At 38.2% G+C, this 144,179-nt stretch overlaps 1 protein-coding gene across 1 annotated transcript; it reads left to right on the plus strand.

Annotated features, from left to right (window-relative positions):
• Positions 1-11,384: 11,384 nt before the first annotated feature.
• On the plus strand, positions 11,385-69,710 carry LCA5 (lebercilin LCA5; the record flags this gene model as incomplete). Its single annotated transcript, XM_079716758.1, has 7 exons — positions 11,385-11,583; positions 15,812-16,341; positions 61,778-61,915; positions 63,303-63,399; positions 64,111-64,253; positions 66,789-66,921; positions 68,845-69,710. The coding sequence occupies 7 exons, from the start codon at positions 11,385-11,387 to the stop codon at positions 69,708-69,710; spliced, it is 2,106 nt and encodes a 701-aa protein (XP_079572884.1).
• Positions 69,711-144,179: the final 74,469 nt, after the last annotated feature.

The following is a 144,179-nucleotide window of genomic DNA, read 5'->3' on the forward strand; positions in this document are numbered from 1 at the left end:
GGGAGGGGGTTGGGCGGAGAGGAGGTTGACCGAAAGGTGGGGGATTGGGAAGTTAGGATGAGAACGAGTTCGGGAGGGGTTGCTTTGGGAGATCAGGAAAAGAAGGAAGGGAGCGCCTTGCAGGAGGATCTAGAGAAGGGGTTCGGAGTTATTAGAAAGCCCTAGGGGCCTGCAGACACTGAAGATGGGAAAGGAGGGACGGGGCAAGAAGGCGAAGGAGGCTGTGAGGCTCTTGGTAGCCCTGGAATTAATAAATGATAGGAAGTTAAGACTGTGATTAGAGTGGCTCTTTGGTGCAGGCTGTGAAATTTTTACACATCCTTCAGAGATGGGATGAGAGGAGGGGAGAGTTGGCAAAAAAAAAAAAAAAAAGTGCCTTCTTGGCATCGGTGAATCGGAGTGGGTGCTCAGATACTTGGCGTTTTAAGTCGGCAGGACCACGGGGCAGTGTTTAACAGTGGCGAAGGGCACGGGTCCAGTTCACCTGAGCTTAATCCCCTCTCACTGACTTCCACCTGAGCTTAACCCCCTCTCACTGACTTCCACCTGAGCTTAAACCCCTCTCATTGATTTTCACCTGAGTTTAAACCCCTCTCATTCACTTTGTGGCCTCGGACAAACCACAACTATCAATTAGTAACAAATTGGGTATTAAGCAGGAGAGTCGTGCTGTCTGATCTCTGTGTCAAGTTTCAATAGCTTTCTCTAACTGGGGCAACAAAAATGAAAGCAGGATATATCAGTTAGGAGGCTGTTGTAGAAGTTCAAGTGAGAAAAGATGGTGGCTTGGACCAGGGCAGTCACAGTGGAGATGGTAAGAAATCATCAAATTTGGAATATATTTTGGAGATAAAACAGCCTGGTTTTACAGATGGTTTGGTTGTGGGATGTGAGAGTAAGAAGGAATCCGGGATGATCCTTAGATTTGTGAAAGGGATAATTTAGTAGATGGAAACGCCATTTAATGTGATCAGAAAAAATAGGAAAGAGTGGGTAGGAGTAGAAAGGGGATAGATCATGATTCTGTACTGGCGTGTAAGGTTGAAATGATGTTTAGCTACCCAGCTGGAGTTGTCAAATAGGAAGGTGAATATATGAATCCGAAAGGCAGGGTAAATGAAGTCTAGGTGAGATCACCTAAGGAGAGAGTGTAGATAAAAGACAAGAGGGCCAAATATGTGGGGCCTTGTGTACTCCAACCTTTAGAGGTCAGGAAGAGGAGGCAGATTCAACAGAGAAGACTGGGAAGAGACAGCCAATGAGGGAATGAGAAAACCAGGAAGGCAGGTGGCTATGGAAATTAAGTAAGAAAAGAGAGTGTTGTAGGCAGGAGGGACTGGTCAGTCTTGTCCAGTCTTGTCCAGTCTTGTCCAATGCTGCTGTGGGGTCAGGGATGAAGAGGACAGAAAATTGGTTCTTGGATTTCACCAGGTTGAATGTCATTGTCTCTTTTGACAAAAGCTATTTCAGTGGAATGGTCGGGATGAAAACTTGACTAGTGTGGATTCAGAAAAACATTGTTGGAAGGAAAGTAGAGATGACATGCTAGATTATAAATTACTCTTCGAAAACTTTTACTGGAAAATTGGAGCGGAGAAATTGGGTTGTAGATGCAATAGGCCATGGAGTCAAGCAACAGCTTTACTAGAACCTCTTCGTTGTTCGGAATGATCCTGTAGAGAGTGCAGAATTGCGGGAGCACAGTCCTTGAGATGGAGAGGAGTGGGAAGGAAGACAGGTGAAAAGTTTAGCTCTAAAAAGGAGCAGAAATGCTGCTTCAGTTTTAGTAGGGGGAGCGCCACACTATGGAATAGATGCACATGGAGGGGGCTTTAAAGATGAGGTCGTTCTCCTCGATGGTTGGTATTGAAATATTCAATAGGTCCCTCAACCAAGAGTCAGAAAACTTGTAGTCCATTTCCAGTTTTACTAACTTAGGTCTGTGACCTTAGATAAATTGTGATCTTGGGTACGTCACTTTGTTTTTCTGGGTCTTAGTTTCCTTAATCTATGCAAAGAAAGGAGTGATTTCCCAGGGTTCCTTCCAGTGCTAAATTGTTATGTAATCTTATTAAACTATACTAGTTCATTTGTTTTTGCTTGTACTTCATAAAAAAATTATTAGTTATTATTCTAATAATTGTCTTACCTTATCTTTATCCATTTCTTCCTTTCATATTTTGGTCTAATACTTCATGCATTTTCTTTTTTCTTTAACTTTTTAACTTTTGTTTTCCTGTTTGCTTGTTTGAACTGTTTTTCTGGCAGCCACTGACAGCCAGGCAACAGTGTTCTTACCAGGACTAAGGACTAATTTTATAAAAGAAAATTTTCACAAGTGTCTAAATTTCCATTTTCTAGGAAGGCTTAGATCTTTGGGTTGCCATATTTTCTAAGGAATGCTTGTTTGTTGTCATGAAGGTTTGTAACATAATATGGGATACATAGTTTAGAAATACCTGCCTTATTTCAGCATAGATCCTAAGTAATCAGAAGTTTGGCAAAGGTAACAAAATGTTCTTTAGCATTCCTGGGGCTATTCTTCTCTTTTTTTTAATTTAATTTTTTATTTTATATTGGAGTATAGTTGATTTACAATGTAGTGTTAGTTTCAGGTGTACAGCAAAGTGATTCAGTCATACATATATCCATTCTTTTTCAGGTTCTTCTCCCATATAGGTTATTACAGAATATTGAGTAGAGTTCCCTGTGCTGTACACTAGGTCCCCGTGGATTATCTGTTTTATATATGATAGTGTGTGTCTGTTAGTCCCAAACTCCTAATTTATCCCTCCCCCACACAATGTTTCCCCTTTGGTAACCGTAAGTTTATTTTCTATTTTCGAAGCCTATGAGTCTGTTTCTGTTTTGTAAATAAGTTCATTTGTATCATTTTTTTTTAGATTCCACATATAAATGATGTCATATGATACTTGTCTTTCTCTGACTTATTTCACTTAGTATGATAATCTCTAGGTCTATCCATGTTGCTGCAAATGGCATTATTTCCTTCTTTTTATGGCTGAGTAATATTCCATTGTATATATATACCACATCTTCTTTATCCATTCCTCTGCTGATGGACATTTAGGTTGCTTCCATGTCCTGGCTGTTGTAAATAGTGCTTCAGTGAACATTGGGGTGCCTGTATCTTTCTGAATTACGGTTTTCTCCACATATATGTTCTGGGGGGTTGTTCTTGAATTTATCACTTTTAAAGTTTTCTCATGTAATTAATATGTAATATTTTCAGGGAATATATAAAGGATACATACATAATTTATTGTGAATGTTTTTTTCTAATCGTCTCTCTTTGATGGAAGAGCCAGACGCTGCCCTAAAAGAACTCATAGTGTATTTTTGCTCATTTTAGTTTCCTCATTGTCTAAAGTGGCATCTGTGTCATCAGTAATTTTTATTGACTGAATAGTGTATGAATTGAATAGTAGTTTCATGAATTTTGGAAAAGTGATTGCTTATATCAGGTTGTCTTGAAAGGTCGAGAATAATTGTTATAAATAATTAGCCTAAAGATGACTTATATTTGCTGTTAAAGATGTAGATCTGACCATATGTATTTGTCTCTTCTTCTACTTGGAGACAACATTAAAATCATATTAAAGAAAAAAAGAGAATAAACCTATAACATTGTAAGAATGATAGAATACTCTCAGTAGACGAGAGATTACAACACATTTCTGAAACATGAAAGAAATGACAGGTGGAACAGATTAGAATAGAGAGAACTATGTCCCAAGATATTCAAGAGGGAACTGCAGCAAAGAAATATTCTGATATATCCAACAGAGTCTCAGAGTATCTTGGGATTTAAAAAGTCAGAAAGGAAAATTGAAAATGGGGAGGAAGAATAATTAAAAACTATAAATGGAATAATTGTGCCTCCTTTTCCACCCAAGCTCATGCACAGCGACTGTCAGTGTAATACTCTCTGCCCTTCACCCCTCACTCCCTTTCCCATCAAAAAATGCAGAAGTAATTTCTTCTGGAAATAAAAACAAGGATGACACTAAAGAAGAAGTAGAGTTGCCATGGTGGACATTTGTGTTTGGAGATAATCCCTCCTCCTTGCTAACTTTTAGGGAGTCCCCAGCATAATGGCTGGTTCTTTGCTGTTCATCCCTAAGCAACGTGTGCCTGTCAGGAGGCCCTGCTCACATGTACATGGTTTCCATTCATTCTTTCTTTTTCTTCTTTCCTAAATACCAGTGGGTGACCAAAAATTATCTTCAAAGAAATAAAATCAGCAGTGTATAAAAAAACCTCGGATGAACAAACTGAAAAACTGTAACTATGTGAAGCGAAGATAATTTCTGGATCAGAAGAGACCTTAAAACAAACAAGGGGCTTCCCTGGTGGCGCAGTGGTTGAGAGTCCGCCTGCCGATGCAGGGGACACGGGTTCGTGCCCCGGTCTGGGAAGATCCCACGTGCTGCGGAGCGGCTGGGCCCGTGAGCCATGGCCGCTGAGCCTGCGCGTCCAGAGCCTGTGCTCCGCAACGGGAGAGGCCGCAACAGTGAGAGGCCCGCCTACCGCAAAAACAAAAACAAAGACAAAAAAAAAAAAAAAAAAAAACAAACAAGATGTCTATTTAGTGTTCTCAGGGGAAAGAGAATGTATTGCCTCATTAAAGCAAGAACAGAATAATTATTTTAAAAAATCAGAAGAAGAAAGAGTTCTTGGAAATTAAGATGTTTGCACAAATTAAAAAAAAAAAAGTCCTGGATGATTTAGAAGATAAATTGAGTAAATATCTTTGAAAATAGTCCAAAAAGACAAAGAGAGCAGTTCTGTTATTTAACCAGTAGAAGTTTCAAAAAGAGTAAAGGAAGAGTCAATTATCAAAAAAGAAACCTAAGAACATTTCTTGTGCTTAAAGACACAAGTTTCCAGATTAAAAGGAAGAGGAGAAGAAAAGGGCAACACAATGAAAAAAGAACCACACCTACGTACATCATTGTGACATTTCAATATAGCAAGAGGGAAAATCCTAAAAGTTCCTAGGGAGTTAAAAAAAAAAAAAAAGATTACCTATGAAGAATGAGAATCAGATGAACATAACTAGAGTGTGAACTCCATAAGGGCAGGGATTTTTCATTGTTGTTTTTTCATTACTGTTGCATAGTGAGAGCTCAAGAAAAGTATATGTTGAGTAAAAGAATGATTGTCACATCTCATAAGCAGCTCTGAGGGTTTAGAAGACAGTGGAGCAGTGTCTCCAAAGTTCTGAGAGAGAGTGACTTAGAATTTGGAACCTATGAAAACTATCAAGTATGAGGCAAAATAAAGACATTCTCAGGCATGCAAAGACTCAGAACTTTTACCTCAGATAACCCTTTCTGAAGAAGTTACTTGAGGATATGGAGCAGTAAAATACAATGAAAACTAATAAAGATGATGACATCGGCCACTAGAAATGGTAGATTAACTCAGAAGTACAGTAAAAGTAATTCCAGAATGACAGTGGTGCAGCGGGTAGAAAGTAATTGGTTTACATTAGAATAGGAAATTACTGGTCTCCAAGAAAAATGTCTTTTAAGAGGAAGAATAATGGATTTCAGGCTATAGATAGAATGACTAAGAAACTGATAGATATCAGTGATGTGATAAGAAGGATGCTTTTTCCTCTCAAGAAAAAAGGACAATTAGGAATTCTAGAGAAAAAACTGCATAACCAACATGTAGTTGCATGTTGCAGCCATTTCAAATGAGGTGTGAGTTAAATCCTCATGTTTCATAGTCTAAAATTGCTAATTCAAGAAATAGTATAAGCACAGTACTATATATAAAATAGATTAGCAACAAGAACCTACTGTATAGCACAGGAAACTACACTAAATTTTTGTAGTAACCTATAAGGGAAAAGAGTATGAAAAGGAATATATATATGTAGATACACACACATAATTGAATCACTGTGCTGTACATCTGAAACTAGCACAATATTATAAATCAACTATACTTCAATAAAAAAATAGTATAAGCAAAAAAGTGTAAGCCATTAAAATAGTTTTCCCAGGAAACAGGATTTGGATAATGGGGCAATGGATATTTCCTTTTTTTTTTTTTTTTAAATATATATATATTTGGGGCAGTGGTTGGGGAGAGAGCTAATGTTGGTGTATATGAGATGAATGGCAGGTAATGTTTTTGTGGATTCTTACCCTTTGCAAAAAAAAGTTAGGTGGGACCCCTGACTTACATGGAATAGGTCATAGGGAGCTACTGCTGCTATGTGCATATAAACAGAAATAATCTTCGTCCATATCATATAATCAACTTTTAATTATACTGTTAAAACTGAAAGTCTTTGACAAAGAGTATTAATCAGAATTTACTGAGCATCTTGTATGTTTGAATTTTAATATATAATTATTGATATTTACCAAGTGCTTATTGTGTGATAGTGAATTATCCCATTTAATTGTCACAGTTCTTTAAGGAAGTTACCATTATTGTTTCCACTTTACAGATGAGAAAATTGAGATTTAGGTTTAGATTGAGAAGTTAGGTGGCTTCTCCAGGTTTGCACAGCTAATAAGTGATGGAGCCACTTAGTTGCTTTAATCCATCATCCTTTTTTCCTGGACAGTTTTTTAAATGTGTAAATATTTTCTGTCATGATTGCAAAGTGAAAGATTCAGACTGATTTATATATTTTTTAATATTAGTACTTGTTGCTGATTTCAGATCAGATAGCTAATTGTAACAGAGACTGAGATTGCCAGGCGCTAATCATCTACTAGGAAGTAAAACAAAGTTCTAAGTTTGTTTGCTTGATTTAAAAAAAATATTTTTTGTTAAGGAAAATTTGAAACAATATGAAAGCAGAGGTAGAAGAGTGAAGCTGCAAGTCTCCACGGTTTTTACATAGTTTTATTAACTCATGGCCAGTCTTATTTAATCTCTACTTTTACCTCCTTCCCCCTGGATTATTTTGAAGCAAACCCCAGGCATTATTTAATTTTACCTATAAATATCTCAACATCTACCTCTGAAATATAAGGACTCTTTTAAAAAAGTAACCACAATATCATGATCTCACCTAAAGCAATAGCAATTCCTTAATGTCATTAAATATCCAGTCAATGTTTAAATTATCTTATAATTTTCTTTTATATAATTTGTTTGAATCAAGATTGAAGCAAGGCTCATACATTGCAATTGTTTGTTTTCCTTAAGGCTTTTAAAAAATATAGAAACCAGGGCTTCCCTGGTGGCGCAGTGGTTGAGAGTCTGCCTGCCAGTGCAGGGGACATAGGTTCGTGCCCCGGTCCGGGAAGATCCCACATGCCGCGGAGCAGCTGGGCCCGTGAGCCATGGCCGCTGAGCCTGTGCGTCCGGAGCCTGTGCTCCGCAACGAGAGAGGCCACAACAAGGAGAGGCCCGCATACTGCAAAAAAAAAAAAAAAAAAAAAAAAAAAATAGAAACCCTCTCGCCATCTCTTCTTTTCCTGCTTGCAATTTACGCGTTGACGAAGCCAGTTTGTCCTATAGGATTTGCCACAGTGTGGATTTTGCTAATTGCTTCCTTGTACCTCTGTCCCTGTGTTTTCTATAAATTCTCGTTTCAGTTTAGAAGTTTGACCAGAATCACATTTTATTTTTCCTGTAGGAGGAGCAGATTACTTCAGAGGTATCCTTGTGTCGTATCTGAAAGGCACACAGTGTCTGATTATTTCTTTTCTGTGGTGTTAGCAGCCATTAGTGAGCACTGTCTTTCATTATTTCATTAGTGGCTACAAAGTGGCAATATTCTAATTCTGTCGTTCTCATATTCCCTTTTTAATTTATTAGCTAGAATAATTCTGTAAAGAAACAAACTTTTTGGCCAACTCAATACTTCCTCTTATCTACTGTTTTGTTATTTTAAGATACAGCTTGTAACAGTATAGGCAGGATACATGTTTGATTTTTTTCTCTTTATGTATCAATTTCAGATGAATGAGTTGGTTGCCTAGTGTCTTTCAGAGGTGACTAATTAGTTTTTTAAAATAACATATGAACTCATGAATTTAAACATATTTGATGTGTCTTAATCCTTTGCTGATATAATTCTTATTGATGATGCAGTTGTCCCACTGTTGGCTAGTTGGAGCTTCTTAGAGTGCGCTCCTGAGCCCTTCTGATGCTCCATCAGGGGTGCCTCACAGCTTTCTTGCTCTCTAGTTTGACCAAATTTCTAGATTCTTAGGTTCATCTTGTATGTTTCCTCTCTTAGATGTGGAATAAGACGTTTTACAAGGAGTTCTAGTTTCTTTTAAGGGAAATGGTATTTAGACACTACATTTGAGTGCTGGGAATGTTTGTTGCTATTAGTTTGTTTCTTGCTTCTAGGGTTTTTCAGTGGACAGAGCTAGGAAACTGTTTTTTTTTTTTTTTTTTAATGTAAAACCCATTATAAATTCATACTGATACTCCAAATTCACATTTTGGGCTCCAGAATTTTAAAACTCATATTGGCTTATACTTGTTTGTTTTAGAAAATTCTAATACCTAACTGAACCAATGTAATTACTTGTTTGCTTTATCTCACAGTGCACATGTAGTAGCCTGAGAATAACAATGCCAACAATGCCGACAATGCGATTATTGAAAGTAGTTTTTAGAAAAATTTTGTACCTTTTTTGTCAGTAACATATATCTCATTAGGGATTGTGTTTTAAAGTCATTAGAACTGGTTAATCTGTGTGGTTTTGTCACCAACTGTATATATAGTTACATTTATTTGTTTCATTTTCTTTTGATTCATAGGAAATGCTTTTTAAAAATCTAATTTCTAAAAATTATTATTCCCAAAGTTGAGTCTACAAAAGTTATAGATAAAGAAGTCTAACTCCTATCCCTGTCCCTGAACTCTGCTTCCTGCTTTCCTCTACAGCTGTACTGTCCAATCAGCTAACCACCAGTGCATGTGGCTTTTAACATTTAAATTAGTTAAAATTCAGCATAATTAAAAATTAGTTCTTCATTCACACTTGCCACATTTCAGGTGTTCAGTAGCTAGCTATCATACTGAACAGATTTTAGAACATTTCCATTCTTGCTGAATGTTCTGTTGGACAGCCCTGCCCTAAAGAACCCATTGTTTTTTCATTAAGTATTTGTTCTTCTACTTTTTTTTTTTTTTTTTGCGGTACGCGGGCCTCTCACTGTTGTGGCCTCTCCCGCTGCGGAGCACAGGCTCCGGACGCGCAGGCTCAGCGGCCATGGCTCACGGGCCCAGCCCCTCCGCGGCATGTGGGATATTCCCGGACCGGGGCACGAACCCGTGTCCCCTGCATCGGCAGGCGGACTCTCAACCACTGCGCCACCAGGGAAGCCCTGTTCTTCTACTTTTTAAAAATATAAAAAGTTGTGTATATAAATTTATAACCCTCCTTCCTCATTAAATGGTAGCGTACTATACATGCTTTTCTCCCTCTTCCTTTTCTTTTTTTTTTTTTTTTTTTGCGATACGCGGGCCTCTCACTGTTGTGGCCTCTCCCGTTGCGGAGCACAGGCTCCGGACGCGCAGGCTTAGCGACCATGGCTCACGGGCCCAGCCTCAGGGGTCCAGCCGCTCCGCGGCATGTGGGATCCTCCCGGACCAGGGCACGAACCCACGTCCCCTGCATCGGCAGGTGGACTCTCAACCACTGCGCCACCAGGGAAGCCCCCTTTTCTTAATATATTCTGGAGATCACTTCAGACTGCAGAGAATACACAGAGGTAATCCGCATTCCTTTAATAGCTTCCTAGTACTGTACTTCACTGTGTGGAGGTTTACAGTGTGTGCAGCCAGTTCCCTACTGATGGTCATTTTGATTGTTTTAGTCCTTTGCCACTACAAAAGTGCTACATGAATAGTAGTAGTGCTGCCTTGTGCATGTGTCATTTTCATTTATTACTAGTATATACTTTTAACACTGATTTCATCAATGGGCTTTTCATTTCTTGTAAATATTAAGAACAATTATAATTATAAAAGTAATCAGATTCCAGTTGTTATTTTGGTATATTATGTATACCTTGGTTTGCAATTCTTTTTTTCAGTTCCTGAGTTCAGTTAAAAAGAATACTCAGTGTTTTCAGTATTTTTCAATGACTGTGTGTAGTTGAGGTCATATTGTATACACCAGTTTGAATTTTTCTTTTTACTGTAATAGTATAAGCATCTTCCTTGTTAACACAAACTTTCTGTAAACATTTCTAACAGTTGCATGATACTATGCTATATTGATTTTTTCAATACTTTCCTTAATTTTGTTAGTTATTTTGCAGTGGTTAGATTAGGTTGCTTCCTTTTTTGGTTTTGTTTTTTGTTTTTTTAATTGTACTGCATTAAACATTTGTGCATAAACTTTCCCTCTATTTTTAGGGTAATTTTCTTGGTATCCGGCAATGGAATTATCAGATCAAAGGTTAAAAGCATAATTAAAGTTTTAATATATTTTGCCAACTTTTTTCCCAGTATTTTCTTGACAGCCATTCTGGAAGCATTGAGTGTTGAGAAATCTGTGATAATTTGATAGGTTTAAAAATGGTATCTGAGGTTGAATGTTATTACGTGCCTATAGTTTGTATTGCTTGCTGTGGGTCTTAACATGTATTTTCCCATTTATCTTTGGACTTCATATTTTTCTTATGGCATGATATGAGGTATTTATTGTTAAGGGTGGTAATCATTTTTCTGTTATATTGCAAATTTTTTCATCAAGTGCTTTAATTTGATTAATTTTTTTACATACTTTCAGTTTTACATTTTTATGCAATTTTAGATATTTTTCTTTGGTTTTGTTAGCAGTCTTGTCCTTTACCACCATCCCCCCACACCCCACCCCACCCCCCAAAAAAGAAAGAAATTGGTGATTTGATCATAATTCACCTGTTAAAAATCAGCACTTGTGTTTATTTTAAATCTTAAGATTCAAGGGAGTCAAATGCAGTTAACATTTATTCAGAAGCAAGTATATGTCAGGTACTTTACATGTTCTCTATCTAGGCTATGACAGTTTGTCTTTTCTCCAAATACTGTAAACAACTGTGTGAAAATATAGATGAATTAAATTACAGCCTCTTTTAAAAATTATAAGCAGTATATTATTTTGCTTTTAGTATATTTCATTGTAATTAACTGTAGAAATCTATTTCATGAAATATGATGAGTTTCCTTCCCCCTTCCTTAATTGTAGGGGAAAAAGTGTATTTTCTGGTCCCTCCTGTGAATTGTGGACCACAGATAACAGAGAGAAAACAAATTGCACATACATGAATATTATCCCCAGGATCTGAAGACTCTAAAAAATGCTCTTCAGGATTGCCATGGATTTTTCTGAAGAAAAGAATCCGTGAAATTATGTGAATAGAGGCCATTTTTCAAAGCCATGGGGGAAAGAGAAAGAAGTCCAGATACTGGTGAAGAAAGTAAGGCAGGCAGACAATATTACTCTTACTGTTCATCTGACTTTGGAGCTACACCACAGTCTTCTGGCCCGTCATCGCCGGTCCATCCCTCCTCACCTGCAAGTATTAAGGGAAAAAATCCTAAAAATCAAATTTCAGACAGCCAAGTGCATCATCAAGGTAAGCATCCTTTAAAAAAGTCCAGTAGATCTAGAATATTCATTTTGAATGCTTAAGGAAAACATGTATGAATGAAACTCTTCTATTAATATGTATATGGATATGTGCATGGAAATGGGATGATTTACATTTAGAATAGGATATATTTTTATAAATGTTGCTTATGGTACTGTGTATTATCCTTTGTTATATTCAAAGTCATACAGTATACCAAAGAAAGAACCATAACTGAGGCGTCTCATTTTGTTTTCTCTTGTTCCTAAATAAATGATTATCTTGGAGTTTGTGAGGTACTGTAAAGGCAAAAAAAAAAAAAAAAAAAAAAAATCACAAAACATGTGGACCTTCCTTTATCTTCAATTTCAAAAAGTAGTGAAAAGCATTGATTTAAAGTGGTTAAGGGGCATTTTTATAGATTGAGTAAAATTACTTTCCCTACTTATTACAAAAGTTCAAATTCAGCCTAGAATTGGAATTTGGGACTTGGGTCCACCAGTCTGTTTTCTGTTAAGCTGTGTTATAATGGAAACAACATAAATCATTAGAAATAATTTTTCTTATTAAAATGTTACTAGTCTGGAACTAGTTATTATATATTTGACTAGATAATGTTCTAGAAATCTCTTCTTCATCTTAATAAATAGCTGGTCAAGAAAACCCTGATGTACTTAGTAACAAAATATGTAAGGACTATGAGTATATCATAGAAAAGTAAGCTAAGGTAAATGAGGTTTTATAATATATGTTAATAAATACAGCACAATATAACAGCAGTAGCTTAGAATGGTAAGACTGCAAGGCAGGGAGTGGTAAGTTTGGGAGATGAAAAGGAAAACAGGGGCAAGGCAATGAAACACCTGGAATCTTGTGTTAAGATATTGACTGTTTCTGTACAGGAGAATAGTTAGCTATTGAAAAGTTTTAATCAGGAGTTTGATTAAATTTGCCTTTACAGATTTTTACTTTGAAAAGTAACATTTGCTTTTTTAAAATCTGCAAAGAATGTATGTTCCTTTTGAAAGCAGCCCTCTCATGGATCCCTGATCTAGCTTCCCAGGGATGTTGATACTTTTAACAATTTGGGTGCATTTTCTTCTTCTGTTTGTTTGTCTGTTTGTTTGTCCTGCAAGTACAATGCTGCAGGTTTCTTAGTCTCTTCCTCCAAATCTGTCTCAGTGCAGTTTTCTTGTTTTGATTTTGTGGCTGAGAGCATGATCTGGTATTAAACTTTTGCTATATAATTAAGAACAAACAGACCTTAGGGTTGAACCTTAGAAAATGACTATTTATTCCCAAGAAATCATTTACATACCTCGGGAATTACTGGCAAGAATACTTTAATTTTTCACTCATTACCCAGAAGCAGTTTAGGAGACTACCCAATTAAGGAGTCAGAACTTCTTACGCCTTATCTTATTTAAGAAGATAATTGAGAAAAAGCTATGAGAAACAGTTCTAATATCACCCAGAAAAATTTCAGTTATTGTCTTCAATCTGACTTATACTGTTTTTTGCTTTGCATTATCTTTTGAATTAAAATCTGTGGTAATTTGTCTACCTTAGATCAAACGACATAACCAAACTGATAACTTTCCTTGAACACTAAGTTAATTCCTTTTGGTTTAAGTCACAATCATCAGTGTAGACTAAATTAAGGAAAGAACAAATGTGATTTAAAAAGCATCTTTAACACTTGAATTTGTGGAATTTCATGTTTGATAACATATTCTTCCTTCCTCCTTTTAAATTTTCAGCATGCTTTATTATTTTTAAAAGTAAAATTTGTGCTCTATCAGAAGTTGTATGATAATAAAATTTAATAATTAGTTTATACATCTTTGTGTATTACATATTACATACTTATTCTATTTCTTGTTTTATCAGTAATATAAACACTGAGTTTTTGGTAGATGCATAGTTTATCTTTGTTACATGTTTTTTAAATGAGTCATACCGTAATTTTAACACCTAACGGAAGGAAAAAAGCAGTTATTTGCCCACCCTCTTTTTGGTGGTGACTTAACAAGGGGGAGATGAAGAATGATATACACAATAATAAGTCATCTTTGTTCTGACTCTTATTAGCCCTGTATCTCATCGTGATAGTTTTAAAAATGAAAGCAGTAGATGAACGCTGAGAAATATTTTTGAGTTCTGGTTAAGTGTACTTTGTAGATGTACTAATAGAATATGCTAAAAATCAATGTTCAGGTTTTTAGGATGTCAAAAGTTGGTTGTGGAAGCCCTTTCTGTCTGGCTAAATTGTTGAATAAAATATTAGTGGAAAATTTTTATCCTGATTCATATAATATCTAGGCTTTAACTTTTCAAATTAAGTTTCCATTTGTATGAAGTCTTGTTTGCTGAGCAATATAATTTTATACATAAAAATCAGAGATTTGGAATGATTAACATTCATCCTTATGTACAGTCATTTTTATGTATACAGTTTCTGTCACTCCAAGAGCTGAATACATATTCTATAATAGCATATAGATACTAAAACTCTGTTAATTCAGTATGTTAGGAAAGAAAGAGAATTGAAATGATGGGTGCTCCAATTTAAAATTGGAGCAATCTCTCCAATGGAAATATAATGCAAGTCACAAATGAAAGCCGCATATGCAATTTTTTACTGCCACATTTAAAAAGAAAAGCAGGTGGAATTAATTTTAATAATATATTTTATTTATTCCAACATATCCAAAATATTATCATTTCTAAATATAGTTAATATAAAACATAGTGTGTGGAATATTTGGCATTCCTTTTTTTTTTTAAACTAAGTGTTTGAAATCTGGTATGTATTTCACACTTAACGGGGTATCTCAGTTTGGACCACCCACATTTCAAGTTTCTCAGTAGGCACATGTGGCTAGTGACTACTATATTGGATAGCATAGTTTCAGAGTTACTAGTAGGTTTTCCCTCATTTCTTTTTATTACCACTTCCTTTCATATATTCAAGCATTTATAGAGCTGGAATCCCAAATCAGTTACACATTCAAAATAGCTTCTATAAAACTTCCATCTCTTTAATGAAACTTTATAGTGTTAAATTGTAAATATTACTCTTACCCTTGTTTACACAATGAAATCAGGATATCCATGGCTGGTAAAATGGGTAGGGAAACATTGGATTTTCTAGTTTTTCTTCATTTTTTTTCCCTCTGGAATGCATTTCCTTCTTGAAAAAACGCAGTCACCTTGGAGATGAACGTTCGTTATTCTCAAGTGCGGCGGACTTCCAAGTGCCTCTTTAAAGGGCAGGTGCTCTGTATATGGAGGCTGAAGTTTAATGAACTTATAGTAAAAAAAAAAAAAAAAAAAAAAAATTCCAAATTTTTGTGAAATATTGTGATTAATGTGTATCAAGTAACTTTAAAGATTTCACATGCTTGTATTTTTTAGGGTGGAGTTTTTTGTTTATCTTGTTCTTAAATTATGCCAGATGTCTTTGATTCGAACATCACACAAAAGAAAGCCTCTGAGAAAGCATTTAGAATCACACCTGTACTGCTAAAGTGTTTTCTGTTTCCAATCACTGGTACCTGGGATTAAGTTTTTGTCACTGACAGAGAATATTTGTGGAGAACTTTCTGTTTTACATGCAAACTTCCGTTAATCCTCACAACAACAAATGAGTTGTTATCCTCATTCTGTGGGTAGGAAAAATAGACCTGGAAAAGGTTTAAGTTGAATTGCTCAAGGATTTATTAAGTGGTAAACCTGAGTCCCAAATCTTCTTGCTGTCATCCTCTTTCCCCAAATAAAGATTTCTAACTAATTTTTAAAAACTCATACATTTCCACATTTTAAATAATGATCCCAAATATCTTGGCACAAACGACGTGAATATCACAGTATTTTGTACAGTATTTATTAGGCACCATGCTAGTGCTGATGGTGCCTGTGTTCAAATGCTGGCTGGCTATCTTATCTGTAAAGTTAAAAATGGTAAAATAATTCCCTATAAACTATGGGGATATTATTTGGCTGGATCAGAATATGATTCTTGAACTTTCTTAAAAGATTTCAAACCTTTCTTAATAAAACCATTATATTAAGAGCTCTAAGTAAAACCTGATATTTAATTAAACGTTGTAAAATCATTTTTTAAGGAAACAAAATAACAAAAGAATGTTGTGGATCCACTTGTGTTAGGATGAGTAAATAATACTACATCTGGTACAGCTTTCACTTTACATTATTACTGTTTCTTTTTTAGTCCCTAGGAAACCAAGCCCTAAGGGTCTACCAAACAGAAGGGGAGTCCGAGTGGGATTTCGCTCCCAGAGCCTCAGTAGGGTGCCACTTCGGAAAGATACTGATCTTGTTACAAAACGGGTTCTTTCTGCAAGACTGCTAAAAATCAATGAATTGCAGAATGAAGTAACTGAACTCCAGGTCAAGTTAGCTGAGCTGCTAAAAGAAAATAAGGCTTTGAAAAGTCTTCAGTATAGGCAGGAGAAAGCTCTGAATAAGTTTGAAGATACAGAAAATGAAATCTCACAACTTATTGCTCGTCATAACAATGAGATTACAGCACTCAAAGAACGCTTAAGAAAATCTCAAGAGAAAGAACGGGCAACTGAGAAAAAGGTGAAAGATGCAGAAGGTGAACTATTTAGGACAAAATTTTCCTTACAGAAACTGAAAAAGATCTCTGAAGCTAGACACCTACCTGAACGAAATGATTTAGCAAAGAAACTCGTTTCAGCAGAGTTAAAATTAGATGACACTGAGAGAAGAATTAAGGTAAAATTTCTGCAGTTTCTAATTGTGCTGTTTTGTGTTATTCTTCATTGGGCATTTAATATGCTCTTTTAAGACTGCTTATTGCAGTTCCACATTGCTTGGAAATGAAAACTATTTTTTTGGTATTATCTTTCTGAGTAAGAGATTAGGAAAAACTTAAGATTTTATCTTTAAGAGCAAGATGTAAAAGATTGTATACATTAATGGGCCACATGTTAATGGATATTTAATTCCATGGATCTTAGCCATTTGGGGGAAATATACTATTTGATTATGTGATTGTTTCTCTAAAATTGAAAATGATACTATAAGAGCTGTAGTGTATAAACTTGACATTTTGGGGCCATTGTGTAAGAAATGCCACATGAATAATACTTTCTGTTTTTATTTCTTCGAACATTTGTGAAAGATATATTTTGGGACAGGGTGTGCCTCTACTTCCCCAAATAACTGATGTGAGAGGTGGGTGGAATGATGTTGAGGTAATAGTCTGAGAATACAGCAGATCGTATAAAAGTATTGTTTTCTTATAATTAGAGAGGAAAAGAGTACTACCCCATGACTGTTATATGGAAAACTTATATTAGATGCTACCTGTGAGATACACACACACACACACACACACACACACACACACAGCACCACATTTCAGTGGATGTTTAATTCCATGGATCTTAGTCACTTGCGGAAAATATACTATTTGATTTGCTGTGTGTGTGTGTGTGTGTGTGTGTGTGTATGTGTATGTGTGTGTGTGTGTGTGTGTGTGTGTGTGTGTGTATCAAACAGAAGCCCTGAGTCAGGGCTTAGAATTACTTAGAATTGACAAAGTAGTTTGGAAAGCAAAGGTAGGGAAAAAGTATGAGGATAATGCCTGCTGTGAGAGCTCTCTGAGCAAGGGCAAGTCAGAACTATAAATAAACTAGCTTTCTGCAGTGTATTAATTAGATGTTTTTAGTACATGGTATGATAATAGTACTTCTTAGTCTGTATAATATGCCAGGCTCAACCTACCAATGCCATGCCCAGAGACAGTGGCTTATTAAATGGAGTGTATATCAGTGACCAGAAGAAGTGCCTAGCTTATTCTCCAAAATTAGCAATCATTAACTTCTGTTTCAGTGCACAGAAGATATCTTATTGTATAGTTTCCACCAGTGATCAACTCGAACTTCAGAACAACATATGAAAACTTTTTTTTTTAAGGACCATTTACCTATGTAGTGGGGTGAGGGTAGGGATGGAAGCAACTATTGTCATAAACAAATAGCTGACACTTTAATTATTTTTAAAGGGAAGTATAAAATGTGCCACATAATGGATTTTAAAATTAGGAACCAAGAGCACAGAATGCTAATTAATAAGTATGGTTGAAAACAACCCACACCTCTGTGCGTGTTTGTATAAAACTAGAGAGAACACGGAGTTGCAGTACGCACACGCGCACACACACACACATATACACATACTGCAGTTCTCTCTTATAGCCAGTTATGAAGGGGGTTGATGGAGTGGTAGAGGAGGGAAGAGAAAGAAGGAAGAGAGGAAAAATGGAATAAGTCTGTGGTTTCTGAGTTGTAGATGGAGTTGAACTATGTGGCCACCCACTTGAGAGCATGAAAATCAGTCATCTGTGATGATAAGTCTTTGAAATACTTGTTAACTGTATAGTGTCCTCAATTCTTACTTTTTTTTCTTAGTGGAGTTAAGAAATTTAAAAAAACTTTATTTTTGGTTAATTGTAGGTTGACATGAAGTTTTAACAACATTATGTAGAGAGATCGCATATACTCTTCATCCAGTTTCCCCAGTGGTAACATATAGCATACCTAGAATATAATATTGCAGTTAGGAAATTGGTAGTAATACATTGATACAACTCATCAACCTTATTCATATTTCACCAGTTTTACCTGGACTTGTTTGTGTGTGTGTGTGTGTATTTAGTTCTATGCAATTTTATCACATGTGTAGATTCATGTGACCATCACCGTGGTCAAGATGCAGAACAGTTCCATCACAGGGAACTTGTGTTACCAACTTATAGGCACAGTTACCTTCCTGCCTTCCCCAGCTCTCTGATCTGTGACATCCACTGATCTGTTCACCATTTCTATAATTTCATCATTTTAAGAATGTAATATAAATACTGGAATCATACAGTATTTAACCTTTTGTGGTTGGCAGATTTCACTTTTTCCCTTGAGCTCCATCCAAGTTGTTGCATATATCAATAACTTGTTCCTTTTTTTATTCCCAAGTAGTATTCCATGGCATGGATATACAACAGAGTGTTATGGTATATCCTGTTAAAGGGCATCTGGATTGTTTGCAGTTTTTAGCTATTACCTAATAAAGCTGTTATAACCATTCATGTACAGATTTTTGAGTGAACATAAATTTTCATTTCTCTGGAATACATGCGTGAAAGTATACTTGATGGATTGTACGATAAGCACAGGTTTTGTAAGAAACCGCCTTTCTCTTTTGTAGAGCAGCAGTACCATTTTACATTTTTACCAGCGATGTATAAGTGATCCACTTTCTCCACATCCTTGCCAGCATTTGGTGTTATCACTTTTTAAAATTTTAGCCATTCTTACAGGTTTTTAGCACTATCTCTTGGCTTTAACTTGCATTATTCCTAATGGCTAATGATGTTAAACATCTTTTTATATGCTTATTTGCCATCAGAAGATCCTATTCATTTTGTTTGTTTTTTGCCTATATTTCTAATTGGATTGTTTGTGCTTTTACTGTTGATTTTTGATAGTTCTTTGTATATATACTAAATGCAGGTTCTTTGTCAGATACGTGGTTTGCAAATATTTTCTCCCAGTTTGTAGCTTGTCTTTTCATCCTCTTCACAGGGTCTTTCAGAAGAAAGGTTTTAAATTTTGATGTGGTCTAGTTTATCAGATTTTTCTTTCATGGATTGTGCTTTTTAGTGTCAAGTTAAGAATTCTTTGCTATCCCTGGCACCCTTTGTAGCTCCAAAGATTTTCTACTGTATTTTTATCCAAAAGCTTTATGGTTTTATGTTTTATTTTAAAGTCCGTGATTCATTTTGAGTTAATTTTTGTGTAAGTTGTGAGGTTTAGGTCGAGGTTCTTTTTTTTTTTTTTCCACCTTTTAGTGCCCAGTTGCTCTAGTACCATTTGTTGAAAAGGCTGTTCTTCCTCCACTGAATCTGGCACCTTTGTCAAAAATCAGTTGGGCATATTTTTGTGGGTCTATTTCTGGATTCTTTATTCTACTGATGTATGTGCCTATCCGTCTACCGATAGCACACTCTCCTCATTACAGGCTACATAGTAAACCGTATATATATGATTATGGTAGAGGGATTCATCTCATGTTATGCTTTGTCTTTAAAATTTTACCTATTTTAGCTACTCTGGGTCCTCTGCCTTTCCAAATGAACTTTAGAATAAACTTGTCTCTGTCTACCAACACCTTCCTGAGATTTTGGTAAGAATTGCATTAAACATGGATCAATTTGTAGAGAACTGACATCCTTATTATGTTGAATCTTTCTATTCTTGAACACAGTATATTTCTCAATTTACTTAGGTCATCTTTGATTTCTTTCATCATCATTTTTTAATTTTCCGGATTCAGATCTAAACAGGTTTTGTTAGATTTATACCTAAATATTTCATCTTGTTTGGAGCAACTGTAAATAGTCTCAGTTCTTTCTGGATGAGAAGATTACTTTTGAACTTTTATTTTCAAATATCAAACTAATTTTTATTGCAAAAATCATTTTCACAAGGGGTTATGACTATTTAATGTACATAAAGGAATGGCTTAGCTTTAGAAGTTTACTCTCAAGTTTCAGGAATGTTGAGTTTATTAGCTCCAAGCCTCAAAGTTTGTTTGGGAGATGTACACTGCTTCATTTCTGTTGTAAATTATATTGGAATCAACATTTAATATGTTATTATGAACCTACTCTCAAATCAATCTCAAGTCAGCTGTCATATCAAACTAGCTCTCTTATGAATGGAGGAGCCTCTGCAACCCACCTGAGGGTAATTATTCTCTACTTTTTAGCTTACCTTTTCATACTTCCTAAAATTTTCATACTTCCTAAAGTTTTCTTTTTGAAAGAAAATTATCTTTCATAATCTCAGTAATCAATCCAGAATTCAAAATATTTACTATTGAGTGTCTTAATTTAGTGTGAAATTTAGCTTTTGTTTTCATGCCTCATTCAGTTTTTCAAATTTTATTTAACACTAAGTTAATCTTTTTTCTTCAGACTCAGTACCACTGACTTTAAGGGTAAGGGAGGAATCTAGGAGCTCAATTGTGGTGTTTCACTTTGCAAATTAACTAAAACCTGAGAAAGTCCCGAGTGTCCCTTGAAATTGCAGTAAAATCCTAGTATTGCTGTCTTTAAGTTTTGTGCTATTCTTTACTAAGGATGACTATCTGTACAGTGATTTTTGTTTTTGCGCGGTGTAGCTTTTTATTTTAGGAATATGTCCTTAAGCTGGAGTTTGTGACAGGCAACTTCATTTGTTTATAGATTGCCTTATCCCAGAAAGGATTTCAGGCCACAATTCTTATTCCCCTTGTGTTACATTTTCTTCCTATGGGAGGGAAAAAAAAAAGCATTCTTCAAGGTTACCTCTAAATAGTTGAGCTGTGAAAAACTTCCCTCGTACCCTCTGTAAGTTGGATACAAGTTTATTTTGTTAGTTGATGGAAGTGACAGAATGCATAGTCTGAATAATTTAAGAGTACAGTGGTTTAGAAGGGGACACATGGTTAGACAAACAACCTTTTAAAATATGAGTAGGAACAATCATTCACCCATAGCAGTTGTTTTTCACCAACCTTGTGCCACGTGGTCTGCCGGATCCTGGGCCATATACCAGGAATGAAGAGCTGCTTGGTAGGGTGAAATTTGTTGAGCTCTGTACAAAGGTACAGACAGCTAAATCAGACTACATGTTTATTTCTTTATTTAGCGTTGGCTTTATACCTTCATTTAGGCTTTTACTTCAATAACTTTATTGAGTAGGGTCCTATCAAAGTAGCAGCACCAGTTAAATATGTTTATTTTAATATTAATAGCTATATATATTAATATTTAAATAAAACTGCAACAAATTGTAAAAAAGCTGCAAAAAACTTAAAGAGCTAACATTTGCAGCAGTAAAATATTGTTAGTTATATAATGCAGCGATTCTCAAATTTTTTGGTCTGAAGACCCTTTTATACTCTTAAAAATTCTTGCAGATCCCCCCCACCATTACCACAGGAGCTTTTGTTTATATGGCTATTGATATTTACCATATTAGAAATTAAAATTGAGAACATTCAAAAATATTTCTTTATTTAAAATAAATAATAACTCACTAAATGGTATCATGAAATCTTTTAATGAAAAATATCTATTTTCTAAACCCAAAATAAATTGCGACAAGAGTGGCATCATTTTATTGATATATATTTGCAAATTTCTTCAGTGTCATACTTAATAGAGGACAGCTGGGTCCTCATAGCTGCTTCTGCATTCAATCTGTTGCAATATGTTGTTACGGTTGATAAATAAAAGAAAATTCAGCCTCACGCAGATGTCTATAGGAGTTAGAAAATGGAGGAATATTTAAAAGCTTTTCAGATAACTGGATATTCTTTGATACTACATCAAAACTTAGTAAGTGGTGTTCTCAAAGGTTTGTTGCAATGTGGAATCTAAAACCATATCGAAGAATTTTTTGCACTCTGTCGCCTTAAAATCCATCGGTCTCCTTTGAATGAATGTTTTACCCATGAATGATTTTGTAATATCATGGATTAGTCATTTGGAAAATGTTCATTATTTGGAAAATGTTCGTTCATTGCATTAGGCACACTTTCCAAATATTGACGTTTCGTTATATAATATCACATGTTATATAGCCTTTGGAAAGCTCCATCGTACATTCATGACAGTGAGTGAAAATAGCAAATAATATTGTATTATAAAGTAGTTCTGACCTTGCAAACTCCCGAAAGTGTCTCAGAGACCTTTAGGGGTCCCTGCACCACTCTTGAGGATCACTGATTGAATATCAGTGGTTCTTTGTTAGCAACTTCATTAGCGATTCCCCCAGTTTGCAGTTTCTATTAATGACTGCCAAACTGCACCATTGTTTACTGGGCCTGGAACTGTCCTCCAGTAGCAGCTGAAGGTAAAGGCACCGATTCTGTCCTGTCCCTCATAAGAAAGCCTTACAGCTGGGGTTGCATTCCTGATCTCAGGATGCAGTAGCAGATTAGTCAGAGATATGATCAACAGTCTGTCATAAAGCAAATATCATGAATTGCTAACTATCATAAGAATCCTTAATCACTAAATGGGAAGTTATCTATTAAGTTTTGTGAAAAGATCATAAATGTAATAGCATACACATAATTATTAAAAATACTCCAGTAAGCTGTAGGGCACACATTTAATACGTTAAAAAATCCAACTCTATTTTAACATTAAATTGGCACAGAGTGAATTACCTTGTCAGAAAAATATAATGAAACTTAACAAGGCTTTCTCTCCCTTTTTAGAAATTTCTGAAGATTTGGGGGAATGATTTGAGTAGCCTGAATATCATAGAGCTCTAAAAGGAAGCTTGAATAGACTTCTTTTTCTTTTGATAGTTTTTCTTGTAACAGATTGGCATTCAAATTCCCTTGGCCCTAGAGCTGCCCTCAAGTAGGTATTGTTTCTTGTTGATAAAAAAATAATATTGTCTTCCACTGTAAATCATTTTCAAAAGTAAGAATTGATTCAGCTTTGTCTTCCCTTACCCTTCCTAGTTTATTCAGAATGAGAATTGAGCTGTGTAGTGTTGGCCAGGTAGATTCCTTTTCCTGTTTCTTTCCTTGCCATACCTTACTCTAGTGGCTAGGTCTCTGCTCTAAATGTTTTTTTGCCCTTTCACCCTCCAGAAACCCAAATCCAGAAGGCCTGCCTTTGCCTCACCTACCTGCTTTGTTTCTTAAAAAAAAAAAAAAAAGCTAATGAGGACAGAGTAATGGAGGTCAGAGCAGGAGCTCAGCTCGGCTTTTGCCCTGTTCTGATGTTGTGCAGCCCTCTTAATGCCCAGATTTTGTTTGCTTTGTTTGCAGAATTAAATGATTCTGAGGCCCCTCTCAGTTCTGAAATCTGAATCAGAGTCTAAATCATGTTTTTAAACCTTTCATGTGTCAAAAGTATTTTTAGCATGGTAAACCATATTTATTAAAAATATTAAGTCCTTATTAGGCTTATTATTGAAGTTGGAGAAATGAAAGATTTCTAATGTTGAAAAAAGGAACTGATTGTGAAATAAAATAGCATTCTTTGAGATCCTTAATTGGCTAGATTTTATTATATTATTTACAAAATTTTTATAATTTTTGGTGGAAGAAGATTTACAGTGAAATTATGAGATCTATGATTGAAGGGTAAAGTTTAAAACCATTGCAGAGAATAAATTTGATAGGGTCCTTAGAAACTACCCATTTAGGTAGAACAATTATTACAGCAATTTTGTGTTAATATTTAAAGTAAAAACCTTCTATCGAAAAAGTAATAGAAGTACTAAAAAAAGTACCTAAAAATTCAAATAATACAGAGAGGTATACAGTGAAACATCAGTACCCCTCTATGCTATCCTTTGTAGGCCTCTTCTCAAGAAGTAATCACTGTTAAGAAATGGTCTTTACATGCAAAGCTCATACATGTATATGTATGTCCCTTTTTTTACTCTCTAACTACAAATGAAAGTGTACCATACACATTGCTTAATATGTGTTTTTTTCACTGAAAGTATATTTTGGTGTTCTTTACATATCATTGTGGATGTATATGTAATATATATGCATGTACACTCACATACACATATATTAAATCTGCCTCCTTTTATTTTTCAGGTTTTATTGAGATATAATTGACATGTATTACTGTATACATTTAATATGTACAGCAAAATAGTTTGACTTACATATATTGTGAAATGAGTATTGCAACAAGTTTAGTTAGCCTCCATCATCTCATAGATACAATAAAAAGAAAAAAAGGTTTTTTTGTTTGTTTGTTTTGCTTTTGGTAATGAGCACCCTTTGGATTTGCTCTCTTAAACAACTGTCATATATATTCTACAGCAGTGTTACCTATAGTCATCACGCTATTCATGCATCATATGCCTAGTACTTACTTACTTTGTAACTGGGAGTTTGTACCTTTTGACGGCCTTCATCCAATTCTGCCACTCCCCCCCGCCCCACCTCCACTTCTGGTAACCACAAAGCCGATCTCATTTTCTGTGAGTTTTTTTTTTTTTAAGATCATTTATACACACACATACACACACCCCACAACTTCTTTATCCATTGATGAATAATGGACATCAGTGGATACTAAGGTTGTTTTCATGTCTTGGGTATTATAAATATATGCCACTATGAACATGGGGTGCAGATATCTTTTTGAGTTAGCGTTTTCACTTCCTTAGGATATATTCCTAGAAATAGAATTGCTGTATCATATAGTAGCTCTATTTTTAATTTTTTGAGGATCTTCCATACTGTTTCCCATAGTGGCTGTACCAGTTTACAGTCCTACTAACAGTGCACAGGGGTTTCCTTTTCTCCACATCCTCACTAACATGTGTTGTCTCAATTTTTGATGATGGTCATTCTAACAGATGTGAGGTGATAACTCGTTGTAGTTTTGATTTGCATTTCTCTAATGACTAGTGATGTTGAGCATCTTTTCATGTACCTGTTTGCCTTTCATTTATCTTCTTTGAAAAAAAGTGTATTAATGTCTTTTGCCTGTTTATTTATTTATTTATTTATTTATTTTAATTTTTTTTTTTTGCGGTACGCAGGCCTCTCACTGTTGTGACCTCTCCCGTTGCGGAGCACACTCTTCAGTCTTCGGACACGCAGGCTCAGCGGCCATGGCTCACGGGCCTAGCCGCTCCGCGGCATGTGGGATCTTCCTGGACTGGGGCACAAACCTGTGTCCCCTGCATTGGCAGGCGGACTCTCAACCACTGTGCCACCAGGGAAGCCCCTGCCTGTTTTTTTAATTGGATTATTTGTGTTTTTTGCTATTGAGTTGAATGAGTTCTTTATATATTTTGGATATTATTCTCTTATTGCATATATTTTTTCCCATTCCGTAGGTTGTCTTTTCACTTGGTTGTTTCCTTTGCTGTGCAGAAACTTTTTAGTTTGATGTAGTGTCACTTGTTTATTTTTTACTTTGCTGCTGTGCTTTAGGTGTCATATCCAAAGAATTATTGCCAACACCCATATCAAGGAGCTTATTTTCAATGTTTTCTTCTAGGGGTTTCATGGTTTCGGGTCTTACATTTAAGTCTTTAATCCATTTCAAGTTAATTTTTGTGAGTGGTGTAATATAGGGGTCTAGTTTCTTTCTTTTATATGTGAATATCCAGTTATCTCAGCGCCATTTGTTGGAGGGACTGTCTTTTCTCCACTGAGTATTTTTGACTCCCTTGTCAAATATTAGTTTTGACTGTGTGTGCTTGGGTTTACTTCTGGGCTGTCAATACTGTTCCATTGATCTCTTTGTTTTTATGTCACTACTGTACTGTTCTAATTACTATAGCTTTATAGAATTAACGGGAAGTCAGGATGTGTGTGATGCCTCCTGCTTTTTGTCCTTCTTCTTGAGGATTGCTTTGGCTATTTGGGGTCTTTTGCCATTCATTATAAATTTTAGGATTTTTTTTCTGCTTCTGTAAAAAAAAAAAAAATGCCACTGGAATCTTGATAGGCATTGCATTGAATCAGTAGATGGCTTTGGGTAAGTGTGGACAATTTTAACATATTAATTCATCCAATCCATGAACACTGGATACCTTTCCATTTACTTATATCTTCTTTGATTTCTTTATCAGTATCTTGTAACTTTCGGAGAAGAGATGTTTCACTTCTTTGGTTAAGTTTATTCCTAAGTATTTTATTGTTTTGATGCTATTGTAAATGGGATTATTTTCTTTCTTTTTCAGCTAATTTGTTAGTGTATAGAAATGCTACTGATTTTTTGTATGTTAATTTTGTATCCTGTAACTTTGCTGAATTCAGTGAATAGATCTAACGGTTTTTTGGCTGAAGTCTTTAGGATTTTCTATATATAAAATCATGTCATCAGCAAATAGAGACAGTTTTACTTCTTCCTTTCTAATTTGGATGCTTTTTTTTTTTAAAAGAAGATGTTGGGGTAGGAGTTTATTAATTAATTAATTAATTTTTGCTGTCTTGGGTCTTCGTTTCTGTGCGAGGGCTATCTCTAGTTGTGGCAGGCGGGGGCCACTCTTCATCACGGTGTGCGGGCCTCTCACTATCATGGCCTCTCTTGTTGTGGAGCACAGGCTCCAGACGCGCAGGCTCAGTAGTTGTGGCTCATGGGCCTAGTTGCTCCACGGCATGTGGGATCCTCCCAGACCAGGGCTCGAACCCGTGTCCCCTACATTAGCAGGCAGATTCTCAACCACTGTGCCACCAGGGAAGCCCTTGGATGCCTTTTATTTTTTTCTTGCCTGATTGCTCCGGCTAGGACTTGCATTACTATATTGAATAGGAGTGGTGAGAGCGAGCATCCTTGTCTTATTCCTGATCTTAGAGAAAAAGTTTCAAGCTTTCACCATTGAGTATCATGTTAGTAGTGGGCTTGTCATACATGGCCTTTATTATGTTGAGGAATAATTCTTGTAATTTGTTAAGAGTTTTTATCAAGAAAAAATGTTGAATTTTCTCAATTCCTTTTTTTGCATCTATTGAGATGAACATATGATTTTTTTCTTTCCTTCTATTAATGTGGTATATCACATTTATTGATTTGCATGTATTGAACCATCTTTGCATCCCAGCTATAAATCTCACCTAATCATGGTGAATGTTCCTTTTAATATGGGGCTGATTTTGTTCTACGTCTACTAGTATTTCATTGAGAATTTTTGCATCTGTGTTCACAAGGGATATTGATCTATAGTTTTATTTTCTGGTACTGTTCTTTTCTGTCTTTAGTATTAGGGTGATGCTGGCCTTGTAAAATGAGCTTGGGAATGTTCCCTCTGCTTTGATTTTTTGAAAGAGTTTGATGTTTGGCAAACTTCACTGGTGAAGCCATCTGGGTTGTGTGCTTTTCTTCATTGGAAGTTTGGTTACTGATTCAATCTCCTTACTAGTAATCGGTCTATTCAGACTTGTCTCTTCTTCAATCAGTCTTGGTAGTTTTTGGTTTTTGTTTTTGTTTTTTATAATTGGAGTATAGTTGCTGTACAGTATAAGTTACAGGTGTACAATATAGTGATTCAAAATTTTTAAAGGTTATTCTCCATTTATAGTTATTATAAAATATTGGCTATATTCCCCAGGTAGTACAGTGTACAGTATATCCTTGTAGCTTATATTATTCCTAATACGTTGTATCTCTTAATCCCCTACGCTCATAATGCCCCTCTCCCTTCTCTCTCCCCACTGGTAACCGCTAGTTTGTTCTCTATATCTGTGAATCTGCAGTTTTTTTTGGTTATATTCACTAGTTTATTGTATTTTTTATATTCACTAGTTTGTTGTATTTTTTAGATCCCACATATAAGTGATACCATACAGTATTTGTCTTTGTCTGACTTACTTCACTTATCATAATGCCCTCAAAGTCTATCCATGTTGCTTCAAATGGCAAAATTTCATTCTTTTTTATGTCTGAGTAGTATTCCATTGTGTGTGTGTGTGTGTGTGTGTGAAGAAGATGTGGTATATGTATATATTCATCTGTTGATGGACACTTAGGTTGCTTCCATATCTTGGCAGTTGTAAATACTGCTATGAACATTGGGGTGCATGTATCTTTTTGAATTAGTGTTCTTGTTTTTTTCAGATATATACCCAGGAGTGGAATTGCTGGGTCATATGGTAGTCATATGGTAGTTTCGACTTCAGACTATACTACAAAGCTACAGTAATCAAAACAGTATGGTACTGGCACAAAAACAGACACATAGATCAATGGGACAGAATAGAGAGCCCAGAAATAAACCTACAGATTATGGTCAATTAATCTGTGTCAAAGTAGGCAAAATGTACAATGGAGAAAAGAGAGTCTCTTCAGTAAGTGGTGCTTGGAAAACTGAACAGCTACATGTAAAAGTGTGAAATCAGAACATTCTCTAACACTATATATTGATTTAAAAAACTCAAAATAGATTAAAGACCTAAATATAAGAATGTTTACTATAGAACTCCTAGAGGAAAACACAGGCAGAACATTCTTTGACATAACTCGTAGCAATATTTTTTTTGGATCTGTCTCCTAAAGCAAAAGAAATAAAAGCAAAAATAAGCAAATGGGACCTAAATAAATTTAAAGCTTTTTCACAGCAAAGGAAACCATCTACAAAATGAAAAGACAGCATACTGAGTGGGAGAAAGTTTTTGCAAATGGTATGACCAATAAGGGGTTAGTTAATATCCAATCTATGGAAACAGCTCACAGAACTCAACATGAAAAAAAACAAACAACCTGATTAAAAAATGAGCAGAAGAACTGAATAGACATTTTTCCAAAGGAGAAATGCAGATGGCCAACAGGCACATGAAAAGATGCTCACATCACTAATCATTAGAGAAATGCAAATTGAAACCACAATGAGATATCACCTCACACCTGTCAGAATGGCTGTCGTCAAAAATAACACAAATAACAAATGTTGGCAAGGATGTGGAGAAAAGGGAATACTCATACACTGTTGGTGGGAGTGTAACTTGGGGCAGCCACTGTGGAAAACAGTATGGAGGTTTCTCTAAAAATAGAACTAGCAGGCTTGGTAGTTTGTATGTTTCTAAGAATTGGTACATTTTCTAGATTGTCCAGTTTGTTGGTATATAGTTGTTCATAGTAGCCTCTTAGGAGTCTTTGTATGTCTGTGATATCAGTTGTAATGTCTCTTTTTTCATACAGTTTTGTTAATTTGGATCCTCTCTTTTCCTTGGTTAGTCTAGCTAAAGGTTTATCAATTTTATCTTTTCAAAGAACCAAGTCTTAGTTTGGTTAATCTTTTCTATTGTTTTCCTGTTCTCTACTTCATTTATTTCTGCTCTAATCTTCATTATTTCCTTTCTCTGCTAACTTTGGGCTCAGTTTGTTCTTTTTCTAGTTATTTTAGCCATAGAGTTATGTTGTTTATTGAGATTTTTCTTGCTTCTTAATGTCAGCATTTATTGCTCTGAACTTCTATTTTAGAACTGCTTTTGGGGCGTCCTGTAAGTTTTGGTATGGTGTGTTTCCATTTTTGTTTGTCTTGATACTTTTAAATTTCCTCTTTAGTTTTTCTTTGATCCGTTAGTTGTTCAGGAGAATGTTATTTAATTTTCATGTTTTGTGAATTTCCCAGTTTTCTTCTTGTTATATTGATTTCTGATTTCATACCATTGTCAGAGAAGATCCTTGGTATGATTTCAGTCTTCTTGAATTTGCTAAGACTTGTTTTGTGGCCTAGCATGTGGTCTGCCCTAGCATGTGGTCTTCCATGTGTGCTTGAGGAGAATGTGCATTCTGCTGTTGTCAGATAGAATGTTCTGTGTATGTCTGTTAGGTCCATTTGGTCTGTAGTACTGTTCAAATCTGTGGGCTTCTTACTGATTTTCTGTCTGGATGATCTGTCTGTTGAAAGTGCATTATTAAAGTCCCTAACTATTATTATATTGATGTTTATTTCTCCTTTTACTTAGGTGCTCTGATGTTGGGTGCATAAATATTTACAGCTGATAAATCTTTTTGGTGTATTGACCCTTTTTCATTATATTATGACCTTCTTTGTCTTTTTTTTTTTTACGATAATGACCTTGAATTTATTTTAAAAAAATTACAATAAGCTACAAGTATCAAAGAAGTGAAGTTATCTGCAGTAGTCTATATAGGAGCTCTTTGGACTTTCTTCTATTATGCTAAAATAGTGGTGCTTTTAGGATTTACATTATTGTACTCTCCAATACAAAATATGGGGCATGTTAAAATATACAGTACACCATTTTCATACATGTACAACATTGGTGGATGAAAACTGTCTCTTAGCAGTAATACTGGATTGTAGCCTCTGGTTTTACCAGCTGCATACTCTAGGACTACCGTATAAGTAAAAATCTCTCTGGTGATACTGGAAAGTGATTAGAATGTGCAAACTGATGTAGTTTTTTTTTTTTTTCACCATTTTTAGTTTAAAGGCTATTTTGTCTGATATAAGTATAGCTCTCCTTGTTGGTTTTTTTTTTTACATCTTTATTGGAGTATAATTGCTTTACAGTGGTGTGTTAGTTTCTGTTTTATAACAAAGTGAATCAGTTATACATATACATATGTTTCCGTATCTCTTCCCTCTTGCGTCTCCCACCCTCCTTATCCCACCCCTCTAGATGGTCACAAAGCACAGAGCTGATCTCCCTGTGCTATGCAGCTGCTTCCCACTACCTATCTATTTTACCTTTGATAGTGTATATATGTCCATGCCACTCTCTTACTTTATCACAGCTTACCCTTCCCCCTCCCCATATCCTCAAGTCCATTCTCTAGTAGGTCTGTGTCTTTATTCCCGTCTCACCCCTTGGTTCTTCATGACTTTTTTTTTCCTTAGATTCCATATATATGTGTTAGCATACGGTATTTGTCTTTCTATTTCTGATTTACTTCACTCTGTATGACAGACTCCAGGTCCATCCACCTCACTACAAATAACGCCATGTCATTTCTTTCTATGGCTGAGTAATATTCCATTGTATATATGTGCCACATCTTCTTTATCCATTCATCCAATGATGGACACTTAGGTTGCTTCCATGTCCTGGCTATTGTAAATAGAGCTGCAATGAACATTTTGGTACACGACTCTTTTTGAATTATGGTTTTCTCAGGGTATATGCCCAGTAGTGGGATTGCTGGGTCGTATGGTAGTTCTATTTTTACTTTTTAAGGAACCTCCATACTGTTCTCCATAGTGGCTGTATCAATTTACATTCCCACCAGCAGTGCAAGAGGGTTCCCTTTTCTCCACACCCTCTCCAGCACTTATTGTTTGTAGATTTTTTTGATGATGGCCATTCTAACCAGTGTGAGATGATATCTCATTGTAGTTTTGATTTGCATTTCTCTAATGATTAATGCTGTTGAGCATTCTTTCATGTGTTTGTTTGCAATCTGTATATCTTCTTTGGAGAAATGTCTATTTAGGTCTTCTGCCCATTTTTGTATTGGGTTGTTTGTTTTTTTGTTATTGAGCTGCATGAGCTGCTTGTAAATTTTGGAGATTAATCCTTTGTCAGTTGCTTCATTTGCAAATATTTTCTCCCATTCTGAGGGTTGCCTTTTGGTCTTGTTTATGGTTTCCTTTGCTGTGCAAAAGCTTTTAAGTTCCATTAGGTCCCATTTGTTTTTTATTTCCATTTCTCTAGGAAGTGGGTCAAAAAGGATCTTGCTGTGATTTATGTCATAGAGTGTTCTGCCTATGTTTTCCTCTAAGAGTTTGATAGTTTCTGGCTTACATTTAGGTCTTTAATCCATTTTGAGCTTTTTTTGTGTATGGTGTTAGGGAGTGTTTTAATCTTATACTTTTACATGTACCTGTCCAGTTGTCCCAGCACCACTTATTGAAGAGGCTGTCCTTTCTCCACTGTACATCCTGCCTCCTTTATCAAAGATAAGGTGACCATATGTGCATTGGTTTATCTCTGGGCTTTCTATCCTATTCCATTGATCTATCTTTCTGTTTTTGTGCCAGTACCATACTGTCTTGATTACTGTAGCTTTGTAGTATAGTCTGAAGTCAGGGAGCCTGATTCCTCCGCTCTGTTTTTCGTTCTCAAGATTGCTTTGGCTATTCGGAGTCTTTTCTGTTTTCATACAAATTGTGAAATTTTTTGTTCTAGTTCTGTGAAAAATGCCAGTGGTAGTTTGATAGGGATTGCATTGAATCTGTAGATTGCTTTGGATAGTAGAGTCATTTTCACAGTGTTGATTCTTCCAATCCAAGAACGTGGTATATCTCTCCATCTATTTGTATCTTTAATTTCTTTCATCAGTGTCTTATAATTTTCTGCATACAGGTCTTTTGTCTCCTTAGGTAGGTTTATTCCTAGATATTTTATTCTTTTTGTTGCAATGGTAAATGGGAGTGTTTTCTTAATTTCACTTTCAGATTTTTCATCATTAGTGTATAGGAATGCAAGAGATTTCTGTGCATTAATTTTGTATCCTGCTACTTTACCAAATTCATTGATTAGCTCTAGTAGTTTTCTGGTGGCAACTTTAGGATTCTCTATGTATAGTATCATGTCATCTGCAAACAGTGACAGCTTTACTTCTTCTTTTCTGATTTGGATTCCTTTTACTTCCTTTTCCTCCCTGATTGCTGTGGCTAACACCTCCAAAACTGTTGAATAGGAGTGGTGAGAGTGGGCAACCTTGTCTTGTTCCTGATCTTAGTGGAAATGCTTTCAGTTTTTCACCATTGAGGATGATGTTGCCTGTGGGTTTGTCATATATGGCCTTTATTATGTTGAGGAAAGTTCCCTCTATGCCTACTTTCTGCAGGGTTTTTATCATAAATGGGTGTTGAATTTTGTCGAAAGCTTTCTCTGCATCTATTGAGATGATCATATGGTTTTTCTCCTTCAGTTTGTTAATATGGTGTATCACATTGATTGATTTGTATATATTGAGGAATCCTTGCATTCCTGGGATAAACCCCACTTGATCATGGTGTATGATCCTTTTAATGTGCTGTTGGATTCTGTTTGCTGGTGTTTTGTTGAGGATTTTTTGCATCTATGTTCATCAGTGATATTGGCCTGTAGTTTTCTTTCTTTGTGACATCCTTGTCTGGTTTTGGTATCAGGGTGATGGTGGCCTCGTAGAATGAGTTTGGGAGTGTTCCTCCCTCTGCTATATTTTGGAAGAGTTTGAGAAGGATAGGTGTTAGCTCTTCTCTAAATGCTTGATAGAATTCACCTGTGAAGCCATCTGGTCCTGGGCTTTTGTTTGTTGGAAGATTTTTTATCACAGTTTCAATTTCAGTGCTTGTGATTGGTGTGTTCATATTTTCTATTTCTTCCTGATTCAGTCTTGGCAGGTTGTGCATTTCTAAGAATTTGTCCATTTCTTCCAGGTTGTCCATTTTATTGGCATAGAGTTGCTTGTAGTAATCCCTCATGATCTTTTGTATCTCTGCAGTGTCAGTTGTTACTTGTCCTTTTTCATTTCTAATTCTATTGATTTGAGCCTTCTCCCTTTTTTTCTTGATGAGTCTGGCTAATGGTTTATCAATTTTGTTTATCTTCTCAAAGAAACAGCCTTTAGTTTTATTGATCTTTGCTGTCGTTTCTTTCATTTCTTTTTCATTTATTTCTGATCTGATCTTTATGATTCCTTTCCTTCTGCTAACTTTGGGGTTTTTTTGTTCTTCTTTCTCTAATTGCTTTAGGTGCAATGTTAGCTTGTTTATTCGAGATGTTTCCTGTTTCTTAAGGTAGGATTATATTGTTATAAACTTCCCTCTTAGAACTGCTTTTGCTGCATCCCATATGTTTTGGTTTGTCGAGTCTCCATTGTCATTTGTTTCTAGGTATTTTTTGATTTCCTCTTTGATTTCTTCAGTGATCCCTTCGTTGTTAAGTAGTGTATTGTTTAGCCTCCATGTGTTTGTATTTTTTACAGATCTTTTCCTGTAATTGATAGCTAGTCTCATAGAGTTGTAGTCGGAAAAGATACTTGATACAATTTCAGTTTTGTTAAATTTACCAAGGCTTGATTTGTGACCCAAGATATGAGCTGTCCTGGAGAGTGTTCCATGAGCACTTGAGAAAAATGTGTATTCTGTTGTTTTTGGATGGATTGTCCTATAAATATCAATTAAGTCCATGTTGTTTAATGTAGCATTTAAAGCTTGTGTTTCCTTATTTATTTTCATTTTGGATGATCTGTCCATTGGTGAAAATGGGGTGTTAAAGTCTCCTACTATGAATGTGTTACTGTCGATTTCCCCTTTTATGGCTGTTAGTATTTGCCTTATGTATTGAGGTGCTCCTATGTTGGTGCGCAAATATTTACAATTGTTACATCTTCTTGGATTATTCCCTTGATCATTATTTAGTGTCCTTCTTTGTCTCTTCTAATAGTCTTTATTTTAAAGTCTATTTTGTCTGATATGAGAATTGCTATTCCAGCTTTCTTTTGATTTCCTTTTTCATGGAATATCTTTCTCCATCCCCTCACTTTCAATCTGTATGTGTCTCTAGGTCTGAAGTGGGTCTCTTGTAGACAGCATATATATGGGTCTTGTTTTTGTATTCAGTCAGCCAGTCTGTGTCTTTCAGTGGGAGCATTTAATCCATTTACATTTAAGGTAATTATCGATATGTATGTTTCTATTCCCATTTTCTTAATTGTTTTGAGTTTGTTATTGTAGGTCTTTTCCTTCTCTTGTGTTTCCTGCCTAGAGAAGTTCCTTTAGCATTTGTTGTACAGCTGGTTTGGTGATGCTGAACTCTCTCAGCTTTTGCTTGTCTGTAAAGGTTTTAATTTCTCCATCAAATCTGAATGAGATCCTTGCTGGGTAGAGTAATCTTGGTTGTAGGTTTTTCTTCTTCATCACTTTAAATATGTCCTGCCAGTCCCTTCTGGCTTGCAGAGTTTCTGCTGAAAGATCAGCTGTTAACCTTATGGGGATTCCCTTGTGTGTTATTTGTTGTTTTTCCCTTGCTGCTTTTAATATGTTTTCTTTGTACTTAATTTTTGACAGTTTGATTAATATGGGTCTTGGCAAGTTTCTCCTTGGATTTATCCTGTATGGGACTCTCTGTGCTTCCTGGACTTGATTAACTATTTCCTTTCTCATAGTAGGGAAGATTTTAACTATAATCTCTTCAGATATTTTCTCAGTCCCTTTCTTTTTCTCTTCTTCTTCTGGGACCCCTATAATTCGAATGTTGGTGTGTCTAATGTTGTCCCAGAGGTCTCTAAGAGTGTCCTCAGTTCTTTTCATTCTTTTTTCTTTATTCTGCTCTGCAGTAGTTATTTCCACTATTTTATCTTCCACCTCACTTATCCGTTCTTCTGCCTCAGTTATTCTGCTATTGATCCCTTCTAGAGTATTTTTTTTTTTTTTTTTTTGTGGTACGTGGGCCTCTCACTGTTGCGGCCTCTCCTGCTGTGGAGCGCAGGCTCAGCGGCCATGGCTCACGGGCCTAGCTGCTCCGCGGCATGTGGGATCTTCCCGGACCGGGGCATGAACCCGTGTCCCCTGCATCGGCAGGCGGACTCTCAACCACTGCGCCACCAGGGAAGCCCCTTCTAGAGTATTTTTAATTTCATTTATTGTGTTGTTCATCATTGCTTGTTTCCTCTTTAATTCTTTTAGGTCCTTGTTAAATGTTTCTTGCATTTTCTCTATTTCCAAGATTTTGGATCATCTTTACTATCCTCATTCTGAATTCTTTTTCAGGTAGACTGCCTATTTCCTCTTCATTTGTTAGGTCTGGTGGGTTATTATCTTGCTCCTTCATCTGCTGTGTGTTTTTCTGTCTTCTCATTTTGCTTATCTTACTGTGTTTGGGGGTCTCCTTTTTGCAGGCTACAGGTTCATAGTTCCCATTGTTTTTGGTGTCTGTCCCCAGTGGCTAAAGTTGGTTCAGTGGGTTGTGTAGGCTTCCTGGTGGAGGGGACTAGTGCCTGTGTTCTGTTGGATGAGGCTGGATCTTGTCTTTCTGGTGGGCAGGTCCACGTCTGGTGGTGTGTTTTGGGGTGTCTGTGGCCTTATGATTTTAGGCAGCTTCTCTGCTAATGGGTGAAGTTGTGTTACTGTCTTTCTAGTTGTTTGGCATAGGGTGTCCAGCACTGTAGCTTGCTGGTCATTGAGTGAAGCTGAGTGTTGGTGTTGAGATGGAGATGTCTGGGAGATTTTCGCCATTTGATATCACGTGGAGCTGGGAGGTCTCTTGTGGACCAGTGTCCTGAAGTTGGCTCTCCCACCTCAGAGGCACAGCACTGACTCCTGGCTGCAGGACCAAGAGCCTTTCATCCACATGGCTCAGAATAAAAGGGAGAAAAAGTAGAAAGAAAGAAAGAAAGAAAGAAAGAGAGAGAGAGAGGGAGGGAGGGAGGAAGGAAGGAAGGAGATAAAATAAAGTTATTAAAATAGAAAATAAAAAAATTATTAAGAAAAGAAAATTTTTTAAGTATAAAAAATAAAAAAAAGGACAGAACCCTAGGACAAATGGTGAAAGCAAAGCTATACAGAGAAAATCTTACACAGAAGCATACACATACACACTCACAAAAAGAGGAAAAGGGGAAAGAAATAATAAATCAGGCTTCCCTGGTGGCACAGTAGTTGAGAGTCCGCCTGCCGACGCAGGGGACGCGGGTTTATGTCCTGGTCTGGGAGGGTCCCACATGCTGCGGAGCGGCTGGGCCCGCGGGCCTTGGCCGCTGGACCTGCGCGTCCGGAGCCTGTGCTCCGCAATGGGAGAGGCCACAGCAGTGAGAGGCTCGCACACTGCAAAAAAAAAAAAAGAAAAAAATAAGTCTTGCTCTCTGAGTCCACCTCCACAATTTGAGATGATTCATTGTCTATTCAGGTATTCCACAGATGCAGGGTACATCAAGTTGATTGTGGAGATTTAATCTGCTGTTCCTGAGGCTGCTGGGAGAGATTTCCCTTTCTCTTCTTTGTTTGCCCAGCTCCCGGGAAAGTTGTCCCTGGATCCCGGTACCCTGTTAGTGGCGGGCTGCATAGGCTTCCAGGAGGGGAGGTGTGGATAGTGACTTGTGCTCGCACAGAGGCTTCTTGGTGGCGGCAGGAGCAGCCTTAGCGTCTCATGCCCGTCTCTGGGGTCCGCGCTGTTAGCCGCAGCTCGCGCCCGTCTCTGGAGCTCGTTTAGGCGGCGCTCTGAATTCCCTCTCCTCGCGCACCAGGAAACAGAGGGAAGGAAAAGTCTCTTGCCTCTTCGGCAGCTCCAGAGTTTTCCCAGACTCCCTCCCGGCCAGCCGTGGCGCACTAGCCCCTTCAGGCTGTGTTCACGCCGCCAAACCCAGTCCTCTCTGCGCTCCGACCGAAGCCCGAGCCTCAGCTCCCAGCCCCGCCCGCCCCGGCGGCTGAGCAGACAAGCCTCTCGGGCTGGTGAGTGGCGGTCAGCACTGCTCCTCTGTGCGGGAATCTCTCCGCTTTGCCCTCCGCACCCCTGTGGCTGCGCTCTCCTCCGCGGCTCCGAAGCTTCCCCCCTCCGCCACCCGCAGTCTCCGCCCGCGAAGGGGCTCCTAGTGTGTGGAAACCTTTTCCTCCTTCACGGCTCCCTCCCACTGGTGCAGGTCCCGTCCCTATTCTTTTGTCTCTGTTTATTCTTTTTTCTTTTGTCCTACCCAGGGACGTGGGGAGCTACTTGCCTTTTGGGAGGTCTGAGGTCTTCTGCCAGCGTTCAGTAGGTGTTCTGTAGGAGTTGTTCCACGTGTAGATGTATTTCTGATGTATCTGTGGGGAGGAAGGTGTTCTCCACGTCTTACTCTTCTGCCATCTTCCCCCTGTCCCCTGCTTTGTTGTTGTTGTTGGTTTTTTTTTTGCAGTACGCAGGCCTCTCACTGTCGTGGACTCTCCCGCTGTGGAGCACAGGCTCCGAATGCGCAGGCTCAGCAGCCATGGCTTACGGGCCTAGCTGCTCCGCAGCATGTGGGATCTTCCCGGACCAAGGCACGAACCTGAGTCCCCTGCATCGGCAGGCAGATTCTCAACCACTGCGCCACCAGGGAAGCCCCCTGCTTTGTTTTTGATTACTGTTTGCTTGAGATATTTTTTTCCATCCCTTTACTCTCAGTCTATGTGTGTCTTTTAAGGCTAATGGCTTCTTGTAGGTGGCATATTGTTGAATCTTGTTTTTAATTTTTCAGCCATTCTGTGTCTTTTGATTGGAGAATTTAATTTGTTTATATTTAAAGTAATTATTAATAAGTTAGGACTTACTACTGCCATTTTGTTAACTGTTTTCTGGTTGTTTTGTAGATCCACTGTTCCTTGTTTCTTATCCTCCTGTCTTTTTTTGTGTGTGTGTATTGATGTCTTGAGGTATCATTATGCTTTGACTTTATCATGTTCTCTGAGGTAATAACTGTAGAATTTTCTCTTGTGTTTACTACTAGGCTTACATAAAATTTCTTTAAGTTATAACATTGTATTTTAAACTAGTAACAACTTGACTTCAGTAAAATTCCTAAACTTTACACTTTCACTTCTCCCTTACCTCCCATTTTAGGTTATTCATGTTACAGTTTGCATGCTTTTTATAGTGTGTAACTAATAACAGATTATTGTAGTAATGGTTATTTTTACTGAGTTTGTTTCCTTAACTTTAAACTAGAATTGTAAGTGAATTATGCACCACCATTACCATATTACAGAATCCAAATTTGACTATATATTTACCATTACCAGTGAGTTTTACAATGCTTCATTCTGTTTTTATGACATTAATTACCATCTTTTTACTTCTAGTCAAAGAACTTCCGTAGTCATTTCTTGTAAGGCAAGTCTACTGGTGATAAATTTCCTCAGTTTTTTAAAAAAATTATTTTACTGAAGTATAATTGTTTAACAATGTTGTGTTAATTTCTGCTGTACAGCAAAGTGATTCAGGTATACATATATTCCCTCAACTTTCATTTGTTTGGGAAAGTGTTTTTCCCTCCTTCATTTCTGAAGGATAACTTTGCCAGGTATAGTATCCTTGGTTGGGATTTTTTTCTTTTAATATTTCGAATATGTCATTCCATTCTCTTGTAGCCTGAATAGTTTCTGTTAAGAGATCTGCCAACAGTCTTAGTGGGGTTTCCCTTGTATGTAATGTCTCTCTTTTTTTGTTGTTGTTGAGTTTATAAAATTCTTTGTTTTTGACTTTTGACAATATAATTACAATGTGTCTCAGTCTAGCCTTATTAGGGTTCAGCCTATCTGGGGTCTTTGCGGCCTCTTAGATGTAGAGGTCTGTTTCTCACCACAAGCTTGGGCAGTTTTCAGCCATTATTGCTTTAATATGCTTTCTGTCCCTTTCTCATTCTCTTCTCCTTCTGGAATTTGCATAATTTGAATATTGTTTCTTTTCATTTTGTGCCATAAGTCCCATAGGCTTTCTTCACTGTTTTCATTCCCTTTTCTTTTGACTCCTATGACTGGATAATTTCAAATGCCCTAATTCCAGGTTGCTAATTTCTTCTTCTGCATGGTCGACTCTCCTTTTGAAGTTCTCTGTTGAATTCTTCAGTTCAGTTATTGTATTGTTCAGCTCTAGAATTTCAGTGTGTTCATTTGTTTTTTATGGTTTCGATTTCTTTGATGAACTTCTTGTCTTGTTCATGCATTGATTTCCTAATATTTTTAGTTGTCTGTGTGTTCTTTTAGTTCACTAAACTTCTTTAAGAAGATTATTCTGAATTCTTAGTCTGACAGTTCATAGATCTCCAGTTCCTTAGGGTCAGTTATTAGAGCTTTAATAGTTTCCTTCAGTGGTGTAATATTTACCTGATTTTTTTTTCTGTGTGTGATCCTTGATTCCTTGCATTGGTTATCTGTGCATTTGAGTAAGTGGTGCCTTCTTCCAGACTTTGCAGGTTTGCTTTGGCAGAGACAGTTCTTCACCAGTCAGCTCAATTTGGGTTTCTGGATGTTTCTGCTGGTCACATCCTTGAGCAGGCAGGGCCTGCTTTTAGGGTCTGCTTTTGGCTGAGGCAACTACTTGAGTTCTGAGGTCAGGAGTGTTAGGGTGTGCCACTGGTGGAGAGCAGCTGGATAGGGCTGCTGGCTTGGTTCCCTGACCAAGTGAGGCTGTAGGATGGCCTCGCTATTGCCTGGATTCTCTGGATAGGCTTACTAGGCAGTACAGACTGGGAGATATACTCAGCAGTGGATGGGACTATGAATTAGCGTCCCTGCCCTGGTGGGGTAACAGGACTCAAATCAGGCAAGAGTGTGCGCTGAATATCCTAATCAGGTGAGGCCATCAGCTTTGCTCTGCAGACAAGGAAAGCCACGGGCCGTGCTCTCTGTTCAAGTGCCACTGTCAGCAGGGCTGATGGGTGGGCTCTGCAGCCTCCCTGTGTGCTCTGGTGAGGGTCCCTGGTCAGGCGGGCTGAAGTCTGTCTTCAGCAATAAGTGGGGTTGTGAGTTAGTTTCCCAACCCGGGCTTATCAGGTAAGTACCTCCAAAGCCACTAATGCTCTTTGTCATCGTGACACAAGCCAACCTGTGCCCCAGTTTCACTGGCCGAACAGGTGCTACGGACTTTGCTCTGGGGGCCACCAGTTCTGCCCACTCACCTGCTGGGTTCTGCAGCTTCTGGGTGTTCTTGTCAGCCCTTCCTCCAGATGGGGCTGGGGGCCACATTCTCTGGTGGGTGGGGCTGTGACCCAGACTTCTGCCTGGGTGGGACTGGGAGAGCCCACTTCAGGCAACTCCCTAGTTTTTTCTGAACAGGATTTCCAGTAGGGAAGCTAGGGGAGGAGCTAAGACTCAGCTCTTCTGCTGGGCGTGGGCAGACCAGGCTCCAGGGCTGGCGGATCTCCTCATTGGAAGACCCGAATTAGGCAGACTTGCACCCCACCAACTTCCCTCGTCCGACTGTGCCAGCAAATGGGCTGCAGAAGAGCAAAGCTGCTGGTTGGGTTTGCCCTTTGGGCTCTGCAGGCAGGAACTCAGTCTGCCAAGATCCGAGTGCTGCTTGTTGGAAGCCCCTCGTCCCTTTCTCCATCACAATCAGATTCCCAGTGGTTGAGCCCACAGATGCTCCTGTGATCCCCATGGGGTGAAACCAGAGTAGGGGTTCCCATGAAGTGACCCCCGGTGCTGGCGGTGCTGGACGTCACCGCTGTGTTCTCTTTTGCCACTGGAGGAGCTGTAGGCACGGTGCTGTGCTGGCCCCGGGAAAGGGCCATGCGGTCAGCGATTAGCTGTTCCTCTCACCCTTGAATTCAGTCTGTCTTGGTCTGTGTGGTGCAGGAGGTGCTTCAACCTCACTCCCGTGTTCTGAGATCCTCTGAGTGATGTCTTATTCTTGCATAGTTGTTAGTTGTTTTTCTTGTAAAGCAGAGCCAAGTCAGGAACAACTTACGTCATCATCTTGGTTATGTCATTCTAAACTTCTCATTCTTTTTAAAGGTTTTGTATTATTCAATTGTATATATATATATTATAATATGTTGACTCTTTCCCTTATTAATGTATATATTAGTTTCTTGTTTTGGGGGTAGTCTAAACATACATGGCAGGGAACATAAGTCTTTGCCTGCATTAGTATACTAATGCAAAATTTCTGCAAGTTAAAGTCTCTGGATCAGTAAGTCATTTAAAAATCATTTTTGCTACTTGTTAATATAAGGTCCTAAAGAATGTTGCTGGATAATTGTTTTTCTTGGAGTAGTAAAGTAAATTATTCTATTTTTTTAAGGATCAAATTGGCCTTCCTTGTGATTAATATCACCTAAGATTTTAAAACATATGCATTTTTATGTAAGCATCTTTAATATGAAAACTGTTGAATTTTGTAACTTAGTTTTTAGAAATTATGGCCTTAGCATTAAAGGCCACATAACAATTATTTATCTTTTAATTATTCTGTTAATTAATACCTACCTCTTAAGCTGTTAAATCCTAATGAAACTTGGAATTTTATGGACATACATTATATAAACCAGGTTCCAAGTCTTGTTCTATACCGGGCTAGCTTTATGATGTGCTTTACCACTTAGATTATCTGAACGTCTGTTTTCAGTCTGTAAAACCTTGCAGGTGGTGATGAACCATGTTAGAGATAAAATTCATAAAGAGTCTGGCTTAGTGCCTGGTATTTATCAGGCACCTAATATATGAATTGAAAAAGAAAAAATACACTGAAGGAAAAGTACACTATTTAAAAATAAGTACATTACAGTTAGTATCCTACAATTTGAAAGGACTATAGAAATGCTTTAGTACATTGGTTTTCAAATTGAGCTCAGTGGACTTTAAGCGTTCTATTCCTTTTTTTTTTTTAAGTTTTCAACTACTGATTTGGTCCATCAGTTTTTCAAATTTTAGCAGTTCTTCATAGAAAACCAGACAAAGGGTGAACTTGAACTATTCTGTGTGGTGATTGGTGAGTTAGGCTGCAGAGAGGGCTTTAGAAAGTCACTTACCCAGCAATCTGAGGCAGCCCATGAAACTCCTTCATGGGGCACTCTCTAGTCCAACTCAAGCATTTTACAGTTGAGGAGGTTATGACAGACAGATGTTATTTACCATGTTCTAGGTCACATAGAGTCGCACAGGTCATTAGGACCACATGTCTGGAACTAGAACTGCAGTCTTTTGTCTCCCATTCTGTTGCTCTATTATTTTATTATCATTTTAGTAAAAGCCCTTGGATTTTATCATGTATCTAAAAGCTGAATAATATGTTCCTCTTATAGTGCATTTGTGTTTTTTTCATAATTTTTAACGATAGCATGAATTAAGATATTAAAATTACCTTTGGCTGTTTTATCAGTATCCACATGCTGTTAAAGAAACAAATCATTTTTTCAGAATCTCTCATATATTAATTTTCTATATGCAGTTTGTTGAGTAGGTAACACTTCAGAAATCTGTTTTATTTTTGGTGCTAACTGCGGTGAATACTGTGGAGTAAAATCTAACAATGTTGGAAGACAAAAACTCAGAGTAAGCAAAGGCTTGCAAACATTTTAAAAGAAAACAGTAGAAGTTTCATTAGAGTAATTCTACCAAAACTCAACACTTGAAATGCTCAAAGGAAACATAACTTTTGGATTCTATGTTTTGCTTCTTTCTTTTCCTGCTCGAGGCAGATGAAGAAATAATAAGTGATGGGTAACTCATTTAAAAATCTCAGTCTCCAGATTTAGATGAATTATACCTCAGAGGACTGAAGAACCCTGTGAATGTGATTTCAGAATCTTTGTCAGTATTCTTTGTGGAGTTAGGAAGAGTAAGAAAGGCAAGAAAAGTAACAAAAAACAAGTACCAGTGTTTTCAAAGATAGGTGGAAGTAGATGTTAGAAATTATCAATCAGTATACTTAATGCCAATCTCTACCAAATTTTTGAGTATGTTTAGGAAAATATTTCTCACTTAGAAGTATCCTCACTTTTTTCCCCGTGAGGTTGGTAGATTGGTACAGTGAGGTGTACTTTATTATATTCTACTATTTACATATAGTATATGTATACATCCATATTCTAAACTATATGCTATACTCTATACTATACAATATATACTACAGATTATACTATACCACTTACATAGTATATAATATATACTACATACATCTGTATTCTGTAGGTATATACTATATCTACTGGATTCTAGTAGGTATATCTTGATGTGTAGTAGATAGAATATATCTTGATATACAGTAGATACAGTAAGTCTTTCATATTTGTGATTTAGTGGAGAAATGTGGACTGGTTGAAAATAATGTTAGAAAGCATTACAGTTGGATCAGTAACTGAACCCAAAGAGTGTAAATAAATACACAGCTGTCAGCTTAGAACATTTCTAGGTGGGTGTTTGGGGTGCCATATTAGGCCCTGTCCCTTTCAGCATGTTTATCAGTGTATTTGAGTGGGCTCCTTAAGGACAAGAACAAGTCTTATTTGATTTTGTATTTGCAACATTTGATACACTATCTGGCTAGAATTAGTGTCTCTTAAAGGAATGAATGGATAGACAGATCAATAAAATAAAGTGGCATTCGTGGACAGGTTCACAAATAGAAGGGACAGCTAATTTGATGGATGAGAAGACTGAGATTGAATTGATCTCCTTAGGTTCAAAATCTGGCCGAAAACAAGCAAGATAAAATTTAATCAAGTTAACTGTTTAGTCCTCAATTTTTTTCCATCCATTTTATGGATACCAAATGGGGAGACCTGGCTTGAAAGTTATTCAGGTTTTTTAAAAGTCTAAGGGTTCAGTTGAGGAACCTATCATCATATAACTGTTTAAAAAGATAACTGAAAGAAAAAAGTTAATTGAGTATGGTGGTGCCCAGGCTCTCAAGGTAATTAATAATAACTTATTTTACTGGCCAGATCACATCTGATAACAGGTACCCATTTTTAGGTAACAAACTGACCTGTAGAGAGCAAGCAGAAGAACCAAGGGGTCAAAGAACTGGCATATAAGGAACAGTGGAAGAAGTATGAAATTATGGATAAGATTCAAATAAAGGGAAAATGTAACTTACTTCAGTATTTAAAGAGCTGTTGTGTGAAAGAGGAGAAACAGATATGCTTTTGGATGTTCCTGAAGGCAGTATGAACCTAATGGATATTTCTGGGAAACAGGTTTCCACTCATTTATAAACAAGAGCTTCCTAATAGTTGGAATTGTCCAATGACAATGAAATCAGTACTATTTGTATTAATGAGCTTTTCTGCCACCACAGGTATTTGTACAGAGGCTGCATGACCACCTACTAGGAATGTAAAAACTGTTCCTGTAGGGCAGGGGTTCCCCTCCCCGTTAGAAACCGGGCTGCACAGCAGGAGGTGAATGGCAGGCGAGCAAGTGAGTGAGGCTTCATCTGCGGCTCCCCATAGCTCACATCACCGCCTGAATCATCCCTACCCAGTCCGTGGAAAAATTGTCTTCCACGAAACCAGTCCCTGGTACCAGAAAGGTTGGGGACCACAGCTATAGGTTCCTTGCTTATACAAGGGTCTAAGACTTCAGAATTGAGTTACAGTAACACTGAGCAATGAATAAAACAACTGACATTTATAGACCTGTTTTAACAAATGGAGTGTTGTTATTTAAGTATATATTGCTCTATTAATTAATAAAAAATAAGTGAAGGTAAGTTCAGTTATCCTTTGGTTTTGCTTGCAAAAATTAAATTATGTAAACCTTTATTTCTCTCTTTTAAACAGTTAGAACTCTGTGCTCTTTCCTTTTGGAAAAAAAATCAGTTATTTAACTTTTTTTTGTATTATAAAAATGTTTGTTAAAGACATTTTTAGACTTACAGTGAAGTAGGGGAAAAACAGCCATAGTCCTTCCAGCCAAAGATTTTTCTTCTTTTTCTATTCCATATCTTTAATTTCTTAAAGCACTTTTAATTTATTTCTTATGAAATAGTTTGAACATATAAAAAAGAGAATAATATTTAAAACATTCATCTACCTACTTGATATTTTGCTAATTTTGCTTTAGGTCATATTTTAAAGAATAAGATGTTAAAGTTCCCTTGTACACTTTCTCCAAAACATCTCTCTTCTACTCTCCCTCCTCAGAAGTTACTATTCTGAAGTTGATATATCTTCTTCCTATTTGACTTTTTACAGTTAAATGTATTTTTAGAAATTGTCCTTTTATTTTATATAAGTAGCACATATACATTTTTAAAAACTTGAGAAAAATAAAAACATTCTTACACCCAGATATCTCAGTTTTAGCATTTTAGTGTATATCCTTTTTTTTTTTTTTTGGCTGCGTTGGGTCTTCGTTGCTACGCGTGGGCTTTCTCTAGTTGCGGTGAGCGGGGGCTACTCTTTGTTGTGGTGCATGGGCTTCTCACTGCGGTGGCTTCTCTTGTTGCGGAGCACGAGCTTCAGTAGTTGTGGCACACGGGCTCAGTAATTGTGGCTTGCGGGATCTAGAGCACAGGCTCAGTAGTTGTGGCACACGGGCTTAATTGCTCCATGGCATGTGGGATCTTCCCGGACCAGGACTCAAACCCGTGTCTCATGCATTGGCAGGTGGATTCTTAACCACTGCGCCACAAGGGAAGCCCGTATATCCTTCTTGATCTTTTCTGTGTATGTGTATAATATGTATTATAGATGAAGAATTACTAGCTTTTCTATTACTAGCTTGCTAAGATTTTTGTTTTCAATCACAGATAGTGGAGAATTTTGTCAAATGTTCAGATGCCTTTTTTTTTGCGTCTATTATAGTGATCAAGTATTTTTTTCTCATTTAATTAACATGGAAAATTACATTTATATATTTTTACTGTTACACTACTCTTACGCTTTGCTTTTTTGGGAGTAGTGCTTCTTGTGATATAATTTTTGTACATTGCTGAATTCCTTTTGCTAATATTTGGGATTTTTGTGGCAATATGCATATGTAAGAATGGTCTATGATGTATTTTTTTCAAGCTGTCCTTATCCAGTTTTGGCATCAAGATTATAAAAGTTCTCACAGGGAATGACTTGGAGAGCTTTTTCTTCTTTCTGTTCTCTTTCACAGATTATAAAAGATAGGAAATATCTCTGTCTTAAAATTTGGTAGATTATCACTTCTGAAACCTGGATCTAGTGCTTGTTAGTTTGTTTTTGTTTTTTTTTTTAAATTTTTTCTACTTACTCACTTCATTTGTAGATTGATTCAGATCTTATATTTTTAGTTTTGATGATTTATATTTTTCTGGGAAGTTATTCATTTTATCTCAGATTTTGTATTTGTTGGCATTAGGTTTTTCATAGTATTTATGATGTTTAAATTTGTCACTTCTATAGTTACATACCCCACTTTTATTCCTAATGTAGTTAATATGTACCTCTTCTTTTTCTTGATAAAGCTTGCCAAAAAAACGTAGCATGTTTGGAAGCTGTGTTATTTATAGGTTCAGAATAGAAAGTAAAACATGTTCAGGGTTGTTTTGCCTTTCTGGTGATTTTTTTTTTTAATGTTGAATAAAAATTCCTATCTCTCCCTAATAATGCTTTTTGTCTTAAAGCCTATTTAATCTACACTACTTTTTTTTTTTGCCTAATATATTTTTTCTTTTACTTTCATCGTTTTGTGTGTTAATGTTTTATCTCTGTGCTTGTACAATATTTGACTAAATTAATTTTTAAAAAGAATCCAACATAAGAATATCTCATTTGGGGCTTCCCAGGTGATGCAGTAGTTGAGAGTCCGCCTGCCGGTGCAGGGGACACGGGTTCGTGCCCCGGTCCAGGAGGATCCCACGTGCCACGGAGCGGCTGGGCCCGTGAGCCATGGCCACTGGGCCTGCGTGTCCGAATATCTCGTTCCACAAAATTATTTATTTACGTTTGTTGGGATTACTGAGATTGTTAGATCTACGTGAGTTATCTTTAAAAACAAAATTATCATTTTTCTCTGCTTCTTTTTTTTACTTCCTGCCTCTTAACCCTTTACCCTGACTTTCCATTGATTTCAGAATGACAGATTCTACTACTGTTCTTTTAGAGTTTAGCCTTGAATTTTTAAGATATGTGTACTTGAATTAAGGAAGTCTGAAGCAGTTAATATCTATTTTTTTTTCAAATTCTCTCAGGACAGTAGAAAACTTTCTCCAGTCTCTTCTCATGTCATCTTCCACATTATTATTGTCTGTCTTAATTTACCTTATTTTGATACTCCTCATTTTTTTAACCATGCTTATGAGGTTTACCATTAGTTTCTTTGCTCACCATTGTTACTTGCATATCACCGTTGCTCATTACTGCATCTTTCATTCAGGGTTCATTGTCTTTCTTATCTCTTGGTCATTCTTTCAGTGAGGGCTTCTGAGTGGTAAAATTTTCTAGTTTTTGTACATAATTTATGTTCACTTTTTTTTTTTTTTTTGCTGTACGCGGGCCTCTCACTGTTGTGGCCTCTCCCATTGCGGAGCATAGGCTCCAGACACACAGGCCCAGCGGCCATGGCTCACGGGCCTAGCCGCTCCGCGGCATGTGGGGTCTTCCCAGACCGGGGCACGAACCTGAGTCCCCTGCATCGGCAGGCGGACTCTCAACCACTGCGCCACCAGGGAAGCCCCTATGTTCATTCTTGAATGATAATTTTACTTGGTCTTGGAGTCTAGGTTGATAGTTATTCTCACTTAGAACTTGATTTTTTTTTTTAACTCCAGTAGGTGTTAACACTTTTTCTTTATGTACAGTGGTTTCCTGTTTTGCCTCCAAATATCTAAGGGTACACTTATTTAAATAAACTTTTTATATGGGAATAATTATAAGGTTACAGAGAGTTGCAAATATATATGTAGTTCTAACAACACTCTCATACTCTTTATGCAGATTCACCTTTTGTTAACATGTTACCCCATTTGTCTTATGTACACATGCTCTCTCTCTGTCATATGTGAACACAAACATGCATGTACATATGTAAATTTTTTAAAAACGATTTGAGGGCAAGTTCCACACATCATGCTTTTTACCCCTACATACATTGGTTTTATTTCCTAAGAATAGGGTATGCCCTTGTATAAACATAGTATAATTATGATATAAATTTACATTTGTAAAATAATTTTCTTGAATCTCTCCACAATATAGTTTTTTCAATTGACTTAATAATGTCTTTTATGGCACTTTACTCCTTCAGTACAAGGTCCAATCTAGAGTCAGGTAGTTTGTTGGTTGTCTAGATGTCTTTAGTCTTCATTAATCTGGAACATTTCCTCATACTTTTGTTGTCTTTTTTATGACATTCACATTTTTGAAGAATATGGTACCCCCTCCCTTTTCATTTAATAGAATGTTCTTAATTTGCAGTTCTCTGATGTGGTTTTTTTTTTTTTTTTTTTTTTTTTTTTTGCGGTGCGCGGGCCTCTCACTGTTGTGGCCTCTCCCGTTGTGGAGCACAGGCCCCGGACGCGCAGCTGCCATGGCTCACGGGCCCAGCCGCTCTGTGGCATGTGGGATCTTCCCGGACCGGGGCACGAACCCGTGTCCCCTGCATCGGCAGGCAGACTCTCAACCACTGCGCCACCAGGGAAGCCCTCTGATGTTTTATTGTTATTAGACTGAGGTTTTTGTACTCTTGGCTAGAATACTGAATAGGTGATGTAATTTCCTTCTTAAGATATCACAGCTGGAGGTACATGATCTTCACCTATCCTTTATTGTTGATGTTAATTTTGATCACCTTACCAATGTATTGCTTGATTTGTACACCATATATACAATTACTATTTTGCCCCTTCAGTGAAACCAATAAGCAGTCTGTGGTGAGCCACTTGGAATTTATATATCTTATTCCCCATCAAAATTTAACATCCATTGATGATTCTTTCCTGATCCAGTCTTTATTGTGATGGTTTTTCCAGCTCTATCTCTCTTTTTATATCTTCTTTTTATATTTTTCTTTCTGGAAAATTCTTAGCCTTTTTGTTTTGTTTTTCAATATTGTTTTTTCTCCCATTGTGTCACTATCTTTTAAATTCCTATTACACTATATAAAAAGTTTATAAAGAATATGGATGGCCAGTAAACATAAAAATTAACTTCAGTATTAATACAAGAAATACAAATTAAAATATTATTATCCTTTTTTGCTAGTCCAATAGATTTAAAAATTTCAATATCCAGTTATTTCAAGAATATAGTAAAATAAAGGCTAGTAGACTTCTGAAGAGAATGTAAATTGTTACAATCTTTCCAGCGGGCATTTTGGTAATGCTTTTGAAAAGCGTTAAAATCTTATAAATGTTATCAACCCAGAAACTTAATTTCTTAACATTTACCCTGAGGAAATAATAAATAAGCTTAAATTTATGTGTAATAGGATGTTCACTATAGGAAAAATTGGAAGTACTCAAATGTTGAGCAGAATGTGATTAAATAAATTTTGATAATCTATAAAATGGAATGTTATCTCATTAAAAATTTTTGTGATATTAGTGTGTTTATTGACATAGAAAGGCATTTATGATATTATTTACTGAGAAAAATGTATAAAAGTCTCAAATTATACACCAAAATTGTGGCAGTGATTATCACAGAGTGATAGACTGTCACTTTTTAAAATTTTCTATTCTTTGTGATTTTATAATATTTTAAAGTAAACACTTATTACATTTGTAGTAAAATTTTATAATTATATCAATAAAAGGCATTTTTTCATCCAGATGTTAGAAATGGTATCTTGACAACTTAAGTTATTTAAAAGAAAATTTTTTAATTGAATAAATTTGACATGTAACACTGTATAATAAATTTAAATTAACTTAAGGTGTATAGTGTGTTACTTTGATACACTTAAATATTGTAATATGACTCATTGTAGTGATGTTTATCAGTGTTACATAATTATGGTGCAGTATTATTGTCTACATTCATTATATGATGTATTAGACCTCTATGGCTTATTTACTCCTCGTTACAAGTTTGCACCCTTAAACACCATCAGTTATCCCCCCAGCCCTCATCCCCTGGTAACCACCATTTTACACTCTGTTTTTACAGGTTTGACTTTTTCAAATTCCACACATAAGTGATATTGTGCAGTACTTGTCTTTCTCTGTCTCAGTTATCTTGCTTACTATATTGTGCTCAAGGTCCATCCATGTTGTCACAAATGGCAGGATATCCTCCTTTTTCATGGCTAAAAAAATTTTATGTGTATATATATATTCACATCTTTTTATCCATTCATCCACTGATGGACATTTGGGTTGTTTCCACATCTTGGTTATTGTGAATAATGCTGTGATAAACATTGGAGTGCATGTATTTCATGAAAATCCTGTTTTTATTTCCTTTGGGTATATACCCAGAAGTGGAATTGCTGGGTTGTATGGTAGGTCTATTTTTAAATTCTTGAGGATCCTCCCTATTATTTTCCATAGTGGTTGGACCAGTTTACATTCCCACCAACAGTGTATAAGGGTTCTCTTTTCATCACATCCTTGCCAGCACCTGTTGTCTCTTGCCTTCTTGAGAGCCATTCTAACAGGTGTGAGGTGATATCTCACTGGTTTTGATTTGTATTTCCCTTATTGATCATCTTTCCATGTGCCTGTTGGCCATTTTGATGCCTTCTTTAGAAAAAAGTTTATTTAGTTCTTCTGCCCATTTTAAAAATTGGATTGTTTGTATTTTTGTTAGTGAGTTGACTGAGTTTTTTATATATTTTGGGTATTGACTTCTTATCTGATATATGGTTTGCCAAAATTTTCTTTCATCCTGTATGTTGTCTGTTCAATTTGTAATTTGTTCCTTTTGCTCTTCAGAAGCTTTTGAATTTAACGTAGTTCCATTTGTTGATTTCTTGCTTTTGTTGTTTGCGCTTTTGAGGTCATGTGCAGAAAATCATTGCCAAGATTAATAACAGTGAGCTTCTTCTCTGCATTTTCTTCTAAGAGTTTTATGGTATCAGGTCTTATTTTTAAGTCTTTAGTCCATTTCAGTTTAATTTTTGTGAGCAGTGTAAGATAAAGGTCCAGCTTCATTGTTCTGCATGTCTTTTTTCCAGTTTTCCCAGCACCATTTGTTCAAAACACTATCCTTTCCCCATTGTGTGTTCTTGGCTCTCTTGTCAAATATTAGTTGACCATATATGCTGGGACTTAATTCTGGGCTCTCTATTCCGTTCCATTGATCTTGGTATCTATTTTTGTGCCAGTACCATACTGTTCTTATTACTTTGGCTTTGTAGTATAGTTTGAAATCAGGAAGTGTGATATCTCTGGCTTTGTCCTTTTTTCTCAGGATTGCTTTGCCTTTTTGGATTCTTTTGTGGTTGTACATAAATTTTAGGATTGTTTCTTCTGTTTCTGTGAAGAATGTCTTTGGTGTTTTGATGGGGGTTGCATTGAATTTTTAGATGGCTTTGGGTAGTATAGCCATTTTAACAATGTTAGTTCTTCTAATCTATGAATATGTTATGTCTTTCCATTTGTTTGTGTGTTCTTTGGTTTCTTTCAGCAAAATCTTGTAGTTTTCATTGTACAGATCTTTCACATCCTTTGTTAAATTTTTTCCTAAGTATTTTATTGTTTTTGATGCTATTATGAATGGAATAGTTTTCTTTATTTCTTTTTCAGTTGCTTCATTTTAAGTGTAAAGGAACACAATTGACTTCTGTATATTGATTTTATATCCTACCATTTTACTGAAATCATTAATTAGATCCACCAGGGTTTTTTTTTGTTTTGTTTTGTTTTTTTGCGGTACGCGGGCCTCTCACTGTTGTGGCCTCTCCCGCTGCAGAGCACAGGCTCCGGACGCGCAGGCTCAGCGGCCATGGCTCATGGGCCTAGCCGCTCCACGGCATGTGGGATCTTCCTGGACTGGGGCACAAACCCGTGTCCCCTGCATCGGCAGGTGGACTCTCAACCACTGCGCCACCAGGGAAGCCCCCAACAGTTTTTTGATTGACTCTTCGGGGTCTTCTATATAAATGATTGTATTATCAGGAGATAGTGACAGTTTTATTTCTTCTTTTTTGACTGGGAAGCCTTTTATTTCTTTGTGTTGCCTAATTGCTCTAGCTAGGACTTCCAGTACTATATTGAATAGTAGGGGTGAGAGTGTACATCCTTGTCTCTTGTTCTTGATTTAAAGGAAATGCTTTCAGTTTTTCTCCACTGAGTATATTGTTAGCTGTGGGTTTGTTGTATATGTCCTTTATTATGTTGAGATGCATTCATTCTCTCTATGCCCAATCTGTTAAGGATTTTAATCATAAAAAGATATTGTAGTCAAATACTTTATCTGCATCTTTTGAGATGATCACATGAATTTTAGTTTTCATTTTATTGATGTGATGTATTTACATCTTTGTATTTGCATCTTTGCATCCCAGGGATAAGTCTTACTAAGCCATGGTGTATAATCCTTTTAATGTGTTCTTGAATTCAGTTTGCTAATATTTTGTTGAGAATTTTTGCATCTATATTCATGAGGGATGTTGGTCTATAGTTTTCTCTTTTTTTGTGTGGTATCCTTATCTGGTTCTGGTATCAAGGTATTGCTGGCTTCTTAGAATTTCCGAGTTCAGAAGTGTTCCGTTCTCCTCGATATTTTAGAACAGTTTGAGGAGGATTGGTGTTAATTCTTTAAATGTCTGGTAGAATTCTCCAGTGAAACCATGTGGTCATGGAGTTTTCTGTGTTGGGAGGTTTTTTGGTTTGTTTTTTTTTTTAATTTAAATTTTTAAACCTAAAATATGGTTGATTGACAATATTATATTAGTTTCAGTTGTACAGCATAGTAATTCAGTATTTTTACAGTTTACATTCCATTAACAGTTATTATAAGATAATGGCTCTAACTCTCTATGCTGTATACCATGTCCTTGTTGGTTGTCTATTTTACCCATGGGGGGTTGTATCTCTTAATCCTGTACCCCTAGTTTGCCCCCTCTCCTCTTCCATTTCCCCTTTGGTAACCACTAATTTGCTTTCTAGATCTGTGAGTTTGCTTCTGTTTTGCATATACATTCATTTGTATTGTTTTTTAGATTCCACATATAAGTGGTATCATACAGTATTTGTCTTTCTCTGTCTGACTTCTTTCACTGAGCATAATATCCTCTAGGTCCATTCACATGGCTGCAGTTGGAAGAATTTCATTCTTTTTTATAACAGGAATATTCCATTATGTGTGTGCATGTATACACACATACATACATACCTATATACATACCACTTCTTCTTTATTCATTCATCTGTTGATGGGCACTTGGGTTGTTTCCATGTCTTGACTGTTGTAAAAAGTGTTGCTATGAACATTGGGTGCATGTACCTTTTTAAATTAGTGTTTTAGTTTTGTTTATGGACATATACCCAGGAGTGGAATTGCTGGATCATGTGCTAGTTCTGTTTTTAGTTTTTTGAGGAAACTCCATACTGGTTTCCATAGTGGCTGCAGCAAGTTACATTCCCACCAAGGGTTCTCTTTTCTCCACATCCTTGCCAACATTTACTATTTGTATTCTTTTTGATGATAGCTATTCTGAGAAGTGTGAGGCAATATCTTATTTTGGTTTTGATTTGCATTTCTCCAGTAATTAGTGATGTTGAGCATCTCTTCATGTGCCTCTTGGCCATCTGTATGTCTTCTTTAGGAAAATGTCTGTTCAGGTATCCTGCCAATTTTTTGATCAGATTGTTTGTTTGGCTTTGGTTGTTTCATTTCTGTTGAAACGAAAAGACAACCTATGGAAAGGGTTCTAAGTTTTAAACTTTTAAGTTTAATTACATCTCATTTGTTTACTCTTGCTTTTATTTCTTTTACCATACGAGACAGATCCAAAAAAAATATTGCTAGGATTTATGTCAAAGAGGCTTCCACCTATGTTCTCTTCTAGGAGTTTTGTGGTTTCAGGTCTTACATTTAGATCTTTAATCTATTTGAGTTTATTTTTCTATATGTTGTAAGGAAATGTTTTAATCTCATTATTTTACATGTAGCTTTCCAGTTTTCCCAGCACAACTTATTGAAGAGACCGTCTTTTCTCCTTATATTCTTGCCTCCTTTGTCATAGATTAATTGACCATAGGTGCATGGGTTTAGTTCTGGGCTCTCTGTTCTGTTCCATTGATTTATATGTCTGTTTCTGTGCCAGTACCATGCTGTTTTGATTACTGTAGCTTTGTAATATAATCTGAAGTCTCGTAGGGTAATACCTCCAGCTTTGTTCTTTTTTCTCAAGATTACTTTGGCAGTTTGGGGTCTTTTGTGGTTCCATATGAATTTTAGGATTACTTGTTCTAGTTCTGTGAAAAATGTCATGGATTGCATTAAATCTGTAGATTGCTTTGGATAGTATAGCCATTTAACAATATTAATTATTCCAGTCCAAGAGTACGGGATATCTCTCCATTTCTTTTTTTTATCTTCAATTCGTGTTTTATAGTTTTCAGAGTGTAGGTCTTTCACCTTTTTGGTTAAGTTTATTACTAGGTATTTTATTATTTTTGATGCAATTTTAAGCAGGATTTTTTTTTACTTTCTCTTTTTGATAGTTTAATATTAGTGTATAGAAACGCAATGTATTTTTGTTTATGTATCTTGTATCGTACAACTTTGCTGAATTCATTAATTCTAATAGTTCTGGGGTGGAGACTTCAGGGTTTTCTATGTAATGTATCATGTCATCTGCAAATAGTGGCAGTTTTACTTCTTCTCTTTCAATTTGGATGCCTTTTATTTCTTTTTCTTGTCTGATTGCTGTGGCTAGAACTTCCAATACTATGTTAAATAGAAGTGGTATGAGTGGGCATCCTTGTCTTGTTCCTAAATTTAGTGGAAAGGCTTTCAGCTTTTCACTATTGAGTATGCTGGCTCTGGGTTTGTCATAAATGGCCATTATTATGTTGAGAGTTTTTATCATGAATGCATGTTGAATTTTATCTAATGCTTTTCCTGTGTATCTTTTGAGATGATTATATGATTTTTATCTTTCCTTTTGTTAATGTGGTGTTCACATTGATTTCGAATATTGAACCATCCTTGTGACCCTGGAATAAATCCAACTTGATCATGGTGCATAGTCCTTTTTACATATTGCTGGATTCAGTTTGTGAGTACTTTGCCTGAGGATTTTTGCATCTATCTTCATCAAAGATATTGGTCTGTAACTTTCTTTTATTGTAGTGTCTTGTTTTGGTTTTGGCATCAGGGTAATGGTGGCCTTGTAGAATAAATATGGCAGTGTTATCTCCTCTTCAGTTTTTTGGAATGGTTTGAGAAGGATAGGTATAAGTTCTTTAAATGCTTGGTAGAATTTCCCCGTAAAGCCATCTGGTCCTGGACTTTTGTTTGCTGGGGTTTTTTTTTTATTACAAAAAAACTGCTTGACTCAGTCTTGGCAGGCTGTATGTTTCTAGAAGTTTCCTCCATTTCCTCTAGATTGTCCGGTTTGTTTGCATATAACTGTTCATAGTGTTCTCTTACGATTTTTTGTATCTCTATGGTATTGGTTGTTGTTTATCATTTTTCATTTCTTATTTTGTTCTTTTGGGTCCTCTCCCTTTTCTTCTTGGTGAGCCTGGCTAAACATTTATCAATTTTGTTTATCTTTAAAAAAAAGCAGCTCTTGGTTTCATTGATCTTTTTCTATGTTTTTCAAATCTTTATTTCCTCTGATTTTTATTATTTCCTTCTGCTGACTTTGGGCTTTGCTCTTTTTCTAATTCTTTAAGGTGGTAGGTTAGGTTATTTGAGATTTTTCTTGCTCTTGAGGAAGTCCTGTATTGCTATGAACTTCCCTCTTAGAATTGCTTTTGCTGCATCTCATAGATTTTGGAAAGTTGTGTTTTCATTTTCATTTGTCTTGAGGTATTTTCTTATTTCCTCTATTTTTTTTTTTTTTTTTTTTTTTTTTTTTGCGGTACGCGGGCCTCTCACTGTTGTGGCCTCTCTTGTTGAGGAGCACAGGCTCCAGACGCACAGGCTCAGTGGCCATGGCTCACAGGCCCAGCTGCTCCGCGGCATGTGGGATCTTCCTGGACCAGGGCACGAACCTGTGTCCCCTGCATCAGCAGGCGGACTCTCAACCACTGCGCCACCAGGGAAGCCCTATTTCCTCTTTGATTTCATCAGTGACCATTGTTTTTTTAGTAATATGTTGTTTAATCTCCACGTTTGTTTTTTATCCACTTTTCTTTCTGTAGTTGATTTTCTAGTTTTATATTGCTGTGGTTGGAAAAGATGCTTGAAATAATTTCTGTCCTCTTAAATTTGTTAAGGCTTGTTTTGTGACTTTGTATGGGATCTGTACTGGAGAACGTTCCATGTGTGCTTGATATGAATGTGTATTCTGCTTTTTTTGCATGTAGTCTCATGTAGATATCAATTAAGTCTAACTGGTCTGTTGTGTCATTTAAGGCCTCTGTGCCTTATTGATTTTCTGTCTTGATGATCTGTCCTTTGATGTCAGTGGAGTGTTAACATCTCATACTATTGCATTGTTGTCAATTTCTCCCTTTATGTCTGTATTTGCATTATATGTTTAGGTGCTTTTGTATTGGGTGTGTTTATGTTAACAAGTGTAATACCCTCTTGTATTGATCCCTTTATCATTGTATAAGGCCTTCTTTGTCTTTCACTGTAGTCTTTATTTTAAAGTCTGATATGATTTTGTCTGATATGAGTATTGCTACCCACACTTTGTCATTTTTGTTTACATTTTGTTTACATGAAACATCTTTTTCCATCCTCTGACACTGTGTGTGTCTTCGCCTCTGAAGTGAGTCTCTTGTAGGCAGCATATTCAAGAGTCTTGTTTTTTTTTTTTAAAATCCAGTCAGCCACCTTATTCTTTTGATCAGAGCATTTAGTCCATTGACATTTAAAGTAATTATTAATAGGTACATACTTATTGCCACTTTATTGTTTTCCAGTTGTGGTTACCATGGGGTTCATATATGTTGACTCATAATTATATCTACTTGTTTTAAACTGGTAATCATTTAAATTCAAACACATTCTAAAAGAATCTACATTTTTTACCTTCGTAACCCACATTTTGTGTATTTGATATCATATTCTACATCTTCTTGGTTATCGCTTAACTGTTTATTTTAGTTATAGTTGCTTTTATACTTTTTTTGTCTTTTAATCTACATACTGGCTTATTTAAGTGATCTTCAGTCCTTACTGTGTATTTGACTTTCCTACTGGGATTTTCGCTTTCCTACAGATTCTTACCTCTTTTCCATTTAGAGAAGACCCTTCAACATTTCTTTTAGGGTAGGTTTAGTATGCTGAATTCTTTTAGTTTTTGCTTGTCTGAGAATTTCTTTATCTCTCCTATTCTAAATGATAATCTTGCTGGGCAGAGTATCATAGGTTTCAGGTTTTTCCCTTTCAGGATTTTGAATATATCATGCCTATGCCTTTTGGCCTGCAAAGTTTCTGCAGAGAAATCAGCTGACAGCCTTATGGGGATTCCTTTATATATGACGCTTTGTTTTTCTCTTGCTGCCTTTAGAATTCTCTTTAACTTTTGCCATTTTAATTGTATGTCTTGTTGTGGGTCTGTTTGGGTTCATCTTGTTTGGAACCCTCTCTGCTTCCTGTATCTGGATATCTGTTTCCTCCTTCAGGTTTGGGAAGTTTTCAACCATAATTTCTTCAAATCCATTTTTGATCCCCTTCTCTCTCTCCTTCTGGAACCCATATAATGCAAATGTTGGAACACTAATGTTATTGGAGAGATCTCTTAGATTGCTTTCACTTTATAAAATGTGTTTTTCTCTCTGCTGTTCTGATTTGGTGATTTCCATGATTATATCTTCCAGGTCAATTATGCATTTTTCCATATTACTTAACCTGCTATTCATTCCTTTTAGTGTGTTTTTTATTTCAGCTGTTGAGTTCTTCATTTCTGATTGGGTGTTTTTTTTTTTTATGTTTCTAATTCCTTGTTAAAATGTTCAGTGTTTAGATCAATTCTTTTACCTAATTCAGTTAAGCTTTTTATTACCAGTGTTTTGAATTACTTATCTGTTGTTTATTTCCATTTCATTATTTTTTCAGGGTTTTTTTCTTGCTCTTTGAATTGAGAATAGTTCCTCTGCCTTTTAATTTTACTTTTCTCTGCTTCTATGAACGAAGGTGAAGCAGTGACCTTTTGTGGTCTTGAAGGGGTGTTCTTATTTGGGAGTGTCCCTGTGCAGACTGCACATGCCCAGTGCCTTTGGTGGGAGGGCTGGATTTGATGTGGATGCCAGTCACATCTTTCCTGATGTTGTGCTGGCAGCTCTTACCTTGGTAGTGGGGTGTGACTGGGGATGGAGGGGCTAGAGCTGGCTCCTGGTGTGAGACAGGACTTTCTCTCTGTTCAGTGGCTGTCACCTCTCTGTCAGGGGTGGGGTCTGATCCCAAGTTGCTGAAGCAGAAGCCCTTTGTGTCAGGCTCAAGCTGCCTCTGTTCCCTTTATGTGTGTGTTTTTCTCTCTCCCAGCACCAAGACCTTTGCCCCAGAGTAGGGAGTGCTGAAGCAAGTGGGGTCTTTCACATACAGAGGTTCAACGCACTGCTTGTGTAGGTGTCTGTGGCTCCTTCAGATGCAACCCATGGTAGAGTCTTTTCCCTGGTCGTGGCTGTCCCACATCCAGTGCCACACTGCGGCACAGACTGAGTAGAGCCAAAGCATTCACTGGTGCACGGTGAGGTGGCCGTGGGAAACCCAGCAACTACCCAGACCTCTCCTCAGAGGCAAGACCCCTTTTCCCCTCACAGCCGGTTGCTGTTCCCAGCCTCCACTGTGCTCCACAGGGGAGGGGAGCCTGAATGGTTTCTCTGCGTTTATGGGGTAGGGAGGTGTTGAGGTGTGGTACAGTGGGGCCCAGAGTGGCGCGGTTGTGGGAAATCTGGCAGCTGCTAGAGCAGACCTCTCTTCACCCTGCTTCAGAGGCAGGCCAGTGCTCACACCTCATGAATAGAGTCCAGGCTTCTCCAGCCTTTCTATCTGTCCAAGCAGTCCAGGAGGCTTGTCTCCTCCACATAGGACCCCAGGACTGGGACACCCAGTCTGTGGCTTGACCCACTCACTCCCCGGGGTGGGTATCCACCTTTGCAATTTCTTATTTCCTCTGAGTTCCCTCCCAGGAGCACAGGTCCCTACCCGATCGCTTTTCTTCCTTTCCTGTGTGATTACCTTTTCCTTACGGCCTTGGTTGTTCAGTCCTTTTTCCAGTTTCCAGTTAGTTTTCAGTGAGAATTGTTCCACCTGTAGGTGTATTTTTGATGTGTTCATGGGGGGAGGTGAGCACCATGTCCCCTTACCTCCACCATCTTGATCTTTTCTTTTCCGTGTTGGGAGTTTTTTGATTACTGATTCAATCTCATTACTCATTAGTCTGTTCAGATTTTCTGTTTCTTTCTGATTCAGTCTTGGTAGGTTGTGTGTTTCTAAAAATGTATCCATTTCTTCTAGGTTACGTAGCTTTTTGGCATATAATCTTTCATACTAGTTGCTTATGATTCAGTGCATTTCTGTAGTTCAGCTGTAATGTCTCCTCTTTCACTTCTAATTCTCTCTTTTCTCCTTAGTCCAAGTAAAGCTTTGTCAATTTTGTTTATCTTTTCAAAGAACCAGCTCTTAGTTTCATTGATCCTTTCTATTGTTTTTCTGGTCTCTATTTCATTTATTTCCACTCTGATCTTTATTATTTCCTTCCTTCTAACTTTGGGCTTAACTTGTTCGAGTTCTTGAAGTGTAAAGTTAGGTTGTTTATTTGAGATCTTTCTAATTTCTTAATATATGCATTAATGCTCTAAACTTCCAGCTTTTACTGCATCCCACAAGATTTGGTATGTTGTATTTCCATTTTCATTTGTTTTGAGGTAATTTTTAAATTTCCCTTTTGATTTCTGTTTTGACCTAATGGTTGTTTAGAAGTGTGTTGTTTAATTTCCACATATTTATAAATCTTTTCACTTTCTTATTGTTGATTTCTGTTTTCATACCATTGTGGTCAGAAAAGATAGTTGGTATGATTTTATTCTTCTTAAATTTGCTAAGATTTGTTTTGTGGTCAGTATGATCAATCTTGGAGACTGTTCCATGTGCACTTGCAAAGAATGTGTATTCTGCTGCTGTTGGATGTAGTGTTCTGTATATGTCTGTTAGTCCATTTATTTTAAAGTGTGGTTCCAACATTTCCTTGCTGATTTTCTATCTGAACAGTCTTTCCATTGCTAATAGTGTGGTATTGAAGTCCCCTACTATTATTGTATTGTTGTCGATTTCTCCCTTAAGATCTATCAGTATTTGCTTAATATGTTTTGGTGCTTGGGTGTTGGGAGTGTATGTGGTTTTTTAAAAAATATTTATTTATTTATTATTTTTGCTGTGCTGGGTCTTAGTTGCAGCATGTGCAATCTTTTACTTGTGGCATAAGGACTTCTTAGTTGTGGCATGCAAACTCTTGGTTGTGACATGTGGACTTCTTAGTTGTGGCATGCATGCGGGACCTGGTTCTCTGACCAGGGATCAAACCAGGGCCCCCTGCATTGGGAGCGCAGAGTCTTACCCACTGGATCACCAGGGAAGTCTCAGGAGTGTATGTGTTATGATTGTTGTCTTCTTTATGTGTTGACCACTTTATCATTAGATAATGACCTTCTTTGTCTTTTGTTACCCTTTTTGCCTTGAAGTCTATTTTATCTAAGTATGACTATGCCCACCTTCTGGTTTCTGTTTGCTTAAAATATCATCTTCCATCCTTTCACTTTGATCCTGTGTGTCTTTAGAGCTGAAATAAGTAAAAACTGGGATGATGATCTCTGCACCTTGAATAGTGCTGTGTAATTCTACACAGCTGCCTCAGTTTCTATTTGCCCAAACAATGATTCCCAAAAGCCAGTGCTTCTCATCACATCCTTTGGCTGTCTCTTGCTCCCAACTTAAATGACTATCCATGTGCTCTTGATGCAACTGCTTAAGAATTTATCTACAAATCATTGTGGAAAACAAAGAGAGGAATAATAGGCGAAGTATCTTACTAAATTGTTGGTAAATCTATGTTCCGTTTTATTGTATGTTTATGAACACTAAGCCCAACCTGATTTGTATGTCTTGTTTAGTACCACTAAAAATGTCATTTTGACACTAAGTGCAGTATTTTACTGTTGAATTATTTTTTAAGTACTATTTTTTAATGTATTTATACACATATCATAGGAACTATCAAGAAACCTTGAGCTAAGTACTAACAGTTTCCAGCGACAGTTGCTTGCTGAAAGGAAAAGGGCATATGAGGCTAATGATGAAAATAAAGTTCTTCAAAAGGAGCTACAACAACTATATCACAAATTAAAGGTAAGCATTTTATTTTAAATGGCATCATTTCTCCCTATGTTATATATTAGATGAAGACTCTATTTTAAAACATTGTTATCATTTATATTTGGAACTTTGGTACAATATCATTTACAAAATTCTAATATTTTCTTTGGCACTTATGAAGAAAATATTTGTTAATATAATCACTATAACCAAAAATGAGACATTAGATACACTAATAGGAATGATATAACTGAAAAAAGTTATAAAATCCTGCAAGAAAGTTATGGGAACTAGAGTTTTTCTGTGTTGCATGGTTGAATAATTCAGTGTTCTTCCTCAGTAACCCCATGATTGATTATTTTTAAAGATGTTCCAAATAATGCCCTTCCTTTTCACAGTGTTTAGAGGAAGCATTAGAATTAATTAATTCTGTTAAAATAGGTGTTCTTAATTCTATCCAGAGGTCATTGATGGGTTGAAATTTTGTGCAACATTAAGTGTTTATGCATTATCTTGCATAGAATTTTCATTTTGTTAATCAAATTCTCAGAGAAAGCCATAGCTGCAAAATGGTGAAGAACACTTGTGTTTTAAAAAATGGTCTAGGGCTTCCCTGGTGGCGCAATGGTTGAGAGTCCGCCTGCCGATGCAGGGGACGCGGGTTCGTGCCCCGGTCCGGGAGGATCCCACATGCCGTGGAGCGGCTGGGCCCATGAGTCATGGCCGCTGAGCCTGTGCATCCGGAGCCTGTGCTCTGCAACGGGAGAGGCCACAACAGTGAGAGGCCCGTGTACCGCAAAAAAAAAAAAAAAGAGGGTCTAATTTTTAACTCGCCATTAATTTGGAACCCACATTTGAGAGGTGCTAATTAAATTCTTTGTCTGTGTGGCTAAGCCTGGAAGTCAGTTGAAGACATTACTATATCATGTAGGAGTGGGTAGAAAATGAATTTTGCCTTATTCTGATTTTCATGACTGCTAGTGCATATTGGACTTCCAATGGAGAATCATTGCTCTACCATAACCTAAACCTAAACCTAAATGTCCTAAAGACATTCCTTTCTATAGTTGGTAGTTACAAAGGGAAGCTGAACTTAGGTATATTCCAATTTGGTAAGGAAAATACCAGTTGAAAAGATGAGGATTTTTGTTTTATTTTAAACTGAGACTCTACATTCTTTTTTTTTTTTTTTTGTGGTACGCGGGCCTCTCCCTGTTGTGGCCTCTCCCGTTGCGGAGCACAGGCTCCGGACGCGCAGGCTCAGCGGCCATGGCTTACGGGCCCAGCCACTCCGCGGCACGTGGGACCCTCCCGGACTGGGGCACAAACTCATGCCCCCTGCATCGGCAGGCAGACCCTCAACCACTGCGCCACCAGGGAAGCCCCTCTACATTCTTAATTGTGTTGGGTTTGTTTTCAGGAAAAGGAGAGAGAACTGGATATAAAAAACATATATTCTAATCGTCTGCCAAAGTCTTCTCCAAAGAAAGAAAAAGAAATTACATCAAGAAAAAATGGTATAGTAGTTATTATTGTTGAAAAACATTGTAGTTATTAATAATAAAATAAATTAATTTTGAAGTAGAAGGAAGATGAAGGGAAAGAACTTTATTGAAATAAATTTCCTTATAGGTACTTTTCAGAAATCCTTTCACTTTCTCAGTTTTTTCCCTTGAGGTCATTACAGTTATGTTTTACCTAATTAAAATTGTTTTTCTTATTATAACTTATTTTTCTAAACTTTTATGAAAAAATATAAGCATACCCTAAACAGGAGATTATAGTATGATAAACCTTTATTTATGCATCACCACCTTTAACAGTTATACATTTTACTAATTTTATTTCACCTATTTTTTCTACTTTTTTTCTAGAGTATTTTAAAGCAAATCCCAGCTGTCATTTCATTTCACTCATATAAATATTTTGCTCTTTTTATGCATATTCTTACTTTTTTAAAAAACAAAAGTGTAATTTCCTTCTTCTCTGGTTTGCAAAAAGTTAAAAACATAAACTTTGTAAAAGTTTAATAGATTTATCCCTCAGAGTTGTCCTCAAATGACAAATTGCCAGTAAATCCTAGAAATAAAAACAGTAATAGTGAGAAGTCATGGAGCTGAGAAACGTGCATTTTCTCATTTAGAGGGTGAAGATATACCAGTTGAATTCCATATATCTTAGCACTGTTCAATATGATTGGAAAAATTCTTTTATAATTTTCATGGTAGCTGCATGCCAGAGTGATTTTACAAACCAGTGTACAAAAGAAGTACAAACCAGTGAAGACTTGGAGCTGGAGGAATATCCTATAACACCACAAACAGTTATGTGTTATGAAAACAAATGGAAAGAACCTGAACGTCTTTCTTTGGTGAGTTTAGCAATATGATTAGGTACTAAACTCTAGGTTTGAAGTTATTCCTAAATGCACAATATCAAACATTTAAAAATTTCAGCAATGAAGCTAGTGCCATAGCTGTATAAATATGCAGCTAGCCTTTTACAGGGAAAGAGATAACATCTGTGCATTTTATTAAACTCCTTTGGGTTAACACTGCATCTTTCAGATGCTTCAGAAATGTCAATTGTACTTTCTAGGTTGGAGGAAGAAGAAAAGAAAATTTTCTAAGTTTCTTACCTTTTATGTCTCTTACCAGATAGTCTCTAAAAATCCTTCTGGCTTTTATGTTTAATAGCAAGTTATAGTAGCTTTCAAATGATTTGTTAGAATTTGACTACATTTAATTTTTTTGGCCTCCTATGTAAGAGAATTTTATAGTTTAGCTGAATGTCGAGCAAAGTAATTGCAGTGGAATCTGACTTTATCTCATTCAAATTAGAGTGGAATTCAGGAGGTCTGTGTTGCATCTTCATTTAAAAGGACTCATATTGAGTACTGGAAGGTCCTTTTCTCTAATAGGGTTTTATCTTTAGTGTTTACAGTTGAAACTCTAAAGAAAACAATATACGAGGGATCCTGCATATTTCATATAATGCTATATTTTTGATACTACTTGTAAGTATCCCAGGGATCCTGAGATCACTTCCTGTGTGTGGACTGAATTGATTTCTGTGTGTACTCTAGTTTTTTTTTTTTTCTTTATTTTGTTTTTGTTTTACAATTTAGATAAGTTAGCTGTATCTGCTAAGTGTGATTCCTCCTATATTTACAAATCCTTGAGACTAGATTTTTTTTTTTTTTGAAAAGGCAAAGTGTGGAATAGCAAAGTAATTCTTAACTTTAGAAGGGTTAAAAAATTTGCCCTTTATAAGATTCAGCAGAAGCAGCAGCAGCAACCTGATATAGTGAAAGAGGATATAGCCCTGGAGTTAGCACTGCGTTTTAATTAAATTACAGTTCTAACATTTTAGTGACTTGTGTGACTTGTTGGAGCCTCAGTTTCCTAATCTATAAAACAAGGGTGGGTTACCCTTCAGGTTTGTAGTAATAACTAATCATGAAGTTTATAAAGCTCTTAAGACTAATCCTGTCACTTTAAGGGGTCCCAGCAAATGGGAGCTCTGTTAGTAAAAGTATAGGCTGTTGCTATTGGAAAGAGACCCAGAATACAGTGGCTCAAGCAAGAGATAAGATTCTTTCTCTTGTAATAAACTGAAGGTCAGTGGGTAGTCCCCAGGATAGGTAGACACTTCTGTTCCATGGTAGCCATTCTCTATCTTACTGTTTTTCGATCAAAAAGTATGCAACCGCATCTGTGTGGTTGCAATTGTCTTATCATACCTGGGAGAAGGAGGAATGAGGAAGTGGAGGGCAAACAGCTTTTGTTTTTATAAATGTGATCAGAAGTTGCATACATACTTCCACTCACATTCCATTGGTCCTGTCTAGCTGCAGGGGAGGCTAGCAAATGTGGTCTCCAGTTAGGCAGCCCTGTGCTCTGGTAAAACTTAAGGGATTCTGTAACAAAAAGGAAGAAGGGGAAAATGGATACTAGGAGACAATTCTCTACAAATCCACTAGTAATAAATTTTACTTTTATTAAGAAAAATTACACACACACATGAAAGGGACCATAAGAAACAATAAACTTTAAGTTTACATTTTTATTTGATTTAAATATTATAAGATTTATTAGTTGGAGACCTTGGGCATAATATAAACTTGAAAGATTCTATGCCATTGTCACTGCCGGTGTTACAGCTCAACACCATATCACTTGGCCTTTAATAGTTGATGAATAGCCTATATTGGTTAACTGAATTCATCAGATTTTGTTGTGAAATATGCAAAGTAAGGATACCTCTTTTTTTTTTTTAATAAACTTTTATTTATTTTTGGCTGTGTTGGGTCTTCATTGCTGCTTGTGGGCTTTCTCTAGTTGCAGCGAGCGGGGGCTACTCTGTTGCGGTCGCAGGCTTCTCATTGCAGTGTCTTCTCTTGTGTGGAGCACGGGCTCTAGGAGCGTGGGCTTCAGTAGTTGTGGCTCGTGGGCTCTAGAGTGCAGGCTCAGTAGCTGTGGCACACAGGCCTAGTTGCTCTGCGGCATGTGAGATCCTCCCAGACCAGGGCTCAAACCCGTGTCCCCTGCATTGGCTGGTGGATTCTTAACCACTGTGCCACCAAGGAAGCCCAGTAAGGATACTTCCTGATACTTGTCTCTTCAGAATTTTATGTAGGGTATTGGTTTTGCTTCCATTATAGTAGTTCTGATATGTTTTCCAAATGCCTCTTTAAAAATTTTAACTAAAGTAAGAAATAATCTTGTGTGCTTTGGAAAATCTTTCACAGGTGGTAACTTGTAGCTTGCTGCTTTAGAAATGGAAAATTTGCTTTAATTTCTAACAGTTGGGATTGTGCTTAATGGGAGATAAATCTATGATATTTAAATTGCTTTTTCCCCCTTTTCCTGCATGTGAACTTGCATTTAAAAAAAATGTATAATAGGATCTGGAATCTCAAGAGAGAGATGATCATGAAGAAGCAGGGATTCTAAACCCAGTTGTGGAAAGAGAAGACAAATTTGTTAAAGATCAAGGACTCCATGCTGTGAAACAGGAGGCTGAGAAGCTGGAGGATGGTAAGAAAGAGTTTAAGCAAGTCATAAGTCAGCATCCCTTGGAAAAGAAAGGGTTAATATCCCCTAATATCTTCCAGCTGAACAGTGAATTGGTTATACAGAACAAGAAAAGGTTGATAGAGTGGTGGGGGGAAGTATGTATGCAACTTCTGATCTATCAAGCAGTCACAAACATTTGAATGAAGTTACTAAGGAAAGAAAAAGAATGAAGACTGTAAGTCAGTTGCTATTTGGGATTAGGGGATAGAAACAAGTTACCTTCAGAAAATTCAGATGAAGTAAAATTCAGTTGAAAGGGGAAAAAAATTCTTTGTGTATTAACTAAAGCTTGATGAAGAGATAGCTGAAAGACAACCCTGTTTATTGGTTTGACCTTGAGACTGTCTAGTCTGTAGACCAGCCCAAACATTAGAATCAGTGAATTGTGAGGCCTTGAATATATTCCTATAATTTTTCTTTGGTTTTAATATATAAATCTTTAACATATTCAACCATTAATGTGGAAGTTTAGTGAACCAATTCACATAGTTTCAGATACTGGAAATGAAGTTCAGGAATAAATTCATTTCCATTTGGATAAAATGTCTTAAAGGTATAAGCGAGAAGGATCCCAGACTCTAATCCTTTGCATGTATTTTATTAATTATGTATTAGCTGTTTACAGAGAAATACTGTTTTTCCCTTAAAGTTAACAAAAAATCATGACCTAATTGTTGCTTAGAGTATGTACACTTTTGTGTGTGTATTTAAAACAATCTAACAGTTGAAATAGAAGCCACATTTATATCACTGTTGGCTAAACCACAAAGGAAGACACTTGCACATGTTAAACTATAGAGTAGAAAATAGGTATTATGGTCAGCTCTGTCTAGGAACCAGGAAAAGGAATAAAGTAACAGAAGACTATCACTTCTTTGTCATTTTTGACTGATGTTTTTTTTTTCCTGGAGTCTGTGTGGAATGATCTGATTATCAGTGAGAATATGTGCCATTTACTAAAGTTACCAAATGCGTAGTGTTCTTACATGTTTAATATTTTTAGTTTTTTCATTTAGAAATCCTTTCAAAGTTATAGTAAAGTGGCAATAATAGCCAGAGAACCACTTAAGAGTAAGTTGTATACTTCATGGCCATATCCCATATCCTAAAATACTTTCATATGTATTTCTCCAAACTAAGGACATTCTCTTTTATCATTCCAGTATAGTTTAACTTCAGGAAATTTAACTTTGATACAACACATTTCTCCAGTCTGCCATCCACAGTACAGTTTTGTCAGTTGACACAGTGTTGTCCTTTATAGCATTTTCTTCCCTTTAGGATGTGATCATGAATTGCATTTAGTTCTCATATCTTTTCAGTATCCTTTCATCTAAAACAGCTTCTCAGCCTTTTAAAAATATTTTGTGAGATTAACATTTTTCATGAACACTGACCCATTTTTTAAATAAAATGTTTCTTGTTTGGGGTTTATCTGAAGTTTTCTGTTAATTAAATTCAGGTTATTGCATCTTCTGTCAGAACACTACATAAGTGATGTTGTATCCTCTTCTCAGGGTATGACATCCAAAGGTTCAATTTATTTTTAAATTTAAAGTCTTTGCTCCACCCGTCCCACCATCCTCCATTCAGTGTACAGCACACTATTAGGTATAAAAAGTAGGCAGAGAACCTTCTTCCTCACCCCTAACTTGAAGAACAACATTTTTTCTATAATTGTGAATCTTAAATATATATTAAGTAGATATTTTTTTTTGAAACCCTGAATATCAAGTATAAAAATGAAATTTATGGTGTCCACCCTCACTGTACTGATCATACACAAATTAGATAAAGCTATTGTTTTGTAAAAGATGAGAGTTGAGTTTTCTTATTTGAAAATACTACTATAAAATCCCATTTTTAAAATGTGATTTTATACAGAGCGGGAAAGAGAAGAACTTGCTAAAAAGCAAAAGGAAAAGACATCTTTGTTGGAGAGAGAAGAAAAGCCAGTGTTGGAAACTGGAAGATACCAAATGGAAACGTACCAAATTCAAAATACTGATAAACTGGAAGAAGAGGAAGAAGAAAGGCTAAAGAGAGAAATGCTACTTGCTAAACTGAAGGAAATCAGCAGAGAATCCCAAGGTCCTCGGAATCTAAAATATCCTTCTCTGCCATTGCTTCCTGATTTGGAATCAAAACTGCGCTCCCCAGAGAGAAACCCCAAAACACACACATTCTTTGAATCCCCAGAGAGATTATTTAATGGGCATCATTTGCAAGACATCAGTCTTTTCAGTACAAAAGGAGATGGTCAGAATCCGGGCAGTATCAGAAAACCATCCTCTCCAGATGAGCTTGCATTTGGTAGCTATGTGCCTTCATTTGCGAAAACATTAGGGAAGTCAAATCCAGTTAGCCAAAAAAGTAGCCTTTTGGATTTCCAAAGAAACAATATAGAGAAATTTAGTAAAGACAGTGTCGATTTAATTACAAGAAAAGAGAAAAAAGCTAATCTGATGGAACAGCTATTTGGTGCCAGTGGCGGCAGCAGCATTTCCTCTAAAAACAGTGACCCAAATTCTCTGGCTGCGACCAGTAGAGACTTTGACCCTCTAAGTTTTCTCCCTGGGGATAAAAGCAGCAGGGGTAGGGAATATGTTGATGATGATGATGACTTTTTCTTCAGCGAAGGAAAAAGTTTTAATCCAAATAGACACCAATTAAAACATGCAAACAATAAACCAGCAGTAAAAGCAGCTGATTCTGTAGAAGATGAAATTGAAGAAGTAGTACTGAGATGACTGACTAGAGTATATATTTTTTCCAATTGTAAATGTTAAAATGTTTTAATACAGTATTATAAACAGACTTTTAAATAAATATTAAGAAGTCCTTATTAAGCAATAGTTTTTAAAGTATAAATAACAGCGGAAATAAAAAGTAGATCATATCCCACCACATAGCTAGTTTGCCAAGAATGAAGCATGCTCTTTTGCCTGAAACCGAAAATAGAGATGCATCTTACTTTCTTTTTACAAATAGGTTTTACCTCTGAATCAGCTCAGTGGGGAGTTTTACTCCATTGGTGTACGTATTCATTTTCTATTTTATCCCTATTTATTTATTTATTTTTGGCCCTATCCTCTCTGAGCTAAATACAGTCTTCCTGCTGATTGTCGAATGGAAGAGTGAGAGACTCTGTTGGGAAGTGTGGCAAGGCTGAGGTACTCTTAAGTGGAACAGTGACAACATGGGGACTTCCCATTCCTCTGGAAGTAACCACAGTTAAATGCTACTCATTTCCCAATTACAGAGTCTCGTTAAATCACTTACCTACAACTGTGCTAATACATTAGGTTGAATTCAGAAGATGTTTGTTTGGGTGGACAGTTCCCTGTCATGGCTCCCAGAGGCTTGGGTGCAGTGTAATCAGTAATTCGTTTTCTTGATCTCCTACGCTTTTTATATCTCAGTGACTAGATGTGAGAGTTCATACCAAATACACGGAATAGAAGAAATTTCATCCCAAAATAGCAAGATTTTCAACTCAATTATGTTTCCAGAGTAACGTAACTAGGAAATTTTAATACATACTTTTAAGATTTGAACTTACTGTCAAACCAAAGAGACAACGATAGTGTGATACTATTGGACTTACAGGGCTAATTTTAAAGCAACCTTGGTTAAAATTGTTTTAGAGATGGGGCTCCTGCCTTGCTGAGTAGGGTGGTTGATTTTCTGTTGAAAAGTGTTTGGTCTTTTGCTGTTTGTAGCTCACTTCAGCTGCAAAGGAGTTGATGACCTTGGCTTAGCTGGGCATGATTGGTCTTTAAGAAACAGTAATACACCACCAACCAAGGAGAAAACACAGTTCAGATGAAGAGTGGTGGAAATAGTGCATCAGGGGAAGAATAAATAAATGTTGATTGGCACTTATTCTAAAGTGAACTGTTGTTTTCAAGAATTTACTACATATTTGCTCATAGTATGATTCCTCATGCCAAGCATAAATACTGATGAGGGGACTAGAGTTACTGTTTTATCTTGAGTTCTTATAAATGCTTATTATTGAATATAATTTCATAATTCTTTGACAAGACTGACCTGGTTAGGTCTCTAATTAAAAGATGTTACCACCTAGCATCTTCTAAATTGTGTTCCTGTTATTTACTGGGAACTGAATATCTCAAAAGTGCTAAACTATATTAAAAATTTTTTAATAAAGAGTTTTCTATGACTGATATAAATAAGCATTTAGTATATTATAAATCATTCTAATATATGTAAACCACAATATTGCAGTGCAGTTCTTGATAAAATATTCTTATGTAATGTTAATTTTGTTCATAGCTGCTAATTTTTCAGCCAAGAGTATTCTAATTTTTAGGGTTTTTTTGTTCTAAAGGCTTTTGTAAAAAGACCTTTAGTAAAGTTTTATATTCAGGTCATTTTACTTAGTCTCTTGCTTTTTTCTACCTGATGTTTTCTAGTCTTTTTAACCAGATGCAATAAGGCAGAATTATTAAATTAAACCTAAAATTTAGTTATAGACTTAGAAGCATTATGGTATTAAGCATTAAAATTGGAGATTGTACAGAACAAGTTTTTCTTTATGAACAAACCTTAGTGAATAACTTTTTTTTTCTAAATGTCAAGTTAAGTTTATTTGCACTCGGAACTCTTATTAATACAAATTTAAAACACACTATGACTCTTTGTTTGAATGATACCTTCCTTAGGTCACTAGGGAAATATATAGTGGAAATAGGACCTGCAGGGTTTTTATTTCATTATTCACCTTTTTAAATTTTCCTGTTCAGTATTTTTAGTTGAAGTAGATGAATCTGCCCTAAGTTGGATTAGACAGTGTGCTTAGTCTTATCAGATAATTGTAGTCTTAATGAATTCTTTCACCCTAAACAGCTGTCATAATGGCATATATTGCTTATAATATTAAAAGGCGGGGATAAGGAGGACTAGATTGAATCATAAAATAAACACTTCAGGGCTGACGCACTGGTTTTCTGATCCTCACCCCCAGCTCACTTTCAGACACACTAAAACTTCTGCTGTCCCTGGCTCGGTGTTAACTTGGGTAGAGCCTTCAAGTCGGCCTGGTGAAAAGGGGATGGGAAATTTGTATTACAGTGACAGTGTGGATTTTTTAGGATTAAAGAAGTTACCATAAATTGTCAAGAAAGGATCTGCTTTTAAAGCTTTTTCCTTTCTACGCAATAAATGCCCCTTTCACATTAAAGTCCCCTTTCGTATCACTTGAAAGTGTTTTTTTGTTCTATTTTTGAGCAAAGAGCATGTCATGTATTCATTCACTGACTGCTCGTTTGAGTGCGCCCTGGGGGGTGCGCGGCCCGGTATGAGGTGCCAGGAGAGTGAGGTGCTGCCTCTGCCTCAGTGTGGACACGGAGCAGGGCCAGCCGGGCTGCTTCCCTGCCCTTCCATCCACTCCCTGGGCGTCCTTGGGCTACTTAGCAATTACTAGTCTTTTATAATGCTTCCTAGGGTGGCTATGAGGAGTAAAGTAAATACTTAGGTTAATGTTTGGCAGAGTGCCTGATACATTATAAGCACTCAGTAAACATCAGCTGTTGCTATCACAGTTGTTATGAGTTTCCTTTAGGGACTACTTGGAAAAAATAGAGCATAGGTATGTATACAAAATACATTGACAGTATACTTTGAGTAAGATACAAGCAAAAAGAGCTTCTAAACCTCCAACTTAACATAAAATATCTGTGCTAAATCTATTGTGCCTCTTAGGTCTGCACTTAGAATGTCCCTTTATTCGGCACTTACTGTGTATGATTGATGAGCTGGTTTCCTAATCTACAAAAGAGTAAGTAGAACAGCTAAGTTTTGGGAAGCTTTTCTGAAGACAGTTTTAGACTAGACATAAGGAGAGGTAGAGAGTTCGCCTCATAGCAAAAAGACAGTGAAATCCAGAAAACACCGGACTTTGACTGCATCATGTGACAATTTGTAGCCCAGCTCCCTCCCCCTCCATGTCTGTGTGTGTCCTTGGATATGTTCAAAGCCTCTCTGTACCGCCCCTCCCCTCTACGAGGTGGGGCTAATGATAGTACCTACCTCGTGGTAGTTGCATACAGTAACTGAGTTCATACATGAAAAAACTTAGAACCATTTGATGCTCAAAGTGTTGATGTTTTGGAAAGGTAATGGAGAAAAGGGGGAATGAAGTGGTATTGTTGAATTCTATACATGGCGGTTGGTGTTTTTATGTATGTGCTTTTTTTCACGTAGTCCTCACAAAGCTTTTTCTAAAGAAGGCGCTTACTATTGCTCCCATTTTACAGTTGAGACTAACAGGTTGTACTATATGCTAGATTACACAGGTAGCAGGCTGCATTCAATAGTCTCAATTTAAGAAGTCCAAAGAAATGAAAATATTTTAGGAAGAGTTTTGCAGTAGTACTCTTTAAGAGGTAAGTGACAGAACCCCAAATAAGACTAGCTTGAGCAGAACAAGGAGATTAATTTGGGCTTGAATCTGGAAAGCTCAAGAGAATGTGGTTTGCTCTGGAGGTTAAAACAGTAGTGCTTACTCTGTCCGCCTCTTACCGTATCATTTGCTGGGTGTCATTTCCAGGTAACTTCTACATTTGCAATTGGCAACCCCAAGCCCTAGCATCCCTTCAGCTGGCACCCACCTCAAAAAGAGAAAATCTTTCCCGTAGTTCTGGCAAAGGTCTGCTTGGCTAGTTTACGTTACGTGCTCGCCTGTAGGGCTGGTGGCACTGTGCATGGGAGGCGTGGACTCCCTACTCTTAGCCCTCTTCATGGAATGATTGGTATTTCTGTGGAGTGGGGGAGGCATTTTTCCCTGATGAAGACACTTTGGGCATAAAAAAGAAAATTGTATTTACTGTATTTCCCAATTAATTAAAAAAATTGATGGCTCTTAACAGAAAAAAACATTGAAAGGCTCTTAATGGAATAAGCATTAGCTGCTTACTCCATACGCCTTATTCCTAGGAACAGGCCATTTCTGTGATAAGATAGGATTTCACCATGGGCATTTAACTACACTTTTCTACGCTCATAGAAAAGGCTTAGAGATCCAGTTACATATTTTCCCATACTAAATGCTATATCTGTGAAATCTATATCTGTATATAAATGGAGACACTCTGTCTCAATCCAGCACAAAACAAAAATTAGAAATAGGTAGCCAGGGTAGGGTAGAAAGAACACAGGCTTTGGGGTTGGGAGTTTGTCACTTGCTAATGACAGCCTTGGTCAACTAATTTGACTTCAGGTTCCTCGGATGGGGATTAGGGCAGATCATATCTTACAAGGGTTAGTGTGAGGATTAATAAAAGGATATATTCTGGAGAGAAGAGAATAAGTAAAACAGTGTGGCATGTCAGCATAGGGAGAGCATCACCTCGTCAGTAGTTTCCGTATCAACGCCCCAAACTTTTGTTTAACAACAGATGCTTGTTAAGATGGAATTTAAAAAACTAAACGTGCTATTTTACCCTATAATCTGCCATCTTTGAAGTGGCTCTTGTCTTTACAGAGCCACGCGGAGGTTACAGTCTTCCACAGAAGGCACTTTGCTGCTTCTGGGAACAAGCCGCCTGTGGGAGAAGCAGTTTTACACACATAGTTGTGCTTCACTAGCCGTTTCCATGGAGGAGGAATAGATGGAAATCCGGAGCCCACATTGTATTCTGAAGACAGGGCATTGAAATTCAGGGTGAAGCCTCCCTGCCACAGAGCGAGGATCGCCCTGAATAGCATGGCCAAAAGCAGCTGCCTTGCCTCTCTCTCTCTAACTGACCTAAATATCAAATTTCAGAATTCCTGTCCCAGTGGATATTGATCCTGGCTAGGCATACTTTTCATACAATCTCTATATATAACAGGACATCATAGATTTCAGATCTTTTTTTTTTTATCCTGATGAAAAGAACCCAAGAGTTACCCTACCTAGGCAATCGTGGATACTGAAAATTTCTGGGTTCACCTGGGAACAAAGGTTTATTGAAGTCCTTTTGTCCTTCTATAAGAACTTACCCCCAAATCTTAAATTTCGCTTCAATATTTGCTTCTAATTTCAATGCTATCTGTACTATTTACTCTCCTAAGCACTTACAAAGGAGCTCCTTGACTTAATCAGCACATATCTGTTCTTTATTTAAAATATTTTCAGTAAAAACTAGAATCAGTAGAACCAAAGAACAGAGACCAGGAAAATCTGTCATGTTATCACCTCAAACATTATCACCGGGGTCCAGAATCAACGGCACGCACAACTCTGAAGTCGAGCTTTATCATAAATACACACTCCTTGGTTCTAAGCACGAAATAATGGCATTTCTCTGAACAATAACCGCAGTTTTTCTCTTGAAGAACAGATTCAGCATCATTTAAATAGACACATTTGCTTTAAACTTGAGGCAGTAGTTCTCAAAGTGTGTCCCCAAACCCACCCAGAGCTGCAGCAGTGTCCCCTGAGGAACTTGTTAGAAATGCTAGTTCTCAGGCTCCACTCCAGACCTCTGGAATTAGAAAGTCGAGGGGTGGGTCAGTCTGTATTTGAAGAGGCCCTCCAGGGGATCACACTGCAGCTGAAGTTTGAGAACTACTGCTCTAAGCTAACAATAGGAGGTGGTGGTGAGGGGAAACGTTCCTACACAGATAGAAGTGGCTGCCTGCAAGTTTTTGCAAATTCGAATCTGCACTGGGGGCTTGGGGTTACAGTGTGCAGGTGCTGGATCTGGACTCACCTTTGCCCCTCACACTGCGTGCCACCTAGACTAGAAATAAGCCACTTCTTTATGGCTATAACCAGATATGGTCTAACTGTTAGCTCTCTGTGGCTGATATATCAGAAGATTTGAACTAGTCAGGAAAGAGAAACGCCTTTGGAACAACCAGCACCAAAAAGATCGGTTAGTTCATATGTCATTCCTCCATCACAGCCTATAACCCCCAAGCTTCCAGAAAAACTTTCCAAACATCCTCCAGCACTCCCTGAAGGAAAACTAATCAATGTGGTTTAAATTTGACATTACATCTAAAAGTTCAGCTTTCTCAAAGTTTGAGGTGTGTGTGTGTGTGTGTGTGTGTGTGTACTTAATGATCCAGGCAAGTAGCTTTCTGTGCCTGAGGTTTAAGAAATATTAAAATTATCTAAAAGAAATTAGCCTATATACAGGGAATATGTTAAATAAAAGAAAAATTAGAACTAAGTATTCAGATTTCTCATGTCCACTCCTTAGCATTGCTGAAGACATGTATATAAACAAGAATGCCTATATACGTCCAGGGGAAGTTTTTATTTCTAGACAAAGTAGGCCATGTTTTCACAAGTTTGGATTTTGTTTGCTGTACAAAGTCTCCATCTGTCTTTCTCTGGCTTCCTTGATTTATGCATGTATTACCCAAAAATACCCTACCTCATCTCGGACAGACCTGTTTCTGTGTAATCTGTTATATATAGCTATAAAGAGATAAAGATAGGGCCAAATATCAGACCATGTGAAATAACTGTGGTGATTATGGGGAGTTTGGACTGGTGGTTGAACGATGTAGCGGTGATGAAATTAGCTGTGTTTCCAAATGTGTGCTCAAGAGAAACATGTTTCTCCAGGGCTTAGTTCCCTTAAAATGCATCACCACTAGAAAGTGTACATTTAGATAGTGCCTTGAAATGTAGTGGGGTTTCAAGTTTGAGAATATCAATAAAGTTATGATTATTTCAATGTAATTTTGACCCTGGAACTAGCAATCTCTTAGAGTAATAATATATTGGTTCTGACACCCCTAAAGTTATGCAGTCATACTTTACCAATTTCATTGCTACCCTGCTTCTTGATAAACATGTTCCAGAGTAAAAAGTTCTCTTTATAGTCGAGAAAATTCTTCCCTTCTGCCCTTTTACCAATAGTTCTCATTTTCAGCTGTGGCTTAATTTCTGTTTCTGTTTTTAAGTATCTTTTTGGTTAACTGCGAAGTTTGATGGAGACCAGCAGAGTAATTAAATCTGTGTATATTGTCAGCTGGGTCTTTCCTTAGCTGCTGAGAGGTTGCTAGGATACTCTCTTAAAGGTACAATTCTCTTGATTAACTGCAAAACCCAGATTGCCCAAGTAAAATTTTTATTAATTCATAAAAATACAGGTCAGGATTACATTTAAATTTATAGCAAGATGAGCGCTATATATCTCTGGACGCTTTTAGCTTTACAGAAATGTGTGCAGGTACACTTATAAAGAATGTGTTTTTAAACAATTTAGTGGATGAGAATTAGTCACTTTTTTTGAGGGAGAGTGTTCCTTTGTGTTGCACAACATATATGGGTTTGGAGCTGAAAGAATTCTGAATTTTAAATCACCACTACGAGATACATCTCCACTGTGTCTATAGTACTGCAAAAATCCTATTGTGATTATTATGATTATTATTTACTGGTCTTTTCAATTCCAAAATTTCATAAAGTTGCCATCATTGTCTTTGGTTGATTTAATGAAATAAAATCAAGAAACTTAGAAAAATAACTTCATCTGTAATAGTTTGATGTGATATGGACAGTTGTTTCAGAGGTTAAGTTCTAGCAAATGGGTTTAGCTAGCTGGCATTTCTTCTAACAATTGTTTTATGGCTAATAAGTCTGAAAATAACTGTGCCTAAATCTACTCACTGCCTATCATCCAGTTGTCCACTTCTTCATTCATTTAACAAGAGTTTATGGAGATTCTATGATATAAAATGGAACTTAATAGAAGTCAAAAGAGGATTTTTGATGACATAAGAGTTTCATTGTGGAGCAATAACTTCTATACTAATGTGGAAAATGGATTAAACTGTTTAGGAATTGCACATCAGAAATAATGAGAGAATGACATCACCAAGATGGTGACATAGGTCCTACCTGATTTGACTCCCTTTCACAAGAAGAACAACTAACAACTATGCAAGAATAAGACATCACTCAGAGAATCTCAGAACACGGGAGTGAGGTTGAAGCACCTCCTGCACCACACAGACCAAGACAGACTGAATTCAAGGGTGAGAGGAACAGCTAATCGCTGACTGCATGGCCCTTTCCCGGGGCCAGCACAGCACCGTGCCTACAGCTCCTCCAGTGGCAGAAGAGAACACAGCGGTGACGTCCAGCACCGCCAGCACCGGGGGTCACTTCATGGGAACCCCTACTCTGGTTTCACCCCATGGGGATCACAGGAGCATCTGTGGGCTCAACCACTGGGAATCTGATTGTGATGGAGAAAGGGACGAGGGGCTTCCAACAAGCAGCACTCGGATCTTGGCAGACTGAGTTCCTGCCTGCAGAGCCCAAAGAGTAAACCCAACCAGCAGCTTTGCTCTTCTGCAGCCCATTTGCTGGCACAGTCGGATGAGGGAAGTTGGTGGGGTGCAAGTCTGCCTAATTCGGGTCTTCCAATGAGGAGATCCGCCAGCCCTGGAGCCTGGTCTGCCCATGCCCAGCAGAAGAGCTGAGTCTTAGCTCCTCCCCCAGCTTCCCTACCGGAAATCCTGTTCAGAAAAAACTAGGGAGTTGCCTGAACTGGGCTCTCCCAGTCCCACCCAGGCAGAAGTCTGGGTCACAGCCCCATCCACCAGAGAGTGTGGTCTTTACCTACTCCTATCTTACGGGAAGGGCTGACAAGAACATCTGAAAGCTGCACAACCCAGCAACTCTTGAGCTGACAGGCAGGTGAGTGGGCAGAACCGGTGGCCCCCAGAGCAAAGTCCGTAGCACCTGTTCGGCCAGTGAAACTGGGGTGCAGGCTGACTTGAGTCAAGACCACAAAGAACATTAGTGGCGTTAGAGATACTTAGCTGATGAGCCTGGGTAGGGAAGCTAATTCCAGCAGAAGAGAATGAGAAAGGGACAGAAAGTATATCTAAAGCAATAATGGCTGAAAACTTCCCAAGCTTGTGGTGAGAAACAGACCTCTGCATCCAAGAGGCCCAAAGGATCCAAATAGGTTGAACCCTAATACGCTATACTGAGACACATTATAGCTAAATTGTCAAAAGTCAAAGACAATTTTAAAAGCAGCAAAAGTGAGAAGTTACATGTAAGGGAAACCCCGTAAGACAATGAGCAGATTTCTTAACAGATCAACAGAGTGAAAAGACAACCTATGGAAAAGGAAAAAATATTTACAAACCATATATCTGATAAGAGGTTAATATCTAAAATATATAAAGAACTCATACAACTCAATAGCAAAATTCAAATAATGCAATTTAAAAATGGGCAAAAGACTTGAATAGACATTTTTCCAGGGAAGATATACATAAGGCAAACAGGTACATGAAGATGCTCAACCTCACTAGTCATTAGGGAAATACAAGTCAACAGTACTACAAGAGGAGATCACCTCACACCTGTTAGAATGGCTACCATCAAAAAGACAAGAGAGGACAAATGCGGGCGAAGGTGTGGAGAAAAGGGAACCCTTGGGAACTGTTGGTGGGATTGCCAACTGGTACAGCCACTGTAGAAAACAGTATGGAAGGTCCTCAAAAAATAGAAAATAGAACTACCCTATGACCTGGTAATTCCACTTCTGGGACTAGATCCCAAGAAAATGAGAACAGACTCAAAAAGATATCTGTACCCCCATGTAATAGCAGCATTATTTACAATAGCCAAGACATGGAAACAACCTAAGTGTCCATTGATGGATGAATGGACAAAGAAGTTGTGAGATATAACTATAGATATATCTATAGTTATATATTTATATAGATATATCTATAGCTGTATCTGTAGATATACAGATATAATAAAACAGGCATAAAAAAGCAAGGAAATCCTGCCATTTTCAACAACATGGATGGACCTCAAGGGCATTGTGCTAGGTGAAATTAAGTGAAATAAGTCAGTGAAAGACAAATACTATATGATCTCATTTATATGCAGAATCTAATAACGAACAAACAAACTCATAGAAAAAAATGATGTATGCGGTTACCAAAGAAGGCAGGGTGAAGCGGAGGGGGATTGGAGGAAGGTGGTCAAAAGCACAAACTTCCAGTTATAAGAAACGTAAGTATGAGGGATATAACCTACAACACGATGACTGCAGCTATCACTGCTGTACGTTATATACGACAGTTCTCAGAAGATTAAATCCTAAGCGTTCTCATCACAAGGAAAAAAATTTCCTTTTTTTGCTTTTTCTTATTGAACTATATCAGATGATGGATGTTAACTAAATCTATTGTGGTCATCATGTCACAATGCATGTAAGTCAATCCATCATGCTGTACACCTTAAACTTATACAGTGTTGTATATCAATTATATCAATAAAACTGGAAAAATAGAAATAACAAGAGACAGCGTCAATAGGACTACACTATGGATGAATTGTAGAGTTATTTTTTAAGAGAGAATTGACAGCACTTGGTAATCCATTAGATACAGGAGCGGGGGAGAGAGAAGAGGCCCCAAGTCACTGAGGAGGTGATAGTGACACAGACTGAAATGGGGACTGAAAAGAGCAGGTGTGTGACGTAGGAGGTGGGGTGGGTGACTGCAGTTTAAGTATGTTGAGTTTGTTGTCCATATGGACATGTCTGGCAAACTGAAGGAAGAGCCACACCAGAAATACTGATCTGGGACTGAATCACACATGTCTGGAATTCGTAGCCATGGGTCTGCACAAGGTTACGAAATATGTAAAAGATGCAAATGCAAACGTCAGCAATAGCAGAGATGATCGTGTCAGTTTCCCTAAAGATCAGTTCTCACTTTTAATTCTGAGTTTCATAAATACATGAACTGTACAGATAATGAAGTTGCTGGACCTTTCTCCTTTCTTTCGCCCTTCAAAGTAAGAAATGTATCTTTTAAAAAAAAATAGGAGAGGCTATCAGTTTTTAAACATTTCTGTGAAGATGAATTCTCTGATTCTCAAAAGGCTTTGATCCATCCTCCTTTGTCTCTGCTAAACTTTCCGAGAGGGATTAAGGACATTTAATTGTTTCTCTAGCACCACAGAAGAAACAAGTTCACTGAGGAAATCAAAAATACGGATAGGAAAAAAAATTAAACGGGGTGTGTGTGTGTGTGTCTATTTTTGGACTTTGTATCTTGTTCTAATGATCTGCCTTTTCTTACATCAGTACCACAGATCTCACTGTTGCATCTTCTTTTTTTAAGTTAAACATTTTGCCTAGGTAACGCATTCCATGGTTCAAAAATTAAAATAATATGAAAAGGTTTATAGTAAATTCTGGTTCCTTTCCTTGTCCCTAATCTAACCAGTTACACATGCACACAGATAACCACGAGAATCCTTCCAAAACTTATGCAAATACAAGCAATATGAATTCTTACTCTTACCCTTTTGTAAATAAAACGTAGCATATTTTACATACTACTGTGTATCTTGAATTATTTTTCGCTTAATATATTTCTTGGTGATTGTGATGGTTAATTTTATGTGTCAACTTGGCTAGCTGTAGTACCCAGTTGTTCAATCAAACACTAATCTAGAGGACAACACCATAAGAGGTTGGAGGCAGATACTAAAGTGATGCCTACAAGTCAAGGAACACCAAGGATTGCCTGCAACCAGTAGAAGCTAGGAGAAAGACATGGAGCAGGTCCTTCCTAGGGTCTTCAGAGGGAATGTGGCCCTGCCAATACCTTGATTTCAGACTTCTTATGTCCAGAACAGTAAGAGGATAAATTTCTGTTGTTTTAAAGCGACCCGGTTTGTGTTGATTTGTTACAGCAGCCCTGAGAAACAAGTACAATGATCTTTTTACATTATTACATAGAAAGCATCCTTACTTTTAAAAAACAGCTTCACGGTACTCCATTGTGATGAATAACCAGAGTTAATTTACTGGTCCTCTATTGATGGGCATTTGTATCGTTCCAGTCTTTGCTATTACAAACAACGCTTCATTGAATGACTTTGTACATCAGTTTTATGTATATCTAAGTATATCTTCATTTGGACAAAGTCCCAGAAGTGGAATTGATGGGCCAAAGATATATAATTTGTTATTTTGACGGATACTACAGTATTAACCCTCCATGGTTTTAACCAGTTTACACACTCAGCAATGTAAGTGCCTGTTTTGCCTTTCTGAAGATCTCTCAATATGGTTTTCATTTGCATTTCCCTTAGTAAGTGTGGGATTGTGTTTAAGAGCCATTTACATTTCTGAACTGACTGTTCATAATCTTTCCATTTTTCTATTAGGTTATTACTCTTTATTTCTAGGATTTATTTACATATTAGGAAGATTAGCTCTTTACCCGTGATATGCCTTGGAAACTTTTCCCCCAGGTTATCCCTTGTCTTTTGATTTGCTTATGTGTTTTTTTCTTTTCACCATGCATGATTCATTTTTATGTAAAATTTATCAGTCATTTGTTTTGAATCATGGAGTTATAACAGAATCCTCTATTTTCATCTAACAATTTTTTAGTCTCATTTTCGAAAGAATTTATATCAATACTTGTATATACTGTGAGACAGGGTTTCAACATAATTTTTTTTTCAAAATGGCTGTCCAGTTGTCTTGACACTATTTGTTAAAAGTTCGTCTTTGAACTTTGATTTGAAATTCTACCTTTATCATATACTAAATTATTTTATGTATTTGAATGTATTTCTGGTATTTCTGTTCTGTTCCTTTGGTTGTCTGTCTATTCATTTGCCAATATTACATTGTTTTAACTTTTGAAACTATAAAATATATTTTAATATCTAGTGGTACTAGACCCTCCACCCCATTACTCACCTCATGTTTTTCAGTTTTGCTTGATATATACTGCTTTTTGCCTTAAAAACTTTAGAATCATTTTTGTCTAGTTTTTTTAACTTTTTGGTATTTTTATTAAAACTGTGTTAAATTGATGCTTTTAATATTTAGCTGACTTATCTAAGAATATAGTATGTGTTTCCACTTGTTCAATTTTTTTTGTATCTTTCAGTATGTTTTAAAGTTTTGTTATTGTTTTTGTAAAGGTCTCACACATTTCTTGTTAAGTTCATTCCTAGGTTTTTAATCTTTTTGCTGCTATTGTAAATAGCAACTTTACTTTCATATCATATATTTTATCTGATTACTATTTGTATATGTCAAAGCTACTCTTTGAGTTTTACAGGTTTGTGATCATGTTGATTACGGTAGTTTTATCTGTTTTCATTCCACATGTGTCTAATTTCTTTTCCTTGGTTGATTGCACTGGCTTCTTCCTCCAGCACAGTTTTATATAATAGTCAGGACAGTGGTCATACTCGTTTTGCACATAATTTTTGGTAGGAATGCTTCTATTGTTTTCCCTTTAAGCATGATGCTGACTTTTGGGCTGAAATAGATTTACCATGTTAAGCAAATTATCATATTTTCCCATTTTACTTGAGTATTTGTAATCAAGAATGATTGTTCACTTGTTTTCCAAATGCTTTTTTGGTAACAATAGATAGGATTATATGATTGGTCTAATAATGTGGTGAACGATATTAGTAGACTGTGTTTCTAATTCTCCTTGTAGGTTCTGCAATTTTTGCTTTATAAAATTTGCAGCAGCATTATTTGGTGCATGAAAGATTCTTAAGTATACACTCACTGTGGATTGTGCCCATTAGGTTTAAAAAAGTCCTTTTTTGTGTGTATTGTTTACTGCTTTTCGGTATGAATTCCACCTTTTTTGATATTAAGATCCTGACCCTATTTTTAATTTGGGAAGTGTTTGCTTAGTATTTATTTTGAACCTTTCTAGGTGGTTTTGTTTTAGATATGCCTCTTGTATAAAGCATAGAGTTGGGGATTATTTTGTGATCTAATCTGAACATCTTTCTTTCAATATATAAATTAAATTTACATTTACTGATATTCAGATGATCTTTTTTCCACTGTATTATTTTATGTACTCTATTTTACCAGTTTTTAAAATGTCTTTCAGTATGTGGCTTGTTTTCTTTGTACATGCATATGCCTCTGTGTGTGTGTGTTTTCTTTTTCTGATATTAAGAAAGGTTTGTGAGTTTTTTTCCCTACTACCTAATACCCTTACTTAGTCTTCTACTACTTTGGACAATATCTATTAATTTCCTACCCTGCAGTGTTAAAAAATTAGCATCTTTCTTCCCCCTGTCCCCTTTTCTCTAACAACAAATTTTAGCTGATAATATCTTCTTTTTGTATTGTTAAATATTATTATATTTCTGGGTCATCAGCTTTAAATGATATCTTTTAACTCTAAACTATTACAGATGAAGAAATTAATGTTCTTACAATAGCTCCTATTTTTTTCTCCCTTCCTTTCCCAAGTTTAATAATTTCCATAATATCAGGACATAAAACATTTACACTCTGTTCTGATACCCTATTCTGCATTTGCTTTAGTCTTAATTCTATAGGTAAATATACTCAGTGCTCATAGGCAGCAGTCCTTTCATGGTGATATTCTCAGTCCTCTTGCAGTTACCTGAAGTTCATTTCACCACAGTGGGGTTCTTATTGCCATCTGCCTGGTGAATTGCGTTCCAGATACCATCCCAAGGGTGAGCTTTCTAGGACCATGCTTGACCTACCTTGTGTTCTTGGGAAAGGGAAAAGCAAGCCTGAGACAAGAGCTTGTGTACAAGTAGTTTATTTGGGAAGTGATACCAGGAGCAGGAGTGAGAGACCAGGGAGAGTGAAACAGGGAAAAGAGGGACGTTTAAGGTGTCTATGTGTTATTGAGTTGATGATCATTATGTGAAAGTGGTCCTTGATCCCATAGGGACATTCTGAGGACTGTACTGAAAGTGTCGTAGAATTGTCTCCCCAAAGGACAAAAGGAAGAACTATTTCTCCACTGACTCCCATCCCCATTGGTTGAGGCCTTAACTTCCCCACACGTCCTGGTTGAGAATACATGAGTACTGAGTATGACCCACCCTTGAGGGGCACGGTTATCTGCAAAAAACAGGCTGAAACCTGTGTGGAAATATTTGTCTCATACAGATGGAATCAGAGGTGAAACCAAGAAGGATGTAAGGTGCACAGGCAGCATGTGATGTAATTTATTTCAACTTACTGAAACTGTGATTTGAATTGTCTCTTTGACCAGAAGTTTAGGATTACTCAATATTTTAAATTCATTTAAAATTTTATTTTACTGTTGCTTGTATTTTTAATCTTCAGTTTTATTTTTACAGTCAGAGAATATAGCAGGAAGAACTGTCACTTTTTGAATTTTATTGAGTTTCTATCTGGGGCTAGTATATGATCAAATTTTGTAAATTTTTCCATAAATATATGAAAAGAATACATATCCTCTCTGTTAATAGAGCACAAATTTTGATGTATTCATATTCTTATTATTTGTTCAAATTCTTTATCTCCTGTCGTAGTCTTTGTCCTTTTGTTCAGTTAAGGATTGAAACAGAGTGTTTTAAGTATCCCTTATAGATGTGGTTTTGTCAATTTCTTCTTATATATTGCTTTAATATATTTTCATTAAAGTTAATGGCCCCCATTTTGGAGGTTTGGAGGGTGTAATTACCCACAGCTCTCTCCTTTCCAGTTTATAAACTAATTGGTAAAGATACTCAGAAATCAGATTGGGATAAAATATTAGCTTCATTGCATACTAAGCTGAATTGGAGGATTTAGCTTGGATTTCTAGCCAAAATAGACCTTCCTCTACTCACTGAATTCATTTAGTCATTAACGGAGTAGCCAGGACAGAAAAGGCAGTAGCCCAGAATTTCTATATAGTTGGGGTGGTTCTATATAGTGAGGTTGGCAGAGCACGCCAGGGAGCAGATCCTGAAGCCATGTCTGCAGAGCAAGCACACTGTTTCACTCTTCATTCTAGTGGCTTCAGTGAGGAGGGGCTGGATTTCTCCAAAGCCACTCGCCAATGGAATCATTCTATGTTCCAGGGAGATTTCCATGTGGAACTCATTGTGCTTTTAGGTAGGTGGCTCTAAGAAAGTGTGCCAAGAGTGGAGTCCATGAGTACACATGATCCTTTTCTGATTTCACTGATCAAATGAGGCATCCCTTGGAAGGGACATAGGAGAGCAAAGGGGAAAGCACTTCTGAAGGCTTGGGCCTTAACACTTCTGAGAGGTGGGGAGCTCCTATTTCAGAGAGGGAGACAATGGCATCTCTCCCCTTTGTCATCACTGTGTAATTTTTAGCAACATTAAGATCTCCTTTTTTTCTCCAGTTAATTTTTTTTACCTTGAGTTTTATTTGGGTGTTGATACCAAGACCTCCTACTTCTTTTTGGTTTGCATTTCTCGTGATATCTTTGTCTATCCCTTGATTTATTTTATGCTTTCTATGTGATTTTGGTTTTGATAGATTGCTTATAAAGAACATATATTTGGATTTCTTTAAAAGCCAGTGTAAGTGTTTTTGCTTTTTACACTTACAGGTGTTAATACTGGGTTTTATTTTATGTTTGTCATCTAATGCTAGAATTTCTTGATATTTTTTCTCTATTAGGTTTTCTTTCTTTCTCTCTCTTTATTTAAAAGCTATTAATCCAAATACTTTTCTGTTACTTAAGCATTAAATATGTATGTATGTATGTATTTCCTAAATTCTCCTATCAGCATCAAGAACAAATCCAAATCTGTTGACCCCCTTCTCAGTGTAGAATATAAAAATTAACATACTTTCTTCATTCCTCCTTTCCTACTTCTTAGTTTTTTGTTCAAATATTAGAGGATTTTACATTTATAGTTATTATTAGCATTTTACTTTATCTTTCCTTTCAAGACTTTTGCTTAATATGCATTTTAAGTTGAGTAGCCACATTAACAATTAGTTCAACATTCACTATTTTATTGGTTTTACTGCTTGCTGACTTTTCTTCTATATCCTGTCTTTGCTTTTTAAATCATGATTTTGTGTGTGTGTGTGTGTGTCTCAAGTATTTCCTTAGTAAGTTACTACAAAGTACTAATCTACTTTAAGAATAGTTATTAAGACTATATTTTTTACCTCAAGTTGAAGTAAACTAGCATTTCCCAAATAATGACTGTCACCCTGAATGACTTTGGGAAATACAAGGGTAAACAAAATTAAGCATGCTCTTTATTGCAAGCTTCTCTGAGTCTGTACCAGGCAATTACATATTATGAATCTTTAAGTGGAGTGTGCCTCATTTCCTAAATTTGATACCACTCCAATTCTCTTGCTATTTAATATTATAGAGAACTATTACTCTAATTCAAATCTCCTCCCCTTAGTAACTTCTTTGTTTGCCTAGATTTTCTTTCCTTATTACTGAAATAAAAATGTCAATGGGCCATGTTTACTGAAGGCCTCCCCTATTTTTCCTGGTACCCTGCATATCAGAACAAGTTTAGCATAAGACAGAAACCACTGGAGAGATCTTAAACAGAAAGGATTTAACACTGGGAATGAAGTGCTTATGAAAACAGAAGAACTGGAGGAGTGGGCTCTAGACTGAGCTCCTACAGCTGACTTCCAGAACACTGCCTGACTCATCCCCCAGGGCACCCCTTCCTCGCCACAGGCAGGGCCCCCCGACTTCAAGAACGCGTTATCCCTGCTGCAATTCAGGGAATTAAAAGCCGTTATTGGGAAGCAACATCACCACAATTGCTGGACACTGGAGCCTGGAGTCTAGTTCCCGCTGCCCCTACAGCATCTAGAGGGTATATATAGGGGTCTCCACAGTCTTGGCTGCCAGCAGAAAAAAAAAAGTGCCCCAAACTGAAAGAAGATAGCCTTCACCTCATTGCATCCAGAACCCTAGGTACGTACAAGTCTGGGGAATGTCATTTTTCGCTTTCCAGTTTTCGGAGGTCAGGAAAATGATGGTTTCCTGATTGGTAGAATCTTAGACTACTGGGATGAGCCAGTTTAATGGAAGCCAGTGCCTCGAGTGATTGACCCTGTAACGGGTAAGACTTCAGAAACAGTCCTCAGGATTTATTTGCTTTCTCTTTATCCGCAGACTCAGAAAGCAATTCTGTTGGCCGTGCATATTCTGAACCACGGCTCATTTAGGTAAAGGGTCCACTGACTCCTGCCTGCTCTTCTTTCCTCACCCTGTCTCACTGCACTTCAAAACCGTCCCCCAAACTATTCCTGCTCTTCCAGTCACCAAAGCGATGCTCCAATCCAGTAAAATGGAAATAAAATGTGCGATAATTGCCCCATTATCCACAAGAAACATCCTGAATGACTCTATAATTGAACAGCTACAGTGTTCTGGCAGAAGGTTTCCATCCATACAGGTCACAATCCTCTGTCTAACCAATGTAGCGCCCATGCCCTGTCACCTAGTCCCCCTGGCCCAACACAGGGCAGAATCCTAGTACCTGGGCCAATTTTCCTGAACAGCCGAAAGACCTGTAGTGTGTTCCTGAACGTCTTATACAAGAAAATTAAAGGTGCACATTTACTCACTGCTTTTCATCATCCCTAAAAGCCACAAGAAAATGTTGTCCTTTCCAGCCTCAAATTCTCACCAAGACAGTGAACACTTAAAGATACTGTCTCCAGAAAGATCTTAAAGAAGAGAGACCAAGGGGGAATCACTTTTGATCTCATCCTATCGGTGTCAGTTCTTTTATCACATGGCCTCATGGACACGTGGCACAGGAGGGAAGGAGGGTGGGTAAATGACATAAAGCAAAGAGCACTGCTTACAGGGTGGGGCCAAGTGTCCTCAGCCAGCAGAGTGTCCTCAGGCCCAATCATTTCATTTCACCCTTGGTTTCCTAGCAGCGAGTGGGGATAATAGTCCTTGCCCTCCTAACTTCTGGAGTTGTTGTCCATGCCATGTCCAAGTATGACAACCACACAGAACAGCATGATAATAATAATTCACAGGACAAGGAGGAACTGGTCTGTGACAGTGAGAAGACCCAGTAATTATGGAGTCAGTACAAACTTAACAGCACCCTTCTCAGGGCCATGGGCTCTGACCTCATACAGAGTTTAGTGCCTAAAATAGAAAGTACTGTTTCTGTTCAGTGGCCAAGGCACTGAAGGCAGACAGCTTCGGACCCTCGGTTGTACCTAGGCTGTTTCTGTGTTTCCCAGGCTAGAAGCTTTCTTGCTCACCCCGCCAGAGGCCCCCGTGAGCAGCAACTCCATCAAGAGCCATTTTTCCCAAAGTGGGGCCTTGGTTCCAGAAAAGAATTCCAAAAATGCCAGAAGAAGGCTGCCCACATCCCACTCCACACTGAGACGGGCAGTCAGACCCAGGGAGCTCTGTGATCCTGGCCCCTCCAGCCACTGTGCCGGGCTGTGGTGGTGACAAACCCTTAGAAGTACATCTTTGGCACCTACTTTAAAATAGCCTCTTAGCTGAAAAGGATAAGTCATAGGAGGGGGGATTTTGTGTAACCTCCTGCCCTGGAGATTTAAAGAAATCTACAGTTTCCAGGATTTGTCTTTTCCAAGAGCCATTTGGAAGGGAAACCTAAATGAACACTTAAAACCCCTTTTAACTTCTAGCCTGTGAAGTTCAAATGCATCCTAGGAGGCTTGTGAGTAGACGTAGTGCTATACGTGAGCCAGCATGTCCTGTCAGCTCTCGCACACCTGCCTGTCTGACGAGGCACCTTTTAGCTTGGCTTGTAGTTTGAGGAACCTGCTTGAATGACTCTAATTGCCATAATTCTCAGATTCCTTTAGACGAATGGGTCATGTCTAATTAAGGTGGTACTCACTCTACTAACCACAGCCATCTCTGTGGAAATGTGTCCCTTCAACTGGACTGTCCCAAAAGGTAGGGGAAAGCTTTGCTGTGGCTGATGGATCATCTTAGCAGATTTTTAACTTCATCTTTAACCTAATATATCTTCAGGTGTTTTAATAATCTAATCAATAAGTAGAAAAAAGGATCTTGGGAAATTAAATGCTCATGAGATTTCCTTCAATCTTTGCTATTATAATAGTTGACCTGGGACATCCCTGGTGGCGCAGTGGTTAAGAATCTGCCTTGCCAATGCAGGGGACACAGGTTTGAGCCCTGGTCAGGGAAGATCCCACATGCCGCGGAGCAACTAAGCCCATGCGCCACAGCTACTGAGCCCGTGTGCTGCAACTACTGAAGCCCATGTGCCTAGAGCCCGTGCTCCGCAACAAGAGAAGCCACCGCAATGAGAAGCCCGCACACCGCAACAAAGAGTAGCCCCCGCTTGCTGCAACTAGAGAAAGACCACGCACAGCAACGAAGACCCAATGCAGCCAAAATTAAATAAATAACTAATTAAAAATAAATAGTTGACCTGCCGACCTTACAAGGTCAATGTGAGGCTCAGGTGAAGTCTTATATTTGGAGGTGCCAGGTAAGCCGTCTCACCTGTTACAGGTGTGTGTGCCAAGTGCCAACCTTACCATGATATTTATTGTCTGACAAAACTGGACCTGAATGCTGAAGGAAAATCTTAAAAATATAAACAATTCTCTATACGTGTAGTTTTGGCAACAGAAGAAAGGAAATATTTTAAACTTCATTCTCAGCCATCTCATTATGACAATAATAACCTGCTTCAGCAAGTTATATTTGGGATTAACATCTGTACTTACGGACTTTTTATGCCTCTAAGGCAGATATTAATCTCCAAGGCTTCTCCCGCTACTAATCAATAGTAACAATATAAAATTTTGCCCAATAGTTCTTGTAACATTATCAAGTCATTTGTGGCTATTTCTCTGTGTATCATGCAAGATGGATAGAAGAAAAAATGTAAGATTAAACCACAAAATTAGATGGACAGATACATATCCATAAATGTTTCATATCACTTCTTTTTATTTCCATGTGTTTCAGCCAGACCACACTGTCTGTCCTCTTGGAATTCAGCTGATTTGGCTGTCTTCCCGATATTCGGGTTTTCTGAGTTGGCCCAGGGCAAAAAGCTGACAAGGCTTCCTTGAAACTCTATCCTACACATTTTTCCTTACACGTAACACACTTTCCCAAGACACGTACCTGGATTCCCTTTAGAAACCATCACCTTTTCCCTTTCCAGGAACATTCCACCAGGGTGGTGACAACAGTTCTCAGCACAAAGAAGCAACTAGGGCTGAAGAATGGTCTTTCTGCTCCAACAGTCCCGAAGTGGGGTGGGCAGCTACCTAGGGTACTTATGATGAGGGCTGGCCTGCATTCTTTTTATAATTTTGAATCCATTTTTGGATTTACAATTGAGTAACATGTTGGCAGATTAACTGCTGAATTAAACCTGGATATGGGATGTACCTCACGTGGATTTCCTTTAGAGGGCACTATTGATTCTCTGGAACCATGGAAACCTTCATGTTTCCTTGGTAAAGTTGGCCAATTTTGAAATCATATTGGGTTTCAAATCTACTCACATAGGAGAATATTAGTATGATACTCATTACCAAATATATACTTTCAAGAGATTGTCCATGTACAGAATAATTCAGAAGCTAAACCAGAAAGCTGGTTGTTAGGAGATGTCATCAATATAACACATATAGTTCTATATTTGGAAACTTCAACTGGTTTATTTGTTTTTGAAAATCCTCTGAATGGGAATTTCCTTTTATAAGGTGATGCAAAACTTAAAACAATTCAATCTTTTATTTAGAAAGACAAATTAGCACCTCTTTAGAAACAAATGTCTCATTCTAGAAATGGATAATTATTAACATATTTTTGGAAGAAACCATATTTTTGGTATTTTCATTCAGACATTTATTAAAGTCCGGAGATAGTCTACTCAGATTTGTTCTTCAAATTTCTCATGTTTCATAGCCTTTGCCAATTCATAGATTTTTTTTTTTTTTTTTTTTTTTTTTTTTGCGGTACGCGGGCCTCTCACTGTTGTGGCCTCTCCCATTGCGGAGCACAGGCTCCGGACGTGCAGGCTCAGCAGCCATGGCTCAGGCCCAGCCGCTCCACGGCATGTGGGATCTTCCCAGACTGGGGCACGAACCCGTGTCCCCTGCTTCGGCAGGCGGACTCCCAACCACTACGCTACCAGGGAAGCCCCTCATAGAATTTTGATAAAGCCCACAGGAGAGAAATTTTCTTTTTTTTCATTCTATGAAGTTAGCAAAAACAGAAGTTTGGAAGCTAGCTCACTGCTAGCTTCCAAATTAGTCTTTATCTAATTTCAAAATAATGGGAAACCCAAAATATTTCAAAGCTCAGAAACATAATTTTTCAGATACAAATACATTCATGCCACCGTCTACCAGAGTTCATTTAACTTTCATATCATAAGATACTGTTTCAACACATGGGTCTTGTATAGCAATCTTTTACTAAATTACCAATATTCTGGGATAGTAGTGGGTAGTAATTCCACAAGGGTTCTATAAATAAACAAATTAACAAATAAAAAGGTCATGTATGTAATAAAAATAAGAGAAAAAACGATGGATTTTCATAATTTAAATATAAATTCATCAGACCAGCCTTTATGCTTCTTTACAGGATGGTCCTAGTCCGTCTTCCTAGCCTCAGCTTCCTCTATCAGTAACCGAAGCTCCCAGAAAATGGCACTACCCACTATTACCTGGACACTCACGCCTTCCCATATTCCTTCCTTTACTCATCCAGTGTCTTCCCCTTGGAATGCATTTTCCTCCCCAGCTGCCACCCCAGACCCAATAAAAGTCCCATCCATCCTTTGAGTGGCATTTTGAATACCCCTAATTCAACTGAGCCCACTTCAGAAGTGATCTACCCATCCTGTGAATTTTGCTGGCTCGTGAGGTAGAATTTCCACGTGGAATTTTATCAATTTTTTGTATTTAAGTGTTTAGGTGGTCATTGCATCACTTTTTCTAAATTGCAAATTTTTTAGAGTTCATTTCGGGATCTGTAACAAGCCAAGCATCCAGCATGTAGTAAGGGCTCACTACGTATTGTTTCAAATGAATTGGATTAAACTGAGACACTATTACCATTTGTCTGAGGGACGCTGAAGGCAGCACTTTGGTACAGTGTTGGAAAAGAGGATGAGGATAAATGCAAAAGACATTAAAGTGAAAGGTCTTACCAAGTTATTGAATGTCGCAAGCAAGCACTCTGTCACTCTTACCCTCTTGCACTTATCTAATACGATATGTATTCCCTTACTAGAATGAAGCTCTGTATGGGCAGGAACTTTGTTTAGGTCATCACTAAATCTACAGCACTTAGAAGAGTTCAAGAGATATCGTAGGCGCTCAATAATATTTGATGAGTGAATGAATGAATAAGGATGCAAAGGTGACAGTAAATTGTCTAGCTAAAAGGAGAGCAGCAGCATTAACAGATTAAGAAACAGGGGAGAAGGAATATGTTTGGAGAAAAGGTGATGATTTCAGTTTAGTTGGAATACAGAGATGGACATCCAAGCAAAAGACACTGAGGAAGCACTGAAAACTGACATTGGAATTTGAGAAACAATTCGGACTCAGATGAGTAGAACTGGAGCTTAGGACATAGATGTGATTGTCGAAGCCATAAGATTAGATGGTGTTGTGAAGGGAAGAATGCAGGAGATCTGCTCCGGCTTTTTCACTGGGAAGCACCCCTGCTCAGGGGCGGGGCTAAGAACCCAAGCATGAGTGAGAACTGGTCATAGAAGTAATGAGGAAACCAAGAATATTCTATGTTCTTTTCTTGACTAACCTCTCTACTATATTTGACATTATTGAATTTCTCTTCCCACTTGGTTTCACCATTTTTTTTACTGGTCCTACCTTCCTATCCCATATTATATGCTGTATATTTTTATTTCCTCAATATCTTTTGAATTTGTTCTACCTCCTTAACAGCCCCCCCCACCATAGTTGTAGTTCAGAAACATCATCATTTTTATCCAAATTCTTTAGCATCCTCCTGACTTGTCCTCCAGCTTCTGGGCCTGCCTATTTTGTCCTCCACTGGAATGATCTTTGTAAAATATGAATTGGATCAGGCCACTAAATGGCTCAGAATTCTTCAGCAGCTGCCCACGATCTATGTCACATTGTCCAAACCCTTGACCGACCTGGCTTCTACCTTCTTGAACAACTTTATCTCCCTCCCGCCCCACAGACTCTGCCATCCTCCACACCATACCAAGCCATTTGTAGTTTCCTGATTGCACCATGCTTCTCCCTGTGCCTTTGACATTTTCCAATCAACAGACTCCTAGCTTTTTAAAAACAGTCCAAGAATGGCCTTTTTAGAAGCTTCTCCTATTCCTAGTAGATTAAGATGTTTCCTCCACTCTGGCTCTCACCTGTTGTTTCATTGGCTGTCCTTCCACTGCCTTTATAGCCTCTTTGAGGACAAGGACCAGATTCTTTTAATGTTTGCATTCTCAGCATCTACCCCAGTGTCTAGCACGTGGCAGGTGAACGATAAATATTGATCAAATAAATGGATACACAGGAGGAGAGAGTTTCAAGGAGGAGGATGTGGTGATCAGAGAAGTTGGAACTGGCCTGACGTTAGGATTAGTTTACAGAGAAGTGATTCTGAGAGAACAGATTCAGCGAGAGGTTGAGACAGAAGCAAGATTATTGACCTGGGGCAACGGATACAGACCGTGCTTTCAGTAACTGTGATAGGGAAGCTAAGGTAGCTTGGTGGAGTAGCAGGTTTGGGGAAGCTTTGATTTTTTAATTTTAACTTAATTTAATTTTAATTTTTGTTTAGTTTTGGATGAAGAAGAATCAGCATAAGCGAGTGACCCAATAAAAAGGGAGCTGATGCCAATTCAAGAAAAAGGATAAATTAACAGGAGAACGTTCCGTAGGAAAAGGAGGCAGAGATGGACTCAAAGGCACATGGTGGAGTGACCTTTGTGATGAGCTATCCAATATCTAGTACCCCTGTGGTAACTTCCTTGAACTTCAAGTACAGTAAGTCCCCTACATACGAACGAGTTCCATTCCAAGAGTGCGTTTGTAAGTCCAATTTATTCTTAAGTCCAACAAAGTTAGCCTAGGTACCCAACTCACACAATTGACTATATAGTACTGTACTGTAATAGGTGTATAATACTTTTCACACAAATAATACATAAAAAACAAACACAAAAATAAAGAAACATTTTTAACCTTACAATACAGTACCTTGAAAAGCACAGTAGTCCAGTACAACAGCTGGCACACAGGGGCTGGCGTCGAGTGAAGAGGCAAGAAGAGTTATTGACTGGAGGAAAGAGAGGAGGTGGGAGGTGGTAGAGCTGAAGGATCATCAGCAACAGGAGACGGAGGGCAAGCTGCAATTTCACTCACACCTGATGCTGACGGCACAGGTTCTGGTTCCTTGCTGGATTCAATTATATCTACCCTCTTGAAAAAGTGATCCAGTGATGTCTGGGTAGTAGCTCTTTTCTTCTCTTCATAGATGACACGGTAGCACTGGATTGCATTCTGAATGGCTGCTGCATTCTTCATGTACCATTCTACATTCGGGTCCTGTGCCTCAAAAACTAATGGTGCCGGGGCCTCCCTGGTGGCGCAGTGGTTGAGAGTCCGCCTGCCGATGCAGGGGATACGGGTTCGTGCCCCGGTCTGGGAGGATCCCATATGCCGCGGAGCGGCTGGGCCCGTGAGCCATGGCTGCTGAGCCTGCGCATCCGGAGCCTGTGCTCCGCAACGGGAGAGGCCACAACAGTGAGAGGCCCGCGTACCACAAAAAAAAAAAAAAAAAAAAAAAAAAAAAAACTAATGGTGCCTCCTCAAATACAGAAAATCCCCCTTGCCATTTCCTGCAACGTGCATCTCTTCAGTTCTTCAGTTACTTCTTCTTCCTCTTGTCTCTCTTCGTCCTTTCTCTGGGCCTCCAGTTCCATCAGGTCTTCATTAGTAAGCCCCTCGTGTTGCAAAGCAAGGAGCTCCATGAAGTCATCCTCTTGCAGATCGATACAAAAGCACAACCACTTGTAGCGGATGCACGCACATGACAATATATGCCAGACATGGGAACTAACTTACGTGATTGGACATGCGGACACATGTTCACGTCTTTGAAAGTTCACAATTTGAAGGTTTATAGGTAGGGGACTTATGTACCTTTTTCCAAGTTCAATGCTTCCAGCTGAGTAATTCCACAGAGCACTATTCCCATTGCATTTTATGTGGATAGCATAGAACACAGTTCCAGAAGAGAAATCTATAGGGATCAGGCCTCCTGAAACTGTATAATTGGACAATGCTGCCTGGGTACCCCAAATCCTATATGCAATGGGGAAATTTGACTCCACCCTGTTTCTAGAAATAGAGTATGGGGTTCAAGCCTAAAATAGCATGAACTTATCACCCGACTGATTTAGGGAAGGCATTTCATCTCATTTAGACCAGTGAGATATGAGAGGAGTTTTCTTTAGACTTTTGAAAAAGAAGCTGCTTTGCTCTTCTGAGTGAAGTTCTGGAAGCAACTCTCTTTCTCTGCTGAATGTGCAAGATGAAGCATGAGGTGCTGGAGCTTCTGCAGCCATCTCATGACCCCGAGGGGCCCTCACCTTAACCGGAAGTTGCTGTCAGTATTCTGTCCTCTCTCTGGACCTCCACTTACATAAACCTGTAATTCCTCTTTATTGTTTTAAGCCAGTAATCAGTACAAATGGAACTGTGATAACCTCAGAAAAAGAATATGTATCCTACTTCCTCTCAGACCAGATAGGGTGAAGATGCAGAGAAATGTGAAGATTTTTGGGTTTTTTTGCTAACATCTATGTGTGTGTTTTCTATGTGCCAGACAATATATTTAACAGTTTACGCTCTTTCTTTGACATAGCCTCACCATGGTCCTGTGAGAATTATTATCCCCATTTTATATAAGTAAACTGAGTCTGTAAGAAATTTAGTGGTGGGCTGGGTCCCTTGGCAGAAAGGAGCAGAATTCACAGCTGAGGGGCGTGCAGTCCAGGCCTGAGAGGTCCAGGCCTGAGAGGCTGCCGTAGCTGCCCTTAGCCATCAGGCTAGATCTCTGCGATTTTCTCAGGAAACAGGCAGCATGCAGGGATGGAAAGCAGTGCCTGAGGGGCGTGGAAAAAGAATGGAGCCTATTTGAGATATTTGAAAGAACTGCTGAGCAAGAGAGAGGCTCTGGATATGTGTGTATAACTGACTCACTTTGCTGTATAGCAGAAATTAACACAACATTGTAAATCAACTATACTTCAATAAAATAAAAGTTTTTTTAAAAGAGAGAAGCTCTGGAAATATCAAATCTGTGTTCCACAGATAACCTTGAACAGCATAATGAGGAAAAACTGGAAATTGCCCCTTGACCGTGCATCAAACTTATCTTCATATCAAAAGTATTGAACGGAGAAGACGTGAAGGTCACCAGGTCACATTCAACCCCCTCACTTTGGACGTGTGGGACCAGAGCTCCATGGGGACGCTGCAGAATCAGGGTAAAGACAAAAGTCTGTGAAACTCACAGCTGACTAATTCTCCCAGGAACTTGGTTCCCCCATCCAAGATTTTTCTGGAGACCACATTTCAAATAAATGGGCCAGACATGGGTGGCATTTACAGGGAAAACTAGGCAGGGGTCCAACCCGTTACTCTGTTTATAGGGTCTTAGCTTGTCAGTGGCATGGAAGCACTGATTGATAACAGGAACTCCGCTTTTTTTTTTTTTTTTTTTTTACTACATTTCCTTTCTTTCGGGAAAATACCCTCTCTTTAGTTTTGTCTCCACTTTTTGCTTTCATATTCTTTTTCCTGTGCCTGGTGGTGGGAAAAGCACAAGACGCTTTTACTGTGCCCGGTGGTAGGAAATTCAGGGCTGCGTTCCTCCCCAGCTGCTGCCTGTGCCATCTCGTCGGGGATGCTTGCTGGCTTACCCCAGAGCTGTAGGATGTGAATAGAGGGGGGCGTCCAATGAAATACTGTACCATCAAGTCCTGTGTGGAAAGCAGATTTGGGATTTCAGAGACTTCTAGTCTTTGCCCTTAAAAATGATTTTCAGAGATGGCTAAAGATAGAGATGGTTTACTTATCAATATAGGAAGTACAAAAAACTGAAAAAGAGGTAACATATTGCTGGACAGAATCATGATTTGAAATGAGTTTGACAGACTTGGATATAGAATAAAACGAATAAGATATGGCTTAGTAAGGATGAATAGAAAGGCTGGAAGCTGAATTGCAGCTTGTTATAGCTGTATAGATCCTGCTTTGGAGTCAAAGAATTAATAGAATGAATTCAAATTGGGGAACATGGCCCTTAACAGTCGCTCGTATAGAAAATCTCTGGAAAAGTTTTCGTTGACTTCAAGTTGATACAAACCGTGGCCTTTACTGGTTAGAGATCAAAGGAGCAAACAAGATCCACTGGATTTGGGCTGGCTTGAGCGCACTTGAACATGGGGGTCTGTTCTGGACGACCCATCTTAAGAGGGATGCCAACAATTCCATGACCTCCAGAAAAATGAATCAGGGCCATAGGAGGAGTTGGGAAATCACAAAGAATGATTAAATAAATTAGGGATGTTACACTGAAGAAAAGAAGACTTAGGAAGAAGGAGTAGCAGTCTTTAAATAGCTGAAGAGCAGTGATGTATAAGGAATTGGATTTATTCCACACGTCTCCCGAGGGCAGAGAGGGCGGCAGCTAGTGGAACCCACAGGGAGGCAGGCAGGAATTCCATTTAAGAGAGAACACCTGAATATTTGGATCAGTCTGTAAATGGAATGAGTTATCTGGTGAATTAATGAGAAACGGAATTAAATGATCTCCAAGTCCCTTCAACTCGAAGATTTAGGGATTTATGATCGTTCAAATCATGTCAAGTTCATGCACAGAGACCACTACTAACCTGGTGTAAATAGACTTTCAGGGTTTTCCATGCATATTTACACATATTATTTATTCATAGTCTGCATATTTTTTCTGAATAAAATAAGGACTCTTCTGTGTATACTGATTATGATCTGATATTTTCTCTTAACATATAGTAAACATGCATTATTACATGGTGTGGATGCTACCTAACCATGCAACTAGCCCCCTATTTTGGGACACTTACATTGTATCCAATTTTTAAATGATTACAGATAATCATATAATAAACCTTTATACTACCTTCTCTTCAGCAAAAAGGGACTCCTCTTTAAGGAAAAAAGGTTTCATGACTGTATCAAACAAACCAAAAATCAAACCAAATAAATGAGCTAACTCTTGACATTTTGAAAGCATCTAATTTTCCTTATAATTTTACTTAGCCTGGAAACATTTTGAGGCAGGAATTCTGGCTCTTAAATGTTCTGTGCAGCAGGGAACACACCAATCATTTCGTAAGGTCTTATTTTTTTTCCATTTATAAAATTGTCCCCTTCATGTTAAAATTGCCTCAGGGTTCAAGTACACAATATAAAACATTTAATTAAAATATATAAAGCAGAACACTAGAATGGTAGCATAATCAATGTTAATGACAATATGAAAATATAATAGTGACTTTTGAAAACGTCAGAGAAAACCCTAGGTTAGTTTTAAAATATAGGATATGAAGTATTTCAAATTACAGTTCCACATAATAAGTTAGAGTACCACACATGACCACATTAGATACAAATTGCATTATTTTAAAATAATGCTGTTTACTTTCCCTATTTATATCATGTCACAATTCTGAGATAAGTGCACCCTAAGCAAAACACTTAAATCAAGAGGGTTTTTGGCCCCAAGATCAAAAAGCAGATGTGGATAGGTATGAGCACATTTGAAAGAGTTTCCCTTGGCAAATAACGATCGTTTTTGTCAATTCAAGTCCTCTCATTTTTGTGCTCTGTGATTTGGTTAGACAAGTGCTTGTGGAAAACATTTTATTTGCAAATAAAGCCCTTTAGCATTTATAGTGCAGCCCTAAGCCCAAAGCTGAGACAAACCTGCTTTTTCCAAATAATTTTTAAAAAATGTTTAAGGCAGGCAATGCTCATAGAAATCTCTAAAGATGATTAAGCAAGCCTGAAGATGAGCTATGATTCAAGATGGCAACATCTCCAGGAGGAAAAAGCTCCCCATTATCTGAGAAGGCTTTCTCTGGGCTAAGCACTCAATGAAGGAAACAAGTTGACCAAGAAAGAAATCGTAAGTAAAACAAAAAGCCACCTGGGAGAGCTCTAAAGGGAACTGTCCTAAGGCTTTGAGGCAGCCTGATCTAAATCACATAGTTACTTTCTTTGGGGTAATTTTTTTTTTTTTAAAGAAATCTCATTGTTTGAGAATATATGGCCCCAGAATAAGTCTTCTGGGGCCATATATTCTCCATCCCTAGCAGAGAGGTGCGATCTCTATGTTACCATGGAAATCAGACTTTTAGTCCTTGGCCTCGGAGGTAATTTCTACTTGTTGTAATTTCCCAAGTTAGTAGAAGTCATCCTTGCAGATAACAATCTCCAGGGACCTGGCACCACGAGATCTACCCAGTGCCCTCCATGGAGTTTGTCAAGCTGAGGATGAAGACACGCCACTTACTCTGCTCTCATTTCTTGCAGCCCAGTCACTATGACTGTAGCCTGACTTGACAGCAGCTGAGAAGAGGTCGTTCGGGACATGGATTGTTTTGAACGTTAAAAGATTTAGGGAAAGGAAGAAGGGAGGGACAGAAATGTGAGGGAGAAGAAAAAAGGAGCAAAAGTGTGTTACCTCAGTGTGTAGTAAAGAATTAACTGCACCCGAAAGGGAGGTCTGGCTTTTTCCCTTGGTCCCTGGGAGGTGACCTCTGAACCCTTGGAATGTCGTGTCTGATCAGAGTGTCTGAGGGCCATGGGCCACACCAATACTCCAACAATGTGATTAAGGGTGGAGGCTTTGGGTCACGTGGCACCAGCTAGACGTCCAGAGGGGCTGGATACTGAGGTCAGCAATATGGGTGGTCATTCATGTCTATGTAACTGAGCTCCCATAAAAACTCTGGACACCAAGGCTTAGGTAAGCTTTGCTGGTTGGCAATAATTTGTGCTCACTGTCTCACATTGTTCCTGGAAATGTTAATGCTTTCCACACTCCAGTTGGACGTTCTTGAGTTTAGAACTCTCCTGGACTCTTCCCCATGCATCTCTTCCATTGGCTCACTTTCATCTGTACTGTTTTACTGAAATATGTCATAACCATGGTTTAACATGTATAACAACTTTCAGTAAGTTTTGTGCGTCTTGCTAGCAAAATATTGAAACTGAAGTTGGCCTTGGGGCCCCCCAAACTTGAACTTGTTGTCTGCATGAGGGTGGTCTTGTGGACTGTTCCCTAGCTCTGCACTCAGCAGCCACCCAGTTGCCCCCATTGTCCCTCATAATGACCGGCCTATGAGTTGTCATATTCTCCTCTGCCACATCCCCTCTTTGACCCCCATCTCACTGCTCTATAACCCAGCATGTCCACTGCTATATAAGATCGCCCACCAAAATATTGCTCCTTAACCTTTCACTATTCCCCCTCCAGGAGGAATCATCTGTCCCAGCCTGGCTGCTCCCCCTCTGGTTTCCCTCCTACCTGAATATACTGTCTTTACTCAGGCGGCTTCCCTTGCCCTGAGTGTCCCTGTCCCCTCATCTCATCCAAATCCTACTTGTATGAACATTTAAAAAGAGAGGAGGAAAAACTACAATGTCTTGGAAAATTCATTTGAAATCAAGGTTAATCATATACTCGTAGGATCCAAGGAGAGATAATATTCTATAGCAGAAGGTAATGGAATATAAACAATACTGGGTATTGCCAGAATCCAAGCTACAAAAGTCTTATGTCTATTTCTCAGAGTGAGCATAATTTGCTGATATTTTATTCTACCAAGGATCCTCATTACCCCAATGATGAGTGTTGTGATTAGTCCTCTGTGCTCACACCAGTGTTTTCCTCACACCTGGACAACCGGATGGTCGTAGTAGATCGTTTGGGACTTCACCTGCTCCAGGTTAATTATGTTTCTGGATTTGAGGTCTTTTTGATTGAAACATTATTTGTGTCACTCCCAATTTTCTGAATGTATTCCTTTCTTTTCTTTGTATAGATAAAAAGAATAAAATAAAAATACAGAGTTACACAGTTGTAACCCAATAACACTGAAACATAGAGACATACAAACTACTTAGAACCATCACACCTTTTGAGTTTCTGACAAGACCATCATGATATTTCTTTGATCACCTACATAACATGCACAGCCATATCTCTAGAGGCTCAGGTGGGACTAGGTGACAACAGAGATTGGTCATTTATAGTCCAGAGGATACACACTTGCTCAAAGCTGCACACTACTGCAAACTATCCAATAATGGTTTTATTGTATGATTTACATTATAAATACAAGAGTAGAGTTACTAAATGGACAATCATTCAAAGGTCCTTTTGAAACAATTCCATGTCAGGATTGCTTTCAGTTATGTAATAAATGATCTTGTACCATTTCTGTACTTGTTTGTTCACGAACAAAGCATCTTTACCATATTCTTAAAAAATCCTTTTCACCTCTGTGGGGAAATAAAGTTCTTAAAATGTCATGTCCTGACTTTAGTGGGATGTTCACAGATTTTTCCTGCTGCCCTTTCATCTCAATATAGACAGAGGGGTGAGACACCTAAAAAGAGCAAGTTACTTGGCCTTGGACCACCTGGGAGTTCTGATGGGTAGCCCTGTCCTTGTGTTTAGGAAAACCCCAGTTCTTCAGCTCTACGGAGGAAGCTTTAACACAGCGTACCCACCTCTTTTCATTTCAGAGCTGCTCCAAACTTCACGTGTCCTTAGGCAACTGTCAGGTTTCTCAGATAATGTATGAACAGCTGTCAGGTTTTTGCTAAGCTCACCACTGCCTCAAACACAGTTCAACTCATCCTCTCTCTCAAGGGGGCTCTTTCTAGCATATTTCTTCCTCCATCATCATCAGCTGGCCTCTTCATTCCCCTGCCCCTGCCTAGCCTCTTCCACACCTCTGACACCCAGAATAACGCTTCTCCTTGCCTCACCTCCCCAACCTTGCAGTCCTTCAAAGCAAGCCCCAATAACCTCCTCCATCAGGAAGGCCCCTCTGTGAAAACGCCTTCTAATTTTAGTTTCTCACCTCTCTGACCTCCAAAGAACTCATATTCATACACTCATAAAATGTTTAGTTGTAAGGAACTTGGGAGGCTTTTCAATTCAGCCTCCCTCCAAATGCAGGAATTCATCTTGGCCTGTGTCTGAATTGGGAGGAAAGCACACTGCTCTCGCAGCCACCCAGTGTGCCTTTGGGCAGCTGTCTTGTTAGGAGTTCTCCCTTACACCGAGGAATTGTCTGCTACCTGCAGCCTTGGTTTGTCCTCTATAGCAAAATCAAATACAATGAAGTCACAATTCACGGAGTATTTTCATTTTAAAGTAAGCAGACGATACTATATATGAAATAGATAACTAATAAGGACCTACTGTGTAGCACAGGGAACTCTACTCAATACTCTGTAATGGCTTATACAGAAAAGAATCTAAAGAAGAGTGGATGTATGCTTATGTATAACTGATTCACTTTGCTGTACACCTGAAACTAACACAACATTGTAAATCAACTATACTCCCCCAATAAAAATTTAAAAAAATAAAGTAAGCAGACGAGGTCAATATTACCCTTGAAAATTCCAGTCATCTCCCAGATATTATAGTAAATATGGTTTTGTATACATAGTACCATCTTTGAGAAAATCCGTCATGGCCAGTTTTCCCTCCATTTTTGGAACAGATTTCTATTTCTTTGGCTGAACAGTGGTGGTAGTTGTTGACAAGCAATTAAAGGCCATTTATATATAAAACACCTGTTTTTTAATACTACCATCACATTAATATAGAGGGAGTCTCACAAGACATCTGAGACTAGTCGAGATGATGTTGGTATACATTCCCTGCAGGACACACCTCTTTCCTGTCATGCATGATGGGCTTCACATATTTAATGGCAACTCTCCCCAATTATCTGTGTTGCTTTTGTCACTTTGATGATCCCTGCTGCCTCCTGATGCTCCTCAGTGCTTTTGTTCTTTTAGCAGACAACTCTGATGTTGATGTTGCGAACTTTCTGGGTTTTCTGAGAAAGAGCATAGCTCCAGGTTTAGAAATTTTTAGTTTGGGTGACAGTAGGACAGCCAAGCAGAGACTGTCCAGGAGGCAGACAGACAGGTAAAGTATTAGAGCTAAAATTCACGCAAGAGATCAGAAATGAAAACCTGTAAATTTGGAACCACTCTCAGGACGGTGACCGTCTTGGCTTCCCAATTAGATTATATACTTTCTGGGGGCAGGACTCCTCCATGTATTTCTCTAAAGCCTCACATCATGATAGCAGCTCAGCAAGAACTAAACAAGTATTTGCTCAGTTACAAGTCAATCCAAGTTCTAGGGAGCCCAGAATATAAAAACAAGTAATTTAGAAAAGAAAAAAAAAGGGGGGGGGGTATTGTTGAACATGTTACATTTTTATGAACAACAGAATCTCTTTCCTCTCCAACCCACCTCTAGACAGGCACGCAGGCCCACACACACACACTGCCCACATGGTCCTTGAAAGCTGGTCTGTGCAGAATCCCTCGGGTGTGGGAAGGGGGAAGGGTAAGCGGGGATCTCCGCTTCACCTCTACCAAAGAAGCCCTGTGTTTAACCTACTGTTCACACTGAGCCTCCTGGCAAGAATTCCTTTAACAAAAGCATTTGCAAGAGGTAATATCTGGAAGAAGAAGGAGAAGGAGAAGGAGAAGACAAGCAAAAACTATGAGATTTCAGCACCACCAGACCAGCTTTGCAACAAATGCTAATGGAACTTCCCTAGGTAGCAAAAAAAAGGCCACAACTAGAAACAAGAAAATTATGAATGGAAAAGTTCACCAGTAAAGGGAAACTTACAGTAAAGGTAGAAAATCATCCACACAAAAATATATCAAAACCAGCAATCATGAGAAGAGGAGAGTACAAATGCAGGATATTGGAAATGCATTTGAAATTAAAAGACCAGCAACTTAGAACAATCTTGTTTATATGTAGACTGCTATACCAAAACCTCATGGTAACTGCAAACCTAAAATCTACAATAGATACACACACACACACAAGAATAAGGAATCCAAAGACAACAGTAAAGTTAGTCATCAAATCACAAGAGAGCAGAAAAGTACTAGAGCTCAATAATGAATTTGGTAAAGTTGCAGGAAACAAAATTAATACACAGAAATCCCTTTCATTTCTACACTAAAAATGAAAGATCAGAAGGAGAAATTTTAAAAATGATCCCATTTAACGTCACACTAAAAAGAATAAGATACCTAGGCATAAACCTACCTAAGGAGGCAAAAAAACCTGTACTCTGAAAAACTATAAGATGCTGATGAAAGAAATAGAAGATAACACAAACAGATGGAAAGATATACCATGTTCTTAGATTGGAAGAATCAATAGGCAGGCTACAGATTCAAATTACCAATGACATTTTTCACAGAACTAGAACTAAAAAATTTTAAATTTGTATGGAGACACAAAAGACCCTGAATAGCAAAAGCGATCTTGAGAAAGAAAAATGGAGCTGGAGGAATCAGCCTAACTGACTTCAGACTATACTACAAAGCTACAGTAATCAAAACATTATGGTACTGACACAAAAACAGAAATACAGACAAATGGAAAAGAATAGAAAGCCCAGATATAAATCCATGCACCTATAGTCAATTAATCTATGACAAAGGAGGCAAGAATATACAATGGAAAAAAGACAGTCTATTCAATAAATAGGGCTGGGAAAACTGGACAGCTACATGTAAAAGAATGAAATTAGAACAGTCTCTAACACCATACAAAAAAATAAACTCAAAATGGATTAAAGACCTAAATGTAAGACCAGATACTATAAAACTCTTAGAGGAAAATATAGACGGAACACTCTTCGGCATAAATCGCATAATATTGTTTTCAATCCGTCTCCTAGAAAAAAACAAAAATAAACAACTGGGACCTAATTAAACTCAAAAGCTTTTGCACAGCAAAGGAAACCTTAAATGAAACAAAAAACAACCCATAGAATGGAAGAAAATATTTGCAAACAAAGCGACCAACAAGGGATTAATCTCCAAAATTTACAAACAGCTCATGCAGCTCAATATAAAAAAAAAAAACAACCCAATCAAACAATGAGCAGCACACCTAGAGGGGCAGAGTCAAGATGGCGTACTAGGAGGATGCGGAACTCGTGTCTCCTCACAACCCCCTAGCAGGCCCCGGAGGGGGACCACGGACAACCAAGGGGATGGGAGGGACCCCCAGCAAATGGGTAGGATGTGGGGCATGGGGGGAGTGAAGTGGGAGGAGAAGTGGAGGAGGGACGGGACGGGCACCCCTGAGGGGCAGCTGGGGGAGGGGAAAAGGGGGAAACTGGGGAACCACTGGGAGGGCAGATGATCACAGGGGAGAATGGCCAGGTTTCCCCTGCCCACTTAGGCCTCCAGGAACCTGCTGAGATCCTGGGCCTGATCCTCTGCCCACCTAGGCCCCCTCCAGCCACGTGGGTCCTGAGGGAGTGGGACGGAGGGAAGGGGGAGCAAAAGTAAAGGCTGGACCTCCGGAACCGGCACCCCTGAGGGGTGGCTGGGGGAGGGGAGGAGTTCCTACACCCAGCGGGACCCACCCATGGTTAGGGGTCCAGCAGTGATGGGGGAGACCGTGGGGGAGATTGGGGAGGGGCACAGAGGAATGGAAGGGAACGCGGCCAGTGCTCTCCCTGTCCACTTAGGCACCAAGGAGCCTGTTGGGCTCCCGGGCCTAATACTCTGCCCTCCGAGCCTCCCTCCTGCAGCACAGAACCCAAGCCCCGCCCCTACAGCCCCACCCAGGGCCTCACCTCTACACTGGGAGACCCTTTCCAACGAGCTGGGCCTAAACCCCATCCACACACCCTCACTCAGGGACTTAGCTCCAAACTCCTGAACTCCACACTCCAGAGGCCCTCCTTTTGACATGTTGCCTCTCCCCTTCCACTCAGGTCCTAAGCAGAGGCCCCGCCCCACGCTTGAACGTCGCCCCGCCAACGCCTCGCCCCACGCTCAAACATCAGCCCCGCCCCACCTAGGTTCCACCCCAATCTAAACTCTGCCCCTGCCTAAGTTCCACCCCTGCCTAAACTCCGTCCCCATAACCAAGGCTTTTTTTTTTTTTTCTTTTCTCCACTTTTAGATTGGGGTTCTGTTTTAACTTGTCGATTCAGTGTTGTTGATTCTTTCATATTTTTATTTATTCTAATATATCTTTTATTTTTCTAATCTTATTTTATTCTGTATACTTTGTTATTGTTCTCTCCTTTTGGCTTGTACCACCCTTTTCTTTTTTTTTTCCTTTTTTCTGTTGTGGTTTTATTTTACCTTGTTGCAGTTGTCTCAATTACAGTTTTATTTTTCCTAATATAATTTTTATCTTTCTAATTCTATTTTGTTTTTTATTCTTTGATATTGTACAGCTCCTTTTTTCTTTCTTTCTTCTTTTTTTTTTTTTTTTTTTAACCACGGCACAAAGCTTGCAGGATCTTGGCTCCCAGGCCAGAGGTCAGGCTGAGCTCCTGTGGTGGGAGCTCCAAGTCCAAAGTGCTGGACTAACAGAGAACCTCAGACCCCAGGGAATATCAATTGGAGTGAGGCCTCCCAGAGGTCTTCATGTCAACACCAAGACCCAGCTCTATCCAACTGCCTGCAAACTCCAGTACTGGATGTCTCAGGTCAAACAACCAGTGAGACAGGAATAAAGCACCGCACATCAAAAAAAAAAAAAAAAATGAAACAACAAAAAAATATGTTACAGATGAAGGAGCAAAGTAAAAACCAACAAGAGCAAATAAATGAAGATGAAATAGGCAAGCTACCTGAAAAAGAATTCACAGTAATGATAGTAAAGATGACCCAAAATCTCGGGAAAAGAATGGAGAAAATACAAGAAACATTTAACAAGGATCTAGAAGAACTAAAGAGCAAACAAACAGTGATGAACAACACAATTACTGAAATTAAAAATATTCTAGAAGGAATCAATAAAAGAATAACTGAGGCAGAAGAATGGATAAGTGAGCTGGAAGATAAAATAGGGGAAATAACTGCCAGGGAGCAGAATAAAGAAAAAAGAATTCAGGACAGTCTCAGAGACCTCTGGGACAACATTAAATGCACCAACATTCAAATTAGAGTGGTCCCAGCAGAAGAGAAAAAGAAAGGGTCTGAGAAAATATTTGAAGAGATTATAGTCGAAAACTTGCCTAACATGGGAAAGGAAATAGTCAATCAAGTCCAGGAAGCACAGAAAGTACCATACAGGATGAACCCAAAGAGAAACATGCCAAGAAACATATTAATCAAATTATCAAAAAATAAATACAAAGAAAAAAATATTAAAAGCAACAAGGGAAAAGCAAAAATTAACATACAAGGGAATCCCCATAAGGTTAACAGCTGATGTTTCAGCAGAAACTCTTCAAGCCAGAGGGGAGTGGCAGGACATATGTAAAGTGTTGAAGGGAAAAACCTACAACCAAGATTACTCTACCCAGCAAGGATCTCATTCAGATTCAATGGAGAAATTAAAACCTTTACAGATAAGCAAAAGTTAAGAGAATTCAGCACCAACAAACCAGCTCTACAACAAATGCTAAGGGAACTTCTCTAGGCAGGAAACACAAGAGAAAGAAAAGACCTACAAAAACAAACCCAAAACAACTAAGAACATGGTAATAGGAACATACACATCGATAATTATCTTAAGTGTAAATAGATTAAATACTCCAACCAAAAGACATAGACTGGCTGAATAATACAAAAACAAGACCCTTATATATGCTGTCTACAAAAGACCCACTTCAGGGCTTCCCTGGTGGTGCAGTGGTTGAGAGTCCGCCTGCCGATGCAGGGGACATGGGTTCGTGCCCCGGTTCGGGAAGATCCCACATGCCGCGGAGCGGCTGGGCCCGTGAGCCATGGCTGCTGAGCCTGCACATCTGGAGCCTGTGCTCCGCAACGGGAGAGGCCACAACAGTGAGAGGCCCGCGTACCGCAAAAAAAAAAAACCAAAAAAAAAAACCCACTTCAGACCTAGGGACACATACAGACTGAAAGTGAGGGGATGGAGAAAGATATTCCATGAAAAAGGAAATCAAAAGAAAGCTGGAGTAGCAATTCTCATATCAGACAAAATAGACTTTAAAATAAAGACTACTAGAAGAGACAAAGAAGGACACTACATACTAATCAAGGGATCAATCCAAGAAGAAGATATAACAATTGTAAATATTTATGCACCCAACACAGGAGCCCCACAATACATAAGGCAAATGGTAACAGCCATAAAAGGGGAAATTGACAGTAACACAATAATAGTAGGGGACTTTAACACCCCACTTTCACCAATGGACAGATCATCCAAAATGAAAATAAATAAGGAAACACAAGCTTTAAATGACACATTAACAAGATGGACTTAATTGATATTTATAGGCTATTCCATACAAAAACAACAGAATACACTTTCTTCTCAAGTGCTCATGGAACACTCTCCAGGATAGGCCATATCTTGGGTCACATATCAAGCCTTGGTAAATTTAACAAAATTGAAATTGTATCAAGTATCATTTCTGACCCAAAGCTATGAGACTAGATATCAATTACAGGAAAAAAACTGTAAAAAATACAAACACATGGAGGTTAAACAATACACTACCAAATAAGTAAGAGATCAGTGAAGAAATCAAAGAGGAAGTCGAAACATACCTAGAAACAAATGACAATGAAAACATGACGGCACAAAACCTATGGGATGCAGCAAAAGAGGTTCTCAGAGGGAAGTTTATAGCAATACAATCCTACCAGAAACAAGAAAAATCTCAAATAAAAAACCTAACCTTACACCTAAAGCAATTAGAGAAAGAAGAATAAAAGAAACCTAAGGTTAGCAGAAGGAAAGAAATCATAAAGATTAGATCAGAAATAAATGGAAAAAATGAAGGAAATGATAGCAAAGATCAATAAAACTAAAAGCTGGTTCTTTGAGAAGATAAACAAAACTGATAAACCATTAGCCAGACTCATCAAGAAAAAAAGGGAGAAGACTCAAATCAATAGAATTAGAAATGAAAAAGGGGAAGTAACAACTGACACTGTAGAAATACAAAGGTTCATGAGAGATTACTATAAGCAACTGTATGCCAATAAAATGGACAACCTGGAAGAAATGGACAAATTCTTAGAAAAGCACTACCTTCCGAGACTGAACCAGGAAGAGATAGAAAATATAAACTGATCAATCACAGGCACTGGAATTGCAACTGTGATTAAAAATCTTCCAACAAACAAAAGCCCAGGACCAGATGGCTTCACAGGTGAATTCTATTAAACCTTTAGAGAAGAGCTAACACTTGTCCTTCTCAAACTCTTCCAAAATATGGCAGAGGGAGGAACACTCCCAAACTCATTCTACAAGGCCACCGTCATCCTGATACCAAAACCAGACAAAGATGTCACAAAAAAGAAAACTGCAGACCAATATCTCTGATGAACATAGATGCAAAAATTGTCAACAAAATACTAGCAAACAGAATCCAACAGCACGTTAAAAGGATCATACACCATGATCAAGTGGGGTTTATCCCAGGAATGCAAGGATTCTTCAATATACAAAAATCAATCAATGTGATTCACCATATTAACAAACTGAAGGATTAAAAATCATATAATAATCTCAATAGATGCAGAAAAAGCTTCTGACAAAATTCAACACCCATTTATGATAAAAACTCTCCAGAAAGTAGGCATAGAGGGAACTTTCCTCAACATAATAAAGGCCATATATGAAAAACCCACAGCCAACATCATTGTCAATGGTGAAAAACTGAACCCACTTCCTCTAAATCAGGAACAAGACAAGATGGCCCACTCTCACCACTATTATTCAACACAGTTTTGGAAGTTTTAGCCACAGCAATCAGAGAAGAAAAAGAAATGAAAGGAATCCAAATTGGAAAAGAAGAAGTAAAGCTGTCACTGTTTGCAGATGACATGATACTATACATAGAGAATCCTAAAGATGCTACCAGAAAACTGCTAGAGCTAATCAATGAATTTGGTAGAGTAGCAGGATACAAAATGAATGCACAGAAATCTCTTCCATTCTTATACACTAATGATGAAAAATCTGAAAGAGAAATTAAGGAAACACTCCCATTTACCACTGCAACAAAAAGAATAAAATACCTAGGAATAAACCAACATAAGGAGCCAAAGACCTGTATGCAGAAAATTGTAAGACACGGATGAAAGAAATTAAAGATGACACAAACAGATGGAGAGATATAGAATGTTCTTGGACTGGAAGAATCAACATTGTGAAAATGACTATACTACCCAAAGCAATCTACAGATTCAATGCAATCCCTATCAAACTACCAATGGCATTTTTAACAGAAGTAGAACAAAAAATTTCACTATTTGTATAGAAACACAAAAACACCGAATAGCCAAAGCAATCTTGAGAAAGAAAAGGGGAGCAGGAGGAATCAGACTAATTATATTTTGTAAAATGTGAGATGAACGGGGCTTTCCCTTCCACTCTGTTTGTATACCTTTGGATGAATCACTTATTCCTCAAATGATACAGAGTTCAGATTGAGAAAAATCTTACTTACTTAAATAAGCAAATGAAATAGAAAGAGTCTAATTATAGCAATGTCACTCAATTCCTTGAATTCCATTTGAGTTGGATGCCAAAAACACATAATAATTTATAATACAAAATTATTTTAATGTTTTTATGTATGGGGCATCTTCTACTTATCCTTCTACATCTATGTCATCCTCTTCAACCCCACTTTCTGTCCAGAGGCTGACCTGTACAGACCACACCAATGTACTTTCTTTCCTTCTTCTTCCAGTCGGATTTGGCCAATGAAGATCTTTTGGCAGGAGGTGATAGGAAGAGAAGAGATGGATATTTGTTGTCCTAGCTCCTTCCCTGCAAAGGTCTCTCTCCTTTCAAGGTGACCCTCTCTACGTTGCCTGTTTCCTTCTGGGTTCTGGTCAACTCTCCCTCCTCCTACCCCTTCTGGCCCAAAGATGGTAACAACTTTCCTGTTACTATCCCTAGGGTATTGCACTGTTTGGGGAGTTTCCCTACAGCCTGCTTACATTTATCAATAGTCCATGTATTAAATCTTCCTGGAATTATTCTAATGTGCATATGCCATACTTTTCTTGCCATGTGACCATGGGTGGTTGCCATGACTCATTCAGTCTATCACTGGACAACACAATTATGTTCTTCTTTAAGTCTGTTGAAAGAAAAGAATTATATACCACTTAACTAGCAAAAGGAATTGTTAGACCTGAACCATCCAGTATAGTAGCCACTAGTCACATTTGGCTTGATTCAATTAAATACAATTTAAATTTTAATTCCTTGGTCACATAAACCATATTTCAAGTGCTCAATATTCGAATGTGGCTAATTGCTACAGCATTGGACAGTGCAGCTACAAAGCATCTCTATCACTGCAGAAAGCAGTGTACTAGACAACTGTGGAATGGTGACTATGACATTAAAAATCTATACTGGAACATTTGCAGTGTTTAGAAAAATTCACTTATGAAACGAAAAATTATTTTTCTTATATTTGTTGACCTATAAAATCATTCAATTCAAAAACCATTTTCAAAAAGAAAATTTTTCTAAAGAATAATAAATAAAAATATATATCAACACAGATCAAGAAATTCTGGGCATAGAACCTGATGTCAAATTGGATGAGACTTTGGGAGTCTTTGGAGGAGTTGATTATGGTTTACATGTGGAAGTGATGTAAACTTTTGTGGCCCGAGGGCAGAATGTGGTAGATTTGTCTGCAACTAGAGCCAATAACAATTAATCTCATCCCTGTACGCCTGTGCCACTTCTCTGACCAAGAAGGTAGGTCTATTTCCCCGTAGCTTGGATCTGAACTGGACTTGTGATTCATTTTGACAAACTGAATGCAGCAGAAATGATAGTTTGGGATTTCTGAGCCCAGGACTTCAGAGGTTGTATAGCTTCTGTTTTCAATCATGGGGGAAATCAGAGGACATCGAAAGAATCCTTGCAAAGAGAGGCATGTGGAAAAAAAGAGGCTCTGGAGTAGAAAAGCCTATTAGGAAGGAGAGAGGGAGGGGGAAAGTGAGAGAGAGAAAGAGAGAGAGAGAGAAAGAGAGAGAGAGAAAGAGAGAGACCCAGCCAACCCCCAGCCATTTCAGGCAATAGCTAAGAAACCAAACACGTGAGGAAGGCTATCAGGGATTCTCCAATCAACACCACAAACTGCAGAAATAAACTTTCCCTTCTGAGTACTACTGGAATTCTTGAACAACAGAATTGTGAGTATTAAACAGTTATTTTAAGTCAATAAGTATTGGAGTGGTTTGTTATGCAGGACTGCTCAGTTTCTATTTTTTGCATTTATTTGGCATGTACTTAATTATCATTTCCCATGTGTTATGGACTGAATATTTGCATCTCCCCCCCAAATTCATGTGTTGAAGCCCTAAACCCCCAGTGTGACCGTATTTGGAGATGGGGCCCCTAAGGAAGTAATTAAGGTTAAATGAGGTCATATGGGTGGGCCTTTATCCAATAGCATTAGTGTCCTTATAAGAAGAGACACCACATGAGCACAGAAGAAAGGCCATGTGAGGATGCAGTGAGGAGGTGCAATCTGCAATCCTGGAAGAGAGCTCTCACCAAGAAGCAAATCAGCCAGCACCTTGATCTTGGACGTCCCAGCCTTCAGTATGGCAAGACATAAATTTCTGCTGTTTAAGCCACCCAGTCTATGGTATTTTGTTATGGCAGCCCAAGCAGACTAAGATACCATGTTTGTTTTATCAGGAAAGCTCTGCATGCTGTCTTTGATGGGTGATGAGTGTTAGTTATGTCAGTCTGAAGAGGGTCAGTAAAAGAGAGAATGGACTGTCTTTCAGATCTAACCCACGTTTCAGATCTAAAGTGAGAGCTCTCTTCCCTGCACACGCCTGTCAGAAGTTGGAAGTACAAAGTGGAGGCCTACCAAACCCATTCCAGGTGAGTTTCATTCAACTACTGGTAATAATATTGGGGTACAAAATATTAAAATATCTAAGACACCATCGAGTATTTTGCCAGACAAACTAAGAGCCTTTCAGTTTCTCAGTTTTGGGTAAATATACCTTCATGCTATATCAAGACTTAACCAATTGATGGTTAGTTACACCTGCTATACTCTCTTTAGGGGCATCTTGTTTGTGGAGCTGGGTTTGGACCAAACCTGGTAAAAACAACCTCATGAAACTGGAGACTATAAGAATTTTTCTGTTGCTCATGAACAAAGACCTATGTTATGCCAATTTCAATATTCTAGGTTGACTTGAAGGACCTTACAAAGGCATGACAGATGGCTTTAAAGACAGACAGTTGAGAATTATTACATATGGACTGCTTAGGAACTTCATTTCCTGGATGAAGATTATTAAGTTTATGATTACACACTTGACAGTATTAAAATATCAACATCTGAGTGGAAGGAACTAATCCTTATTAAATAAAGATGATTTTCTAAAGTTCAGGGTATTACATACCAGATTGCATTTTGAGAATATTTTGTCATACACCCGTACCTAAATAGATGTTTTACTTTAAAGAGTGCAGTTAACTCTTCTGGGAATTAACAGCAAAGAGAAGGTATTTAGTCCCTAGTAATTGTAGAGTTTATAAAAAGCGAATAAAATGATTGCTGTTAAGTGCATTATCTACAGCACAGCAATGTTAAGTACATAAATAAATGGAATGAGTGAAGAGTGACAGGAGGAGATTTGGGCCTATATTAAAAAAACCCAAAGATTTCTATTATATTACAATCTTTAGAAATTTGATGCAAGTAAACATGGACATTTTTATCCTTCCTCGAAATCATGCAAAATATGCAACTGAGACACAGACCAAGACACAGGTTAATAACATGAATCACCAAAGTTCATTCTCGCTGTGGAGAATCGTAAAAATGCAGACAGGACACACTTCTTAGCTGACTATAAATTCCCAGCATGTTTTTCACAGTTAAATATTCTAATTCTGTGATAAATAGATAAAAACCTTTGATGAAAAAAATCATTTCATAAATTCGTCACCTGCATGAAATAAGGCATCGAGATCCTCATTTCTTACTGATGTTTTTTTTTTCCTGTGGCAATATTTTATCTGGTTTTTAAATTACTTTCTTTTCTCTATAAACAAGCTTCCTACTTTTAAAAAACATTATTTATTTATTTGGTTGTACCGGGTCTTAATTGTGGCTCACGGGCTCCTTAGTTGTGGCAGGCAAACTCTTAGTTGTGGCATGCATGTGGGATTTAGTTCCTTGACCAGGGCCCGAACCAGTTCCCTTGCATTGGGAGCACGGAGTCTTATCCACTGCACCACCAGGGAAGTCCCCGTTATATTTTATATGTTAAGTAGTCCCTTTGGTTGGATGAGAGGTTTTTCTGCCCTGGGAGAATGCAGTATGGTTAGATTCAAGAAAAAAGAAGACGAGGTTTGTTCTTCTTTGGTGAAGTGGGAGAAAGAGGATAGTGGCGGAGGAGGAGATGGGTGTCCGTAGGCAGATGGGTTTAGGACAGAATTTGTATGAAGGGTGAGGATCTGGATCCTTAGGGCTTTTAGGGCCAGTGTCGTGTATGCTAATGTCCACATACATTTATATGAAAAGCACTGCCTTTCATTGTCTTACATTTGGTAATCAAGCCCTTTAATTGGTTTATCTGTAATGCATTAATACGTATTGCCATAGCCTGAAGTGTTGATGTGCTCATTTCTGCCCAGGAAGCCAAGAGTATTTCACGTGATTCTTATTGTTGTGACTTTCAATAGGATAAGAATTCAAATTTACACATTTTACTCCATCTCTCTGTGCTTTCCTACATGCTTAAATGCTTCCATATTTATTGAATCCAGGTGTCTTATTTCTCAGTAATTACCAGAACTCACCCGATTTAATGATGCCAATCTGTTAGTTTCAAGAATTTTATTTAAAAAATCTTCTTTTCCCTGTGAATATTGTGTGTCTGTGGCTTTCTTAATCCAAAAATGGTTTCAGAAATTTTATAATCTTAAGAGATATCACTTAAAAGGGTTTACTGGGTTTTTTTCTTGTGCTATAACAGAGCTTAATTACAAAGAATGGTGTTTACAGATTAATATTTGGGGCAAATTCTAAAATGCTTTTCTAGCAATGATCTCCACACTTTCCTCACGAGTACAAAGCAATCTGCTTCTGTTTTTCTGTAACTAGAAGTGGATAGTACAGTGATAAAACTCCTTATTCAAAACAACATTGCAGCTCCATTTTAAAAACATTTTTGCTTAAATAATTAACATTTTGCTTATCCATTAAGAAGCCACGTGAGAAAGGAAAAAAAAAAATGTTTTCCCAGATGGTTCTTTTTGCATTAATATTACTAACCCAGACATCAAACACAAACAGTAAGGTGTTGAAATGTATAATTTGAGCCAAAATATCAAAGCCTTGAATGTTTAAGGGCTTTGCAATTTTAAGAGGAGAGCTGCATATGCACGTGAAGTCAGCCTGGCTACAACTCTCACCTCTTTCATGTTTCCCTTTTCTCTATAGTCTTTGTGTGAACAGTTTCCTTCTTGTGGAAATGGAGGAATGATTACAACCATTACTTAAATTGGGAAAGACATAGACATATTTACCTGTTGTAAAGGAAAAAAACCAAAACCCAACCTGGAATCAGTTGTTTTTGTTTGCCTGGTATCCATTTATGTTTTTCTAGTAAAATAACCCATACTGGGGGGAAGAACCACAACTTTCCCAATCTTATCCAAGTGAGAGTAATAGCTCCAGGGCTGGGCCTATGATCTAGGTTGGCCAATAAGAGATTCAAATTCTTCAGCCACTGTGCTTGGTTCAGGAAAGGCACATGTTCCAAATTGGTCCAATGAAATAAATCTGGGACTTTTATAGAACAGCTGAGAAAAGAAAAAAGTTATCTTTACCAGCAACTGCTGGAATTACTACATGGTGATAACATCCAAAAGGAAAGCTGAGCTGAGAGAGATGGGGAGGGGGAAGTGGAGGGGTAGTGGGGGAAAGGCCTGGTTTGGGATAGTTTAATTACATGAACCAAAAATTCATCCTTCGCTTAAGGCAGTATGAGTTGGGTTTTTCTGTCACGTACACCTGGATGAGTTCTCACACAAAATCTATCCAGCTATGATCATGTTCAGAATGGGGCAGTTTACAATGCGGTACCACCTCATACCGGTCAGAATGGCCATCATCAAAAAGCCTACAAATAATCAATGCTGCAGAGGGTGTGGACAAAAGGGAGCCCTCCTACACTGCTGGTGGGAATGTGAATTGGTACAGCCACTATGGAGAACAGTATGGAGGTTCCTTAAAAAAACTACAAATAGAGCTACCACATGATCCTGCAATCCCACTCCTGGGCATATATCTGAAGAAAACCATAATTCGAAAGGATACATGCACCCTAATGTTTATTGCAGCACTATTCATAATAGCCAGGTCACAGAAGCAACCTAAATTTGTCCATTGACAGAGGAATGGATAAAGAAGATGTGGTACATATATACAATGGAATAGTACTCAGCTACAGAAAAGAATGAAATAATGCCATTTGCAGCAACATGGATGGATCTAGAGATGATCATACTAAGTGGGGTAAGCCAGAGAAAGACAAATACCATATGATATTGTTTATATGTGGAATCTTTTTAAAATGATACAAATGAAGTTAATACAAAACAGAAATATACCCACAGACATTGAAAACAAACTTATGATTACCAAAGGGGAAAGCAGGAGAGGGATAAATTAGGAGTTTGGGACTGACATATACACCCTACTGTATATAAAATAGATAACCAACAAGGACCTACTATATAACACAGGAAACTATACTCAATATTTTGTAACAATGTATAAGCAAAAGAATCTGAAAAAAATAGATATATATGTATGTATAACTGAATCACTTTGCTGGCCACCTAAAATTAACACAACATTATAAATTAACTATACTTCAATTAAAAAAATCAAAAAGGGGCAGTTTACCAGATGTGAGGACCTTCTATGTGCCATGTCCCCAGGACATGCAGGGATCAATAATGTAGGGCCAAAGCAATTATACTCCAATACAGATGTTAAAATAAAAAATAATAAGGTAGGGCCTCTCTGTACAAGGATGCTGCTCTGAAGCACTGGAAATTTTTTCCAACTTCCCAGTGACAGTTATGGAATCTCTGTTTTTTGCTAAGTAAGATGTCCTTTTATAAAGATTTATGCAAGTAAGGGGAAGAGGCAGGGGGAGAGAATCCTGACTGTGTATTGTTACCATAAGGTAAACATATTTCTTAACTCCTAGAGAAATAGCTAGCGCTTAAAAAAATGTCTTTTTGGACATGAGGAGGAAGGGGCATTATTATCTAAATGATAGCCTTAGGTAGCGATCCTTGAAGGGGACCAAAGACTGTTGATAGAACTACCCAGCTGAAGGTGTAGTTACGTATTCATTCTGATGAAATATCAGATGATCAGTAAACTATTAGATTACACTGCTAGGCACCCAACTAAACATAGATTTTACATATATCATTTATTGTGGAAGGGGCAAATATTTTAGATTGTTCCTGGCTTATACATGAAGAGTTTTATCTGCTTAAGATTTCTCTTTACTATTTCAGTCAGATCCCTGTGTCTACCAAACATCCACACACCCCATAGCAGTGGAAAAGAATGATGCCTCATACTCTATTTAATAGAAATTTTATATTTTAAAGTTCCTCCAAATGACTGTAGACTCATGACTCAAACCTTTTCAAAGAGCAGATTATCCATTCTTTCTTTGGACGAAAGGGAGCCGCAGAGATTTCCATTCATGAAGAGTCCTCAATGGGCCCAATAAATGCATGTACACAGAAGTATTCATAGTACAGGGAGGTGAGAAAATAACATCATTTAGAGAATAATACTGAGTGGATCTTCTCATTACTCTAAGTCAGAAGTTAAGACCCTTGTCCATCTATAAGAGGACACCCCAACTCTGGACATCCCCCACCCCTTCACTGCCTGGTAGGAAGTCGGGTGGACAGGGCAGTCCACTGTTTGCAGTCTCACTGTCCCTGTTCTGTGCAGAGCTCCCTGGGGAGCAGTGAGGGATGCATCTTCCTCTGTAGACTCAGCCATGCGTGTCCCACAAGAGACAGGGCCTGGACTTCAAGGACTTTATGAAATCAGCTCTGCTGAATCACACCCTCAGCCATTTCTACATAGGACGCACACACAGTACTGGGTTACTGGTCCAAAGAGGTTCTAGTATAGGCTATGCACTGAATTCAGAGTTAGTGTTCCGCTCAGCTGATTAAAGCCCTGGCTTTGAAACAGGGTCACCAGTGCAAACTCTCCCGGCTTATGGCCAACGGTACCTCAGGACTTAATGTCCCCTCCTGGCCATCTGGCCTCCACTGGGGCTTTTGAGTCCCATCGGGCCACTTTGACAACTCTGACCCTGAAAGCAGAGGAACCAGTTGGACACGGACAGGCTATGAGACCCCATCTACCTACAGAGCCAGAGCCTGGGGCCCCACCCCACAGACACCTGGCCATCTCCTCCCTCAACAGCTGGGTGGCTATTTCCTTTACATTTATATCACACAAAGGACTATTTGGGAATTTCCCTGCCCCGCACCCCCCCCCAAGGAAGCCAGCTCCAAAGGTAAGCTGCCATTTTCATCATTAGAGAAAACTGCCAATGCTTTTTAAGTAACCTGTTTCCAGTTAAAAAGAAAATAGTACACCATAGGTATTGTACATTTTAAACAGAATCAGGCAGAGTCAAATACCTTTAATATTGAAACTATGATGAATGCAGGTTTTGAATGACGAAGCACCCTCAACAATTCCTGAGATCATCACTCTATAAGCACAGAAATACCAATGAACAGAGCAATCCCAATTAATAGAAGCCTGACTACGAGATCATTTGTTCTATTTATGATGCAGTCACATGCACGCTGCAGGATCTTAAGAATTTTATAAAGTCGTCCTAACCTTTGTCCTCTGGAAAGATTAATAATCTTAAGTTAAAAGAACGCCACTGTCATGACCACCACCGCGTAAACCTGACATTCCCCACCATTATCAATGTTGTCTCACATAATATCTGAACTCCCCACCTCTTTCACTGTGGGCATTGGGAGGGCATTAAAGTAGAAAAGAACAACTTGGGGAACATACAAGCGTGGAATTGGGATTTATGAGCCAAGTTCAGGAAGAGTGATTTTGGCTGGAGCCGTGGTTTCCACGGGGCTTTGTTCAGGTGTCTCAGACTCTCTGGTCTGCCCACAAGCAGAAGGGGAATGGGCATCACATAGGTGAGCTGTGATCTTCTCAGGCACCACTGTTGCTCTGTGCTAGCTTGGCACTTTCTTTTTTAGTTATAGATACATATATCAGCATCACCTACTAGGGAGCTATCAACTTAAGGTCTGTTTTTTTAAGATGACCTTGAAGATGTTTCTTTTTATATAGAAGGATCTCTAATGATGAGTTAAGACATATGGGTTTTGGAACCAGACTGATGGATTCCAAACCCTGTCCTGCCACTTACCTGCTCTATGACCTTGGGTAAGTTGTATAACCTCTCATGCCTTAGTTTTCTCATCAGGACAATGAAGTCAATAATAGAATGTCCTTCAGAAGCTTGCTTTGAGGAGTAAATGCATTAATACAGGTGTTGGCAAACTTTTTCTCTGAAGAGCCAGATGATAAATAGGTTAGGTTTCGTAGGACATACAGTCTCTGTTGCAACAAATCAAATATGCTGTTGAAGAGTGAATGCAGCCAGAGACAACAGGTACATGATTTGGCGTGACTGTGTTCCAATAAAACTTTATTTATAACAACAGGCAGTGGGCTGAATTTGGCTTTCAGGACATAGTTTGCCAGCATCTGGGATACTGGTGCACCCATACTCTGGCCCATTGTAAGAACTCAATAAATACTGGCTTTTTAATCATGATAATCATCATATATACCCTCACTTATTCCACAAATGATTATAGACTAATATTCTATGCTAATTTTACAGTGTAGCTCTTAGAGTGTTGCATGGGCTTTGCTGTCAAATCTAAGCATTTCCTAAACTCAGGATCTCAAATCTTCCACTAAAGTCCCTCTACTGGCCGAGGACAGTGAACTCCCATCCCATGGTTCTGGGAGTGGCAATAGCTCTAAAAGCAAAACATGTCTAACAAGTGTCATATTTAGTCTTAAAAATTCACATGACTTTTGTATTTTATTTCATAGTATATTTATGTTTCTTTCAACACAAAGAAAACTGGTGATTTAAGTCATTCATCACTGGGTAGGACTGACTACAATTTCCAAGCGTCTTCTGGTTTTGCATGACACATACAATTTATACCAGTTTGAGAAACATGGCCTATGATGACAGGAATTTAAAATTGGAAGTAGGTAATCTCCCTAAGGATTAAGAGCCTTAGCATTCTATGTGGCTGTTAGATCTTTCTCAGACACAAAGAGAGGGAATAAAGTTAGGGCACATGGACATTGAAGAGCCCACTGACAACTGCAGGGAACTCCAGTCCTTGCCTCCCACATGGCAGGTGACAACACGCATTTCTTGGCCCCTGAAGCTCTGGCCTCACGGCTCAGCCTCCCACATGGCAGGTGACAACGCGCATTTCTTGGCCCCTGAAGCTCTGGCCTCACGGCTCAATACTGATGACACCCAGGAAATCGACATGTGCCCATCAGTCCATGACTGATAGAAATGGCCTGGGGTTGACCTAAGAAAGTCCTGAAAAGTAAAATAACAACCAGAATAATTTGTGTGAAAGAGAGATCACTGTTAAGTTGAGCCATGTCAAATTTTCAAGATTCGTTCATTTTGAAGTGTAAAAATGTCAATCTCTATGGTTCAACCTAATATTTCCCCGAAGTTTATTAACTAATAGTGTGCATAGCACTGGTTTTTAGGTGAAATACCACCACTGTAAATCATAGTAAGAATAGCACCATCAGGCTCATTAAAAAGTACATCTGGAATGAAGACTGTGCAAAAAGAAAGTAAAATTTTGTGGATGATGCTGAAAATGATAGGACATTTTACTTTTAGTGGCCTAAGGGGTTGCACTGTGATCATGGTTCATAGTCAGAATTCTTTCAGACAATTTGGAGCAATGATCCTGTGGGTTCTTGTTGATCCAGCAGGTGTTAAGAAAATAAAACATTAGGACCAGTTATGCATGAAATGCCAAGAATAAGCCTTGGGCATTGCATGAAAGCACTTGGAAAGATGAAGTCTCCTGTGCTTTTCAAGGCCATAAGCAAAGTGCATTTATTCAACCATTTTACCATCGCAAGATGGAGAAAAAGCAGAGGTTATTTTACTCCTCCTCTGCTTTCATCAGTTCGCAGACAATACAGTCATCCCTTGGTATCGAGGAGGGATTGGTTCCAGGACCCTTGTGGATACCAAAATCCACTGACGGTCAAGTCCCGTATATAAAACGGCGTAGTGTTTGCATAGAACCTATATACATCCTCCAGTATACTTTAAATAATCTATAGATTACTTATAATACCTAATACAATGTAAATCTATGTAAATTGTTTCCTGTACACGGCAAATTCAAGTTTTGCCTGTTGGAACTTTTGGAATTCTTTTTCCCAAATATTTTTGATCCTTGGTCAGTTGGTTGAATCTGCAATGCAGAACTCATGGATATGGAAGGGTGACTAAAATGAAGCCATATGATAAATTTCTCTTAAGATGATCATTTCCCTAAGTAAGCAGCTAGCTGAGTGCCCATGACAGATTTTTTCAGACTCATATTTAAACCACGATGGATTCCTTCCTAGTACACATTTAAATCCCAGTCTTCAGCTCAAATCTTCACTCTTATATAGGAGTGGAAACACACAGAGACAGAGAAAGTAACCAAATTCAGTAACATGCATGACACAGGAAGAGCACAATGTATGTTATGTGCTTTCAACTTTGCAAGTTAGTGTAGCACTTTTGTCATGAATCAGCACTACCTGCTTCTTTAGATTTAAATTCCCAGATCTGGATCTGGATTGGGTGGAGGGGAAAGAAAATGGCAGCTCAGAAGGACATATTTGGGCAATCAAGGAGGAAAGCAGAATGTGTTCCTAAGCACATGGGAGGGTTTCTATGTTCAGTTTAGCACAACTTAAGTAGTCTTGGATTTCGGACCTGCTGCCTTCATTCTGCCTTGGATTTTGACTTGGAGCGTCAACTGAGTAGGCAGAGAGGAAACCCAAACCAAACCAAACAACAACCAAACCAACAACCAAACCCAGTTCAGAAGACTATATGAACAACTAATAAACAAAGGGTTTCCTTATGGAAATGTAACTGTTAAGTTCACAGAGAGCCTGGCCTCCCACTATGTCAGAAACTTGATCCAAATGGAAAACATTTTCTAATTAAAAGTTTTAAACATACACAGAAATTGAGGGAACCGTAAAGAAACTACTTAGATTCAACACTTTAAAAAAATTATCCATCCTTGCTTTATCTACCCCTTTTACTGTTGTTGAAGTATTTTAAAGCAAATCACAGCCCCATATCATTTTACTCCCATGTATACTTTAGCGTGCATCTCTTAAAAATTAAGGATATTTCCTTCATGATGACGACGTCACTTGGGCAAAGTTTTAAATGACAATTTATCACTTAAAAATAGAACTCGTATTTACGGTTCATTTATACTCTGTTATATTGCAAAAATGCCTATGAGAAAGACAGATGAAACTAAAAGGAAAATGAGGTTAAGATAGCAAAATGAAGTCAGGAATAAAAGTAGTGAACAAGGTATATGGAACGTCCGATCCTAACCCTCAACCCAGTTCCTATGTCTTATAGGGGTCAAAGCAGGAGGAAAACCCTGGCAGTCACCAGAGGCAGTGCCCATAATGGGGAAACAGCACCATTCCTCTGGAGAACATAGCTTTTCCTGTCTCTAAGGTCTGTGAGGAATTTCTCTTGGATATCTTCGTGAAGAAGGAAGCGTGAGATTTATCGGACAATATACTTTACAAAATCTCCACAATAAATACAGAAGAGGTTCTGTGCTCCTTCTGTGCCCTCGTTGCAAACTGAGGCATAACACCCAAGTCCAGGTGAGAAAAGTCATCCCACAAAGACCCAGAGCAGTGTGTCATGTCCGCCTGGTGGCCGCTATCCCAAGGTACAACCCATTCATGTCAAATAATTTTTTTAGCTCCCTCTGACTCCCATCGATCCAATACCCCCCAACAACAATATGGCCTTCATTTAAAAAACTTGAATCCAGCTGTTATGACTCTTAAGTGCTGTTATCCAGAGCAAGCTATGTGACGCCACATGTGTCTTCACACACATTCATCATTGTGAATTTGGCCCAGTCCCTGGATTTCTCCCCCCTGTTGTTCAGGAGGGTTGCAAATGCCAAAAGCAATCAATCTGCAAAGCAAATCAATGTGTACAGCCATCAGGGGGAAGGGCTGGCCCTGCAGCTATCTGCTTTGTTTTTTTTTTTAAAGAGCTGCTGAGCTCGTATTTGGATCTGATGACCAGAAAACCATTGCACTCAAGGAGCTGTCTCTCTCCAGCTTAAAAAAAAAAAAAAACTGCTCTCACTCAAGGCTAGCTTCACAGAGTTTCCAGGCTGCAGGACCAGCAGTTCTGACCCTGGTGTCCGGCGGCTCTGGCATCCTCAGCTCCCTCTCACCTGCAGCCAAGGCTGCATTGATCCTCCGTAAGCACTCTGGCTCCCAACATTCTGTTACTTACCATCAATATCTCTACGGAGGGTGCAGAATGCAATTTCTTTGTGTCCTTAGTGTGTGTGACATGGCTCATCGTACTTTTAAAGATTTCCTCCTGGCTTCTGCTAACAGCCTTTGCTTGCTTCCTGCAGTTCTGTGCAACACACGGCTAAATAAACCTGTTTGATGTTGCCCGCTCTCAGGAATCCAACCAGAAAACATACTGAAATCAGATATTTTGATGAGCTGACATCAAGGAACAATGAGTAAAAATGATCTCAATAAATAGAAAGAAATTCTGAATGCACAAATAGTTTCTTGTCAAACTAAAAAAAGAAAGGAAAGAAAGCGATAAAAATATTTGGGGAAATTTGAACCTACCTACAGTGGCAAAATACGCCCTTATTTTCCTGGGTATAACATTTCTATTTTAAAACTGTAGCAACAGATCCAAGCAACAGATATCTTTGAAAATTCCATTTCACGGAAGCATCATTGTATGCATTTAAGCTTTTTTCTCCTACTGAAAATCACTGCAAACAGCATGAAAAATGTCGACGCAGGAAACAGAATAAAAGTAATGGATGGTCTTAAAAAAGCAGAGGGGTAAAAATGTTTGTGAAATACTATGCTCACATGACTAATGTTAATATTTAGGTAAAATTATTCCCTATAGGCAAGAAAATAAGCAAGATGCTTACAGAATAACATATAAAATAATAGTAGCAGGGGAAATAAAGTTAGAAAAGTCAGTAATACTTCTAGAATCATTTTAGGAAGTTGGCAGAGGGAATATCTAATGGTAGAATAAAATTTTTTAATATTGCCCAGGAACTAAAAGATGAAATCTGTTTATTTTTCCAGTACATCAAAAAGAATTGTTAGGTGTTTTGTTGGTGTTGGCCTAAAATATTCAGATTATTATTTCCATTTCCTGTGTCATTTTGCAGAATTCTTAATTGTTATTCTTTTATACTCTCTCCCACATATACCTGTGCAAACTTATTTTTAGATTTCTATTTATGATTAACAGTATTTTAAGTTTCCTAAATGCAGTCCTTTCTTTGGAGTCTTTATCGTTAGAAAGTCTACTTGAATCCCACTTTCCTTTTCCCTTCAGACATTTGTTCTCCGAAATTCCAGAACAGCAGGCATCTCACTTGTGCCTCACCATTACTGCATTTTAATTAAAGGCCCCTGGTTAGTACTGTTTTCAGAACCCAGGCAGTTACACCACCATATAATCAAGGAATTCACAATAGAATTTTTTAAGAATGTGAGGCTAACCCGCAGACACTTGCTGGAAGAGGTGAAGTTCAAGCTATTAAAGAACAGGAGGGACGTAGGTGTGGAAAACAGAGAAGGTTGTTCCAAACAGAAAGAATGATATGTAAACCACCCAGCGGCAGAGGGGAAACTTGGGTACTAGAGGCAGGCCTGGCAGAGAGAGGAGTAGAAACAATTCTTCTTTGCTTATGATGTATGATTATAAAAAGCATACGGCTGACAAAGTCCAGTGCAAGCTCTGGAAGGTGTTGGATTCGACACGCCCTCTTTAGTTCCACTGGGGGAAAGCAGGGCCATCCACCCACTGAATGGTCCCAAAAGCACACCAGAAGAAACAGGCCCCCAAGATCAGGACACACAAGGAGCCCCTCTGGGGAATCTCTGGGCATCATTACATTGTTTGCTAATGAAATGTTCCACTCTGCTTTACATGGAATATTGCATTGACTACCCAACTCTTCCAATGCACAGAGCCCTTCTGGAACTCATCAGCATCTTCATCTACCATCTCTGACGCTTTCATCCTAATTAAGGGCTTGCAATTTTTAATTGCCTAAATCTCTCTGGGGAAGTCTCGATACACAAATCACAGATGGGCTGGTTTGTGGTGGGACAAAATTGCTATGTTTTCTTTTTAGTTTGAAATTCTCTTCTAAATACCTATAAGAACCTATGCTTGGGTTCATTCGTTACATAAAGTAGTAGCATATTACAGGAGGGGAGATTCTTAATGACCCAATCCGCCTGTAGACTCACCATAGGTACGGGATGCCAAGCTTTACAATCAGCCTCCAAGATTGGAACACTTAAAAATTAAGCCCCAAATCCTTCATATTCTTTCCCCCCCAGTTTATTGAGATATAATTGACATAAAACATTGTGTAAATTTAAAGTGTATAATGTCACTCCTGGGTATATATCCAGAGAAAACTCTAATTTGAAAAGATACATGCACCTCAATGTTCACAGCAGCAATATTTACAATAGCTGAGATACGAAAGCAACCTAAATGTCCATCAACAGATGAATGGATAAAGAACACGTGGTATATATATACAATGTTATATTACCCATTCATAAAAAGGAATGAAATAATACCATTTGCAGCAACATGGATGGACCTATAGATTATCATACTAAGTGAAGTAAGCCAAAGACAAATATTATATGATATTGCTTATATGTGGAATCTTAAAAAATGGTACAAAAGAACTTATTATCAAACAGAAATAGACTCACAGACAGAAGACAAAATTATGGTTACCAAAGGGGAAGGGAGGGGAGGGATAAATTAGGGGTTTGGAATTAACAAATACACATTACTATATATAAAATAGACAATCAACAAGGGGTTACTGTATAGCACAGGGAACTATTCTCTATATCTTGTAATAACCTATAATGAAAAAGAATCTGAAAAAGAATATATATATATTTAACTGAGCCACTTTGCTGCACACCTGAAAGTAACACAACACTGTAAATCAACTATGCTTCAATAAAAATTTTTAGACAGTATATAATGTAATGATTTGATGCACATATGTATTGCAAAATGTTTACAATAAGGTTAGTTAACACATAATTTATCTTACACAATTACCATTTTATTGTTGTTGTTGTTATGGTGAGAAGGTTAAAGCTCTACTCTCACAGCAACTTTCAAACACACAAGACCGTTTGTTACCTATAGTCACCATGCTGTATATTAGATTTCCCAAACTTATTCATCGTAAAACTGAAAGTTCGCACCCTTTGACCAACATCTCTCTATTCCCCCACTGCCCCTCAGGCCCTGGCAACTACCAATCTACTCTCTGTTTCTATGAGACTGATGTTTTTAGATTCCACATATAAGTGAGATCATACAGTATTTGTCTTTGTCTGACTTCTTTCACATAGCATAGTGCTCTCAAGTTCCATCCATGTTGTTGCAGAATGGCAGAATGTTTTTCTTTTTTATGAATAATATTTCATTTATTTATATATGTGAATACATTTTGTACATATCTCACATTTTATATATGTATCTTATATTTTCTTTATCCATTCATCTGTTGAGGGACACTTACGTTGTTTCCATGTCCCAGCTATTGGGAATAATGCTGCTATGAACATGAGGGTGCAGGTATCTCTCTGAGATAGTGATTTCATTTTCTTCCAGTATACACCTATAATTGGAATTGCTGAATCATATGGTAGTTCTATTTTTAATTTTTTTTGAGGAAACTCCATACTGTTTTCCATAGTGATTGAACCAATTTGCATTCCCAACAACAGTGCACCAAAGTTCCCTTTTCTTCACATCCTCCCCAGGATTTTTTATTTCTTGTCTTTTTGATAACAGCCATTCTAACAGGTGTGAGGTGATATATCATGGTTTTGAGTTGCATTTCCCTAATTATGAGTGATGTTGAGAACTTTTTCATAAGCTTGTTGACCATTTTTTATGCCTTCTTTGGAAAAATGTTTATTTTTTAAAATGTCCGTTTTAAAATTATTTTTATTTTTATTTTTTTGCTACTGTTATGAGTTCCTTATATATTTTTGATATTAACCCCTTATCAGATATGTGGTTTGCAAATATTTTCTTCTATTCTGCATATTGCCTTTTCATATTATTGATTATTTCTTTTGCTGTGTAGAAATCTGTAGTTTGATAGCCTCACTTGTTGATTTTTTCTTTTGTTGCTTCTGCTTTTGGTGCCATATTAAAAAAAATCATTGCAGTGACTGATGTCAAGGAGCTTTTTCCCTATGTTTTCTTCTAGGAGTTTTATGGTTTTTAGGTCTTACAATTAAGTACTTAATCCATTTTGAGTTAATTTTTGTGAGTAATGTTAAGATTGGGAACCAATTTCAATCCTTACATGTGTATATCCTGTTTTCCAAACACCATTTTTTTTTTTTTTTTTTTGGCTGTGCCATGTGGCATGTGGAATCTTAGTTCCCCAGCCAGGGATTGAAACTGCACCCCCTGCAGTGGAAGCTCAGAGTCCTAACCACTGGACCACCAGGGAATTTCCCCAAATACTATTTTTGTAGAGACTATCCTTTCCCCATTGGGTATTCTTGGCCCTCTTGTCAAACATTAGGTGACCAAGTATTTGTGGATTTATTTCTGGGCTCTCTCTTCTGTTCCATTAGTCTATGTATCTGGTTTTATGTCAGCACCATACTGTTTTGATTACTACACCTTTGTAATATAGTTTGTAATCAGGAAGTGTGAAGCCTCTGGCTTTGTTCTTTCTTAAGATTGCTCTGGCTATTTGAGGCCTTCTGTTGTTCCATACAAATTTTACGATTTTTTTATATTTCTGTGAAAAATATCATCGGAATTTGGATAGGGATTGCATTGAATCTATAGATGGTTTGGGGTAGTATGAATATTTTAGCACTATTAACTCATGATCCATGAACATGGCATATCTTTCCATTTATTTGTGTGTTCAATTTTTTTCATCAATGTGTAATAGTGTATATATATTTCATTTCCTTGGTTAAATTTATTCCTAAGTATTTTATTCTTTTTCATGCTATTGTAAATGGGATCATTTTATTTCTTTTTCAAATAGTTCATTGTTAGTGTACAGAAACACAAATAATTTTTTTATGTTGATTTTGTATCCTGAAACTTTATCAAATTCATGTATTAGGTCTAACAGTTTTTCCATGGAGTCTTTAGGATTTTCTATGTATAAGATCATGTCATCAGCAAACAGATAATTTTACTTTTTCCTTTTTGATTTAGATGGAAATTCTTTGTTTCTTTTTCTTTCTTTTATTTCATTTTCTTGCCTTGTTACTCTGGCTAGGACTTCCAGTACTATGTTGAATTGTAGTGAGAGTGGGAACCTCTGTCTTGTTCCTAACCATAGAGGGAAAGTTTTCAAACTTTCACCACTGAGTATGATGTTAGCTGTAGGCTTGTCATATATGGCCTTTATTATGTTGAGGTATGGTGTTCCTATATCCAATTTGTTGAGCATTTTATCATGAAGGATGTTGAATTGTTGTCAAATGCCTTTTCTGCATCTAGTGAGATGATCATATGATTTTTATCTTTTATTTTGTTAATGTGATATATCATGTTTATTGATTCACACATATTAAACTATTCTTGCATCCCAGAGATAAATCTCACTTGATCATGGTGTCTGATCATTTAAATGTACTGTTGAATTTGGTTGCTAATATTTTTGTTGAGAATTTTCACCTCTATACTCATCAGGGATATTGGCCTGTAGTTTTCTTTTTTTTTTTTTTTTTAACTTTTTGTCTTATATTGGAGTAGTACAGTTGATTAACAATGTTGTGTTAGTTTCAGGGGTACAATGAAGTGATTCAGTTACACATATACATGTTTTCTCTTAGTATACTTAACTGGCTTTCGTATCAGGGTAATGCTGACCTTGTAAAATAAATTTGGACTGTTTCATCCTCTTTGATTTTTGGAAGAGTTTGAGATGAATTGGCATTAATTTTTCTTTAACTTTTTGGTAGAATTCACCTGTGAAGCCATCCGGTCCTGAGTTTTTCTTTGTTGGGAGGTTTTTTATTACTGATTCAATCTCATTACTTGTTATCGTTCTGTTCAGGTTTTCTATTTCTTCATGATTCGTACTTGGTAGGTTGTATGTTCCTAGGAATTTATCCATTTCTTCTAGGTTGTCCAATTTGTTGGCATATTATTTTTCATAGTAATAGCTCATTGTCCTTTGTTTTTCTGTGGTATCAGTTGTAATGTTTCTTCCTTTATTTATAATATTATTTATTTGGATACTTTTTCTTTTTCTCTTGGTAAGTCTAGTTAAAGATTTATCAATTTTATTTATCTTTTAAAAAATCAACTCAATTTGTTGATCTTTTCTATTGTTTTTCTATTCTGTTTCATTTATTTCTTCTCTGATCTTTGTTATCTCTTCCTTCTGCTAACTTTGGGCTTTGTTTTTGTTTTTCTAGTTCTTTGAGGTGTAAATTTAAGCTGTGTATTTAAGATCTTTCCTTTTTCTTAATGTAGGCATTTATCACTATAACTTCCTTTAGCATTGCTTTTGCTGCATCTCATAAGTTTTGGTATGTTATATTTCCATTTTTGATGTTTTGATTTTCCTTTTGCTTTTATCTCTGACCCATTGGTTGCTCAGGAGTATGTTGTTTAATTTCCACATACAGTTGACCTTTGAACAATGTGGGAGGTTAGGGATGGTGACCTCCCCCACACAGTTGGAAATCCAGGTGTAACTTTTGACTTCCCCAAAATTTAGCTACTTAACAGCCTACTGTAGACTGAAAGCTTTACTGATAACATAGCTGATTAACACATATTTTGTCTGTTATATGTATTATATGCTCTATTCTTAAAATAAGGTAAGATAGAGAAAAGAAAATGCTACTAAGATAATCACAAGGAAGAGAAAATACATTTACAGTACAGTACTGTATTTATTGATGCTGTAAGTTTACATTGTCTGTTTACAAGATGAATCATCTGTCATTCATCTTGAAGTACCTGTATCTATGTTGCCTTATATGATACAGAACACTGTAGACATTATACACATTACTAACACCAGACATGAAAAATGAAAAGATGATGTGAAAAAGAAATTCATATTTTACAGGTATAACGATTCATGCCTTGATAAAGAAGAAGCATCAATATGACTGCTTTATGGTAGGCTAGTGTAATCAATATAATTGCTTCACAGTAGCCTAGTCTATTCATTAATGAATAAATCATTACCATATTTTTATGGCATACAGTATTACAGTCATATTCATAATACAGTATGGAGACATTGTTACACTTTTTAAAAAACCATTTACATGTGATGATAGGCTGATATGTAGTTTCTCCAATTACAAGAGAGAGAGGTATACTGTATGGTAATGTAATTCTCTGAAAGTTATAAAACAGTAAGAAAACTAACACATTATTAATTATATATTAAATATCACTCACTTTATGCCTATATAACAATAGGCCATGCACTTCAATACAAGTCTTGCACACAGTGTTCCACAGGATGAGTACTTAAGCAATGATGATGATGATGGTGACACAAAAACATCTCATACAGTTCTTGTCATGCAGTTATTAGACTTTCACACAAAGACACTCACACACATATGCAACAGATAAGCTTATTAACTCTAAGGCATGATGATTATTTACTATTCATTAAGTGCAAATGGATCAACATAAAGGTCATCTTCACATTGAGTAGGCTGAGGATGAGGAAGAGGAGGGGTTGGTTTGCTATCTCAGGGGCAGCAGAGGCGGAAGAGCTGAAGGAGGTAAAAGGGGAGTTACACTTGTATTATGCAAATTCATCGTAATTTTCTTTCTGATATTTTTGGTTTTTTATTTCTCTAAAAATATTTCTATATGGTACCAATCCTTCTTCCACTATTTGCTTTAGGTTCAGTGCCTGTATCATAGAAGTGTCCATGTTGTAAAAGAAGTCAAAAGCCATTTCGAATAATCAGAACACTTTTGCCAGGTTGACTAATGTCAGTTTATTATCTGGCACTGCTCCTTCTATGTCTTCTTCCTCATCATCTGGTACTAGTTCAGAAGCACTCAACTCCATCAAGTTGTCTTCTGTTAGTTCATCTGGTGTTTATTAACTCTTAAATTTCTCCAAGGTCCATATCTTGAAACCCTTCACTCCCTACCTTTTAAAATTTTTTTCCATATCCACAATGTCTTTCATGATTTCCTTGATTGGCTCTCTGTTATAAATCCTGTGAAGTCATTCACAACATCTAGACAGAGCAGGAATTTATTGTTCTGGGCTTGATGGCTTTTTCTATAACAATAATAGCATTTTCAGTGGTGTAACCCTTCCAGACTTTCAAGATATTCTCTCTACTGGGGCTCTCTTCCATAGTGTTGGCAATCCTTCCCATAGAGTACCATGTGTAATGAGCCTTAAAGGTCTTTATGGCCCCCTGATCTAGAGGCTGAATTAGAGATGCTGTGTTTGAGGGCAACTAGGCCACTTCAACATGTTTGGTGTTGAACTCATGGGGTTCTAGGTGCCCAGGGGCATTGTCCAATATCAAGAGAACTTGAAAAGGCAGTTTCTTCCTCTCAAGGTACTTCTTGTCCTCAGGGACAAAGCATTGATGCACCCAATCCAGAAAACGTGTTCTTATTGTCTAGGCCTTCTTGTTGTACAACCAAAAGACCAGCAGCTGGTGTTTATTTTCTCTTCATGACTCAAGGAATAGCTCCTTTACAGATAAGGGCAGTCCTAATCATAAACCCAAATACATTTGCACAAAACAGTAGAGTTAGTCTCTCCCTTCCTGCCTTAAATCCTGGCACTTGCTTCTCTTCCTTACTAATAAATGTCCTTTGTGGCATTATTTTTCCAGAATAAGGCTCTTTCCTCTGCATAAAAAATATGTTCAGGCAGATATCCTAATGACCTTCTTTATCTCTTGCTGCAGGTTATGACTGAAAGTCTATTTTGTCTGATACAAGTACAGCTACCCTGCTCTCTTTAGGTTTTAATTTGCATGGAATATATTTTTCCATTTATTCACTTTGAGCCTGTGTGTGTTTCTGAAGCTGAAGTGAGTCTGTTGCAGGCAGCATATAGCTGGGTCTTTAAAAAAAATCCATTCATTCAGTCTATGCCATTTGATAGGAGAATTTTATCTATTTACATTTAAAGCAATTATTGCTAGGTAAGGACTTACTATTGCCATCTTGTCAATTTTTTTTTTTTTTTTTGGCTGTTTTGTAGTTTGGTTGCTCCTTTCTTCCACTCTTGCTGTCTTCCTTCATGAAATGATTTTCAATAGTGGTATGCTATGATTCATTTCTCTTTATCTTATAGGTATTTACTGTAGGTTTTCATTTTGTGTTTACTTTGTGGCTTACTTGAAACCTCTTACACATACAACAGTCTTTTTTTAAACTGATAACAATTTGACTTTCATGACACACACAAACTCTTCTCTTTTATTTTTCCTCCTCATATTTTATGGTTCTTTTTTTTTTTTTTTTTTTTTTTTGCGGTACGTGGGTCCTCTCACCATTGTGGCCTTTCCCATCATGAAGCACAGGTTCTGGACGTGCAGGCTCAGCGGCCATGGCTCATGGGCCCAGCTGCTCTGCAGCATGTGGGATCTTCCCAGACCAGGGCACAAACCCGTGTCCCCTGCATCGGCAGGTGGACTCTCAACCACTGCGCCACCAGGGAAGCCCTATTTTATGTTTTTGATGTCAAACTTCACATCTTTTTATATTATGTATCCATTAACAAGTTATTGTAGCTATATCTACTCTTAATTCTTTTGTACTTCAACCTTTATATTCAGATTACTGTGATAATATTATATGGTGGTTAACACATCCCGTCCCAGCAGTTGGACCTCAACCAGAAATGTTCAAAGAAAAACATGCTGGGTCCCGGCCCCCATCACGGCCCCAAGTGGAGAAATGCACACCAGGAGTATTGGGACCAGGTCATGCACCTGGGGCTCCGGCAATGAGCCTCCTCCACCCAGTGATCCTGATGCATCCTGCTCACTCAACTGCTGGTTCAGCCAGTATTTTTTTTTTTTTTCTTTTTTTGCGGTACGCGGGCCTCTCACTGTTGTGGCCCCTCCCGTCACGGAGCACAGGCTCCGGATGCGCAGGCTCAGCGGCCATGGCTCACGGGCCCAGCCGCTCCGCGGCATATGGGATCCTCCCAGACCGGGGCACGAACCCATGTCCCCTGCATTGGCAGGCAGACTCTCAACTACTGCGCCACCAGGGAAGCCCTCAGCCAGTATTTCTTTAAATAAGATTTCTACCCTTTTCTTCCTCTCTTCTTCTCAGACTCTAAAAATATGTAGATTGTTTTTCTTAATGGTGTCCCATAAGACCTGTAGGTATTCTTCATTACTTTTTTTTTTCTTCTCTGAATGGACAATTTCAAATGATCTATCTTTGAACTTGGTGATTCCTTCTTCAGCTTGACCTAGTCTGCTGTTGAGGCTTTCTATCTAATACTTCAGTTCAGTCACTGCATTCTTCAGCTCCAGAATTTCTGTTTGGTTCTTTTTTATGTTTTCTATCTTTCTTTGCCGAACTTCCCATTTTGTGCTTATATTGTTTTCCCGATATCACTAAATTGTGTATCTAGGTTCTCTTGTAGCTCTCTAAGCATCTTTAGAACAATCACTTTGAATTCTTTGTTGGGAAATTCCTGTATCTCCATTTCTTTGGGGCCAGTTACTGGAGGTTTATTATTGATATATATTCCTTTGGTGGAGTCATGTTTCTCTGATACTTCAGGATCCTTGTAGTCCTGCATAGGTGTCTACACATTTGAAGAAGCAGTCAGCTCTTTCAGACTTTCTGGACTGACTTTGCTAAGAAATGACTTTTACCTGTGGTTGGGGCCATACTGCAGCATTCTGTAACTACAGGTCTAGTGATGTAGGGCACCAAGTGCTGGGGTGTGTGGTGGCACAGGTGTGGGGGAAGCATGCTGACTCTTTGGCTCAGGGTTTAGAGGTCCACATCACTGACAACTTCATAGTCCTTAGTGAGCACTGCAGGGTATCTACAGATCCTGCAAGGGATGTTGGGGTCCTCAGCAATGCCTTGAGCTCCAGTGGCTAGGGACCAGGGCAAGCAGCAGTACTGGCCAGAGCTGGTAGTGTGCACACACTTGGCTATAAGGGCCAGCTGCAGGTAGGTAGGGGCTGATTGCAAACAGACATTTAGTGATGGGTCCAGGGCCAGCAGCAAAGGCCAGAGCTAACTGTAAGTGCACTGGCAGCTGTGGGGACCCTGGCTGCTGGTGTTTCCTACTATGGCTTCACAGTCCTCCCCAGCTATGCACGGGGCAATGGAGGCCCGTGGTGTGCAAATGCACAGCTGAAGGGGCTAGCCCTGAGTGCATACACAGCAGTGAGTGTCAGCTGTGGGGTCTAGGCTGGCATCTTGCACTTGCACAACTGCAGAGGCCTGGGCTGCCAGTGTGATTCCCTGGCTCTGCTGGGGGCAGGGAACAGGAGAGAGCTGGGTGGGACTTAGGTGGCTGGTGTCACGCAACACAAATACCTGTGGGGTAAAAGCTGGTGAGATCTGCAGGGGGTCTGTGGCAGCTCTGCTGGCCATTGATTTCTTCAGTGGCGAAAGCTACTGAGGTCACTTGCAGAGCAGATCATGGGAAACCTCAGTCTTTCTCTTGCTCTGTGGCTAATGCTTTTCCTCCTTGTTTCTAGCCATCTATGTATCTCAGCTTTGCCAGTCTTTGAGTGGGGTGAAACTGAAGTGGAAACTTTGTGCAGTGCCCCCAGAAGGCTGGGGAAAAGCTGGTCATTCACCTTGTTTTTCCTTTCCCTGCAAGGAAAACTCTTCCTGGTTGGGGAGTTTCCTTTTGGTGCTGAGCAATGCCGGCTTGGGGGACGGGATAATGCAGACAAAATGAAGCTATTCTTCCTTCCCCTCTTGTGCTTTTATTCTCCATTTTTTTTCTTCACTGTGTTACTAAAACATCTTAAGTGGACTTCAGAACTCTCCTGGAGCTGTTTTTATTCAGGGATAGCTGTCTAATTGTTGGTCTCAGTGGGGGATCAGAGTCTGGGATCTCCATCTTGGTTGTTTGCTCATCTCAGGAAGGACGGAGTCCTCTCCTGTGGACTCCGACACCTGGTAGACTTCATAGTGTTTTCAATGCCTGCAGACTTTGGTGAGTATCCTGGAAAATCAGTTGTTCCAAGGGGCACTCTCTAGGTCCTCAAGGCCAAAAATGTATCTTCCTTAAGCCCAGAACCACAGCTCCAACTGCTTCGCCAACAGTAAATAATTATCTCCATTCTGGCCTAGCGGGAGGTCTGTAGGACTGTTTGTCTTCCAGAGAAATCGTTATCAGTTTTTCTGCCTTTTTCCCAGTAAGCCAATATCAAGGACATTTATGTCTTGGTTTAAAATGAATAGCGAGACACAGGGCTATTATTTTAAATTCTGGGCACCATTCCAGAAATGTATGGAATGGGAATGATTCTCTTGAGGAGGGATTTCTAAGCATTGCAGGCGTCATTTGGATGTCAGCTACGTAGCCCAGTACATAGGTCTAGTTGAAATGGTAAGAAATTAGATGCCAACTCCTTTCAGAGTTGGCCTAGTAAGGATTCCACTTTCATATCTTACCATTTTGGGTAGCAATTCTTTAAAAAGAAATTGGTTCTAAGATGCTCTGTAATAAGAAATGATGTCAGCTATGCTAACTTGGTCAGAATAGCCCATCTTTTAGTACCAGACGTGTTTGAGCTGTGCACGACTGTTACATGATTCAGTCATCCTGATAATCCTTTTTTTTTTTTTTTTTTTTTAGAAATGCATTTACTCTTTTTTTTTTTTTGACAGTTTTGCTTTATTTATTTATTTATTTTGGCTGTGTTGGGTCTTCGTTTCTGTGCGAGGGCTTTCTCTAGTTGTGGCAAGCGGGGGCCACTCTTCATCGCGGTGCGCGGGCCTCTCACTGTCGCGGCCTCTCTTGTTGCGGAGCACAGGCTCCAGACGCGCAGGCTCAGTAGGCGTGGCTCACGGGCCCAGTTGCTCTGCGGCATGTGGGATCTTCCCGGACCAGGGCTCAAACCCGTGTCCCCTGCATCGGCAGGCGGACTCTCAACCACTGCGCCACCAGGGAAGCCCCTGATAATCCTTTATTAATTTTTCCTGCTCTGCTTTTCTTAATGGTCACTGATGAGAACGTAATCAACACAGAGCTCCTAGCAATGAATGTGTCCCAGGGACCTCAGCTCCAAGGCTCCTGCCCGAGCTTACCATCGAAACATGCCTGTGACTCAGACTGGTCACCCACCAAGTTTGCTTTTCCGCTGCTTGTTTCTATCGTGTGATCAAGACATTGGATGTGCCTGGATCCCAAGGGCCTTCCTCTGTTCTAGACATTCCAATCTAATCACTCTGAAAAATATGCAATGGAGTAAATGCCACTTTAACTATAAGCTTGCTCCAACTGGATTAGAATCAAAATAAGCATGCTTAAGACAAAAATTCGATCGGAAAGTTAAAATCAGTGATTGCGCTTCTGAGACGGGAGTCCATTTTTATTTCATGATTAAGTTATTTTCTTTTCTCATTCTTATTTTAATATTCTCATTTCCGCTATAAACCTACACCATCATCCAGTCCCGTACATTGTTTCTCAAGTAGCTCTCCTTCTTACTTGCCTTTTATTTATCTTTCTGGTCTCACTTTGGGTTTACTGCCTCTCTCCCCTTCAGGGCACCCTGAGTTCTGGATGCAGATCTAAGCATTGCAGAGAAGCCCTAAGAGCAGAGGTTAGCAAGCAATGATGAACACTGGCTTTAGAGTTAGACTGGGTTTCAAATTCTAGCTCTAACACTTAGTAGTTGTGTAATTTGCACATGGTGTTTACCTTTCTCAGTTCCAATTTCCCTGGTCATAAAATAGGAAGAAATCATATTTATTTCTACAGGGTGGTTTTCAGGGTCAATGAACTTATGTAGGTAATGCCCTTGGCAAAGGTCCTGGCAGATGCAGGAATACCCCCCTGACAGATGCTGCTTCCTGATATGAGTAGGAGGATGCTCACCAGATCCCTGTGTAAATCTGGAATCAGGAAGAGTTCAAATCTCAGATCTGGCTCTGGAGGGTTGCAAGACCCTGGGCAAGTTGTTCAATTTCTCTGTACTCAGTTGGCTCTTTTGCAAAATAGGGATAAAAACATCTCATAGGTATCATTTCCGTGTGGATTAATACTAGCTTTTTCTAAAAGATGACTGTCAGGATACATTTGCCTATATAAAGCTACCACGGTACATCTTTCTCTGAAATAGCCTGGTAATGAGAAAGAAATATGACCATCATTTGTAAAGGTTCCCAGGGGCAGTTACTCTTGTTCCATCCTCATGGCCATAAGCAACACCTTTTATTCAAATCATATAGTAACCTGGGACTTCCCTGGTGGTGCAGTGGTTAAGAATCCACCTCCCAATGCAGGGGACTTGGGTTCGATCTCTGGTCAGGGAACTAGATCCCACATGCATGCTGCAACTAAGAGTTCGCATACCACAACTATGAAGCCTGCGAGCCGCAACTAAGGAGCCCACTGGCCGCAACTAAGGTGCCTGCCAGCCGCAACTAAGACCCAGCACAACCAAAATAAATAAATAAAATTAAAACAAACAAACAAACTATATAGTAACAGACTTTTTACTTTAGATGAGGTCCTCTGCAATTGGAATGCGTAGTGTTATGAACAAGTTTTCTCTGCTTTGCATTCCTTCTACAGATTCAGATTATAGGAGGGGGGAGGCCTGTGCAGCTGACCTGAGATTGAAGCTGATTAGACTCCAGAAACCACAGGGGTCTATGGTGGATCATGGTGAAGAACCAAAAACCTCAGATGTTCTAAAAATGAGATTTCTTTTTCTAGTCAGAGATAATGGAACCCATTCCATTATAAAAGGATACACAGAAGAGAATGAGTGAGCTGTTTATTTTACTACTAGCAAAGGGCCTTACGGTCAGATGTATTCTTGTCCCCAGTTGTTTGCTACAGCTCTCTGTGTGGGGACTGTCCTTTCCATCCCATGGACGTCAGGTTTCATGTGACTAGGTTTGACCAGGGAAATGTGAGCAGTATGCCACTTCCAAACAGAAGCTTTATGAGCCACTGGTAATTTTTTGCTCCTGGTAATTCCTTCTAAGAATCCTCTCAAATGATTCCCTTATGGGGGCCAGAAGTACAGGGATGGCCACTGGACCTGACTGACCTCTTCTTGGCAGTGCTGCAAGATAAGCACAGTTTGTCTAGCTTTTCACTTTAGGAGGTAGCGACACGCTGTCCTCAAGCTTGGTTTCCAGTCAACACAAACATGCACACACATACACACACACAGACACGTCTCTCATATATATTTATTTTTTCTAGATGGTTGAATAAATTCCCCTATCTTTTATCTTCTGGGAGATAATTGAACTCCTTACTGAAGTTGGAAAATGTGGTGCCAATGATACTGTAGTAAATGAAAGAACTTCATCAACTTCTCATTAGAAATCGAATCTCTGTGTGGAGAGCATAATAATATAGCTGCTTCTCATCATCTACCACAGAACTTGGTTCAAGGATGACTTTATTGAAAGTATATGATTAAAAGCTCTCATTAAACTTATTCAAAAAAAAGTACCTCCCTAACTTCTGGACCAGCACTGTCCAATAGAACTTTCCATAATGACAGAAGATTTCTCTATCTGGGAGGTCCAATATGGCACCCACTAGCCACATGTGGCTCTTGAGCACTTGAGATATGCTAGCATGACTGAGGAGCTGAATTTTGAATTTAATTAACTGAATTTATGTTTAAATTTAAAGGACCACATATGGCTGGCAGCTAATAAGTTAGACAATGCCCCTTAGATCTGACAATGGAAGAGTATCTTTTCCTAATAATTGAAGCACTCTTTCATGTTACTATATCTGGCACTAAGGAACTTATACACATGTATATATATCTGTGTGTGTATGTATAAATATATATATATATATTTATAGTTATCTCTCTATCTATACAAGTACCAGGCAACTCGCCCTTTTATGTTCAGGAAGCCATATCACGTGGATCCAAGAAAGTATTGCCTGTTCTGTTTTAGACTCATATGGGTCCTCTCAATAGAGATATAATCTAGCTTTATGGAGAAAATGTTATAATAAAGCATTTCCCCAAGATAGTCCCAATATGCAAACGGCTAGTACCGTATCCTAGAATCATAAGTCAAGGACATTCTTATTTAGTCCATTCATTGATCTAGAAAGAACCGCTCCCGAACTATCCTGACAACTTCCAATATTATACTCTCAAATCTCTACGCTTTAGCTTTTTATCTTTATACTGGACATTAGGCTCCCAACTTCTTCTAACAACCAGATTTTAGTTGCCCCAGTCATTGAACTGAAACCGAACTGTATTTTCATCTCAACTGATAATTTTTAATAAATAATAAGTTTTTGTCCCCCTGTTTTCAAAGGAGTCATCTCACTGCAAAGATGTAATATTCAGGGAACTACTGTCATTGTTAAGGCCATGGGATTTGGAAAATACTAATACCTGATTATGAGCATATAATTATTTGGGAGGCTGGAGGCTGGTGTATTATTAGGGACACCTGGACACTGACTCTTTTTTTTTTTTTTTTTTTACTTCCTGTGGCTACAGCCTTCCAGGTGGACTTTCTCAGCGAGTAGAGGCCAGGGAATTCCTTGCCAAGACAGGCCACATTGGTCACTGCCTCAGAGAGGTCCTTTATCCCTGTCTAATTAACTAAGACGTTTAATCTATTCTTAATGAGGGTGTGGTGTGATCTCTTCTCCTTAATTATAGAGCGCCAGAAAGGCCTGGCTCTACTTGCTAGTGACAGTGTGAGAATTAATTCATCTGTAGGACTTCACCTAGCAACTATTATTATGGCCCCAATCAATGATTATTGATGTCGTTTTGTTCTTACTGAGTTCTAAAATCGAAATGCAATTTTACTCAAAGAACAAAAAAACTTCTAAGAAGCGTAAGATCTTTTGGAATAAAGTAAAAGACTATTCAGTAGAAAGAGAGAAAGCTACACCAAGTATCTGGACACCAAAAGTAACCCCAAATTCAAGGTTTTATAGTTTTCTATTAAAAAACAAAGTATGGGGCTTCCCTGGTGGCGCAGTGGTTGAGAGTCCGCCTGCCGAGGCAGGGGACGCGAGTTCGTGCCCCGGTCCGGGAGGATCCCACATGCCGCAGAGCGGCTGGGCCCGTGAGCCATGGCTGCTGAGCCTGCGCGTCTGGAGCCCGTGCTCCGCAACGGGAGAGGCCACAACAGTGAGAGGCCCGCGTACCGAAAAAAAAAAAAAAAAAACAAAGTATGATGGGATGAATAAATTAAAGATCAGCCTCCCTTCTACAGACAAGCTAGGCATGACCAGCCCTGACCTTTATTCATCTGAGAAAAGGAAGTTAATGAGAGGAAATTTAGAAGGAAAGCTGGGGCACGCTGAGGTTTCCACAGGCTGTATGTGGTTGCTTCTGTGACAGACCCTGGAATTTCTCCCAGATTTTGTCTCCAGTTACCCTCAGCCCAATATGGGTGTATTCCTAAAGCTCTAAGGCACCTGCCTATGAACAGTGGGCCCCGTAGGAAGCTCCCAGTGTGGTTTCAGGGATCCTCTTTGCAGACAGAGGCAGACGAGAGAGCTGTTCCTCAAGTCTTCCCATGATAGAAAAGAAATGCTACCAGCAGGAGTAGCCTCAAATCCACAGGGTGACACATTGAATCAGATTTTCTGAACTTGGAAACTAAGTTGGACAGTTTTGAAAATATATCAACTCTTTCAAACACTATCCTGAAAGAGATCATGCACTTTCCGAAATGGTTGACCTGCATCAGGACCCGACTTAAGCAATGAAGAATTCAAATTGAATTCAAAGAGAATATTAAAATATGGGACCAGATATTTTACAATGTTTAATGTAAACCATCCACCAATCTTATATGGCTTATATCTAATGTAAAAGAGAACAAGTCACAATGATTTATTTCTCAAAATTTAAATACAGCAGGGATCAGAAAGAGTGGAATATCAGGAGTATGTTCCATATTGTTGTGTCTTTATCCTCCAGGGGAAAATGTAAAACTCTGCAGCTAAAGCATCAACGTGATCGCTTAATGACGGTGAACATTTAAGAATTTGCTCTGAGGGAGATAAAGTGGAAATTTAAATAGTATTTCAACTTGCCATTAGTGTGGGTTTTCACTGTCTGTTTCCAAATGAGGACACAAGTGAAAGATAATGGGGGAGCTGCTCGGGCTGTATTATGTTCAGACAAATCCTCTTCCTTTTACTGACTCGGTAGATAACACGCTGCTTTAATTGAAGAGATGGCTTTGTTTTTAAGCTGTTTGTCTTTAAAGAAACTTTAAAGTTTCCCTATTTGACACATATTCTTTTTTTTTTTTTTTTTGCGGTACGCGGGCCTCTCACTGTTGTGGTCTCTCCCGTTGTGGAGCACAGGCTCCGGACGCGCAGGCTCAGCGGCCATGGCCCACGGGCCCAGCCGCTCCGCGGCATGTGGGATCCTCCCAGACCGGGGCACGAACCCACGTCTCCTGCATCGGCAGGCGGACTCCCAACCACTGCGCCACCAGGGAAGCCCTGACACATATTCTTATAGTCCTTGGATGCAAAATGTCTCCATGTGCATATAGACACAGAAATACATTTTATATTTACCAAATAGGACAGCGATTTATTCCAAGTTGCAGAGTCACCTCCTCTAAGAAGATATTCACTCTCCTCATTGCTAAGAATATGTACTCCTTCCTCCTTGCCCGATTATATACTGTCCATTCCCTTTATTTCTGAACCTCAGCAAAGGGTCTACTATCCTGTCAGATGAGTCTAATTAAATTTTAGGACATATTCAAATACTAGAAATAAACAAAAATAAGACAAGAGCTCATGCATAATAACAACAGTAATCATCAGAGCGGTCATTTAAATACACACTTTTACTCAAGCAACCTAAACATCACAATGCAAAAGTAGAATAGAATTTAAATTTAAATCAACATTCTACCCCATAAAAAAGCAGCTGGGCGGGAGCGAAATTGACAAAGATACTTTTACTTTACCCGTGTAAATATCAGACTGCTTTTTCTCCCTAGGCTTGCTTTTCTTTCTTTGGCATGACAGTTCTGATTCTTCAGCCTCCCCATGAAGAAGAGAAAAATTCCCTTGAAGCTGAACTAAATTCATCAGCAAATGAAATTACATTCATCTGATAAAATGCTAAATGGAAAAAGGCAGGTTTATTTTAAGCAGTCAACAGGCTGTTTTAGTTAATCATGCACAGTGCAAAAGACAGGAGTTTGGTTGCTAAGAAAATGGTTGGCATGTTTCCACAAGATACATGTGATGTGAAATGCATCTGCTCGTTTTAACAGGGAAATAGAAAAAAAAAAAAAAAAACAGTTCAGGGTATCTTTAGTGAGTCACTGTGGAACACAGAGCGAAAATAACTTGTGTTGTCAGTTTATTTTATACCACCTTATTGTTATAACGTTAGCCTTTTCTTATATTCAAAATTTTTCATTATAATAGTGGTATTTTGTTAGAAAATT

Source organism: Hyperoodon ampullatus, assembly GCF_949752795.1.
Source record: "Hyperoodon ampullatus genome assembly, chromosome: 12".
Lineage (NCBI taxonomy): Eukaryota > Metazoa > Chordata > Mammalia > Artiodactyla > Ziphiidae > Hyperoodon > Hyperoodon ampullatus.